The 144,179-nt window shown below is 42.7% G+C and overlaps 1 protein-coding gene across 2 annotated transcripts; it reads right to left on the bottom strand.

Moving 5' to 3' along the window:
- Nucleotides 1-69,864: 69,864 nt before the first annotated feature.
- On the bottom strand, nucleotides 69,865-138,304 carry AP3D1 (adaptor related protein complex 3 subunit delta 1). 2 transcript variants are annotated; one of them, XM_075281996.1, is made up of 33 exons: nucleotides 138,128-138,304; nucleotides 117,091-117,186; nucleotides 113,381-113,461; nucleotides 113,198-113,278; nucleotides 112,788-112,895; nucleotides 111,353-111,482; nucleotides 111,123-111,262; nucleotides 110,409-110,482; nucleotides 109,982-110,031; nucleotides 108,423-108,472; nucleotides 104,872-104,920; nucleotides 104,647-104,792; nucleotides 104,417-104,565; nucleotides 102,488-102,718; nucleotides 101,015-101,246; nucleotides 100,326-100,471; nucleotides 95,375-95,516; nucleotides 95,113-95,184; nucleotides 94,467-94,542; nucleotides 92,854-93,053; nucleotides 91,575-91,648; nucleotides 91,232-91,394; nucleotides 87,553-87,666; nucleotides 85,167-85,214; nucleotides 83,254-83,361; nucleotides 82,447-82,620; nucleotides 80,260-80,307; nucleotides 77,970-78,159; nucleotides 75,825-75,913; nucleotides 74,570-74,655; nucleotides 73,051-73,172; nucleotides 72,736-72,815; nucleotides 69,865-70,976 (listed from the first exon to the last, which is right to left on the bottom strand). In XM_075281996.1, exons 1-33 carry the CDS (start codon nucleotides 138,221-138,223, stop codon nucleotides 70,881-70,883), a joined length of 3,741 nt encoding a protein of 1,246 aa, XP_075138097.1. In that variant the 5' UTR covers nucleotides 138,224-138,304; the 3' UTR covers nucleotides 69,865-70,880. The 2 variants fall into 2 exon arrangements, with proteins under 2 accessions (XP_075138097.1, XP_075138106.1); XM_075282005.1 differs by having other exon boundaries at nucleotides 82,447-82,617.
- Nucleotides 138,305-144,179: the final 5,875 nt, after the last annotated feature.

Here is a 144,179-nt window from a genome sequence, read left to right as displayed (position 1 = left end):
TCAAATTCAATGTGGAGCACCAGTCTGATAGGTTGCAGTTGCTCTGTCCAGGACACACTGTATAGTAGCAAAAAGTGTTCGCCCTATAGATTCCAACAAAGGGGAAGGTTGTGTGAGAAGGTTACAGGTAAGATTCTGGAAGATCGCTATGTTTCCCCTAGATTCCTCACTTATGTGTGGTAAAAGCCAGGTTACATTTCAGATAAAACCTTAGCTGTGAGAAGACGTCTTCTACTGACCTCTTCTTGTCCTACTAGGGAGGAGCCTTAAAGCACAGGTGGGAGCTGGGCCTCATTAAAGGCCTATAAAAGGTTGGTAAGTTCTCACTCCTGATCAGTTCTTGGGGAGAGAGGAGATGCTGGGTTCTTTCACAACTTTGTCAAAACTAGTGAGACTCTAGTGGGAACTGTTGCCATTGCTGTGCTCTGTGTGGCTGAAGCAAGTCAGTACAGTTAGGATACTACCTGTTTAGTTAGAAACTCAGACGAGCAGGAGTTTTTGTTGTTGTTTTTGCCTGAATGTTAAGGCTTATTTATTTTCTACCAGTGTTCTGACACATAAATAAACAGGGTAAAACCTGTTTAAACATAAACTTGAATTTTTCTGTCTGTCTCTGACTGTCTGGGTCCACTGCTGCTACCACTGAGCCTATCCTACGACAATACCAATTCATTATGTAGGCACAAAAAATACTATTTTATTTTAAAAATCATTGAATCTAATAAAGCTTGTGGCTTAGCCAGTAAACTGCAATTGTAAACTCATAAACTCTTAACAACCTCCTCTGTCAAAGTGCAGTGAATACAATTGAGCCAGATGAAAATGACTATTCATCGTCGTGAGTTGACATTTACTGTGCAGACCAAAAGTTTGGACACCTTCTCATTCAAAGAGTTTTCTGTATTTTCATCACTGAGGAAATTGTAGATTCACACTAAAGGCATCAAAACTATGAATGAACACATGTGGAATTACATACTTAACAAAAAAGTGTGAAACAACTGAAAATCTGTCTTATATTCTAGGTTCTTCAAAGTAGCCACCTTTTGCTTTGATTACTGCTTCGCATACTCTTGGCATTCTCTTGATGAGCTTCAAGAGGTAGTCACCGGAAATGGTATTCCAACAGTCTTGAAGGAGTTCTCAGAGATGCTTAGCACTTGTTGGCCCTTTTGCCTTCACTCTGCGGTCCAGCTCACCCCAAACAATCTCGATTGGGTTCAGGTCTGGTGACTGTGGAGGCCAGGTCATCTGGCGTAGCACCTCATCACTCTCCTTCTTTGTCAAATAGCCCTTACACAGCCTGGAGGTGTGTTTGGCGTCATTGTCCTGTTGAAAAATAAATGATGGTCCAACTAAACGCAAACCGGATGGAATAGCATGCTGCTGCAAGATGCTGTGGTAGCCATGCTGGTTCAGTATGCCTTCAATTTTTAATAAATCCCAAACAGTGTCACCAGCAAAGCACCCCCACACCATCACGCCTCCTCCTCCATGGGAATCAGGCATGTAGAATCCATCCGTTCACCTTTTCTGCGTCGCACAAAGTCACGCTGGTTGGAACCAAAGATATCGAATTTGGACTCATGAGACCAAAGCACAGATTTCCACTGGTCTAATGTCCATTCCTTGTGTTCTTTAGCCCAAACAAGTCTCTTCTGCTTGTTGCCTGTCCTTAGGTTTTCTAGCAGCTGTTTTACCATGAAGGCCTGCTGCACAAAGTCTCATTTTAACAGTTGTTGTAGACATGTGTCTGCTGCTAGAACTCTGTGTGGCATTGACCTGGTCTCTAATCTGAGCTGCTGTTAACCTTCGATTTCTAAGGCTGGTGACTCGGATGAACTTATCCTCCGCAGCAGAGGTGACTCTTGGTCTTCCTTTCCTGAGGCGGTCCTAATGTGAGCCAGTTTCTTTGTAGCGCTTGATGGTTTTTGCAACTGCACTTGGGGACACTTTCAAAGTTTTCCCAATTTTTCGGACTGAATGATCTTCATTTCTTAAAGTAATGATGGCCACTCGTTTTTCTTTACTTAGCTGCTCTTTTCTTGCCATAATACAAATTCTAACAGTCTATTCAGTAGGATTATCAGCTGTGTATCCACCTGACTTCTGCACAACACAACTGATGATCCCAACCCCATTTATAAGGCAAGAAATCCCACTTATTAAGCCTGCAGGGCACACCTGTGACGTGAAAACCATTTCCGGTGACTACCTCTTGAAGCTCATCAAGAGAATGCCAAGAGTGTGCAAGGCAGTAATCAAAGCAAAATGAGGCTACTTTGAAGAACCTAGAATATAAGACATATTTTCAGTTGTTTCACACTTTTTTGTTAAGTATATAATTCCACATGTGATAATTCATAGTTTTGATGCCTTCAGTGTGAATCTACAATTTTCATAGTCATGAAAATACAGAAAACTCTTGAATGAGATGGTGTGTCCAAACTTTTGGTCTTTACTGTATGTCTTTCTATGTTAGTGGCATGCAATTGGTGATCAAGAGAAGAGTACTTGTTATTTGGGACAGTGGGCACAGATTTAATTTTTAATAGAACATTCTTATGTTACATGCTTATACTGATGTTTATGGGCCGCTTTTTTCCTGTTTCTCATAGCCTAGATTTTTTCTTTTTTACTGTTTCTCATAGACGCCGTATAGTTTACATTTATACATACGAATATGAATCTAGGTGAACCTACATGCGCACATGCACCTGCGCAATCATACAGTAATAAAAAAATTGTATTGTGTTTTCATTTCACATGTATCCCTGCATAAATTGATGTAACCTCAGTGCTTTGTGTTTTATACTACTTTTGGCTCAATGCTGTTATGACTCATATTGCCTTTTGTAAGCAACAAGAAACATGGACGGATGTTCTGATGTTTAAATGGAGCCTGTCAGCGCACCAACAGCACACTTGGATAGACGGAGTGTTTGGGCATCCACTTAGCAAATGAGTTTCACTGTGGAAAAATGTAAAGTTATGCATCTGGATCAAATAATCTGCGAATAACATATATCCTAGGGGCAGTAAAGCTGGGAGAGTCACTGGTGGAGAAGGACCTGGATGTAGATCAAAGATTAAATTACAACATACAATGTTAGTCAGCTGTTTCTAAGGCCAACAGTTTACTGTATTGTATTAAGCGGTGTATGGACCTATGGAACAGGAATGCTATATTACCACTCTATAAATCATTGGTGCAGCTCCATGTGGAATATGCAGTTCAGCTCTGGGCACCAGTTCATAGAAAGGATGTCCTAGAGATGGAAAAGTTTCAATGGATGGCCTCTAATGGTCTGGAGGACCTCAGTTATGAGAAGAGATTAAAGGATTTAAATTTGTTTAGTTTGGAGACTATTATTTTTGAAAATTAAAATTAAAAAAACACAAGGGGTCACTCCCTCCATTCGGAGTAAACAAGGTTTAATCGCCAGACGTGACAAAGTTTCTTCCCTGTAAGGACCGTGAATCTGTGGAATAGCATACCCCAGGAATGGTCCCAGCAGTCATAGCTGTCAGCTACAAAAAAAGGCTTAGATGCGTTTTTAAAGCAAAATAGTATTGATGCTTATGGAAATGTATAGAATATATAGAATACTTATTTCCTTCAGTCATGCCCTTTCCAATCCCCTATTGGAACTTGATGGATACAATTTATTACACGTGGACAAAATTGTTGTTACCCCTTGTTTAATGAAAGAAAAACCCACAATGGTCACAAAAATAACTTGAATCTGAAAAAAGTAATAAATAAAAATTGTTGACCAGCCACAAAGCTTCTGGGAGAATTTCCTATGGACAGATGAGACAAAAATAGGATTTTTTGGCAAGACACATCAGCTTTATGTTCTGACAGAAAAATGAAGCATATCTTGAAAAAAACACTGTCCCTACGGTGAAACATGCAGGAGGCTCTGTTATGTTCTGGGGCTGCTTTGCTGTATCTGGCACATGGTGTCTTGAATCTGTGCAGGGTACAATGAAATCTCAAGACTATCAAGGGATTATAGAGAGAAATGTGCTGTGCAGTGTCAGAAAGCTTGGTCTCAGTTGCAGGTCATGGTCATGGTCATGGTCAGTTGCAACAGGATAATAACTCAAAACACACAACTAAAAACATCCAAGAATGGCTAAGAGGAAAACATTGGACTATTCTGAAGTGGCCTTCTATGAACCTTGACCTAAATTCCATTAAGCATCTTTGGAAGGAGCTGAAACATGCCGTCTGGAAAAGGCACCCTTCAAACCCGAGACAACTGGAGCAGTTTGCTCATGAGGAGGGGGCCAAAATACCTGCTGAGAGGTGCAGAAGTCTCATTGACAGTTACAGGAATTGTTTGATTGCAGCGATTACCTCATAAGGTTGTGCAACAAAATATTAAGTTATGGGAATCATCATTTCTGTCCAGGCCTGTTTCTTGAGTTCTAATTTTTTTTTTAATTCTGTTGAAGCGAAAAGCAATGTTTGACTTTCATTTGTTCATTTATTTATTATTACTTTTGTCAGATTCAAGTAATTTCTGTGATCATTGTGGGTTTTTCTTTCATTAAATGAGGGGTACCAACAATTTTGTCCATGTGTGTATTGTCAACCCTACTAATCTACTATGTTCTATGATGCACTCTTAGCTAATTTTAATAGGAATAGAAAGTGCTGCCATATAGTCCTAGAGGACAGCCTCTGTACTATTATGGTGGCAGAGTCTGTACAGGCAGCATCAGGAGCGGGTGTTAGCTGTAACTGACAGCTAACACCCTGCTCAATTGCTTCATGTTTAAACCCCTTAAATGCTGCAGACAAACATGACAGCGGCATTTAAAGGGTTCTGTGATAATAATACTCACTACTTCTTTACAGCATTACACTATTAGCGCTTGGTGCTGTATCATTTTTTTAATCTCTCTGTTCAGAGTTGGGAGGAAGTCAGCCTATGTGTCTGGATAAGCTGACTTACTCTATACACTGCAATACACATGTATACACCCCAAGGGTATGTTTAAAAAAAAAAAAAAATTAAGGGGGTATGATGTCCCTTACTGGCCCCTGCACAAAGTATTTTGTCCCTTACTGGCCCCTGCACACAGTATCATCCCCAATAGTGTCCCCTGCACACAGTATTATACCCCATAGTGGCCCCTGCACACAGTATCATCCCCAATAGTGTCCCCTGCACACAGTATTATACCCCATAGTGGACACCCATAAACAATTATTATACTCTGGGGTCTTTTCAGACCCCAGAGTATAATAATCGGAGACCCGGAGGAATAAAAACATAAAAAATTACTGTTTCTTACCTATCCTCGGCTCCTACGCTGTCTTCTCCGCTGACGTTCTTCTGAAATGATGTCAGACGTCACATGACCAAGGACGCAGGCCAGGTCCATGTGACGTCAGAGACGTCAGAAAGGACGTCAGGAAGGATGCCTGGCAGGATCGTGGAGAGGTAAGTAACAGTGTTTTTTATGTTTATTACCTCTCCCGGTCTGCCGATCATTATACTTGGGGGTCTGCAAACCTAACGGCCTACTGAAAAAATTTGTAAAAACTGCAGCGGTAGCGGTGGTCACCGGGCCCCCTAATGGCCCGGGCCCTGTGGCAGCTGCCTCTATGGTAGTTACGCCCCTGATTGTAAAGAAAATCAGGAAAAAAGTGCTGAAAGTAATGATTTTCAGCATCTCACCTTACAAAAAATGCTATAAAAAGTGATCAAAAAGTCATTTGTACCCCAAAACAGTACCAAAAAAAATCACAGGTCGTCGCAAAAATAAGTCATCAACCAACTTTGTCAACCGAAAAAATAGTAATGTTACCCATTTCAGAAGGTGGTGATACAAAAATAATTGATTTAAGTCCCCAAATGAGTTTTGTTCTGCAAAATTAGTAACAAAAATGGGGTCACTTCTTAGGAAATTCCAATTTGCTGGCACCTCCAGGGCTCTGCAAAAACATGGTGCCCAGAAAGTTCCTCTAAATCTGTACTCCAAAAGCTGAAAAGCACATTGCTCATTCCCTTCTGGAGTCCTGCTGTGTGCCCAGCGCCGCACCTCCCATGATGCGACCTGAAGAAACCGCTTCAGGCAGCGCTATGCCAGGGCCTCAGGTAGGGCAGCATTTTTGCTTACCTAAGCCAGTCCAGGACAGGCTGTCCTGGACTGGCTTAGCACCGAGCAGTGGATTGGGGAGGCCGCTGAAGCAGCGCTGCTCCAGCAGCCTCCCCTCACGCTCAGGCAGAGAGCAGGTCCTCTCCCTGCTTTGCTTTGCCCCACCCCCTTTGTGCTCTGCCACGCCCCCTCCGCTCCGCCCCCTCCTCCGGGGATGGGGCGGCTTTCTGTCGTTCACCTCAGGCGGCGAAAAGGGTAGGTTCACCCCTGTGTGTGCCCAAGCAGCCATTTATGCCCACATATGAAACTTTTTTGTACTTGGGATAGCCTTCTTAATAGTTTTAGGATTGCGTGTCTCTGATCACACCAAGTGGGCACGATGTATTGGGCACTAAAATGGCATATTTTTATAAAAACTTTAATTTTCATTTTGTACATTAATTTTTGGGAAGTACTCTTGGGCTCAAAAGGATAATACCCCTTGAGAAATTCCTTGAAAGGTGTAGTTTCTAAAATTGGTTCACTTTTGGCGGGTTTCCATTGTACTGGTACTTTAGGGGCTATGTATATGTGACATGGCACCTGAAAACTGTTCCAGAAAATTCTCTCCTACGAAAGCCAAATAGCGCTCTTTCCATTCTGAGCCCCACCATGTACCCATACAGCAGTTTATGACTACATATGAGGTAATACCGTGTTCAGGAGAAATTGTGTAACAAACTGTGGTGTGTTTTTGCTTCTTTAATACCTTGTGAAAATGAAAAACTTGGGACTTAATGAACGGAAAATTGGAAAAAACGTAATCTTTCATTTTCATATCCCAATAAAATCTGAGAAAAATAGCTGTGGGGTCAAGACGCTCACTATATCCCTTGATATATTCTATGAGGGGTGTAGTGTCCAAAATGGGGTCACTTTTGGAGGTTTCCATTGTAAAAGCCTCCATTCACCATTGTGTCTTTTCAATAAAAAACAGCATACCTCCTGAACAGACAAAGTAAGGCTGGGTTCTCAGTGTTTGCCGCTGTCTGTGTGTAACCTCTGTATTAGCAAAACGTCTCTCCATCATTCACATCACCCAGCGGGCTTGAACAACATAGAGCACATTGCTAGTGTGAACCTAGCATAAAAAAAGCTTCTCCATAGGTTCGGATCATACCTTGGTGAATAAACATGCTCCATATATCATGCTGCATGCTGACATCTCTATATCAAGTAGCTATTGAAAAACATTTCATTCATATCAAACATTTGAAAATCAAATAATACACTGTACATTTCTATTTGCAGCATTGTTTTGCCAAGGATACACCGTTGTCTTTATTAAGTCAGTGATATACAATTTCTGTCAGAGTTTATGATATGTTAGATTAGTTAGATATGAAAATAACCATGAAGATAACCATGCAACTGGAACAAAAGAAATGTCTGAAAACAATGACTATATCAGTTGTTCTGTGGTTCTGCCCTTTTTTGCCATCTAGTGATTGATCCACTAACTGCATCTATTGGTTTATAAAAGGAAATAAAACAAAGATATCATTTCCAGGTCACAAAAGTATAGCATATGTCTTATTTTTGGCAATTTAAGTTTTTGGTATTAATTAATATTTGTTAATTAATTGTAACAGTTTTACAGTTGAATATTTTTTATATGTTAGGGAAGTAATAGTAGAGTGGTCAACAATGGGTCAAAGGTCTGTGGCAGGTGGCAAATGTGCAAGGTCATAAACCGGCTAAAAGGTGAGGATGGGCAGCTCATATTCTCAGGTCAGGAATGGATACATGAAGGGAAAGGTGAAGAAAGACCTAGAGTATGCATAGACATGAACTGTATAACGAGAAATAAAACATAATATTTATTAATCCAGCTAATAAAAGAAGGCATGATTCAGGGATGAATAATTGCCCCTCAAATACCCCTCAATATCCTGTACGAATATAAGAGGAGCGACTGTATATGTGAATGACATACGAATGAATGTTTTGGACAGGCCTTGGCCAAAACAAGATAATATATATTACAATGTAATAACTACAGCAAGATCCTATACTGTATGCCACTATAGGGATATTAGTCCTCTTGTGAGACATGGTCCGCTGGGGCTGTAACTGCCTGAAGCACGAACTTGGTGGGATAGTAGAACCACTCAACAAAATATCCTCTACAAGTTTGTGATGTTTTTATTAACTCCTTAGCGACATGTGCCGCAACAGTACGGCACAGCCTTCAAGGGCTTAAAGCAAAAAGCCGTACTATTAAGGCAGTGACTGATTGAGAGGCTTCAGGAGTGGGTGTTAGCTATAATATTCTATATATATGCTATCCTCCATCGAGTCTGTATTATATATATATATATATATATATATATATATATATATATATATATATATACATTGCAATATATGCTTCTGAACCAGCGATCATTAGCTCCTCAGTGAGACAAAAAATGTAAAAAAAAAATCCCACTGGCAATACCTTCAATTTCACTAATTCTAGACCTTCCTTAAGAAAATGAATAATCTGCATCGATTCCTCTCCCAGTTAGAGAAGTTCTGTGTAAGCACTATGATGCACCCAATCTCTTGTCCGCAGACCTTGACTCTCCCTTGTCTTTGTTTGTAACTGGCTGGGAAAGGGTGATTGGAACAACCTTCCCTCCTGTCATGTGGCTCACTGCCTTCTGCTCCTGCCATAAGTTCTCCATATCTTGTAAAGTGCAGGAGACTAACTCCTTCCTTTTGTGTTTCAAGCATATTTGTAATTTACACAATTTACAAGTTTAGGGTGAATTCACATGGAGTAAAGTGGAGCGCAATCTGGCACGTATACGCGTGTCAGCAGTTTGCGCGCTCAAAAAGATCCCATTGATTTCAATGTGAGTTACGAGCGTATACGCCGCTTAATTTTGCGCCCGCAAAAATTACGCAGCGTATATGCTCGTAACTCACATTGAAATCAATGGGAACTTTTTGAGCGCGCAAACTCTGACACGCCGTATACGTGCCAGATCGCGCACCAGATTACTCCGTGTGAATTCCACCTTATAAGCAAATTTTGGAAATTTTGAGCACGTGATTTTTTTTCCTGTACCAAGCTATGTTTGCAGACAGGAATAGGTGTCATAATGATAGAATCTCCCATTAAATGACCCAATTTGGAAAACTAGACCCCTTCAGTTATTCTTTGAGGGGTATAGTAAGCATTTTGGTCAAACAAATATTGTTTTGCAAGAATTATTACAAATTACAAACAAAAAAAAATTATTACAAATTACAAACAAAAAAAATTACATTTTCATTTTCTTCAAATATGTGTCATTTTAAAGGCAATTTTTTGCACACATCACATCAAAAAGAAGAAACACACCCCAAGATATATCACCCCACTTCTCCCGTGTTAAAAAATGTATACTTTGTGGCCTTAGTCCTATGTACGCACATATCAGTTTATACCGCATATGACATTACCTTCGTTATCCTGAGTACTCTAGTGCATACATGTGGCATAAACTGCAGTTTGGGCGCACAGCAGGGCGCAGAAGAGAAGGAGTGCGTTGCGGCTTTTGGAGTACAGATTCAGATGTTTGGTATCTGAACGCCATGTCATGTTTGTAGACCCTGTAAGGTACCAGAAAAGTGGATTTCCTAAAGGAGTGACCTCATTTTGAAAACTGCACCCCTCAAAGAATTTATCAGGGGGTGTAGTGAGTATTAGTATCCCAGACGTGAATGCACAGCGGATGGTGAAGAGGGAATATATAAGCAGTGCGGAGGACATTGCAGACACCAAATTCCCTATTATGTCCGAGTAGCTCCTATAATTGGGGGAGTAACTCTGAGGTCACTTTGGGGGTCACTTCTGGTGTCTTTTCCCTCATAAGCTGTAAATCTGGGGTGTCCTCTGATATACGCTCACACAGCTTATATATTCCCTTCCTGCCGCAGCCAGTTGTATTCTAATGATTTGGCAGGTTTTGGGGTGTTTTTTTTTGGGGGGGGGGGTGTTCACATTGCTGGATGCTATATTTTCTTTATTTTTCTGGTGACGCGGCCATATAAGGGCTTGTTGTTTGCGGGATGAGATGCATTTTGTAATGACACCATTTTTGGGTGCCTACAACTTACATTTTACATATAATACATTATAAATACATTTTATTAACTCTTCTTTGCTGGATTAAAAAAAAAATCAATTCTGACATTGTGTTTTACCTTTTAAATTTTCTGCCATGCAGTGTACAGTATAAGTAACAGGTGACCTTTTTTCTGCGGGTCGGTACGGTTACAGCGATACCTCATTTATATTTTTTTATACAATACTAATTCTGCAGAACAAAGATACATTTGTGGACATAAATCAATGTTTTTTGCATCGCCATCTTTTGAGAGGCATAACATTTTTATTTTTCAGTTGACAGTGTTGTTTGAGGACTTATTGTTTGTCAGACAACCTGTGTTTTTTATTGGTACTGTTGTGGAGTCCATATGACTTTTTGATCACTTTTTATAGCATATTTTGTAATGTGAGATGGCGAAAAATCACTAATTCTGGCGGGTTTTTTCCATCTTTTTTCCTACTTTTACCCTGTACAATAAATATTGTTTCAGCTTTATTGTACAGATTGTTACATACGCAACGATACCAAATATGCATTGTTTTTTTTATTAACTTATAGGGTTTTTTACATAATTTATTTTCTATAGAAAAAAGGGAATTTTGGGGGCTTCAAAACTTTATTCATTTTATTTATTTTTTTCTCTCTCGCTCTTTTTTTTTTTTTTTTTTTACTTTTTCATGTGTCCCTTTAGGACACTTGAATTAGTGATGCTTTGATAAAAGCATCACTAATTCTTTGTACGCTGCAAGGCACAGCATTCAGTGTCTTGGAGCATATAGAGGAAGTCAGCTGACTGTGGCTGACTTCCTCATTACCTGGCAGGATCAACCAGGTATCAGGGGGCTGTAGCAGCCTGGGGTCACTGGACAGACCCCAGGCTGCATATTAGAGACACCGGAACCCCTCGATCAAAGGTAAGTTGGGAAGATGAGGGAGCTGTGGAGCAAATTTGGTCTAAGGGCATAGCCCTATTCTCCGCCCAAGTAGTTGAGACTGCCCTTGTGGAGTGAGCGCTCAGAAAAAACGGGGGGAGACATCCCCTAAGCAGAAAATAAATTTTAATGGCCTCCTTGACCGATCTAGAAATAGAGGTCTTCGAGGCTTTAAGGCCCCCCTCTCTTCCAGCTAAGCTAAGGAGGTTTTCAGATCTCCTAAAAGGCCTTGTGCGGTCAAGGTAAATGCGAAGGGACCTCACAAGGTCCAAAGTGTGGAGCCTCATCTCCTCAGGAGAGGAAAGCGCAAGACAAAAATGCAGGAAGTGACACCAACTGGTTAATGTTAGGGAAGGCACTTTAGGCCTGAGCCCTAGAAGGAACCTTAGTTGGACCCTGTTCTCAAACAATGGAATGTAGGGTTCTTCCGAGGAGATGTCTAGAGTTCTTTTACCCTTTTGGGGGATATAATAGCGAAGAAGAACATAGTTTTGAAAGTCAGATACTTTAGGTCAACATCCTCCAGAGGCTCAAATGGTGGATCACAAAGCAATGATAGGACCATACCCAGGTCCCACTGATGCACAGGAGCGGTCACTGAGGGCTCCTTTGAGAAAACCACTCACCAGAGGGTTTTGAGATTAACGCCTCTCCAGACAGGCGGACAAAACGTTGACCTGCACCTTCAGGGTGGCAGGAGATAGCCCTTTGTCTAGACCATCCTGAAGAAAATCCAGAATCACCCCCACTGGTGGATCGGAGGAATCCATACCATGGTCCAGGCACTTCTAGTCTCCAGTATGTGCCTTGACTCATGCATATGAGCTGGGCAAACCAAGTCCTCTTTGGTCAGAGTTATTATGGCAATCATCTGGACTTGGTTCTGTCTGATTTTCATCAATACCACTCTGGTATCATGGAAATTGAAGGGAATATGTATACCAGCCTGGACCTCCAAGGGATGGACAGGGCACCCACAGCCAAGGGATTGTCCTCCTTGTACAGTGAGCAGAACTTTTCCACCTTCACGTTGAGTCGAGTTGCCATGAGGTTTACTCCTGGGAGACCCCGTCACAGGATGATCTGTTGGAACACCTCTGGATTGAAGGACCATGCACCTGATATGGTAGAACCTCGACTAAACTGATCCGCTATTAAGTTCAGAGAGCCCCTGATGTGAACCGCAAATAAATGGGTCAGACCCTTTTCTGCCCACATGAAAATCAAACTTGTCCCTCTGAGGCTAACTCAGAGATAGAGACCTGGTTCTTCCTTGCTTGTTCAGAAACATTACAGTGGTCATAATGTCTTAACAGATCTTAACTGCTCTCCTCTTGAGTAAAAGGGGGGAGTGAAGCAATGCCAGGTAAACAGCCTTGAGTTCTTTCCAATTGGATGCTGTTCCCACCTCTTGTTTACTCCATCGACCTTGAACAGTCCTGTCATCCAGATGGGCTCTCCATCCCAAGCGGGATGCATCGGTTGTCAACAGGATCCAACGAGGTTGAACCAAGGACCTTCTGTCTTTCAGGTGTATCCACCATCTAGGGGAAAGATGAGTACTGGGAGAAAGGCGGATCTTCTGGTCAAAATCCCGCTGCCAGCCACTCAATACCTCCATCTGGAGGGGACGCAAATGCCATCAAGCTCAAGGGATTGCTATGGCCGAGGATAACATCAAGCCGAGGACTCTCATAGCGGTTCTGATGGGTACACACTGTGTCCTGAATAGAAAACTGGGCGGTAGCTATTATCCTTAACTTCCTTGGAACGGTCAAAGAGATCTCCAAAGAGATTTGGTCTAAGATTCTCCACCAGTCTCCACCTGGCATCAGTACCAGGAAGACTGGAAAGTAGACCCCAAAACTTCACTTCAAGAAAGGGAACCTTTCCAGACCCCTTTTTTATGATGACACTGATGGGATTTCTAGTTTGAACTGTAGAGCAGCAGGAAGGGACGCACTATAACAAACAAATGCTGGGAGGATGGAGCAACTCTCTAGCGTACCCGCGTTCCACAACCTGCAAGACCCAAGGGTCTTAGATGTATTTTTCTCCACATGGAAAAAAGAGGTAGAGTCGACCTCACACAGGTAGTTTGGTCACAGAGCACTGCCCACATCAAACGTCTTTGGGGATCGGGCCTAGACTGGGGAAGCGAGGACAACGTGAATATGAAGGCAATGCCTGCTCTGCACGGTTTAATCCACAAGGGACTCCTGGCCGCCATGGAGAGGGCTACAGTCTTAGAGGCTAGCTTCAGCTGCTGACGAGAAGCTTCGCCCAGAAAGTCGGCTGCCAGAAATAAAGAACTCATAGAGGCTAAGATGTAATCTCTAGGCACCTCAGAATCAATTTCTCTCAAGTTGTGCCAGTTGGCCCGCAACTGTCAGAGACTTTGGTGAATGCTATGGGTACAGAGGCTTGATCTAAGGCTGCCAGCTAATGAATCCTGCAAATTGGACCCATCCACGGAACCACTGTATGGCGGGAAAGTTAAACACTGCCATGTCAACCTTAGGAGGAGCGCCTTATCAGTCCAGCTGAGATGATACAATTGGTACATGGACTTGAAGCGTCGGGTAGCCAACTGATTCTTCCAGATGCATCACTCAAGTTCCATCAGCTTGGCCAGAGTTGCGTCCACATAGAAATGCCCTGTCCCCAAGAGGTGGACGAGGAGCTTTCCCATCAACATCTTTGGTCTCATGCCCAGATGGACTTCAGAAGCCTAAAAAACCTTTGTCCACAGGAAAAAAATGTCTGTTGGAAATGCTGGAGTCTTCATCTCCAGAAGAGGTAATCTCATCCATTACCTGCAGGTCTTAAATAGAAGGTAAAGACAGGAGCGCCTATGAAGGTGCTGTTGTACTTTTTTTTTTCTTTTTTTTTTTAGGCTTCTCACAATCTGCAATATGCTTCCCCTCAGGAGCAGAGGTAGAGGATGATATCTCAGACTACTTTAGATAGGTTTAAACGGGCACAAAAAAACCCCACTGTACCTTAGGAACTGGAACAGCCAAGGTGTTAAGTAGAGCCTCAATGCTGCAGGTACTCAAGGCAGGTAGCCACCCCAGGAGACAAGTAGCCAAGTCAGGCAGACACCACAGATGACTGCCCAGGTAGCCGACAGTCAGATAAGTGGCAGGTAGCCACCTAGGTGGCAGGTAGCCAACAGACAGGCAGACACCATAGGTGTCAGCAGGTAATAGCCAACAATCAAGTAAGATGCAGGTAGGCACACCAAGTGGCAGGTAGCAGGGAGGTATCCGAGATGGTCAAAAATGCCAGTAGCCACCTCTGGTGGAGTGCAAACAGACTTGAACTCTAGACCCAGTGCATTCAAACATAAAAGTCTGTTTCCCTACAGACTGAGCCACAAAAAACTCCCTTTTTAAAGGAAACTTGCTCACTATTAAGAGTAGACTTGCTGCACCTTCAGCTTACCTCACCTGGAGATGTGCGAGTTTCTGGGAATCCAGCGATTCTCAAACTTAATGACATACGACAGGCTGCTGTTCACATTAGCTGTGATTTAAGGCAATGGCAGAAGCCCAGCCCGTCAGCCGAGCGAGACCACAGAGCCTAGGTGGCCTGACGAAGCCGGGTGTCGGCGAAACGCACATCGGGCGTTTCAACAAGTCCCATCTTCTGATGTACTGAGAGTCTCCTTCTGCTGAGTATTTCCCCCTGTGGCATTGCTGACATTTGGTCATGTCTCTACAAACGGGTATGCATTTACATTATCCTCTTAGCTGTATTTATTGACATGTGGTGGGAATACGAATGCGGATATATATTTATCATTCTGGCTGGAATATCCTATCAGCACTTCAGAGTATCTATTCTATATTGTGTATATTTTTGATAGAAATTATTATACCGGATATTCTATCCAGTTCTGCGATACTATATTCATATTATAGGATTTCTCTCGGTCATCATTAGTGGGAGGGTTAGGTGTCATACTGCCATCGATTGTGTGGGGGGTTCTGTCCCCTTGTGTGTTTTCCCTATCTTATATGTTGTTTATTAATTATAATTGTTAATAAATTGATTATTTTTTATATTCTGCGAGTCTTGAGTTGTTATGATATTCATATTTCATTTTTTGTTTGTGTAGTGGCCCCATAAGAATTGTCCAGTTTTTCACTGGTGTATTTTGTATGTCGTTTGTGTGTGTGTGTGTCCATAAGCGTCAAGTGATCATGTGTATCTCAGTTTGGATATCATTGAAAAACCTGCAATCAGTTGTTATGGAGACCTGGAGTAAAGCTACTAAATGTGACCTTGTGTAACAGTGTCATCCACAGCACCCTGCCCCTTTAAAGCTGACATCAGCAGTGAAGAAAAATGGTTGCTATGAAAATAATGGAATAAAGATCTGATGTGTGGTACTGTGTGGTGACACACGTATCTAATCCTATGGCACGTGGTACTGAGTGGTGAGGCACATATCTCATCCTCTGGCATGTGGAACCATGTGCAGAGGCGCATATCTAATCCTCCGGTGTGTGGTACTGCTTGCTGACGTGCGTATCTAATCTTTCGGGATGTGGTACTGTGTGCCGAGGCGCCTATATAATCATCCGGCATGTTGTACTCCATGCAGACACGTGTATCTAATCCTCCGACGTGTGGTACTGTGCGCTGACGCGCATATCTAATCCTCTAGCGTGTGTAACTGTGTGCTGATGCGCATATCTAATCCTCCAATGTGTGGTACTATGTGCTGACACGCGTATCTAATCCTCCAGCGTGTGGAACTGTGTGCAGATGCATGTATCTAATCCTCCGGTGTGTGGAAATGTGTGCTAACATGCGTATCTAATCCTACAGTTTGTGGAAATGTGTGCAGTACGTGTATCTAATCCTCCAGCAGGTGGTACTGTGTGCTGCACGCATATCTAATCCTACAGCGTGTGGAACTTTGTGCAGAGGCGCGTATCTAATCCTCTTTCATGTGGAACTTTGTGCATACACGCGTATCTAATCCTGCAGCGTGTGGAACTGTAGTGAAGATGCGCGTATCTAAATCTGTGGCATGTAGAACTGTGTGCAGATGCGTGTATCTAATCCTGTGAAGTTTGGAACTGTGTGCTGACGCGCATATCTAATTAAATCAAAAAAATTAAAAAGGACTAAAAATTCAAATCACCCCCCTTTCCCTAGAACACATATAAAAGTAGTTAAAAACTGTGAAACACATACATGTTAGGTATCCCCACGTCCGAAATCGCCCGCTCTACAAAGCTATACAAATATTTTTCCTGTTCGGTAAACGCTGTAGCGGGAAAAATGGTCAAAAGTGCCAAACCGCCATTTTTTCACTGTTTTGATTCTGATAAAAATTTGAATAAAAAGTGATCAAAGCAATAACATTTCCCGAAAATGGTAGAACTACAAAGTACACCCGACCCCGCAAAAAAAGACGCCCTATACATCCCCGTACACGCACGTATAAAAAAGTTACGGCTGTCGGAATATGGCGACTTTTCAAAAAATAATTTTTTAACACAGTTTTGGATTTTTTTTAAGGGGTCAAAATGTAAATAAAACCTTATAAATTTGGTATCCCTGGAATCGTAACGAAACACAGAATACAGGGGACATGTCATTTTGGTTGCACAGTGAACACCGTAAAACCAAAGCCCGTAAGAAAGTTGCAGAAATGCATTTTTTCTTCTAATCCACCCCATTCTGAATTTTTTCCCTGCTTCCCAGTACATTATACAGAATAATTAATGGTGGCATCATGAAGAAAAATTTGTCCCGCAAAAATTGAGACCTCATATGGCTCTGGGAGCGGAGAAATAAAAAAGTTATGGGGTTTAGAAGGAGGGGAGTCAAAAACGAAAATCAAAAAATGCCATTGACGGGAAAGGGTTAACTTCAAATTCTTCTGTCCCAAAGTCACTATGTAAAGTTTCTCACAACACCGTATATATAGCAGCTCAAATACAAATTAACTTCAACACAAAAGTCTCACGTATTCTCAGAATTACAGCAAAAACAAGATACAAAGTTACATTTCATATCCCATACCTTATACACAGTACGAAAACCTTACCCACGCCTGTATATACCCACTGCTACAATCACCGCAGACGAAGTCGCGGGTACCAGCTAGTGTAACATAAAATGAACACATCAAACAATAGTAGTGAGGGCCCTGCAAGCGAGAGTTGACACTCTATGAGGAAATAAGGTTTGTTTGGTACAATGGTCCAGCCATCTTTTAATAAAGAAGGTCATAAGACTGAATTTATTTGTGTCCGTTATCTGTGAATATTAAGCTACTAAGTGCATTGGGTGCAGGGTAGCAACGAAATGGCTCGCAACGAATATTCCAAATTGTTCATTTTTTACTGAAACAAATCAAAATAATTTGTGATTCATCTTGGGAGAACTAAAATGGCTACCCTGACATGATTTGTGGTAATTATACTCTGGGGTCTCTTCAGACTCCATAGTATAATGGGAGTAGGCCTAAAGGAAGTGTAAATAAAAACATACCCACTATCCTTCACCTATTTCTAAGGCTTCCAGCAAACTATTTCTTCCCTCTCCATATACAAGACATCTCAGAAGAGCGCCATAGCTGCTCATAAGCAGCATAGATAACTATTATGCTAGGAGCCCCTCTCCCAGGATACTGTTCAGGCCGTTATGTCCATCTAACACATAGACAGAGTTTAACAGCTAAAACTTGGTTGTGTAAATGTGGGATAACATATTTGCTCCTTGTCTATGAAGCGCATGCCTGTATATGTAAAATATGTGTTCATTCTACTATAAACTATACCTACAACCTGTTCACTCCACCTCTAGAAAGCACAAGAAATTTGCCATATGCCTATATATGTGGAATATGTATTTATTTCACTATAAACTACTCATATAACCTGTTCATTCCACTTCTAGGATGCACAGGGAATTCTGTATATGTCTGAATATGTAGAATATGTGTTTATTCCTCTATAAACTATCTGTATAACCTGTTCATTCCATATCTAGGAAGTCTCAAGAAACTCATTACATTTGTTTATAGAAAAGAACATGGTTCATTCTATTTCTGCACGCCTTTTGTTCATTCTTAGTATAGTATGTCCCTATATGTGTGTGTATGATTGCGTGAACAGTTTCCAAATATGCAGAGTGTGTGCTGCATTCTGCTAATAGTCAGAAATCCTATTGCTGACATCAATTGTAGGCAGGAAGTTGGAACAATATGAGTAAGACATTACTGTTCATCTGCAATGAGTCTTAAGAAAGTCCTGCATTCTTTCCACAGTACTTCTGTTTCAGAGCGCAAACAATTTAAGAATTTGAGCCGAAATGCAATATTTCCATTAATATCTGTTTCCTAAGGAGACTTGTGTCACAACTCAAAAATGTCTGCATAGAATACTAATGATTGCATCTAGTCGCCCCTTAATATTATTATTTCCATCTCTTGTCTTTCCATCTCTTGTCTTTAATAACAGCAGACCAATTATGAAAAGTCTTTTAAGAAAAGTATGGATTTCATTGTGTTTGACTGGTGCCAATGTTGTTTAATAGGTCTGCTCTAGGCATTCTTTGGCTATGAAGCCTGGGCTTTTTACGAGATTCCTTCTCAGAATATGTTAATATTATTATAACAAAAGTTGGCTGACTATCATATAAACAAAATTATTACAGGAGTGAATAAAGAATGACATAAGTTGTTAAAAGAAACACAAAGACTGAACAGTCATGTGTGCTAAACAGACAGTCTGGCACTTAGTAGTATGCACAGCATATTATATGAATACAGTAAAACTTCTATGAAATAACCACCCAAAATAGCATTGGAAGCGATTCTTCTATAGAGAAGGCCTTCTCAAAGAACATAGTGACCACCTATAACACTAGACAATGAAGATTTTGCTTCCTGAACACTCGAGTGTTTCTTATGTAGTTTGAGCCGCTGATCATAAAAATCACCTCAAAATTTACCTGTCACATACCATTTTTCAGAAATCTTCTGTTTTAGAATTTTTTTTTCAAATTTTCAGGCTGTTCATGTAATATCCAAAATATATGTGCTGTGCTGTTATGTGATTTACAGGCATGCAAAGGCATGAATTCCTTGTATTTTATTGAAGTTCCAAAACTTCAGTGGAATTGTTACAGACTAGGCACTCTTACACATGTCTAGACATGTCTGATTTCTGCCTGTAGAGGCTGTAATATCTGCTTGCAAAGATTCTGCAAGTTATTTCAAATCTAAGCAGCTATAAACTACTCCAGTATGATTTGATATAGCTAAAATGTCTCATCCATGTCAAAACAGTCACAATACCTTCTGTTACATTTGTGGTGAGTAAATGCTTATAGGAAATCTATCATTGGCTCTAGTGATTTTTAACTAAGCATATATTTGCATAGCCTTTAGAAAGGCTTATCTAGACATACCTTTTATTCATTAATCCTCCCAGCTCTTTTTTTGATAAGCTAATTAGCCACCATGGAGCACTGGAAGTCTCTGTGATGTTCCCTGAGCACTGCTTATGTGATATGTGTAAACAGGGGGAGGTGAGAGCATGGAAGGTTGCTGATGATGATGATGATGATGACTCATCAGCCTTCCCTGGTTCTTGCCACCCCCTCCTTTACACATATCACACAAGCAGCGCTGGCCCTCTAATGAGGCGACCTGAGGTGACTGCCTCAGGCGGCGCTATGCTGGGGGGGCGGCCTTTTTACTGACCTAAGCCAGTCCAGGACAAGCTTCATGCGAACTGTCCTGGACTGGCTTAGTGTTACGGCAGCCCGGCAGGGGAAGCGAGCAGTGGCTTGGGACGGACCTGTGGATGCAGCACTGCTTTAACTCTCACTTATTAGCAGCAGCACTGCTCCAGCGGCCGCCCCTCATCCCTAGCAGAGAGCAGGTCATCTCCCTGCTTGCTCTCTGTATGCTAATGCCACCCCCTCCTCCCTCTCCTCTCCCTCCTCCCTCTCCTCTCCCTCCTCCCTCTCCTCTCCCTCCTCCCTCTCCTCCCCCTCCTCCCCACAAGTCGGGTGATGTGGCCACGTAATCAGGCCCACACCCAACATGTGTCTGTGCTCCTATGCGGTCTCACAAGACAGCTGCGCAGACTGAATATCAGACAGCAGTAAGTACACTGCTGCTGAAAAAAAGCACGGATAGGGGATAAATACGAGATTGAAGATGATGATGAAGATGGGGGGGTTGGAGTGCTGTCGGGGGTTTGGGGTGCTGGGGGAGGGGGGCTTTGAATGTCTGTCTGGCCCTTGAGGACTGTTTTTTTCCCACCCACTTGTAATTCTTGCTCTTGGGGGTTAATAGGAACACTACAGACTGTAGTGCTCCTGTTAACCCCCAAGTGCAAGAATTGCAAGTGGGTGAGGAAAAAAAAACTGTCCTCAAGCCCAAGGAAGGGCCAGACAGACATTCAAAAGCCCCCCTCTCCCTTCCCCAGCACCCCAAACCCCCCCAGCACGCCAACCCTCCCCCCTTGTATTAATAATGTTCCTAATAGCCCTTATATAAATACCCCCTTGTATTAATATTGTTCCTAATAGCCCTTATATAAATACCCCCTCCCCCTTGTATTAATAATGCCCCTAACAGCCCTTATATAAATACTGCATATCATTAATACAAGTGTGTGTGGGGGGTTATATAGGGACTGTTAGGGGCATTATTAATATAAGGGGGTATTATTAATATGGGGCACTATTTAAAGAGGACCTTTCATGAGTTGGGGCACATGCGTTTTTATACACCGCTAGAAAGTCAACAGGGCACTGAATTCAGCACACTGTCGGCTTTCCCATTCTGTGCCCCCAGTGAAGAGCTATCGGTTTCGGTACCGTAGCTCTTCACAGTCGGAAGGGCATTTGTCACAGTCAGTCAGGAACGTCCTTCCTCACAGCAGAGCCTATACCGCTGTACTGTGAGAGTGCTCGTCCGTAGACAAGTACTGGGGGGGCGTTCCTCCATGTTCCCACAGTACAGCGCTATAAGCGCTGCTGTGAGTAAGGACGTTCCTGACTGATTGTGAGAAACGCCCTTCTGACTGTGAAGAGCTATGGTACTGGCACCAATAGCTCTTCACTGGGGGCACAGAACGGGAAAGTCGTTGAGGCGCTGAATTCAGTGCACTGTCGGCTTTTCAGCGATATATAAACCCCTGCATGTGCCCAAACTCATGAAAGGTCCTCTTTAAGGGGTTTTGTGTAGGTGAGGACAATATGGGTCAGGTGCCTGGAGAAGTGAGGAGTCAAAGATGTCTGTGTTGCTGTGCTGCAGCAATCCACCTTAAACAGCACAGCAGCTAAGCAAATTTTATATTCCAAAGCTAGATTGCTAGCTCATGTAGAAAAGGAGGCAACCATGATTAAAAAAGAAAAATGAAAGTCCCATAGTTTAACGTTGCCACCAAAAAAATAAATGTTTAATCCATATGCAAACGAACTGTTTGGTGCTCTCAGAAAGTGGTCGCACCTGTTGGAGCAACCATTTACACTTGTGGTTGCCACATATAGCATAAAGATTACCAGATCCCAATGTGCATCAAGAACAGGCAAAAACAGGTAGACACGACCACACTCAATATGCACCACACATCTCATTTTCTTTAGCAGGAAGTGTGCCACTAACTGACTGTACAACAGCATATGAGTGGTTTAGAAGTGATTTTGATGGTAGAAGACTCCTTTTATAAGAAAACTAAGATAGATAGATAGATAGATAGATAGATAGATAGATAGATAGATAGACAGATAGATAATGCTGGTAAGCTGTTTGACTTAAAAAGGTTGTCCAAGATCTGAAGCCACCTACTCCCCATGTTCCAGTCTGCATTATGCCACAGTGGCATCAGCAATCACTGATAAGGATATGTACATGCCCTCGATCAACCTACAGGTTGCTCCAACTCCTGGAAACCCCTTAAAGTATAACCATTGATAGCAACTTTCAGGTCATTGAAAGGTGAATATTGTACCTAACAAACTTTTTTTCTTTTCTCTGCATTTATTAAATACATTGATCCTTGAGGTAGATTAGAACCTTAAACCAGACTTTGGTTGTGTAAAATACTCAATATTTGGTGAAACTTGTGATTACGTGTTGAGAGGCCTTAGGCATAAATCACGTGTGGCTTATTTTGGCACCGGAAAGAAACGCTTCCTAATTAGGAAGCCTTTTTTGGACCTTGCTGTGCTTTTTGGAGCTTTTTTTGGAGCGTTTTTTTGTAAAAAAGAAAGAAAGAGAATTGCACGTTTTTCGCCTCCCATTCACTTCTATTGCTTTCTTCAGGCAGAAAAATCTGCTAGCAGAAAAAAAAAAGCTAGCAGTCTACATAGACCACTATTGTAAAGGGGCAGATTTTGAAGCGAAATCCGCTGTCAAAATCAGCCTCTTTGCCCCCGTGTGAACTAGCCCTAAAGAGAAAGGACTCATAAGGTAACATGATAGGAAGAGTCAGCTTGTTATAAAAACAATTTGGAGGTTTATTAATGTCTTCAAGGAAAAACAGGAACACAGGGAAAACTTCCAGAATGATAGAAATATCAGTCAATGTCTCATTAGCTTACATCATCAGAGGAGCTCATGGTTAGGTTTCTTCAATCTGGATATTTTGTAGAGTTACAGCTTGGTTCATGCTTGATCATCTGGTTGATGGACTCTGGGCTGGTCACGACATCTTGTCCAGGATAACAGAGAGAGATAGCAGGCAGACCCGCATACTTCCCCATGTGTGTCTGTCACTCAATTATGTTTATGAGAGAGGGTGTTGCCCTTCATCTTGTTGCTTTATAAGGACAATTCTAAAATGGTGTACCTTAAACTGCACCCATGTACCATGAAGTCAGCAGACTAGAATGTTAACGCTATGTATGCTATGAATATTGTAATATCATAATATTTAACAGGCTGGTCACATGACAAGTAAAGTCTTGAATCAAAAAAGTTCAAAAAAAGCAACAACTATTAAGAATTAATCTCAAAAAGTTTTATTTTAGTAAACCTACTCATAGTGAAGGGGGTGTAAGCTATCGATAACATATTGTTATTAAATGGTTAAATAGTGTTATTATTTACCATACTTCTGGTATGTGTACTATTACCCGGTTCACATCTGCCCAAGACCCTGTTCACACCTGCACATGGTTTTGCGGTCGGGGGGTCCGCTTAGGGAACCCCCAAACAGAAACCTAATCTGCATAAAAAAGCAGTTACCTTAGGAAATCCATGGATCCCATAGACTATAATGGAGACTGTATGGTTTCTGCTCGGTTTCCGCGTGAAAAATGTGGAGAGAAAAGTGCTGTTTGCAGTGCTTTTCATTCCGCATTTTTCATGTGGAGAGGGGAACAGAATGGCCCGAATGCAGATATGAAGTGGGCCTTATATGTGCTTTGTGTTATTTACTATACAGTCCTATGAAAAAGTTTGGGCACCCCTATTAATCTTAATTATTTTTAGTTCTAAATATTTTGGTATTTGCAACAGCCATTTCAGTTTGATATATCTAATAACTGATGGACACAGTAATATTTCAGGATTGAAATGAGGTTTATTGTACTAACAGAAAATGCGCAATATGCATTAAACCAAAATTTGACCGGTGCAAAAGTATGGGCACCTCAACAGAAATGTGACATTAATATTTAGTACATCCTCCTTTTGCAAAGATAACAGCCTCTAGTCACTTCCTGTAGCTTTTAATCAGCTCCTGGATCCTGGATAAAGGTATTTTGGACAAACAATTCAAGTTCAGTTAAGTTAGATGGTCGCCGAGCATGGACAGCCCGCTTCAAATCATCCCACAGATGTTCAATGATATTCAGGTCTGGGGACTGGGATGGCCATTCCAGAACATTGTAATTGTTCCTCTGCATGAATGCCTGAGGATTTGGAGCAGTGTTTTGGATCATTGTCTTGCTGAAATATCCATCCCCGGCGTAACTTCAACTTCGTCACTGATTCTTGAACATTATTCTCAAGAATCTGCTGATACTGAGTGGAATCCATGCGACCCTCAACTTTAACAAGATTCCCGATGCCGGCATTGGCCACACAGCCCCAAAGCATGATGGAACCGCCACCAAATTTTACAGTGGGTAGCATGTGTTTTTCTTGGAATGCTGTTTCTTTTTGGACGCCATGCATAACGCCTTTTTTTTATAACCAAACAAGTCAATTTTTGTTTCCAAAATGAAGCTGCCTTGTCCAAATGTGCTTTTTCATACCTCAGGCAACTCTATTTGTGGCGTACGTGCAGAAACGGCTTCTTTCTCATCACTCTCCCATACAGCTTCTATTTGTGCAAAGTGCGCTGTATAGTTGACCGATGCACAGTGACACCATCTGCAGCAAGATGATGCTGCAGCTCTTTGGAGGTGGTCTGTGGATTGTCCTTGACTGTTCTCACCATTCTTCTTCTCTGCCTTTCTGATATTTTTCTTGGCCTGCCACTTCTGGGCTTAACAAGAACTGTCCCTGTGGTCTTCCATTTCCTTACTATGTTCCTCACAGTGGAAACTGACAGGTTAAATCTCTGAGACAGCTTTTTGTATCCTTCCGCTGAACAACTATGTTGAACAATCTTTGTTTTCAGATCATTTGAGAGTTGTTTTGAGTAGCCCATGATGCCACTCTTCAGAGGAGATTCAAATAGGAGATCAACTTGCAATTGGCCACCTTAAATACCTTTTCTCATGATTGGATACACCTGGCTATGAAGTTCAAAGCTCACTGAGGTTACAAAACCAATTTTGTGCTTCAGTAAGTCAGTAAAAAGTAGTTAGGAGTATTCAAATCAATAAAATGATAAGGGTGCCCATACTTTTGCACCGGTCAAATTTTGGTTTAATGCATATTGCGCATTTTCTGTTAGTACAATAAACCTCATTTCAATCCTGAAATATTACTGTGTCCATCAGTTATTAGATATATCAAACTGAAATGGCTGTTGCAAACACCAAAATATTTAGAACTAAAAATGATTAAGATTAATAGGGGTGCCCAAACTTTTTCATAGGACTGTAGCTTAATATTGACACTCCCATTACAGTCTCCCTTTATAAATACATTACAGTTACAGCTGACTGCTAGAGATTGATCCAATTTGGCATATTTAACAACATTTAAACCTAAGCAATGTCCAAATAAATGCTAATGTGATCACATTGCAACTATTCATCACTTTGCATTCAGTAGAAACAATGACACAGATCTTAAAACAACAATGTTGACTGAAATATTCCATTATTTACTTTTCAACGTTTGGACAGCTAAACCAAATTAATTTATACCCCATAATGCAATTTCATATTGGCTAGGCTAAGAAAGGATGATACATATATGAATTTTTCTATGAATTAGTATCCTATCCTAGATTATGGCGATAACGTCCATCCTTAGGGAGAGACCACCTTCTCAGGTGTGTGGAGACTTATACAGCCATAGTTGATCCACTGCAAGGGAACATGGGAAGAATATGGAAATCTGTCTCCCAAGATGTAAACAGTTAGACAGTGCCTCTGTTATGCTGCCCTCTATGGGAAGCACCCTGAACATCATGCCTGACTTTCCCAGAAGTCTTTACTGCATAATGCGGGGTTATAACCAAATCAATTTCTCAGCTACGGACGGCACTGTTTCTGTCTGGTTGGACTTCATCAGCACAGCCGGAACAATCACGGGCACAGCACGAGGAACGAGTTCAGGGGCAGGCCAGCTTGACAGCTGCAGGAACGTTGGAGCAGGCGGATCATCAATACCAACAACACACTCATCATATGACGTTCCAGCGAGGTGCTGAGATGCCGGAATAATCACAGGAACAGTGCAAGAAACAAGTTCAGTAGCAGGCCAGCTTGAGAGCTGCCAAAGCGCCGGAGCATGCGAATCATCAACGCCAACAACACGCTCATTATATGGTGTCTCAGTGAGCTGCTGAGATGCTGGAACAATCACAGGCATGGTGTTAGGAACAAGGTCAGCAGCAGTACAGCTTGCGAGCTGCAAAAATGCCAGAGCAGGCAAACCATCAACGGCAGCAATTTTCTGAATATAGGCGGATCATCAACGCCAACAAGCGGCAGACGAAGTCGCAGGCAGAAGCTAGTATTTCTATAAATTAATAAGCTTAGTACAGGTGAACAAGAATCTTCAAAGACTGTTTCAGGCAGATATGTAAAGGATTACAGTTGTGCTTTGATAAGACATTGGGTCTTACCAAAAGAGAGGGTAAGAATGCTTCCTCCACTCCTCTAAAAAAAAGGTTCTCAGAGGGTGCATTCACACGGAGTAACGTGCTGTGTGACCTGGCATGTATATGCCGTGTGAGATTTTGCAGGCCGTATACGCTCCCATTGATTTCAATGGGAGCGTGGATCATAAACGCCGCGTTATTTTGCGGCCCTTATTTTGCGGCCGCAAAATAACGCGGCATTTCCGTGCCAGGTCACGCTGCACATTACTCCGTGTGAATGCACCCAGAGGCTGCTTTTGTTTAGTGTACTTCTTGGTGAGATTTTGTTGACTCTAAGGGTCCATTCAAACGGAGGAAAATGGTGAGGAAATTGGTGTGGAATTTCAGCGCTGAAAAAAAAAGTCTCCCATTGACTTCAAGCAGAAAAAGGAACCCATTGAAGTCAATGTGAGGCTTTTTTTCAGCGCTGAAATTCCTCACCAAATTCCTCACTATTTTCCATCATGTGAATGGACTCTAAGACATGCCTCTAGAATGCACTCAGAAATTTTACCTAGTTGACAGACTTTGAGATGGGGCACATCATTGGACTTAAAGAAACAGGATGCTCATTTCATCAAGTTACTGGACATCTTACCTCACTGTCAGAAGTCTAACAAATGAAATTTAGTGTTATGGCACCCATTACATGTAATAACACTGACAGCCTTCATTTGTAATGATGTCATGAACAAGCAAGAACTATCAACTTCAGGGACAGATTCAAGTTCTGTTTAGGATCCAATAATGAATGTGGTCAAGTATGTCTGTCTTTATAAAAAAAATATATACCGTATATACTCAAGTATAAGCCGACTTTTTTACTACAGTTTTTACGCTGAAAAAGCCCCCCTTGGCTTATACTCGAGTCAGGGTCCACAGAGCACAGAGACATACCTCCCAACTTTTGAACAACAGAAAGAGGGACAAAATGTGCGGCGCGCACAGTGCGCTGCGGCAAATTTCGCTCCACCCACTTCTACGTTGACTCCGCCCATTCTCATTCATTTTTCATGTGCCCCCACACAGTATAATCCTCCTACAGTCACCCATACATTATATGCCCCCACATTGTAATGTTCCCTTCCAACTGCCCCACAGTATTAAGTCCCTCTCCCGGTGCCCCAGTTTAAACATGAAACTGGAGCAGCTGGAGGGAAACATTAGAAATGGAGGTACTTGGAGGGGGACAATAAATTAATGGCAGATGAAGTGGGACATCAAACGGGGGCAACTAGAGGGGGACATTAAACTCAGGCAGCTGGAAGCAGACATTAAACCGTAGGTGTAGCTGGAGGGGAACATTACACTGGGGGCAACTAGAGGCAGACAGATCCCCCTCCAGCTACTCCCACAGTTTAATGCTCCCTTCCAGTTTTCTCCAGTTTAATGTCCCCCAGTTTAAGTGCCCCCTTCATCTGTCCCATTTCATGTCCCCTCCTCCATCTCTGCCCCCAGTTTCATCTCCCCCCCTCCATTTCTCCCTCAGTTTCATATCCCCTTTCATCTGCCCCCCAGTTTCATGTCCCCCCTCCATCTCTGCTCCCAGTTTCATATCCCCCCTCCATCTCAGCCCCCAGTATAATGACAAACAGAAACACACACAGACACATACAGACGCATGCACACTCACACTCTCTCTCTCCATTCTGCATCTCACATCCCCCCTCCCTTCTCAGTACCTTACACACATCTCTTCATCTCTTCACTGTACGTGACACTTACACACCCACCTAGTCAAGTGACCATGTGATGTCACACAAAGGTCCTTGAACCATAGTGAACCGTTCCTCCGAGGAATGTTTATTCAGTAAAACATCAAAGGGACATGTAGGGAGCTGCGCAGGACCGCGAGACAGGGGTATGAAAGCGGGACTGTCCCGCCAAATGCGTAACACTTTGGAGATATGCAGAGACCTGCAAGGACCTGCATAAATTAAACAAAGAGGAAGGTCCTTTAGTGCTACTGTTCTCTGATTGGCTTGTCATGTATGTCACGTGACTGTGATGTCATCCAAGGTCCTGTAACTACTAGAATGTAACATCTGCAGATAAGTCAGTGGCCATTATGTGCAGGATTCATTGTGTCTTATGGAAGATGTCTGTTGTATGGAGGAGAGGAAGCTACAGTAAAGTGACACACAGGGACCTTCCTTTAGTTACTCTGCCTATTACCTATTACCTATTATCAGGCATTTGGAGTTATTAATTTAGTTTCAGTAACTCCATGTGCCTCACATTAATAACAGTTAAACCCATCATGTCCCTGATATTAACCACTATGTGCCCCATATAAGGGTTACTAATATGTGAGACACATGAGGGTACTAATGAAGGTCCTTAATTATGAAGACACCTAATTATTACCTCCATATGTCCCACATATCAGTAACTCTTATGTGAGGCACACAGGGGGTTAATGTGAGGGACATGATGGGGTACATGGTAGACACAAGAGGTTCATACAAGTATATGAAAGGGAATGGGTTGCTCAGGTCTTTTATTCTTTTTAACACACAATATAACATAAGCAGGGGTATACGCATATAATTACCAAGCTCCATAGTAAACCTCAGAATGGATTTCCTGCCAATTGTGCTTATTAACCTTAATGACCATTATTCTGTTTTCAGATCTGCAGTTCTGTGCTCTCTAATTTTTCATATATTTGTTTCAATTAGAGTTCTGGTTTACTGTTTCGATGCATTGCATAAATGTGTGTAGCTACTATACTAGTGAATAATAATAATAATAATAATCATACAATTCATGACAGGTAACCTATTATGGATTTCAGAAATGTTTTAGTATTCTTTTCTCCGGCCAGATATTTCATAATGGTCTTGGTAACTGAGCTGTATGACATAATTTACTATGTTATTAGCAATTTTTTTCCTAAATACTGTGACAAATGTATTATGTAGTACATACAGTATTCCTGTTATAGAACTAATAATAAAAGTGATTATATGGATGTAGTACCGTGTTGGCCAAAAGTATTGGCACCCCTGCAATTCTGTCAGATAATACTCATTTTCTTCCAGAAAATGATTGCAATCACAAACTCTTTGGTATTATTATCTTCATTTAATTTGTCTTCAAAAAGAATTGTCAAAAAGCCAAATTGGATATAATTCCACAGCAAACATATAAAGGGGGTGGACAAAAGTATTGGCACTGTTTGAAAAATCATGTGATGTTTCTCTAATTTGTGTAATTAACAGCACCTGTTACTTACCTGAGGCACCTAACAGGTGGTGGCAATAACTAAATCACACTTGCAGCCAGTTGAAATGGATTAAAGTTGACTCAACCTCTGTCCTGTGTCCTTGTGTGTACCACATTGAGCATGGAGAAAAGAAAGAAGACCGAAGAACTGTCTGAGGACTTGAGAAGCAAAATTGTGAGGCAGCATGAGCAATCTCAAGGCTACAAGTCCATTTCCAAAGACCTGAATGTTCCAGTGTCTACCGTGCGCAGTGTCATCAAGAAGTTTAAAGCCCATGGCACTGTGGCTAACCTCCCTAGATGTGGATGGAAAAGAACAATTGACGAGAGATTTCAACGCAAGATGGTGGATAAAGAACCTCGACTAACATCCAAACAAGTTCAAGCTGCCCTGCAGTCCGAGGGTACAACAGTGTCAACCCGTACTATCCGTCGGCGTCTGAATGAAAAGGGACTGTATGGTAGGATACCCAGGAAGAGCCCACTTCTTACCCAGAGACATAAAGAAGCCAGACTGGAGTTTGCCAAAACTTACCTGAGAAAGCCAAAAACATTTTGGAAGAATGTTCTCTGGTGAGATGAGACAAAAGTAGAGCTTTTTGGGAAAAGGCATCAACATAGAGTTTACAGGAAAAAAAAGAGGCCTTCAGAGAAAAGAACACAGTTCCTACAGTCAAACATGGCGGAGGTTCCCTGATGTTTTGGGGTTGCTTTGCTGCCTCTGGCACTGGACTGCTAGACCGTGTACATGGCATTATGAAGCCTGAAGGCTACCAACAAATTTTGCAGCATAATGTAGGGCCCAGTGTGAGAAAGCTGGGTCTCCCTCAGAGGTCATGGGTCTTCCAGCAGGACAATGACCCAAAACACACTTCAAAAAGCACTAGAAAATGGTTTGAGAGAAAGCACTGGAGACTTCTAAAGTGGCCAGCAATGAGTTCAGGCCTGAATCCCATAGAACACCTGTGGAGAGATCTCAGAATGGCAGTTTAGAGAAGGCGCCCTTCACATCTCAGGGACCTGGAGCAGTTTGTCAAAGAAGAATGGTCTAAAATTCCAGCAGAGCATTGTAAGAAACTCATTGATAGTTACTGGAAGCGGTTGTTCGCAGTTATTTTGTCTAAAGGTTGTGCTACCAAGTATTAGGCTGAGGGTGCCAATACTTTTGTCCGGTCCATTTTTGGAGTTTTGTGTAAAATGATTTGACTTTTTTTTCATTCTCTTTTGTGTTTTTTCATTGCAAGCAAAATAAATGAAGATATTAATACCAAAGAGTTTGTGCTTGCAATCATTTTCTGGAATAAAATGAGTATTGTCTGACAGAATTGCAGGGGTGCCAATACTTTTGGCCAACACTGTATATGACTGTAGTAAAGCAATTAGATTTATATGCTTGCCTACAAGGGTGGGTGAATACCAAACATGGAAGACAATCAACATTTTTCATACATGTAGCAAAGAAAGTTGAATGCGTGGGAGTAAGGCAAGTGTGCAGCCGCTGAACACGTTAGAACAGTGGCATGTGCTGAGAATATATCGCCACTGTACATTCTCTCCACTCCTTTGTTGGTTTAGAAAACAGTTATTCTGACCACATCAAGTCTTTTATAAAGCTGAAGATTTATCTGGGATGAGACACGTCAACAATGAAAAGGGTTTTGTAAAACTGATGGTCTGCAGAAGCCTGAATCACACTGTTTATGGTTTCCTGCATGTAACAAAATGTCAGCAGAGATTATACTGATCATTTATTGGCATCACAGGTTGGAAAATAAGCATATTTGTCATCCCTGTATCCCTGGCTAGTGGTAAAACTGTAGTTATAATGTTACAGATTCATTTAAAGAACCCACAGATGGATACTGTATACGTCTAAACTGGCATCTGAATATGACTATACCTCTAAACAGCCTGATAAGAGCCTAAATGTACTTTGTTGATATGTGCGGGCATATACGTGATGTGTGCATATACATACTGTATTTAGAGAAATCCAGTGAGTCATACCGCAGTACTCCACAGATTAACTCCATACTTAGTAATAGCCAAATCATTCTCACTTAAGTAATGCATACTCTAGTGAGTATGTCTATACACAGTCATACAGGCCTCTATATGTATTGCCCAAAAGATTGCAGTGGTATATATTACCAACCAAAATGTAAGTAATGCATGAAGATTAGAGATGAGCAAGTACTATTCGAAACGGCAGTTTGGAATAGCACGCAACCATAGGAATGAATGGACGCAGCCGGCACGCAGCCGGAGCCAGCATCCTGCCACTTAACCCCCTGTGTGCCGGCTGCGTCCATTCATTCCTATAGGTGCGTGCTATTCGAAACTGCCGTTTCGAATAGTACTCACTCATCTCTAATGAAGATTAAATTTTTTTTTAACTGTGTACACTAATCAATACAATCTGCATAGGTAATACTGTAGTTCAATGGTTCTCAACCTGCTATATACAGGGTAATGCCACACGGTGGGAGCCCCCCATAATAGTAGTTTGTGAGGTTCCCCAAGCATGAATTACTATTAATATTATATATGCAAAATCTGTACCAGGGCTCTCACTTATCAAGTTTTATCTAAAATAATGAGGCCTTCTTATTTTATAGTGAGGTCTTTGGGCTTAGGCTAAGGCTTAGGGGCCCGGAAGCTACTCTCTATAGTTATGCTTCTGATGTGGGGGTACTGCATGCTTCTGTACGTGTTATGGTAGAATAAGAACTCAGAGAGTCAAATGACATAGTACTTCAGGTAGTTTCAAATACATAATAACTTTACATCAGTTTCGCAGTACAGAATAACACAGTAATTTGGCAATAGTTTTACAGCAGCTTGTTCAAATGCAGGCAATGGCCTTCAATGACAAATTTAGGCCTCAGGGCTCGTTCACATCTGCGCCCGGCACTCCGTACTTCAGGTTTCCGTTTCCTGCCTAAAACAGAGAAACCTGCAGGAGTCTTTCTCACCCATTCATTTGAATGGGGGAGAAAGCTGTCCGGCTGTGAGCGGCAGCGAGCGTTTTAGGCTCTCCGCCGCGAAACCGGGTTTTATAATCCGGACACAGAGTCGGATATGCAGTACTCTGTGTCCGGATTTAAAAAACTGGTTTCGCGGCGGAGAGCCTAAAACGCTCACCGCCGCTCACGGCCAGAGCCGGTCTGTGGTTTCCGTCTTCTGGCATGCAGAAGACGGAAACCATAGAACGGAGACCCTGAACGCAGGTGTGAACCTAGCGTCATGCATACAACCAATTGTGCATGCCAGAGGAAGTATGATTTTTTTAGCTGACTGCACTCAGATGACATCCAAATGTGATTTCAATGGGACTTCCAATTTGTTCGGTTGTCACAGAGCAGGATAGGACCTGCTCAGTGGCGTAACTAGGACCGGCGGAGCCTCATGGTGAACTTTTGACATGGCCCCCCCCCCCACAACCGAAAACCCCCCACACACACACATTCCTGCACACAGTATTATGTCCCATAGTGGCCCCTGCACACAGTATTATACCTCATAGTGGCCCCTGCACACAGTATTATGCCTCATAGTGGCCCGTGCACACAGTATTATCCCCCATAGTGTCTCCTGCACACAGTATTATCCCCCATAGTGGCCCGTGCACACAGTATTATACCTCATAGTGAACACCCATGTACAATTATTATACTCTGAGGTCTTTTCAGACCCCAGATTAGAATAATTGGAGACCCAAGGTTTGATAAAAACACAAAAAAAACAATGTTACTTATCTATCACCTGGCTCCCCTGCAGTCCTCAGTGGCGTCGGCCTTCTTAACCCCTTCACGCCGATGGCATTTTTTGATTTTTGATTTTTTGTTTTTGACTCCCCTCCTTCTAAACCCCATACCTGTTTTATTTCTCCGCTCCCAGAGCCATATGAGGTCTTAATTTTTAATTAATTTTTGCAGGACAAATTTTTCTTTATGATGCCACCATTAATTATTCTGTAGAATGTACTGGGAAGCTGCAAAAAAATTCAGAATGGAGTGGATTTGAAGAAAAAATGCATTTCTGCGACATTCTTACAGGCTTCGGTTTTACGGCATTCATTGTGCAGCCAAAATGACATGTCCCCTGTATTCTGTGTTTCAGTACGATTCCAGGAATACCAAATTTATATGGTTTTATTTACATTTTGACTAGAGATGAGCGAACACTAAAATGTTCGAGGTTCGAAATTCGAATCGAACAGCCGCTCACTGTTCGTGTGTTCGAACGGGTTTCGAACCCCATTATAGTCTATGGGGAACATATACTCGTTAAGGGGGAAACCCAAATCCGTGTCTGGAGGGTCACCAAGTCCACTATGACACCACGGGAAATGATGCCAACACCTCTGGAATACAACTGGGACAGCAGGGGAAGCATGTCTGGGGGCATCTAACACACCAAAGACCCTCTATTACCCCAACATCACAGCCTAACAACTACACACTTTACACACTCAATACCACCTCTCTGACAGTAGGAAAACACCTTGAAACATGTGTATTTGGCACTTGCAGTGAGGAGAGCTTGTCACCAGCAGTGAATTTGGCCCTTGTAGTAAGTTGAGGTTGGCACCAACATTTGTTTTGAAAATCAGGGTGGATTGAGCCTCTAACCAGCAGAGTTGGGGCAAATTCATGGTGGAGGGAGCCTCTAAAAACCCCAGTTTGGACCAATTCATGGTGGGGGGCTCCTCTAAAAACCCCAGTTTGGACCAATTCATGGTGGAGGGAGCCTCTAAAAACCCCAGTTAAGCCAAATTCATGGTGGAGGGAGCCTCTAAAAACCCCAGTTTGGACCAATTCATGGTGGAGGGAGCCTCTAAAAACCCCAGTTTGGACCAATTCATGGTGGAGGGAGCCTCTAAACAGCCCAGTTTGGGCAAATTCATGGTGGAGGGAGCCTCTAAAAACCCCAGTTTGGACCAATTCATGGTGGAGGGAGCCTCTAAAAACCCCAGTTTGGACCAATTCATGGTGGAGGGAGCCTCTAAAAACCCCAGTTAAGCCAAATTCATGGTGGAGGGAGCCTCTAAAAACCCCAGTTTGGACCAATTCATGGTGGAGGGAGCCTCTAAAAACCCCAGTTTGGACCAATTCATGCTGGAGGGAGCCTCTAAACAGCCCAGTTTGGGCAAATTCATGGTGGAGGGAGCCTCTAAAAACCCCAGTTTGGACCAATTCATGGTGGAGGGAGCCTCTAAAAACCCCAGTTTGGACCAATTCATGGTGGAGGGAGCCTCTAAACAGCCCAGTTTGGGCAAATTCATGGTGGAGGGAGCCTCTAAAAACCCCAGTTTGGACCAATTAATGGTGGAGGGAGCCTCTAAAAACCCCAGTTTGGACCAATTCATGGTGGAGGGAGCCTCTAAAAACCCCAGTTTGGACCAATTCATGGTGGAGGGAGCCTCTAAAAACCCCAGTTTGGACCAATTCATGGTGGAGGGAGCCTCTAAAAAACCCAGTTTGGACCAATTCATGGTGGAGGGAGCCTCTAAAAACCCCAGTTTGGACCAATTCATGGTGGAGGGAGCCTCTACCCAGCCCACTTTGGGCAAATTCATGGTGGAGGGAGCCTCTAAAAACCCCAGTTTGGACCAATTCATGGTGGAGGGAGCCTCTAAAAAACCCAGTTTGGACCAATTCACGGTGGAGGGAGCCTCTAAAAACCCCAGTTTGGACCAATTCATGGTGGAGGGAGCCTCTAAAAAACCCAGTTTGGACCAATTCATGGTGGAGGGAGCCTCTAAAAACCCCAGTTTGGACCAATTCATGGTGGAGGGAGCCTCTAAACAGCCCAGTTTGGGCAAATTCATGGTGGAGGGAGCCTCTAAAAACTCCAGTTTGGACCAATTAATGGTGGAGGGAGCCTCTAAAAACCCCAGTTTGGACCAATTCATGGTGGAGGGAGCCTCTAAACAGCCCAGTTTGGGCAAATTCATGGTGGAGGGAGCCTCTAAAAACCCCAGTTTGGACCAATTCATGGTGGAGGGAGCCTCTAAAAACCTCAGTTTGGACCAATTCATGGTGGAGGGAGCCTCTAACCAGCCCAGTTTGGACCAATTCATGGTGGAGGGAGCCTCTAAAAAACCCAGTTTGGACCAATTCATGGTGGAGGGAGCCTCTAAAAACCCCAGTTTGGACCAATTCATGGTGGAGGGAGCCTCTAAAAACCCCAGTTTGGACCAATTCATGGTGGAGGGAGCCTCTAAAAAACCCAGTTTGGACCAATTCATGGTGGAGGGAGCCTCTAAAAACCCCAGTTTGGACCAATTCATGGTGGAGGGAGCCTCTAAACAGCCCAGTTTGGGCAAATTCATGGTGGAGGGAGCCTCTAAAAACCCCAGTTTGGACCAATTCATGGTGGAGGGAGCCTCTAAAAACCCCAGTTTGGACCAATTCATGGTGGAGGGAGCCTCTAAAACCCCCAGTTTGGACCAATTCATGGTGGAGGGAGCCTCTAACCAGCCCAGTTTGGGCAAATTCATGGTGGAGGGAGCCTCTAAAAACCCCAGTTTGGACCAATTCATGGTGGAGGGAGCCTCTAAAAACCCCAGTTTGGACCAATTCATGGTGGAGGGAGCCTCTAAAAAAACCAGTTTGGACCAATTCATGGTGGAGGGAGCCTCTAAAAACCCCAGTTTGGACCAATTCATGGTGGAGGGAGCCTCTAACCAGCAGAGTTGGGGGAAATTAGTGTGGAGGGAGCCTCTAACCAGCAGAGTTGGGGGAAATCATGGTGGAGGGAGCCTAGTATTAGCAGAATTGTGCAACGCTTATGGTGGATGAGTATGAGGATGCGGAGGAATTGGAGAGGTTGAGCACAGACATGGAGTTTCATGTTGGGGTGCTTTACACAGGTGTGCACAAAAATGAAGGCTCTATCCAGTGGTGGTTCATTTTTATCAAAGTGAGCCGGTCGGCACTCTCAGCTGACAGACGGGTGCGCTTGTCAGTGATGATGCCACCGGCTGCACTGAACACCCTCTCAGATAGGACGCTGGCGGCAGGACAGGACAGCACCTCCAAGGCATATAGGGCAAGTTCAAGCCACAGGTCCAACTTCGACACCCAATACGTGTAGGGCGCAGAGGGGTCGGAGAGGACAGGGCTGTGGTCGGAAAGGTATTCCCGCAACATGCGCCTATACTTCTCACGCCTGGTGACACTAGGACCCTCCGTGGCGGCACTTTGGCGAGGGGGTGCCATCAAGGTGTCCCAGACCTTAGACAGTGTGCCCCTCGTTTGTGTGGACCGGTGAGAACTTGGTCGCCTACTGGAGGAACTGCCCTCCCTGCCGCCAACGTCACATGCTGGAAACATCTCCATCATATTCTGCACCAATTGCTTGTGGCAAGCATTGATGCGATCGGCCCTCCCCTCTACCGGAATAAAAGAGGAGATGTTGTTTTTATACCGGGGGTCAAGGATAGCAAAGATCCAGTACTGGTTGTCCTCCATGATTTTGACAATACGCTTGTCGGTTGTAAAGCACCCCAACATGAACTCAGCCATGTCTGCCACAGTGTTAGTTGGCATGACTCCTCTGGCCCCACCGGAAAGTTCAATCTCCATTTCCTCCTCATCGTCCATGTCTACCCATCCGCGCTGCAACAATGGGACGATTCGAAGTTGCCCGGAAGCCTCCTGTATCACCATCACATCATCAGACAACTCTTCTTCCTCCTCCTCCTCCATTAAACGCGATGAAGCGGACAGATGTGTGGACCTACTCTCCAGCTGTGACGGATCGGATGCTATCCCTGACTCCTCTGTGTGATCTGAGTTATCCCTGATGTCAATCAGGGATTCTCTCAGAACACACAAGAGCGGGATTGTAAGGCTCACCATCGCATCCTCAGAGCTCACCTTCCTTGTGGACTCCTCAAACACCCGTAGGATGTCACAAAGGTCTCTCATCCATGGCCACTCATGGATGAGAAACTGAGGCAGCTGACTTTGTGGCACCCTAGGGTTTTGTAGCTGGTATTCCATCAAAGGTCTCTGCTGCTCAACCACTCTATTCAACATCTGAAACGTTGAGTTCCAGCGTGTGGGGACGTCGCACAAAAGCCGGTGTTGTGGCACATGCAGGCGTTGCTGGAGAGATTTTAAGCTAGCAGCGGCTACTGTCGACTTGCGAAAGTGGGCGCACATGCGCCGCACTTTCACCAGTAGCTCTTGAACATTGGGGTAGCTCTTTAGGAAACGTTGCACCACTAGGTTGAAGACGTGGGCCAGGCATGGAACATGTTGGAGTCCGGCAAGCTCCAGAGCTGCTACCAGGTTCCGGCCGTTATCACAAACGACCATGCCTGGGCCCAGGTGCAGTGGCTCAAACCATATTGCCGTCTCATCGAGGAGGGCATTCCTCACCTCGGAGGCAGTGTGCTGTCTGTCCCCCAAGCTGATCAGCTTCAGCACGGCCTGCTGACGTCTACCAACGCCAGTGCTGCAACGTTTCCAACTCGTAGCTGGGGTCAATCTAACAGCGGAGGAGGAGGCGGTGGCGGAGGAGGAGGCGGTGGCAGAGGAAGAGGCGGTGGAGGAGGAGGAGGGGGGTGTTCTTCTTGTGTCCCTGCCAGGAATGTTAGGCGGGGAGACGAGGTACACCGGGCCAGTTTGGGAAGCAGTCCCAGCCTCAACTACATTCACCCAGTGTGCCGTCAGTGAAATGTAGCATCCCTGTCCGCATGCACTTGTCCATGCGTCGGTGGTCAAGTGGACCTTTGTGCAAAGCGCGGAACTAAGGGCCCGCCTGATGTTGAGTGACACGTGCTGGTGCAAGGCGGGGACGGCACACCGGGAGAAGTAGTGACGGCTAGGGACGGCATAGCGAGGTGCCGCAGTTGCCATCAGGTCCAGGAAGGCGGGAGTTTCAACAAGCCGGAACGCCAACATCTCCTGGGCCAGCAGTTTAGCGATGTTGGCGTTCAAGGCTTGCGTGTGTGGGTGGTTAGCAGTGTATTTCTGCCGCCGCTCCAATGTCTGAGAGATGGTGGGTTGTTGTAAAGAAGCGCCAGATGGTGCCTTTGATGGTGCAGGAGAAGGAGATAAGACAGGAACAGGGGAGGATGAGGAAGAAGTCAACAAAGTGGCGGAGGCAGATGAAGTGGTGTCCTGGCTCGTCCTCTGGAGTGCATCGCCAGCACAGTCAGCAGTGGCAGAGGCAGAGGCAGTGGCAGTGGCGTGAACGGAAGGCGGCCTTTGTCCTGCCGTTGCTGCCTGCCACTGATTCCAGTGCTTGGATTCCAAATGACGGCGCATTGAAGTGGTGGACAGGTTGCTCTTCTCAGAGCCCCTAATCAATTTCGAGAGGCAAATTGTGCAGACAACACTATATCTGTCCTCGGCGCATTCCTTGAAAAAACTCCACACCTTCGAGAAACGTGCCCTCGAGGTGGGAGTTTTTCGGGGCTGGGTACGAACTGGAACATCTTGGGAGATTCCGGGTGTAGCCTGGCTTCGCCTAAGCTGCTAACCTCTGCCTCTAGCTACCCTTTTTGGTGCTGCACCTGCCTCAACATCCACACTACTTTCCCCGCTTGACATCCCCCCTGTCCAGGTCGGGTCAGTGTCCTCATCATCCACCACTTCCTCTTCCAACTCCTGTCTCATCTCCTCCTCCCACACAATGCACAGGTCAACTGGATGCCCTGACGGCAACTGCGTCACATCATCGTCGATGAGGGTGGGTTGCTGGTCATCCACCACCAAATCGAACGGAGATGGAGGAGACTCTAGTGTTTGAGCATCTGGACACAGATGCTCCTCTGTTAGGTTCGTGGAATCGCGACGTGGAGGGGCAGGTTGAGGGACAATGAAAGGAGCGGAGAACAGCTCTGGGGAGCAGGGACAGTTGGGGTTATTGTTCTGTGAAGCTTGGGAATTTTGGGAGGAAGGAGGACAAGACTGTTGGGTAATAGGAGGAGAGGAGGCAGAGTCTGACTGGCTGCTGGACAATGTGCTGTAAGCGTTATCCGACAGCCATTGCAAGACCTGTTCCTGGTTCTCGGGCCTACTAAGGTTTGTACCCTGCAGTTTAGTTAATGTGGCAAGCAACCCTGGCACTGTGGAGTGGCGCAATGCTTGCTGCCCCACAGGAGTAGGCACGGGACGCCCTGTGGCTTCACTGCTACCTTGCTCCCCAGAACCATTCCCCCGACCTCGCCCACGGCCTCGTCCACGTTCCTTTCCGGGAGCCTTGCGCATTTTGAATTCCCAGTCAGAAACTGGCACTATACAGCAGTAGCAAGAAATGAGGGTATTTGTAACCCCAATATATTCTTTGAATTCCCAGTCAGACAATGGCACTATATAGCAGTAGCAAAAATTGTGGGTGCACGTAACCCCAATATATTCTTTGAATTCCCAGTCAGAAACTGGCACTATATGGCAGTAGCAAGAAATGAGGGTATTTGTAAACCCAATATATTCTTTGAATTCCCAGTCAGACAATAGCACTATATGGCAGTAGCAAGAAATGAGGGTATTTGTAACCCCAATATATTCTTTGAATTCCCAGTCAGAAACTGGCACTATATGGCAGTAGCAAGAAATGAGGGTATTTGTAAACCCAATATATTCTTTGAATTCCCAGTCAGACAATGGCACTATATACCAGTAGCAAAAATTGTGGGTGCACGTAACCCCAATATATTCTTTGAATTTCCAGTCAGACAATGGCACTGTATACCAGTAGCAAAAATTGTGGGTGCACGTAACCCCAATATATTCTTTGAATTCCCAGTCAGACAATAGCACTATATAGCAGTAGCAAAAATTGTGGGTGCACGTAACCCCAATATATTCTTTGAATTCCCAGTCAGACAATGGCACTATATAGCAGTAGCAAGAAATGAGGGTATTTGTAACCCCAATATATTCTTTGAATTCCCAGTCAGACAATGGCACTATATAGCAGTAGCAAAAATTGTGGGTGCACGTAACCCCAATATATTCTTTGAATTCCCAGTCAGAACCTAGCACTATATAGCAGTAGCAAAAATTGTGGGTGCACGTAACCCCAATATATTCTTTGAATTCCCAGTCAGACAATGGCACTATATAGCAGTAGCAAAAATTGTGGGTGCACGTAACCCCAATATATTCTTTGAATTCCCAGTCAGACAATGGCACTATATAGCAGTAGCAAGAAATGAGGGTATTTGTAACCCCAATATATTCTTTGAATTCCCAGTCAGACAATGGCACTATATACCAGTAGCAAAAATTGTGGGTGCACGTAACCCCAATATATTCTTTGAATTCCCAGTCAGAAACTGGCACTACATGGCAGTAGCAAGAAATGAGGGTATTTGTAAACCCAATATATTCTTTGAATTCCCAGTCAGACAATGGCACTATATACCAGTAGCAAAAATTGTGGGTGCACGTAACCCCAATATATTCTTTCAATTCCCAGTCAGACAATGGCACTATATGGCAGTAGCAAGAAATGAGGGTATTTGTAACCCCAATATATTCTTTGAATTCCCAGTCAGACAATGGCACTATATAGCAGTAGCAAAAATTGTGGGTGCACGTAACCCCAATATATTCTTTGAATTCCCAGTCAGAAACTGGCACTATATGGCAGTAGCAAGAAATGAGGGTATTTGTAAACCCAATATATTCTTTGAATTCCCAGTCAGACAATGGCACTATATAGCAATAGCAAGAAATGAGGGTATTTGTACACCCAATATATTCTTTGAATTCCCAGTCAGACAATGGCACTATATAGCAGTAGCAAAAATTGTGGGTGCACGTAACCCCAATATATTCTTTGAATTCCCAGTCAGACAATGGCACTATATACCAGTAGCAAAAATTGTGGGTGCACGTAACCCCAATATATTCTTTCAATTCCCAGTCAGACAATGGCACTATATGGCAGTAGCAAGAAATGAGGGTATTTGTAACCCCAATATATTCTTTGAATTCCCAGTCAGACAATGGCACTATATAGCAGTAGCAAAAATTGTGGGTGCACGTAACCCCAATATATTCTTTGAATTCCCAGTCAGAAACTGGCACTATATGGCAGTAGCAAGAAATGAGGGTATTTGTAAACCCAATATATTCTTTGAATTCCCAGTCAGACAATGGCACTATATAGCAATAGCAAGAAATGAGGGTATTTGTACACCCAATATATTCTTTGAATTCCCAGTCAGACAATGGCACTATATAGCAGTAGCAAAAATTGTGGGTGCACGTAACCCCAATATATTCTTTGAATTCCCAGTCAGACAATGGCACTATATGGCAGTAGCAAGAAATGAGGGTATTTGTAACACCAATATATTCTTTGAATTCCCAGTCAGAAACTGGCACTATATGGCAGTAGAAAGAAATGAGGGTATTTGTAAACCCAATATATTCTTTGAATTCCCAGTCAGACAATGGCACTATATACCAGTAGCAAAAATTGTGGGTGCACGTAACCCCAATATATTCTTTGAATTCCCAGTCAGACAATGGCACTATATACCAGTAGCAAAAATTGTGGGTGCACGTAACCCCAATATATTCTTTGAATTCCCAGTCAGACAATGGCACTATATAGCAGTAGCAAAAATTGTGGGTGCACGTAACCCCAATATATTCTTTGAATTCCCAGTCAGACAATGGCACTATATAGCAGTAGCAAGAAATGAGGGTATTTGTAACCCCAATATATTCTTTGAATTCCCAGTCAGACAATGGCACTATATGGCAGTAGCAAGAAATGAGGGTATTTGTAACACCAATATATTCTTTGAATTCCCAGTCAGAAACTGGCACTATATGGCAGTAGAAAGAAATGAGGGTATTTGTAAACCCAATATATTCTTTGAATTCCCAGTCAGACAATGGCACTATATACCAGTAGCAAAAATTGTGGGTGCACGTAACCCCAATATATTCTTTGAATTCCCAGTCAGACAATGGCACTATATACCAGTAGCAAAAATTGTGGGTGCACGTAACCCCAATATATTCTTTGAATTCCCAGTCAGACAATGGCACTATATAGCAGTAGCAAGAAATGAGGGTATTTGTAACCCCAATATATTCTTTGAATTCCCAGTCAGACAATGGCACTATATAGCAGTAGCAAGAAATGAGGGTATTTGTAACCCCAATATATTCTTTGAATTCCCAGTCAGACAATGGCACTATATAGCAGTAGCAAAAATTGTGGGTGCACGTAACCCCAATATATTCTTTGAATTCCCAGTCAGAAACTAGCACTATATAGCAGTAGCAAAAATTGTGGGTGCACGTAACCCCAATATATTCTTTGAATTCCCAGTCAGACAATGGCACTATATAGCAGTAGCAAGAAATGAGGGTATTTGTAACCCCAATATATTCTTTGAATTCCCAGTCAGACAATGGCACTATATAGCAGTAGCAAAAATTGTGGGTGCACGTAACCCCAATATATTCTTTGAATTCCCAGTCAGAAACTGGCACTACATGGCAGTAGCAAGAAATGAGGGTATTTGTAAACCCAATATATTCTTTGAATTCCCAGTCAGACAATGGCACTATATACCAGTAGCAAAAATTGTGGGTGCACGTAACCCCAATATATTCTTTGAATTCCCAGTCAGACAATGGCACTATATGGCAGTAGCAAGAAATGAGGGTATTTGTAACACCAATATATTCTTTGAATTCCCAGTCAGAAACTGGCACTATATGGCAGTAGAAAGAAATGAGGGTATTTGTAAACCCAATATATTCTTTGAATTCCCAGTCAGACAATGGCACTATATACCAGTAGCAAAAATTGTGGGTGCACGTAACCCCAATATATTCTTTGAATTCCCAGTCAGACAATGGCACTATATACCAGTAGCAAAAATTGTGGGTGCACGTAACCCCAATATATTCTTTGAATTCCCAGTCAGACAATGGCACTATATAGCAGTAGCAAGAAATGAGGGTATTTGTAACCCCAATATATTCTTTGAATTCCCAGTCAGACAATGGCACTATATAGCAGTAGCAAAAATTGTGGGTGCACGTAACCCAATATATTCTTTGAATTCCCAGTCAGAAACTTGCACTATATGGCAGTAGCAAGAAATGAGGGTATTTGTAACCCCAATATATTCTTTGAATTCCCAGTCAGACAATGGCACTATATGGCAGTAGCAAAAATAGTGGGTGTATATAGCCCCAATCCTATTGCTAGGGGACTTGCAGGGTATTTCTGAGGTGAAGGTGGGGGGGGCACACCGTTGGAACGGGGATTTGGGGTGTATATATGGGGTATACGGGAATACACTGTCAGTGTATTCCATTCAGGATCCTGGGAAAGCTGGGTTGCGGCGATTGAGCCCGTCAGTGCCACGTTACACTGACAAGCTTCTCCCTGGAATTTAGCTCTTACAAGAGCTGTTGTGGTTGTTTTCTCCTTCTTATCCTAGCCTGTCCCTGCCTACCCAGAATCTAACCCCTAGCTAACTGGACGGAAACCTCCGTCCCCGGTGAATTGCAAGCTCAGAATGACGCGAACCTGGGCGTCGCTGTTCTTTTAAATTAGAGGTCACATGTTTTCGGCAGCCAATGGGTTTTGCCTACTTTTTTCAACGTCACCGGTGTCGTAGTTCCTGTCCCACCTACCCTGCGCTGTTATTGAAGCAAAAAAGGCGCCAGGGAAGGTGGGAGGGGAATCGAGTAATGGCGCACTTTACCACGCGGTGTTCGATTCGAACATGCCGAACAGCCTAATATCTGATCGAACATGAGTTCGATAGAACACTGTTCGCTCATCTCTAATTTTGACCCCTTAAAAACTGTGTTAAAAAAATTTTTTTCTAAAAGTCACCATAATCTGACAGCCGTAACCTTTTTCTACATCCTTGTACGGGGATACATAGGGCGTCTTTTTTTGCGGGGTGAGGTGTACTTTTTAGTTCTACCATTTTCGGGAAATGCTATTGCTTTGATCACTTTTTATTCAAATTTTTATCAGAATCAAAACAGTGAAAAAACGGCGGTTTGGCACTTGACTATTTTTCCCGCTACAGCGTTTACCGAACAGGAAAAATATTTTTATAGATTTGTAGAGCGGGCGATTTCGGACACGGGGATACCTAACATGTAGGTGTTTCACAGTATTTAACTACTTTTATATGTGTTCTAGGGAAAGGGGGGTGATTTGAATTTTTAATAGTTTTTAAATTTTTTTATATTTTTATTTACTTAATTTTTCTTTTTTGCATTTATTAGACCCCCTAGGAGTGCTGAACCCCAGGGGGTCTGATCACTAAAGCAATGCATTACAATGCTAATGCATTGCAAAAAATCATCATTTCTTTTGCATGCTGTATAGACCAGCCTGCAAAAGAAAGAGATTGCAGACCAGCCGGGAGCCTTGTAAAGACTCCCAGCTGTTGTGGCAACGTGACGTCGGCCCTGGAGCTTGCTTCAGGCGCCAGCGATCACTGGCAAAATGGCGGCGCCTTAGCGCCGCCAGGAAAATGGCGCCTCTGGCGCCTTTGACCGTGGTGCCGGAGGGGTTCATGCCTCCAATCGGTCTGGGGACCAATCGGAGACATTAGCACCGGTTGTCTACTGCTTAAAGCAGTAGACAACCAGCGGCTATGATGGCCACCCGGTTGCCGGGCGGTCACCATAGTTACACACCCGGCATGCGCCGTACTATTACGATGGATGTCGGGAAGGGGTTAAATGACGTCCGGGGCGTCACATGACCAGGCCCTGCGTCTCGGGTCATGTGACGTCTGGGATCATCCAAAAGTAGGCCCGAACCTATCCAGAGCGTGGAAAGGTAAGTAACATGTTTTTTTATGTTCTCTTACCTTTCCTGGACCTCCGATCATTATACTCGGGGGTCTGAAAAGATAATAATGATGTCTGTGGGGCCCGTGGCGTCACTTACCGATCCCGGCCACTGCCAGGATCGGTAAGGAAATAGGGCCTGTTACTGGCTGGAGTTACCGGCTGGAGAAGAAAAACCGCAGCGGTAGCGGTTGTCGCCGGGTCCCTAATGTCCCGGGCCCTGTGGCAGCCGCTATCCCTGCTACCCCGGTAGTTACGCCACTGGATCTGCTCTATAATTACAAAAATGGAGCATCGGAACACAACTCAGAAGTGCCTCGGGTTGTACACTTGGTTATGTACATGAAGCCTTGGAGTCACAAGGTTCACTAAAACACAGCAGAATTCCTGCTCACATACGGGTTGCTTGCCCAGCTCACACAGACCCTATTGATCAAGGCTGTCTCTACAATTTACTTCAGTGGCTTTCTAGATGGTTCCATGCCTAACTCACAATATACCTGGACTCGGAAGATTCAGCTGTCTTCAAACATAGGAGCAGATTTTTGAAAACTATCTATAAGTAAACCTTTCTTTGGGACTCTAAGGGTGAATTCACACTGAGTAAACGCTAGCTTATTCTGAACGTAAAACACGTTCAGAATAAGCGGCGTCTAAAGCAGCTCCATTCATTTCTATGGGAGCGGGGATACGAGCGCTCCCCATAGAAATGAATGGGCTGCTTCTTTCACTCCGTGCAGTCCCATTGAAGTGAATGGGAAGTGCCGGCGTATACGGCAAGCTCTGCTCATGCCGGAGCGTACACGCCGGCACTCCCCATTCACTTCAATGGGACTGCACGGAGTGAAAGAAGCAGCCCATTCATTTCTATGGGGAGCGCTCGTATCCCCGCTCCCATAGAAATGAATGGAGCTGCTTTAGACGCCGCTTATTCTGAACGTGTTTTACGTTCAGAATAAGCTAGCGTTTACTCAGTGTGAATGCACCCTAAAGCACAAACCGCAGTGAAAATGCCAGCCTTGAATATCAGTGCAGTCTCCATGGCTAAGAAGGACTGAAGGACCTGTGATTAAATCATCATCATCATCAATCCTGCTGCAGGGTGAATGTTCTAGTCTGGAAGTAGAGTCATCATAAACTGATACAGGAGATTCGTTTATATCCTCTTTCTGTTGTGTTGATACTCCTGACACAATGGAAGCTATGAACCAAAAAGGACCGTGAAGAACTCTCCCAGAGATCACCAGGAAGAGACTGCACTTCACCCAGTGGATGTTGAAATAAATGTACCTTCTTTATTAATGTCAACAATACACAATTAGCAATCTTTCTTTGATTTATACCAGAAACCTACTGACCGGAATGGTCTTTTACATTTCATTACCTGTCATCCTAGAACGGTAAGGGTCAGTTCACACGTGAACCGACCGCGCGGGTTTTGACAGAGAGAGAGACGCGGCGAGCCGTGTCTCTCTCTGGTCAAAACCCGCCTGCCACAACCATCGCGGTCGCGGCTTTCCCCTCCTATGTCGGCTCAAATGAATGAGCCGATACAGGAGGGTGCTGCCGCTAGGCAGAAGCCACGGCCCAGCACGCCGCGGCTTCCGCCTGAAGAAAGGGCATGTCGCTTCTTTTCTCCGCTAGCAGCAGCCCGCCGCTAGTAGAGAAAAGAAGCCCGGCGGTCTGCATAGACCACCATTGTAAAGGGGCGGATTTTGAAGCAAAATCCGCTGTCAAAATCCACCCCTTTGCCACCGTGTGAATGAGCCCTAAAGAATTCTTTACGTAGATCTCAATTACACTGTGTCCACAGGATTGTCACGGATCCAGATTTGTAACGAGAAGGTTAACAGGAGATGTTGGATAAGTTCTCAGGTAGAGGTTATCCCACACAACTTTTACAACAAGAGCTAACTAGATTAGACTCGATAGGACCTAATAGAGAGTGGCAAGTTAGACCCATAAACTTACCTGTGTTAATACTTACCATCCTCTTATCCCTAAGGTTCATCAAATTCTATGGAACCATTAGCCATTATTGCATAGGGCTTATCTTGACATCCCTGAATTTACAAATCCTCCTTTGTCCAGCTTTAAGCCAGAATATTAGGGATCATTTGATCCTTGCAGATTTTGGCCCAATTCGTAGACCCATGAGACAACAGGTTATACATCCTTTAAGGAAAGGTACCTTTCCCTGCCTTTGTTGCAGGCAATGTAATAATACTATTAGGTGTAGCCAAATGCAGCATCCACATTCTGGGCATATGATTTTGGTTTGGGATTTCTTTACATGTTTCAGGTCATATGTGGTTTACCTACTAAAATGTCTGTGCGGTCTCACATATGTTGGGAAGACTACCCAATATGTGCGAGACCGCATATCTAAGCATAAATCGGATATTCGTTGTGAAAAAACAATGCTTCCGGCTCCTGATCATTTTGTGAGACTTAAACATACTGCATCGCAGTTGCATTTTCAGGTGCTGGAACATGTGCCTTTGTCACAGAGAGGGGCTGGAAAGAGGCTAAAACAACGCAAATCTTATTGGATACACACACTGCGCACACTGTCGCCTCATGCACTCTTTTTTTCTTTTTATGCCTCCCTAGGAGATCTTTAGATTGCTTTTCTCATAGACTTCAATACTGCTGTATTGCAGTCTATGAGCATATCCTCATATGCCGATTGAGGCCTGCCACAGCAGGGGAAAGCAATGGTAGCGTTTTTTTTGTTTTTTTTTTTTTTTTAGTTTGGGGCCCATAATGCAAAGGTTAATATACATGATTGGAGCTCACTCTGATTACGGGTATTACTGCCTGATCTGCCCTTTATAATACAGCGGACACCCGACAGCTATGACTGGCGCTCAGCTCCTGAGTGGAAACCAAATATAAACATCCTGCTTCAGACGTAATACTACAGTGGATGTCAGGAAAGGGTTAAAAACGTCAAACATGATTGACAATAAGTGGTTGCAACTGAGGTAAACCCAATGACGTACTAAGAAACTATGTATTAACTCAATCATTCCTCCTTTTGAGCTGTGTCACACCATAAGACACAGCAGTCAGGTATGAGAAAATACTACATAATGAGATCCACAGGGCACACTACTACTTTTCCCATGATCTACATTCATTTACCAAGGTAAATGACTGGAGATCAGAGAGGACCTCAAGAAAGGGTCTAGAACCATCAAAACCAAAGGGTCTAGAACCATCAGCATCAATTATAAAATCATCTGAGAACTGAGCGATGTGGGAAAGGAAGGAACATTTCAATCATCTCGAAGATGTGAAATTGTTATATAAATCATAGTAAGTAAAATAAAACAAAGATCATAACACAACTTATACAGTCATGAATCTTGCAACTTATTTACTTAAATTGCTTTGTATTGTATTTGTATAATTTGCTATGTAAAACTTATCACAACGTGTAGTCTTACAGAACTATGAAGGATACTTTATTCCAGCTGCCTTCCCTCACTTATTGTAATGTAGATCCCACAAATCCAAATTAACCATTGACTTTACTTTCTACTACAATTTACAAAACTTTTTCTATTCATCCTGAAAACCCACAATGAGTATCTTTAGTCAACTTACTATAAGAAATCATCAGCGGATTTTCTTCCACACTCACTGACATACATATGTTTCCGAGACCCTTGGAATAGTCACTATCCCTAGCCATCACTCTAGAGTTATATACACACTGAAAACTAGTAAGAAATGAAAGGTCAGAAGGTTAGAAGGTCAGAACACTAGGGAGATGTTTACTCTTGTTTACTCTTGTGTCTACTTTTTCCTCAATTGGCCATTAACCACTTATACATATACATCCTTGTGCAGCTATGTGATTGGGACTGGGATTGGGATTCCGGCCTGCTGGAAGGCTGGGACATCGGGAAATCTTTGTGGTGCACGAAACACAAGCCATCCCATCCCCCAAAAATTTGCGTAATGTGCTAGGTTGTAAAGTTCCCTAAATAACCCGTAACCGTAATTTTAATCCCACCCCTGCTGACTCTTAATATATTGCCTTTCTAAACTAGAATAGTACATAGTGACACATACTGCATTAGACATACACTGTAATGCCAAAGGAAACCACAGCACATTTAGCAATGAGTAAACTTCCCAGGTGTGTTCCGTCTTTCACCACTTGGATGAGTTGCAGATTCTCACTCTAAATATTTACTCCCTCGGTTCCAGGTGTAGGATGCTTTTCTATGTTGATTTACATTGCTCTCTAAAAATGACTGAATAAAACCAGCGATTCTTTTTGCATGGGTCATAATCCAAGACAAAGGTTGGGTATGGTAAGAATTTCTAAAGTTTCACTGTACCAGTCAGAGCTTGAGATGAGGTAATCTGGCAATAGTATTTCATTTTTTAAGCAAAATCTTTTGAAAACAGATGATAAGGAGAAACTTACCACACATTTCTAAAAAAAGTCTAATTCTATAGTTATTTGGGGGCTTAAAGGGGTTTCTAGGATTATAAAAAGGGTTTACTTTTCCTATTTAATTGATGCATTAGCAAACAAAGCCCATGGTTGTGATGCTGAAATATTTAAGCCCTTTTTAGAATCATAGACAACTGCATTAAATAACATATAAGTACCAGCATACAGAGTATACATGGAATATAACATGTCTGTAATCACAACAAATGAAATATAACAATGTCCATGCTTGAGGTCCAGTAGTGAGCCCTGGGACCTGAAAGACAAAAAGAGCATATGTAATGATTTTAGATGCAAACAAAAACAAACACCACTTTTAGTCCATGGTCTGTGGTCCGCTACAGTAGGTACCCCCTGGTACAATTTCTAAGGCTACAGAGAGACAAACTTACTAATGCAAACAAATGGTGAAAGGAGCATAACAGCATTTTGACACAAACTATATGGCATGGGACATGACCAATGTTTAGCTGGGGTATCTAAAGCCCACCACAGAAATTACTGTACAGCTATATGTTCCTATTGTTTGACCCCTTCCTAACTCTCCATTTGCAAATTCCTATTTCCCGTTTTGAAAGACATATTTTTCAGTATTCAGTATAACTGGACCAAAGCTTGCAGAACCAAGACTTCATAACCCTACTGAATAACGAACATCTCCACTGCTGAACATAGATGAAACCTAAGGTATAAATGGCTGGGATGTGCCCTGTATTTTGGCAAAAGTGGTGGTAAAGGTAGACAAAGTCCCAGGAGTTATCCAGGATTTCCATGGTGTAAAGCAGGGGTCCTCAAACTTTTTAAAAGGTGGGCCATGTCACTGTCCCTCGGACCATTGGAGGGCCGGAATATAGTTTAAAGGGATTCTACCATTAAAATCACATTTTTTCTCAATAACACATAGGAATAGCCTTAAGAAAGCCTCTTCTTCTCTTACCTTTCAATTTCTTCTTTGCCCCGCTGTTTGGTTAAAATTCCGTCTTCTGTCGGTATGCAAATGAGTTATCTTGCAGCACTGGGGGCATCCCCTCCAACTTCTTCTGGAACGTCGTCTTTATGCATCTTCTTCTGGTGCAGGCAGAGCCGACTGAGCATGCCCACAGGCTACAAGAAAATGGCCGCTTACTTACTGTGCAAGTGGCCATTTTTCTTGTGGCCACGGGCATGTGTAGTCGGCTCTGAGTGAGGCCCAAGGCATACAAGTTTCACCGCCTGTGCCGGAAGAAGGCACATGAAGATGACGTTCCAGAAGAAGATAGAGGTGGCGCTGGAGAGTTCTCTCGCAGCATTGGGGACGCTCCCAGTGCTGCAAGAGAACTCATTTGCATACCGACAGAAAATGGAATCTTAACTGAACAGTGGCGCGGAGAAGAATAGCCTTTCTTAAGGCTATTCTGACGTGTCAACTAGAGATGAGCGAACACTAAAATGTTCGAGGTTCGAAATTCGATTTGAACAGCCGCTCACTGTTCGAGTGTTCGAATGGGTTTCGAACCCCATTATAGTCTATGGGGAACATATACTCGTTAAGGGGGAAACCCAAATTCGTGTCTGGAGGGTCACCAAGTCCACTATGACACCCCAGGAAATGATACCAACACCCTGGAATGACACTGGGACAGCAGGGGAAGCATGTCTGGGGGCATAAAAGTCACTTTATTTCATGGAAATCCCTGTCAGCTTGCGATTTTCGCAAGCTAACTTTTCCCCATAGAAATGCATTGGCCAGTGCTGATTGGCCAGAGTACGGAACTCGACCAATCAGCGCTGGCTCTGCTGGAGGAGGCGGAGTCTAGATCACTCCACACCAGTCTCCATTCAGGTCCGACCTTAGACTCCGCCTCCGGCAGAGCCAGCGCTGATTGGCCGAAGGCTGGCCAATGCATTCCTATGCGAATGCAGAGACTTAGCAGTGCTGAGCCAGTTCTGCTCAACTACACATCTGATGCACACTCGGCACTGCTACATCAGATGTAGCAATCTGATGTAGCAGAGCCGAGGGTGCACTAGAACCCCTGTGCAAACTCAGTTCACGCTAATAGAATGCATTGGCCAGCGCTGATTGGCCAATGCATTCTATTAGCCCGATGAAGTAGAGCTGAATGTGTGTGCTAAGCACACACATTCAGCTCTACTTCATCGGGCTAATAGAATGCATTGGCCAGCGCTGATTGGCCAGAGTACGGAACTCGACCAATCAGCACTGGCTCTGCTGGAGGAGGCGGAGTCTAAGATCGCTCCACACCAGTCTCCATTCAGGTCCAACCTTAGACTCCGCCTCCTCCAGCAGAGCCAGCGCTGATTGGCCAAATTCCGTACTCTGGCCAATCAGTGCTGGCCAATGCATTCTGTTGGCGTGATGAAGCAGTGCTGAATGTGTGTGTTTAGCTCAACTACACCGGTGGAGTAGTTGAGCTAAGCACACAGATTCAGCTCTGCTTCAATCAGCGCTGGCCAATGCATTCTATTAGCTTGATGAAGCAGAGTGTGAACAAGGGTTCAAGCGCACCCTCGGCTCTGCTACATCAGAGCCGAGGGTGCGCTTGAACCCTTGTGCAGCCTCGGCTCTGCTACATCAGAGCCGAGGGTGCGCTTGAGCCCTTGTGCACACTCTGCTTCATCAAGCTAATAGAATGCATTGGCCAGCGCTGATTGAAGCAGAGCTGAATCTGTGTGCTTAGCTCAACTACTCCACCGGTGTAGTTGAGCTAAAAACACACATTCAGCACTGCTTCATCACGCCAATAGAATGCATTGGCCAGCACTGATTGGCCAGAGTACGGAATTCGGCCAATCAGCGCTGGCCAATGCATCCCTATGGGAAAAAGTTTATCTCACAAAAATCACAATTACACACCCGATAGAGCCCCAAAAAGTTATTTTTAATAACATTCCCCTCTAAATAAAGGTTATCCCTAGCTATCCCTGCCTGTACAGCTATCCCTGTCTCATAGTCACAAAGTTCACACTCTCATATGATCCGGATTTGAAATCCACTATTCGTCTAAAATGGAGGTCACCTGATTTCGGCAGCCAATGACTTTTTCCAATTTTTTTCAATGCCCCCGGTGTCGTAGTTCCTGTCCCACCTCCCCTGCACTGTTATTGGTGCAAAAAAGGCGCCAGGGAAGGTGGGAGGGGAATCGAATTTTGGCGCACTTTACCACGCGGTGTTCGATTCGATTTGAACATGGCGAACACCCTGATATCCGATCGAACATGTGTTCGATAGAACACTGTTCGCTCATCTCTAGTGTCAACGACAAAAACAGTTTCCGGATCAGTATAGATGGCGGCAACCATAGTTACATTACAGTGGAGACCCGGAACTAATGCCCGTGATAAGAGTCCACTGTAATCACGGGTATTACTACTTCAAGGCCCCCCGGGCCAGTCCCCACCAACCCTGTACTTTTTTTGTTGCAAGACAGCTCTCGTGATCGCTGGAACCATCCTGTTCCTGTGATAGCCGGGAGCCTGCATTGCAGTTTATGGGACTTGCAATAAAATGTTTGTAGGTTCAATACCCCTAAGGGGAGCTAATAAAATAGTAAAAAAAAAAAAAAAAAAAAAGTTTAAAAAAACAATATAAACAACACGATATAAAAAAAAAAAGAATTAAAAATAAAAGTTCTAAATCACCCACTTCCCTAGAATATTTATAAAAATAGAATATACTGTGAAAGACATACACATTATCTCTGTGTTCTTAAATGCCCAGTCTTCAAAGTTATAAAAATGTTTTTCCTATATGGTGAATGTCATAGCAGGAAAGAAAATCAAAAGTGCCAAGCCACCGTTTGTTTCGTCTCTGATTTGAATAAAAGTGATATAAGCAATAGAATTTCCCCAAAAGGGTATGACTAAAAAGTGCAGCTGGCCCCGCAAAAAAAAAAAGGTGCCCTATGCATCCCCGTACAGCTGCAGGGTCACCTATCAATGTGGTCTTGCAGCTGTTACAAAACTACAACTCCCATATATTAAATTTTACCATTTTTTGCTTCAAATATTTTCCCAATTTTCCTCATCTAAAACCTCGGTGTGGTTTATGGTCCGGTGCGTGCTATAGTCTGAAAAATACAGTAGTAACTCACTAGACTAATAGTAATTTTTTATTATCATAAGGGTGCATGCACACGATGTAACGCGGCGCTTATTCTTGCATGATAATTCGTGTAAGGATCAGCGCTGCAAAACAGAATCCCATTGACTTCAATGGGTTCCGTTTAGCGCGCGTAACACATTGAAATCAATGGGTTAAAAAGCCTCCCATTGATTTCAAAGTGTTGCGTGCACTAAACGGAACCCTCTGAAGTCAATGGGATTCTGTTTTGCAATGCTGATTCTGACACGAGTTTACGTGTCATAATCAACGCCGCGTTACATTGTGTGAATGCTCCCTTAGAGTTTTCTTTATACCTTATTTTCTTCAGGTCAATTGTGCAGACTTGATGCACATCTGACTGCTCTTTAGTGTTATTTTATATACTTGCATTTCTCATGAGTATTATTTAGAATATTCCTTCATAGTACGTTGGTACCCTCTAGTGACTCGTTTTTGTATTATCCTCAAATTAACAATGAAGAGCAGGCCTATTCTTGTGAATAGTGAAAGGGATTTTCCAGGACTTTTTTAAGAGGACCTATCATGTCCTGGGGCACGTGCGGTGTAATACACCGCTAGAAAGCTGAATTCAGCGCACTGATGGCTTTCCCGTTCTGTGCCCCCGCTGAAGTGCTATCAGTGCATTACAGTAGCTCTTTATTGTCATAAGGGCATTTCTGACAGTCTGTCAGGAACGTCCCTCCTCACAATAAATAGGAAGCTCTGGATTGCTGTTCTGTTTCTTCCCATGTGATGCTATCCTAAGGATAGGTCATCATTTAAAGAAGACCTTTCACGTCCTCGGGCACATGTCGTGTAATACGCCGCTAGAAAGCCGACCATACGCTGAATTCAGTACACTAATGGCTTTCCCGTTCTGTGCCCCCGCTGAAGAGCTATCGGTGCCGATACCGTAGCTCTTCAGTGTCAGAAGGGTGTTTCTGACAGTCAGGAACGCCTTGTGGTGTTGTTATAAGTATGTTCTGTATATTCTGTTCTGCTTACTTATTCTGCTTTGTCTGCCTAGCAACAGTGAGGTAGTAATGGAGGAGGAGCCGAGCTTAGGGGGAGGAGTTGTTAGACAGGGAGCCATGATGGAAGCATGGAATAAAGGGTTCTGATCTACAAGAGTAACCATCTCATAGTGGACTTATTCCAGAAGCCCTGCATCCTCACTACAACACTACACGCCCCTCCTCACAGTAGCATCTATTGCCTGTACTGTGAGCGGGGGTGTTGCTTACTGCCCAGCCATGACGCTGAGCAGTGAGGAACACCTTCCCTACTCCTGATAGTACTCGTCCATAGACTAGTACTGGGGGGGGCGTTCATCAGAACTCAGTGTCATTGCTGGGCTGTAAGGAACGCCCCCTCACACAGTATAACACAATAGACGCTATTGTGAGGAAGGGCGTTCCTGACTAACTGTCAGAAACGCCCTTCTGACACTGAAGAGCTACGGTACCGGCACCGATAGCTCTTCAGCGGGGGCAAAGAATGGGAAAGCCGACAGTGTGCTGAATTTAGCGCACTGTATTCAAAGGTGTTGTGGTTTTGAAAATCTCAGCATGTCAATTATACCTACAGAAACACTGGAGGTTTCCCTATAATGGAAGCAGAATGTCAGCAGAAGAAACCTCGGTGGACTTTCTGTAAAAAGAGCTGCAGGAAAAACCACGATTCGTTAATGCTACAGTTTTTCCTGCAGTATTTTTTTGCTGTGGAATGCTACGTGGGGTCTTAGCCTTAATAAAGCCAAGTACCACCATAATTAATTGTATTGCTCCCTTACATTATGCCCCTGAATCCCTCTGACATAAATACTGCACCCCTAATGACTCCTTATATAAATGATGGAATCACCAGTTCCTGAGGATGTTCCTTCAGTTGTTTAATTTTGTAGAAAAAACGCAGATCATAGCCATGAAAAAAAGCTAAAAGCATTTCATATGGCAACTTTCTGGCTTTAAGAAACACTAAAAGAAATCAAGAAAAATAATTGTGGTAGCCAGTGACAGAACAAGCACAGGGAATAAATTAGGGAATCACTCAATTCTGAGGAAAAAAATTATGGAATGAAAAACAAACAAAATAACACTCCAACACATCTCTAGTACTTTGTTGCACCACCTCTGGCTTTTATAACTGCTCGCAGTCTCTGAGGCATTGACTTCATGAGTAATAAACAGGACTCTTCATCAATCTGGCTCCAGCCTTATCTCATTGCTGTTGCCAGATCAGCTTTGCAGGTTGGAGCCTTGTCATGGACCATTTTCATTAATTTCCACCACAGATTTTCAATTGGATTGAGATCCGGACTGTTTGCAGGCCATGACATTGACCTCATGTGTCTTTCTTCAAGGAATGTTTTCACAGTTTTTGCTCTATGGCAAGATGCATTATCATTTTGAAAAATGATTTCATCATCCCCAAACATCCTTTTGATAGATGGGATAAGAAAAGTGTCCAAAATTTCAATGTAAACCTGTGCATTTATTGAAGATTTAATGACAACCATCCCCCCAGTGCCTTTACCTGACTTGCAGCCCCATATTATCAATGACTGTGGAAATTTGCATGTTTTCTTCAGACAGTCTGCATAAATCGCATTGGAAGGCACAAAATAAAAGTTCCACCATCATCAACTTGCCCAGTGCAGATTTCAGATTCATCACTGAATATGACTTTCATCCACAGTCCACGATTGCCTTTCCTTAGCCCATTGTAACCTTGTTTTTTTCTGTTTAGGTGTTAATGATCACTTTCTTTTAGCTTTTCTGTATGTAAATCACATCTTTGAAGAGTCCTGTTTATCACTCATTAAGTCAATGTCTGAGAAACTGCAAGCAGTTATAAAAGCCAGAGTTGGTGCAACAAAATCCTAGTGATGTGTTGGAGTGTTATTTTGTTTTTCATGATTCCATAATTTTTTCCTCAGAATTGAGTGATTCCATAATTTATTCCCTGTGCTTGTTCTAAAAATCTGTTACTGGCTACTAGAGATAAGCGATCGATCGAGTAGATATTCGATCAAATTTTAAAGTATTCGACATTCGATTTCGAACGAATACCACGTGATAAACGCAGTAAAAATTCGTATGCCCTCCCACCTTCCATGGCGCTTTTTTGCACCAATAACTGTGCAGGGAATGTGGCACAGGAAGCAGGAAAACGTAGGCATAAAAAAAAAAAATAGGAAAAAGTCATTGGCTAGCGAAATCAGGTGACCTCGGATTTATAAGAATAGTGTCAGCCATATTCGTTTCCGATGCGGTTTGGAAAGCTAGGGAAAGACATCGTGATCAGGGTGAGAAAGTTTAGCTTGTGCTAGGCAGGAAAGTGAAAAACAACAGCTCTTTTCAGAGCTACACTGCAGGAACAGTGTCAGCGTCAGGGTAGCATCAAAGGACGGGGGCGGGCACGTGGATGTGGAAATCCAGCTGGAGATCCAGAGATCCAGTCCACAGTCCAGGTACTGGAGGGGGGCTGCCAGCAGTGCCCCTTGTCAGTAGCACAAGGGGCAAGGATGTGGACATCCAGTCCACAGTCCAGCTACTGGAGAGGGGGTGCCAGCAGTACCCCTCGTCAGTAGCACAAGGGGGCAAGGACGAGGGGATCCAGGCCGCAGTAGCTCGACTCCAATTATATACTGGAGAGGGACAGCCAGCAGTGCCAGAATATCAAGCGGGGTGCAGAGTGTAGTGCTGACGAGGCCCGAGCACCAGGAACCTATACTAGGGCGGATAGCAGATATTGTGGACCCGCAACCAGCATGTCCCATCCACAGTACTGACGAGACACAGTTCCATGTGTTTGTGCCAGCACACAAGTTCCTCGTCCTCCTCCAACACCACTACCATCTTCACCGTAAATAAATAGTTAAAAAAAAAATTCCATTAATGTTTTAGGGCTCCCCCCAAGGGCCTGTAAAATTAGTGTTTTAAGGCTCACCCCAAGGGCCTGAAAATTAATGTTTTAAGGCTCACCCCAAGGGCCTGAAATCTAATTTTTTAGGGGTCACCCCAAGGGCCAAAACTAAAACTCTGCTGGTTAAAGGCTCAATTCACCCAAAGGGCTTAAAACACTGCTGGTGCAAGGCTTTACTCACCACAAAGGGCCAAAAAATAAAACACTGCTGGTGCAAGGCTGTACTCACCCCAAGGGCCAAAAAGTAAAAGACTGCTGGTGCAAGGCTCTACTCACCCCAAGGGCCAAAAAGTAAAACACTGCTGGTGCAAGGCACTACTCACCCCAAGGGCCAAAAACTCTGCTGGTGTAAGGCTAAAATAAATTAAAGGGCCAAAAACTATGCTGGTTTGAGGCTCAGTTCACCCAAAGGGCCAAAAACACTGCTGGTTAAAGACTCAACTCACCCCAAGGGCCCAAAACACTGCTGGTTAAAGGCTCAACTCACCCCAAGGGCAAAAAACTGCTGGTACAAGGCTGAACTAACTTAAAGGGCCTAAAACTATGCTGATAAAAGGCTCAAGTCACCTCAAGGGCCTCAATCTCTGCTGGTAGCTCAGCTTAAAGGGGCTCTATCACTAGGTAAAGTCATTTTTAACTAATCACACCTTTGCATAGCCCTTAGAAAGTCTATTCCACACCTACCTATAGTATGTAGATTGCCTCAGTGGTTTCTGAATAAGTCCGTTTATATTCATATGCTAATTAGACTGGTGCACGATAGATGGTGCACACCTCTCTCTGCTGTTTTCTATGGGAGGCTGCTGCTGCTGATGACTCGCTTCCTGTTTGCTTCACACACATAGAAGATAATAGGAGAGAGGAGGCTGCTGGGAACTTCCTGAGCTGGCTGGAGGATCATTAGCATAAGAATAAAAAACGGACTTATTCAGACACCACTGAAGCAATCTACATACAAAAGGTAAGTGTGGAATAGACTTTCTAAAGGCTATGCAAGCATGTGTTTAGATAAAAATGACTTTTCCCAGTGATAGAGCCCCTTTAAGGGCCTCTAACTTAATTTGGAAGGGCTCACGTGAAGGGCCAGAAAAGTAATTTTTGAAGGTCTCACATCATCACATACAGTCATGGCCAAAAGTTTTGAGAATGACACAAATATTATATTTTCACATGATCTGATGCCCTCTGGTTTTTATGTGTGTTTGTCAGATGTTTTTTATCACATACAGAAATATAATTGCAATCATATTATGAGTAACAAAAGCTTATATTGACAGAATGAGTTAATGCAGCAAGTCAATATTTGCAGTGTTGACCCTTCTTCTTCAGGACCTCTGCAATTGTCCCTGGCATGCTCTCAATCAACTTCTGGACCAAATCCTGACTGATAGCAATCCATTCTTGCACAATCAATGCTTGCATTTTGTCAGAATTTGTAGGTTTTTCTTTGTCCACCCGTCTCTCGATGATTGACCACAAGTTCTCAATGGGATTAAGATCTGGGGAGTTTCCAGGCCATGGACCCAAAATCTCTATGTTTTGTTCCCTGAGCCATTTAGTTATCACCTTTGCTTTATGGCAAGGTGCTCCATCATGCTGGAAAAGGCATTGTTGATCGCCAAACTGCTCTTGGACGGTTGGGAGAAGTTGATCTTGGAGGACATTCTGGTACCATTCTTTATTCATGGCTGTGTTTTTAGGCAAGACTGTGAGAGAGCAGATTCCCTTGGCTGAGAGGCAACTCCACACATGAATGGTTTCAGGATGCTTTACAGTTGGCATGAGACAAGACTGGTGGAAGCGCTCACCTCGTCTTCTCCGAATAAGCTGTTTTCCAGATGTCCCAAACAATCGAAAAGGGGATTCATCAGAGAAAATGACTTTACCCCAGTCCTCAGCAGTCCACTCCCTGTACCTTTTGCAGAATATCAGTCTGTCCCTGATGTTTTTTCTGGAGAGAAGTGGCTTCTTTGCTGCCCTCCTTGAGACCAGGCCTTGCTCCAAGAGTCTCCGCCTCACAGTGCGTGCAGATGCACTCACACCTGCCTGCTGCCATTCCTGAGCAAGCTCTGCATTGCTGGTAGCCTGATCCTGCAGCTGAAACACTTTTAAGAGACGGTCCTGGCGCTTGCTGGTCTTTCTTGGGCGCCTTGGAGCCTTTTTGCCAACAATGGAACCTCTCTCCTTGAAGTTCTTGATGATGTGATAGATTGTTGACTGAAGTGCAATCTTTCTAGCTGCGATACTCTTGATACTCTTCCGTTAGGCCATTTTTGTGCAGTGCAATGATGACTGCACGTGTTTTTTTAGAGATAATCGTGGGTTATGTAGATAACCTGTTTCCCATAGTCCAAACAGCGGCACAACAGATGGGGTATTTGTGCCCCTGTGCGTGTTTTAGGACAGGTGGAATTTTAATTAATTAAATTCAACTCTGACCCCCTCCTATAAGAAGGTAAGAGGAACCTCCTCCCCTTGTGTTAGTTATAAAGTAAATTTAGCAGTAAAAAAGAAAAAACTTAATAGGGAGGGAGTCTTGTGCCGCTGTTTGGACTATGGGAAACAGGTTATCTACATAACCCACGATTCCCCCACGTCCAAACCGCGGCACAACAGATGGGGATGTAGCGAGATAACCCCTAGGGAGGGCCCCCTCGGCACACAGATGATAAAATGGTCTGGCCGAAGGCAGTAGCCTCTGACCTTTGAAGGTCTAGACGGTAATGCTTAACAAAAGTAGTATGGGACTGCCAGGTGGCAGCTGTACAAATATGCTCCAAAGATACTGAATGTTTTTCCGCCCAGGAAGTGGACATTGCCCTGGTAGAATGGGCCCTAACAAATTCAGGGGGAGACAAACCCTGATAGACAAAGGATAACCTTATCGCCTCCTTAATCCACCTTGATAGTGTGGGCTTCGAGGCCTTTAACGCTTTGGAGCGCCCAAAGAAAGAAACCAGCAGGTTTTCTTCTCTTCTGAAACTGTGCGTTGCAGGTAAATCTGTAAGCACCTGACTAGGTCTAAAGTGTGCCACTTCTCCTCCTCAGGAGAGGATGGAGAAGGAAAAAATACAGGTAAGGAAATGACCTGCTTTAAATTGGTATAAGAAGGCACTTTGGGTAAAAACCCCGGTAAAAACCTCAATTGTACCCGATCAGGATAAAAAATTGTATAGGGCTCATGGGCCGACAGGGCCTGAAGTTCCCCCACCCATTTGGCTGATGTGACAGCTAGAAGGAAAGACACCTTTAAGGACATGAACTTAAAGTCCACCTCCTGCATCGGTTCAAAAGGTGGGTTACAAAGTCCCAATAGGACGGTGGAGAGGTCCCACTGGGGGACTGGTGACCTTATGGAAGGTCTTAACCTGGTTGCCCCTTTAAGAAACCGGGATATGAAGGTGTCCTGGGTTAGACGCCTATTCAGACATGCTGATAAAGCAGCTACATGTACTTTCAGCGTGGCCGGTGTAAGGCCCTTGTCCAAGCCATCCTGCAGGAATTCCAAAATGGTTTGAATGGAAGGGCTATCCTGAGATACCCGCTTCTTCGTACACCAGGTCTTGAAGATGGTGAAGATCCTATGGTAGGCCTGGTTAGTTGCCGGAGCTCTAGAGTAAGCTATGGTATTCCTGATGGCTGTGGGTAGCAATTCTAGTCCAGGTATGGACCTGTGAACTTCCAGGCTGTCAAGTTGAACCTGCCGAGGTCCTGGCAAACTCTGGCACCCTGAGTGACCAGGTTGTGGTGTGGGGGGAGCCTCCAATATGTCCCTCGACTCATCTGAATGAGCTGGGTAAACCATGCCCTCTTTGGCCAGAATGGAATTATTGCAATCACGGATGCCTGCTCCTGTCTGACTTTCATCAATACCCTTGGTATCATGGAAAGCGGAGGGAAGATGTATGCCAGCCTGAACCTCCATGGAATCGACAGGGCATCCACTGCCAAGGGATTGTCTTCCCGGTAGAGGGAGCAAAATTTCTCTACCTTGGCATTGTATCTGGTGGCCATCAGGTCCACTTCTGGAGTTCCCCACATCTCGGTTATTTGGCGGAATACTTCCTTGTTCAGGGACCACTCGCCTGACACAGTCAGACCCCGGCTTAACTGGTCCGCTATTACATTCAAGGCTCCCTTGATGTGAACTGCCATGAGATGGGTAACATTTTTCTCTGCCCAGGAGAAGAGGAGTTCCGTCTCTCTCAGAAGGGCGAGTGACCGGGTTCCTCCCTGCTTGTTCAGGTAGAGGACTGCGGTTGAGTTGTCTGACCGTATCTTCACTGCCCTGCCCCGAAGGAAGGGGGTGAAATGCAGAAGTGCTAGGTAAATGGCTCTGATTTCGCGCCAATTGGAAGACTTGGTCCTTTCTGACCGATTCCAAATCCCTCTTGCATACATCTCGCCTAGATGGGCTCCCCAACCGGTAAGAGATGCGTCTGTTGTCAACAAGATCCAGACCGGCTGGACCATGGACCTTCCGTCTTTGAGATGGCACCACCACCTGAGTGACTGACGGGTATTGAGGGATAAATGGATGCGTGAATCCAGACTCAGAGGACTGCGGTTCCACTTCTTGAGGACCTCGCTCTGGAGAAGGCGCATGTGCCACATTGCCCATGGGACTGCTTCCGCCGAGGCGGACATAAGACCCAGCACTCTCATAGCCGTTCGGATCAAGACCCGGCGTTTCTGGAAGAGCTGTTTGGCAGCTAATTTGATCTTCTCTTTCCTTGGATGAGGAAGAGCTACTGTCATCTGAACGGAATCCAACACGAACCCCAGAAAACTCTTTTCTGTAGAGGGCTCCACGTTTGACTTGTCCCAATTTATTATCCAGCCGAGGTCTTGTAAGAGGCTGGTAGTGGCATGCAAGTGATTTTTTAGCAACTCCTCTGAGTGCGCTTTTAGTAGCCAATCGTCCAAGTATGGGACTATGAATAGCCCTTGAAGCCTGAGACAGGCGGCGATCGGGGCTATTACCTTCGTGAAGATGTAAGGTGCCGAGGTGATACCGAAGGGTAGAGCCGCAAACTGAAGGTGACACAGTCGGCCGTGCATTAAGACCTATCTTTAGATACTTCCTGTGAGAAGGAAAAATCGGGATGTGCAGGTAGGCATCCTTGAGATCTAAAGTGGCGAGAACGTCGCCGGGCTGGAGAAAGGCGATGACAGATTTTATTGTTTCCATCCGGAAGTGCACTTTGTGCACATCCGGAAGTGCAGAAACCTGAGGTCGATGATCATTCTCCAGCCCCCTGATGCTTTTGGCACCAGGAAGACTGGAGAATATACGCCTGCGCCTCTTTCTTCCATCGGGACTGGTTCCAGGGCCTCTTTGTTTAGGTAATCTTGAATCATTTCTTCCAGACACGTCTGCTTTCGACTTGAAAAAGAGCGGGTTACGCTATACCTGGCGGGAGGAGGCGACACGAAATCTATGTGATATCCGTGTTGAATTAGTTGTAGGACCCAAGGGTCCTTGATGTTCTGACGCCAGGCTGGTAGAAACTTCTGTAGGCGCCCTCTAACAGGTGGGGATTTCTCCCTTGGAGGGATACTCTGATTGTCAAAAGGAGGGCTTCTTAGGCCCCTCCCTGGAAAAACGGCGGCCAGATCCTCTGGACTGAAAACCTGACCTCCTGTATTGAGGCCTAGATGAAGATTGGCGCTGGGAACCTCTGCCACGAGATGTACCTGGTCTGTTCCCATAAGACTGCGGAAGGGATTTACCCTTACTGTCCGCCAGCCCCTCCATGATCTCGTCCAGCTGTTTCCCAAACAGTCTTCCTGGTTCAAAGGGGAGGGCACAGAGATTGAACTTGGAAGCATTATCAACCTTCCATGGTTTTAACCAGAGAGGTCTCCTGGCAGCTGCTGATAAAGCTATGCCCTTTGCGGCTACCTTCACTTGGTAAGTGGCTGCTTCCGCTAAGAACTCCGTAGCCAGACACAAGGAGGAAAAGGACTTCAGGAGGTCATCCCGGGGAACTCCGTCATCAATATCTTACCGCAATCTTTCTAGATTGGCATGAAGCTGGTTGCAGACCTCAGAAGAGGCTATGCCGATGGAATCCTGGGAGGCCGCGGCCATATGAATGCGCCTCAGGATACATTCAGCGCGTCTGTCCATGGCGTCTGGCAGGTTTGATCCATCCTTCGATGGAACTACAGTGCGCCGTGACAGCTTGGCCACTGCGAAATCAACTTTCGGCGGAGGCATCCAGCTAGTTTGGGCACTTTCCTCCAGGGGAAACATTTGTTTAAACTTCTTTGATTGAAAGAACGCCTTTTCAGGGCGTTTCCACTCCGCTTTCATTGCTTTGGCCAGGGCGGGCTCCACTTGGAAGGTCCTGGACCTTCTATTGGTGGAGTCTGAGGCATCCCCCTCGTCAACATCACGCCCGCCTGGGTGGATGGACCTGAGGAGTTTTGGCATTTTTTCCACGGAAAAGGCAGTCCTGGGAACATCAGATTCTTCGTCAGCAGAAGAGTCGTCCATGATATTAGAACCTTCCTCCGAAGGATACGATAAGGACCGTGGTTCCCTGCGAGATCTCTTGGCCGAGCTGACAAAGGCCTCCATGGAGTCAGTAACAAATTCCTTCACCCAAGCGACCATGTCGCGGAGAGCGGGTTCCTCAGGTGGAGGGGCACGGCATTGGCGGCACCTGTTGTACTCGTACCCATCAGGGAGCGGGATGTTACATTCTCTGCACGCAAGATGTTTGCGTTTCGACGTCCCCTTACGCCTGGGAGGCTCATCCTCTTTTGGGGAGGAAGACATCTGCAAAGAAAAGAAAATACACTAAGTATTTTACAGAAAAACAACACCATAGCCTAGCTAGGGTTAACAGTACCGTAGAAAATATGTGCTAGTCCTTGAAATAGGGTAGCAAGGTAACACAAAGAACGCTAGGAATAGCGGAGCTTGGTCCAAGAAATAGAGCAAGCAACTGCACCCTTGCACTGACAAGGTTTAAATACCTAAAGGAGGAAGGGGAGGGGAGGAGTAGGGAAATAGCTCCTCCCACTTTCCTAAACGTCCCCCTCTCTTTTTTTTTTTTTTTTTTCTTTTTTCCCTTATTTCCTCTTTTCCCTTTTTTTTTTTTTTTTTTTTTTTTTTTTTTTTTAAAGGCATTCCACTCCCTCCCCCAACCGGGGTTGAGGAGAAGAGGGGCCAGAAAAAAAGAGCCCCCAAAGATCTTCCCCTCTCCCTCAAACAGGGAGGGAGAGGGTTAACACTCGGCCGGAGGAGCACAGACGCCCCACCCGGCCGGCGGCATTCCCAGCCGACCGCGCATGCGCCAGCGGAGAAGCCGCGCATGCGCAGAAGGGAAAAAAAACGCCGGAGTCAGGGAGAGCTCGCACGCGAATAGCGCGAGCAGAGAGAGACGCCGGCCAGGGGGAAAACCAGCCAGGGAGATGCCGGAGCACCGACAAGCCTGGAGCTGGACACAGGAACAGGTAAAAAAAAAAAAACTGTTCCTAAAGCAAAAAAAAGCAAGTAAGGAGGTAAGAGAAACCTCCTTCCACCTGTCCTGCACACAGGACAGAAAAAAAACACAAGGGGAGGAGGTTCCTCTTACCTTCTTATAGGAGGGGGTCAGAGTTGAATTTAATTAATTAAAATTCCACCTGTCCTAAAACATGCACAGGGGCACAAATACCCCATCTGTTGTGCCGTGGTTTGGACGTGGGGGAACCATGGTTAACAGAAGAGAAACAATGATGCCAAGCACCAGCCTCCTTTTAAAGTGTCCAGTGGTGTCATTCTTACTTAATCATGACAGATTGATCTCCAGCCCTGTCCTCATCAACACCCACACCTGTGTTAATGGAGCAATCACTGAAACGATGTTAGCTGGTCCTTTTAAGGCAGGGCTGTAATGATGTTGAAATGTGTTTTGGGGGATAAAGTTCATTTTCTAGGCAAATATTGACTTTGCAAGTAATTGCTGTTAAGCTGATCACTCTTTATAACATTCTGGAGTATATGCAAATTGCCATTAGAAAAACTGAAGCAGTAGACTTTGTAAAAATTAATATTTGTATCATTCTCAAAACTTTTGGCCATGACTGTACACATAAACAATGACAGTTAAGGGTGGGGGCTTTTGGATCTCCCATTGCCTATGCCATCTGTGGTTGGGCAACGTGATTTAAAGGGGGCCATGCTAAAGTTTCTTTAGCTTAAAATTTGGGTTTCTGTCTATAAAATTGTTCAGAACAAAAGGTAAGGTCCATCACTACATTTAATTCCAGGTGGTTCCTTGTCAATCGGATTCTTTGAAAATATTGGGGTATACTTACCTGTGATTCTATTCTAAAGCAGTATGTAGATCCCTGCCCATCAATCTCTTACTGTAGATCAAGGAATCTTAAGAATATCTTCGTCTGTAGCCATCTAATGGGCAAGGTACCTCATCTTGCATTTGGGAATACAGGTCCAAGACATGGTTGCCGCTCCTGTGGCTTGTGTCAACATTGATGAAACTTGTATATTTTGGAGTTCAGATGGGGGAAATCAATTCCAAATTTTATTGAGCTACAGTTGTCAATCAATGGTTGTAATTTATTTTGCCACGTGCCCCTGTGGACTGATATACATAGGGTTGACAACTCGCGAATGTTGTCGCTGTGTTCGAGAACATGTCTTCGGTTGACATGTTTTAGTCACAATAATTCCAGAGACATTTTAAACTTTTTAAGATTCTAACCTATCAGGTTTCCATGTGAAAGCCAACAATAGTGTACATATAGGTCCTAGGGCTGGTAACAGCACTTGGCACCGAAAGAAAATAGATGGATTTTTACCCACAAAACCGTTCTGATGGTCTTAACGAACAGATCAGTTTTTCTCCATTTCTGTAAGGTATACTTTCTGTATTTCAGCTCAACTTCCTTTTTTCTTTATTTACAGGTCTTTTTGTATCTTATCTCATATTTTTGTATTGCGCAGTTTGTTTTTAATTGATTTTAACATTTTGTGTGTTTTTTAGCTTATTGTTCTGGTCACTATGATCTTCTGGTTATCGTTATTTCAACATCTTCTACTTCATGGACATGTTCCCTTGAAGACTGGGTTAAATTATTCTGGATCCATTGCTACATGCAGCTTTTGTGATAATCTTTATATACACATGATACTTTTATATTTTCCCTTTTTGTTTTTTTCACTTCACTTCATCACTTTACAATCCATAATGAAGTTTGGTCTTCAATTCTTATATGTGCATTATTGTAGTTACATCATTGTGGTCATTCACGTGTATTTTTACATATTTTATAAAAATGTTATTTTAGGCTCTTTAGGACATTAGATTATTTATATAAGGCGTCATATTTCATGTATGCTATATAGTATATACCTTTCAATACCACGTAATTCCTGTAGTTTTATATTAACACATTTCATGACTTTACATGTACTCTCAAGATCTTTTGGGCATCTGCGCATGTCCAGCGTTAATTTTTGCTTTCTGTAGGGATAACTAGTTCAGGCATGTATGTGAGTTATGTGTGCATAATCTCACTGTATTTTCAAGCTCTTACGCAGTACGTTTTTCGCACGGAGGCTACCATCTTAAAGTATGTGAGCAATCATCGCTGTCACTTCAGTTTATACAGGTGTGTATGTCATGTGTTTTGTGTAGCCTTTTGATAGGCCTGTTATACTTTATAAACTGCTCCATTAAACTATTATACACCCCCAGAAAAAGCCTGGGGGAGAAATGCTTGTCAGGGTATTTGTGCATCTGGTGGGTAAGTATAGAGGTATACTGCTTTTCATAATGCATTTTGTTTTTGCATTTCCATGAGTATGTACATGGCTTTGTTTGTAGTAGACTGTTTTGCTGTCACACACTATGCTATGTATTCTTAGGCTACTTTCCTTGCATAGCCATTATGTAACCACAAGCCTGTATATGTTAAGTTACATCATTCTGCAGTGTCCCCCTCATTTTGGCACCTGACCACATCTACATGTGGTAGTTTCTCGGCTCATGTGACTTTTCCACATATTTGGTATTTTTGTATTTAATTTTTTAATTTTTTTTTTTTTAATTTTTTTTTTGCTGTCCGAATTTTGGTGCATGGGAAAGTGACATGTGTGTCATAAAGTTAAACAGATTTAAAAGTCTAAATTTATGAATCCTGAGCACAGGAACAAAAAACATGGTACAATATTAACTGGACTATGATGCACTTTTTTCCTCCAAATTTGAAAGGAAAATGGTGGATGCATCTTATAGTCCCAATGTTTTTTGAAGGTTTTTTTTTTTTTGCGGGGTGACGCAGAGAATCAAGGTCGCAGCATCGCCCCACTCCTGCCACACTGGCTTTCTGCAGCGATGCTGCAGGCCCTGGGTTTGTCCCAGTGGCGCAAACCCACCCCGAGATCAACCGTGCTATTATAGCGGATGTCCGAGTCTGTAAAAATGATGGTGGCCGCTCTGCTGCAGAGCGATCGCCATAGTCCCTGGGCTTCCGCTGTAATGTACAGCGGAGAATCGGAACTAATGCCTGCGATCAAAGTCCACTCTGATTTAGTACCTAAAAGTACCTAGAAGCCCCCCCTCCCCCTGGTCTACGACCAGCCCAATAGTAATGTACAGAATCTCCTGTAGACTGCAATACACTTGTATTGCAGTCTATGGGACTTGCAATCAAATTTTTTTAAAAAATAAAAGTTCTAAATCACCCATTTACCTAGAATACATATGGTCCGGCGTATCTTATAGTCTGAAAAATACGGTAATTGATTTTCCCTTTAGTTTATGTACATTTAGTGGTAACACACAAAGAGGAAGAAAAATAATTGCTTATCATTGCAAATTACCAAAAAGAACTGACAGGTTTAAAACACAGAATTATAACCATTTCCATACTTTATTGTGGATCATCTTGACACAATTACAGCAGCTTTTGCGGTACCTTTTCTCTGCCCTCTTCAAGGGAATGTGAATAGCAAATTTAACACATACAGATCTGAAAACTTCAAGAATCACCAAACATGAACCTGGATAGAACATATTCTACATGCGGATATAGTAGAGGGCGAGGCTGTGGTCAGAAAACAAGATTGATATATTTGACAGGATTTCTTTTAAGATATATCTTGAGACCAGGAAATACAGTGGGGAAGACCTGGACATACAACACACTAAAAGCAGTGCAAAGGGGTAGGACATGTAACAGGGAGAATTTCACGAATATATTATGTGGATACAGAAAAATAAAGTAAACCTACATAAAAAAAAAAAAACTGTAGGCAACAAAAACTACTCTAATATACAACAGAGATGACTATTAAAGTCTCTGGTATATCCATTCCAGGAAGCTGAATAGTTAATTGCCTTTCCTTATGACCTGGTTAATATATTACAAACATTTTCAGAGGCTTTATCCTTGTATTTTTCTGTAAACAATACTAAATGTGGCATAAAAATAGAATCAAGAAAGTTGGTATGTTCCCACCATTTCACGCTTGGTACAGAGAGTAGGTTTTAGTGTTCCTAATGGTGCGATAATGTGTTGACTCTTCCTCAAATTCATTGAGATCGCCTGATGTCTACACCAGGATTCCAGACTTGTAGAAGACAAAAAGCCTTGAAGGCCCAGCAAGTAATACCAACCTAAAGGTTACAAGCTGCATATGTAACAGTAAGCAACATTTCTTCATTTTCTAACCATTCCATGTATATTGTACAGCATAGAGGTACTGTTTGTTTGTTTTTTAATAATGTTGCAGTCTTTTCCGGTAGATGGATCAACTTACCTAGAGTTGTACATAATTTTTATTTATTTATTTATTTATATACTTGCCTACATCTGGACGTTTTATATTAAGGCACCACCAGTTGTTCCCCCCCCCCCCCCCAAAGGTCCTAACATGATTTACGATTCAGAAGAATCTTTTACCTTCACAACTCCGCAGTATGATAAATAAGTTTTTATGAAGGTAAAAGTGGTTATTGTTTTGTACTTATTCAGGCAGACTGTACGGCACATCTTCTGGACAATGTATAGAGGACAACCTCTTAAGAGTCATAACCAAAATGAGTGAAGACACACACAGCGAAAAAAAAAACGAAAAAAAACACACAAACACACGTATAAGATACTCTAGATAAACAAAACATGGAATTTCCAGTTTCTGCTCATAATTTATGGGTAGGAATGTCTTGCTGGCCCCCCCAAAAAAACTAACAAAAAAAAAATCCAACAACAAAACTTATGATCCCATATAAGACATGATATAAAGCTAGATCAAAAAAGCAAGATTTAAGTGTCTTACTATTCTTACAGGCAGTTCATGCATAACTGCAAACAAGGCATAAGATAGTGTTTCATCACCCACGTGCTATGCCGGACAGCCAGTCTAAGCAATTTAATACTATTCCTCATTTAATGCAAATAATGATGTACTTGCTTTTCCAGTAATCCGCTACATAAATACTGTGCGAGTCACAGAAACTGCTGTCAATATGATGCTTATATCTTAACATAAGTTGTGCAATAGGTATTCACCCATTGTTAACAAATGAAAGCTCAAAGAAAGAAAGTGGAAGAAAGTTTAAACAAGAATCATTATAAAATTGCTAAATGAATTTGTGAATACTCAATTAAAACGGGTGTACAACTACAGAAATGGGATATCAATAAGTAATGTTTAAATAAAATGTAAGGGCCAGCATTTTGATAAAATAAACAAGTACAAAAAAAAAAAAAAAAAAAAAGAAAAAGTTTACACTTCCAGATGACAGTAAAATTGGGCCCCCTGCAATGATGAACATGCAACTGTGCGCATGGTTTTTAACTTTCAGTTCTGAGTGCGCTTGGCAGGAGGAGCAGAGAGGTGGTGGGGTTAAAACGAGAGGAACAGCTTCCCTCTTGTTCAAGACTCTGACAGTGTTGCTTTAATCTCACTGAGAAGGCTGCTGAGGAGAGTTGCTTCATTGCATTTTCCATCAATGGATATAGACTGGTCACCCTTTTCGGGAAGAGGAAAAAAAAAAAAAAAGTTCATTTCAAAAACCAAAGTGTCATGAAGAAACATGGTGTGTATACAACACACAATAATTAAGTATCCCTTAAAGTTATCTTGAAGGTAAAAATTTGAGAGTAATCAGTAGTTACTTTTTAATGCCCATTTGAAAAGATGATGTCAGATGGCAAGCTTTCAAGACTACTTAGGGTCTGGTTCACAAAGCGGAAAAAGAGGAGGAAATTCTCTTCATTTTGTGAAATCCAGCATACTTTCATGGCTTCCCACTCCTGATTAGGCCCGGATGAACGGGACTAATCAAGAGGGAATCTCGGTCTGCAGACCCCGAAGGCAGAATCTGCGGCAATATTGAGCAGGACGGTTCTTTTTCCCGCATCCTGCTCCGATCTCTGCCTCCCATTCAAAACAATGGGAAGTGGATTCGAGAGGAATCTGCTGCAGATTTGGGGGAGAATTCTGCCTGAATCCGGAGCAAATTCCTCTGTGTGAACTGACTTTTAGGTCTCTTCATCAGGCATGGTATGGCTAGCTGGAGTGTCACATATTTATACACAAAAAGATGTGGGGAAAAAAGTGATAAATAAGACAAGTGAGCGATCAATATAAAGAGTAAACAAGTACAGCAATACATATTGTTTTGGGTTTTTTTTATGTAGATTGTGAGCCCCATATAGAGCTCACAATGTACTTTTTTTTTCCTCTATCAGTATGTCTTTGTAGAAAGGTAGGAAATCCACACAAACACGGGGAGAACATACAAACTCCTGGCAGGATTCAAACCCAGGACCTCAGCGCTGCAAGGCTGCAGTGCTAACTACTGAGCCACCGTGTTGCACCTATCAGTACATATTGGTCATCATGAGTTTATACTCCCAAACCCTGTCTCTGTGATTACTGTGAAGTTTACTTTCAATGCCAAAATTTCCATTTTCTTCTCTTTGATTGTAAGATTATGAGAGTTCATCCTGTTTCTCCTAGACCACTGTACATATAATGAAGTAGGCCATATTTGGTGTGGTGCAAGTGAAAGTACCTAGGATTTTGTATTCCTGATTCAAGGGGATCTTTATCTTGTCATTGATCATTATGTATTAACAGATTTTACATTTTCTCTGGCTACAGGGAAATTCTCCCGTTCTGATTGGAGGTAACAGTGAGCTCCTGACTATCTTCCTTCTATTAGGGGGCTGCCTATAACAGATGAGGAGGATCTGGAAACATTGATTTTAAAACTGTTCCAGATCAGATCGCAATCGGGCGCAAAAAATCCTTTCACATTCCTTATTTAGGAACTGTTCTAATACTTACTGCCCTAGTTGTTTTACACCTTCCATTGATAGCTCTATTTTACATCACTTGTCTCATTTACCACAGTATGTCTGGGTCTTTTTTATGTATAAATATGACTCTTCACATGCTGTGCTATACCATGCCTGATGAAGAGACCCAAATAACCTAAGACGATTGCCATTTCTCATCTTTTCAGTTTTCGTTAAAGGGTATTAACTTCTGACGACTCAATTTTTATATTTTAGATCTGCTAGCTAATACAGTACCAAGGTATTCTTTTTGCTTGCCACCTTACAGCTTCACCTAATAATAGAGCATGAGTGGAAGACAAATCAGGACACTTGAGAGATCCTACATGAACAAACTCACTAGTATTTGCCTATAGATTTTTTGTTTGCACATAAACACATTTTTAACTAATCTGTAGGTTTCGCATTGGGAGTAACATACTTACTTTTTTCACCAGTAGACAAGTGTGGTGTCCTTGGATTGACCGACTGTACATGGATGCACAAGAATCAACTCGCTCAACCACTGGAATGGAAAGAAGTAGAATTAAAATTAAACCACAATATTTTTTCCCTATCAGTATGTCTTTGGAGTGTGGAAGGAAACCCACAAAAACACGGGGAGAACATACAAACTTCTTGCAGATGTTGTCCTTGGCAGGATCTGAACCCAGGACTCCAGCGCTGCAGTGCTAACCACTGAGCCACTGTGCCGACAACTACAGTAATTTGTACATCACATATCGATTGGGACTGCTTACCTGTAAAGTGGTGGTAAAAGCAAATTTTTGCTAACAAATGATGAAATGACAGACTTGTATTTTCAACTTTCAGAGAACTCATTTTAAGGTCTCCAGATTCCAACAGCTTGGCAAAAGCATCACTGATGGCAGAAAACAATATCTCAGTTTGAGAAACAATGCTTCATTTGTTACATTGAAATTATTCAAAGGCCATGCATCTTAATAGTTAGAGAGTGATTTTTATTTTTTTTTTTTTTTTTTATTTCTGATTGCAGACTTATATGTTCTATTTTCTCTACATTGTTATGCGGCCTGCCATCTTTCTTGAGCTGCAGTTAACAGCATATAGAGAGCTGCTCTACATAGACCCTACACAGCTATAAGTGTTTCTTGACCTGTGCATGGAGGGGGAGTAGGTAACTTGTGACCACCACCTATTGTGAATGGTGGATCCTATAATGGAGGAGTTACTTTTCGCTGTAAGCCTCCCTATTATAAGAGAAGTGCTGTAAAAATGTACAGAACAGAAAGTGGCAGGATATTATTAGGCTAAAAACCGCAAGATATTGAAATGGATATGACAAATGAAAATCATTTTTCACAATGCAGCCAATTTTGAAAAGTCTGACAGAGCCCCATGTTTCAAATAAGATGTGTCAAATTATATGGTAATAACTATGGAGCACTTTAACTTACCTAAGTGATTTTTTATTTTATACAGTTTTATTTAGTGTGTGTGTGTGTGTGTGTATGTATGTATGTATGTATGTATGTATGTATGTATGTATGTATGTATGTATGTGTGTGTGTGTGTATATATGTATACATATATACACACACACACACACACACACACACATATATATATACATGCGCGCGCACGCACACACATTGCCGTATTTCAAGTATCTGTTTCAATCACTCCATCCACAAGGGATTGTGCGCCCACCAGGGTTTTTACCGTATATTTATATTTTTACTGTAATTGTTAGACTTTGGGGTCTTGAACTCAAGAGGGTCTAAACACTAATACAATGCATTGCAATGCACTGTCAGATCAGCTGGGTGGGCAGGGAGAGAGCTTCAATAGCCTCCCTGCTGTCGTGGCGATGAATCACAACGCCCCAAAGTAACATGCTGGGGGGGGGGGGGGAATCATCTATTGTTTTTCAACTTCTAAGAGGCATATAATTTATTTTTTTTTTCGTTTTTTTTTAAATTGCTTTTCAACATTATGAATAATTTTCATTTGAAAAAGGGGCATTTTGGCTGTTTTATCCTTTTATTATATTATTTGTTTTCCACTAGTGGACTTGAAACTGTAAACTATGTATTACTGAGGGTTGAGGCTGACCGCCCATGCAATCAATCATGCCAACAGGAGGATCGTCGCAAGCCAATGATAAGGCAGGCCCAGAGTCACTGATCAGACACCAAAAAAGCTGCCCCGTAGATATTAGCACTCCAATGCTATACAAGAGGCAAACATTATTCCAGTGATGGTTGTCAAAGAGTTAAACATTATAAACGATCATACCTGTAACATGGGGTCATAATTAAATAAGAGGAACAGCTGAAAGTGATTTTGAAATCTAATTTTTCATGGGATGATCCATCATCATCCTAAAAAAGCACCAGAAAAAAAAAAAAAAGTCATTGACAGAAATGCTTTGAGGAACAGCAAGTATACCAACTGATCAGAAATAAAATATTCTATTCTCTGAAAATGGATAAGGATGAAGATGCAGTGATATTACCTAGCATCACAACCTTCAATGTCTTCACAGTCTTCTAAATCATACTGCCACATCTCAAATACATTGTAACATTAGCACTTAAACAGTTAAAAGAGGACCTTTCAACACTTCTGTCATGTCTAGAGGTTGAATTTTTTTTTCTGTAGCCCATCACAGGTGCAGGTAGTTTTGGTGCTTGATGTGCCATTTAGGCTATGTTGTCAGGTGGGCAGTGTCAGGCAGGAGTAGACAAGGGATAAGATTGAGCTCTGACACTGTCCACCTCTAATTGGAGCTCTGAATCATGCACGATTGCATGCTCCTGACAGTACAGTGGCTACAAAGCATATCAGGCATCAAAACTAACTGCATTTATTCAGTGGGAACAGTGAGTGCTAGAGAAAAAATTCTAACTTCAATGGAATTATCGAAGAATGTTGCTTTAAATGGAAAACCCCTTTAACAAATTTAGTACCGGACTATTTTCCCTGGTTCCAGACCAGACATTTTTGGGGATTTTTTTTTCTTGTAGACGCAGTTTTGAAGGCTAGAACAATTTTCAAACATAAACTAACCCCATCTTGTGGAGGATCAAGCAATGACATTTCTATTACTGCTCCTCTGTAATCTTTCTGTTGCGGCAGATAAGTTCTAAATGTCTAAAAGCATAAAATGGCAAATGCAAATAAAACTCAGAGGGAGCAGCTTTAGATTAGTCATGCCATGCTTGTTAATTACATCTGCAGGGCATGACTGATGACTCCATCATACTCATCATCACCAGACCCTATCCCTAGCTACTGCCCAAATCTTGTGTCTGCTTATTTCTGGACTGCAGGCTTCAGGAGGCTGTTGCGCATGCACCAGAGTCCTGGAACCTGCAGTATAAAAGTTCTCATCCAGCTCTGCTAACTGCATGCCACAGGGAACAGAGCAAGTCAGATTTGGCCAGCAGGTATGGAGGTGGTCAAACATGTCCTGGAGTAAAGATTTAGCAAGCAGAGTGACCAGGCTAAAGCTACCTAGTCAGTTACTGTCAAATCACATAGAACTTACCTTTACTATGAATGCCAATGTTCCTTTTAGCTTCTGGGGCATGACAATACTTTGGACAGTGAACACAAACTTAGCTTCATTGGAAACACCTAAAAAACAAGAAATCTTGTCTGTCAATTTCTGTCTTTTCTACCAAAAAACTGGACACAAAGTCCCTTTCCATGTTTTCAATGGAGAATTTTCACAAAACACATGGACCCCTCTAAACTATGAAAAAAGTACCAGGGCTCTCGCTTTGGAGCCTGATGACTGCAACCACCACTTTTCCCAACAATCACAGTATTTAAATGCTACTAGAGAACTCTACCTTTAGAATAACTAAAAACAATGGGTGTTTACAGGATTAGATCCTTAAAGAGGACCTTTCACCCACCTCCATCAAGGCCATCTCTTTACTCCATCACTAGTTTATCGGGCACAGTGGGAGCCTAGAGAGAAAAATCCAGCTGTGCTAGAATCAGAGCCTATTAAGAGATGCTAAGAACTTGAATTGGTGGAGATGGTGAAAGGAACTCTTTAAAAAATAACATTTTAAATTTGTTTTGTAAATGAATAGTTCAGGAGAAAAAAAGAAAAGTTGTAGTATCTTATCAGAGAAAAAGTTTCTCTCCTGCCTGCTAAACTGCTCAATTCACTGCCAGATCAGTCAATTATCTTGTCACTTTTTTTTTTTCTGGAAACACGCAAATAAGATTTTACTCAAAAATGTGCAACTTTTTCTAGTTTGCACTAGATTGTCATTTACAGTTCACTGCCAAAAGTTAAGCCTGAACTCTGCCAGTCACTAGCTGGTATTAGATTTCAGAGCGCCATTGCATGGCCAGGCGGATAGAGCGCCTGGTTTATGAAGAAGCATGCCCCTCATAATAAATCAGTTATACACTAATCTGCAAAATTCTCCTCCCATTGATGCTAAAGTGTCTATTCACATGTCCAATTTTTGATGGATTGTTCAAGAGAGACCATAAAAAAGCAGAACAAGGCAAATCTTTGACTGTTATAGAATCTTTAATAGACTGAAGTCTATAAATCTATCTCCGCAATTGGGTGAATATAGCTAAGGACATAATCCTCAACAGATATCTACATCACATCTATACTGCTCAGTCCTGCTAAAACCTACTGAAAAACTGTAGGTGTGCTAGAAATCTATTTCCTGTAGCAGCTTGTGTTTGCTTCTCACTCCACCTTCATAGACTTCTAATATATTGATCTGAACTATTCAATAACAAAAAAAGAAAACAAAAACACGCACGCGCACACACACACACACCTTTGAAATGACAAGTGATCTTTAACAACTTCCCACAACATGACATTTACTTTACAGCAATCATGCAGATTGCATGACCAGATATAAAATGTACAGCATTTCCATGGAGCGGACAATCTCATTGCAGATGACAGGATAAAAGATAACGGCAACCTTTTACCCACCAGATGCCATGCTCAAAGTTGGTGATATCTAGGTACTTATACAAAGGGAGAGCGATCCCTCTGTTACAACATTGACTGCCCGCAGTGCAATTGCAGGGTGTCAATGGGTTGACAAGTCAGTCAGGAAGCAAATGATGGCCTTTAGATCTGCCATCTTATTCCAACTATACTTCCTGTATCTGCATAAAAGATGCAGAATAGTGTTTTTTCTTCCCATTTCCATCAACCCAAAAAACATTAAGAACGGTTTAATATATCTAAAAATGTGCCATTAATGCAAAAAAAAACCCAACAACTTCAAAAGTTGTAGCTTTTGGAAAGCAGGGATCCTGGTGGCCATAATAGATTACATCCATAATGGAAGTCTGCTTGGTTGATAAGCTGGGTTCTGGTGACAGATTGATTCAGGTGACCCTAATCTGTCTTTTCCCCTTTTGAATCAGTGCATCTGTTGCCAAGATATCACATGCAAATGAGTCCCTTGGAGCAACAAGGGTATTGCTTCTGCTCCAAAGAGGTAAGCGGCAACACCTTTGTTGGTCCTCATAGCTTTTTTGCATATTGACAAAAACAGCAATATATAAGCAGTGGAGGCACGATTGACAAGGGGAAAATACAGTGTGAATCAGACGTCTCTGAATTCTCTATCCACACGGCATGGTTGATATTCTGGGTTCTGGTGAACTCATTGTCAGACTGCAGACTCACCTGGAGGCAACTGAAATGGTATAGGGATTCCATCGTGTACTGATGATCCTTCAGGCCTTTGCATTTTGGTATTTAAGGAGTCTAAAACATTAAGCTCCATATTTTTAAGGAAGCTTTGACTCTGGTTTTCTAAGATGATGGAGACTGTGACCTGACTTTCTTTCTGCAAATCTCCTTGAATGTCATACATCTGTTAAAAAAGTGCAATTACTAAATATAACAAGTTAAATATTTACAACAGTTTATGCATACAGTATATGAACAACAGGTGTTTGTCAATTTGTCTAGAGATCAAGTTTTTTCTGCATATTTTTTATTGCTCAGATTTTTCCCTATGATTTATTTCTAACAATTAATGCTCATGTTAGATAACATCTTTATTGCAAAACAGAACGTATAAAAATACACAATTCGTTTATAAAGAGAGATACAATATGAGTGACTATTGAAGAAGAAGAAAAAAAACAAAGTTACACCCCAATGAATCTCCTTCCCCTAGAAAGACAACAGCATAACCCAGACAATGAATATTTAATATAACCATCAGATCTCAATGAAAATATCTATGCAGCAAGAAATATGGCTAAGAGTTCATGCACACAACTGTGATTGAATGGCATGGTTGGCAAACGCATGTCATAGAATAGGACAGGATCTGTCCTGACTTTTGCAGCATGGACTGTTGGCCCGCACATAGATGCATGAAAATCAAGTTGTGTGTATGAGCCAATAGAAATGAATGGGTCAGTATGCTATCTGGAAAAAAAAAAAAAAAAAAAAACACCCCCAAAAAACAAATAGCACACAGTCATGTGCATGGGGCATAAAGCTAGGAAAACTGTCAAAGAAAAAAGTCCTGAAGGGACTTTCAGTTTTGAAACACCAGGCACCCGTCAGACCCCATTACAGTCAATGGGATCCACCGGGCTCTGTGTTTAACAGCTGTTGTAGTGATCCACATCTCAGTTGTTCAGCTACACCAACGGACCTTAGCATACGGTATATATAGTACTAGCTTCTGCCCGCGACTTCGTCTGTGTGTTGTTGGTGTCGATGATCTGCTTATATTTGGCGAATTTCTGCTGTCCATGATCCCCCTGTTCCTACTCTGCTGCATCTGTGCATATGCACAGCATACCAAGCTCTTATCTAAATCCCTGCATATGGACAGCATACCCAGGCATGCTACGTATCTGCATAAGCTCTGCTACATCTGGTTATTTGGCTGAAAGGGTTTTTTTTTTATATCAGTGTCTGAGCAGCTTCTGTGTTACAAACGGCTGAAGCCTGAACCCCACATTCCCCCCTCTCACTCACCCAAACTGTACACCACATATACCCCTCTTGCCCACACACAGCCTGCATGTTCTTTTGTCTCCTCACCCTCCATTAGACGCCATTCTCAGCCGCTTCCACACTGTCCTTGTTCAAACCGATCTAGCTCCGCCCACACAATAGCATCATCCTATCGTAGATGGCTCAAGGACCTTTAGTCTCCCCTGAACCATAAATTCTTTCATAGCATTCGTGAAGACAGGTCATGTACCGAGCTACAAAGTAGCCCCCCATATACCCCAATTGCCCACACACAGCCTGCATGTTCTCTTTGCTCCTCACCTTCCAATAGACGCCATTCTCTGCAGCTTCGACACTGCCCTGTTCAATCCGATATAGCCCCACCCACACAATAGAGTTATCCTATCGTAGCCGGCTCAAGGATCTGTGATGACATCATCAAGGGTCCTTGAGCCTAGTACGAAGCTAAATTTGTTCATCGCAGTGGTGAAGCTATGTCATGTATCGGGATAAAAAGTAGCCTATGTTTTAATCAAGGTTACAATCTATGTGCCAAATTTCATTCAAATGCATTCAGCCGTTTCAGCTTAGTTCCAACTTTTGAAACTAGCCCTTGCCTCTTCCTGGTCTTCTGATCTCAGTGGTTAATTTATCTGTGCTATGAGAGCTGGCTGACTATAGTAAAGCCAGTCCCCGTAGCACAGATTAAATTACCTATGAGATCAGAAGATTTAAAGGTGCATATGAATCAAAGTAAATGTAAGCCCCGGACAAACCCTTTAAGCAAAATCTGTATCAACAGCCACAAGTTCAGTGTTTATTTTATAATAGATGGGGTGAACTGCCCAATAAAGCAGATAAGCTTCACATTGAAATGACAGTTATACTACAGTACTGTTATATTGTACTAGAATGTCAAACACAGATACAGATTTGCATCTTTTCAGCTCAGTACATTTTTTACTTAATACAAATATATCACCAATTTACTTACCATCTTGATATATTTGTTTTCAGCCAAAAGTTTATAACTGGACATTGGCTATAAAACAGAAGGAGAATATTTAAAATACATTACAAAAGTGTAGCATTGCAACATTTTATCAAAACTTACACTTTAAATGGAGTCTGTCCTTAGGAAACTCTATAAGGCACTATGACTGCGGGGGTGGCATGTTGTATGCCACTAGAGTTACAACAAAGCACTTATTTCACTCTAGGAAAGCAGTTCAGAAGAGAAAAGTCTGGGTGAGCGTTTCATGTGGATCTACACATAAATGGTTTAATTCGCAGCCAGGTGGAAGGCTCTATAAAATGAGTTATCTATCCCATAATTATTATTATTGTTGTTTATTTATATAGCACCATTAATTCCATGCTGTTTTACATTTGGGGGTTACATACAATACACAAAATATACAGGTAGATATAATACTAACAATGATCGACTGGCACAGTGGGGCAGAGGGCCCTGCCCGTGAGGGCTTACAATCTATGAGGGAAGGGGGATAGAGACAGAAGGAGATGGGGGGATGAGGCTGAGCTGGCTCCACTGTGTTGGAGAAGGAGAAATTATTGGAAATTTCTCATATTTTGACCAAGATGGCAATCCTGTTAGCTAAACTTATCCTCCGAAGATGTCACAGCAATATTATATGCGTTGGGCGAGTAATTAAATTCTATTAAGTCGTCCTTAGTCTAAGGCCCCACATAGTGAACCACAACGAAAAGACATCACTTTTTTCCTGCATTGTTTATCATTGCATCTTTTCCTACGTTTTTCTCGGTTTTTCTTCCCTTGCGAAATCTATAGAGAAAACATTTTTGTACTCCCTGTTTTCTCATTGTATTCATTGAAGGGGGGGGGCAGCAACATCGGTATAGACCTGGACACTAGGAGGCTGACACTAGGAATAGCAAAAGTTGTTGGCTTCGCCTCCAGGCTATACAACCTCCGCAGACACTATGCTAGCCAGTTTGTACCGCAGTAGTAGGAGAGAGACACAAAGAAAAAGAACACAGAACTAACATCACCACTATGTCCTGAACCTGAAAACAAACCAAAAGAGCCCAGGGCAGGACAAACAACAAACAATTGTGGGATCTGTATCCCTCCAATGAATACAACGAGAAGGTTTTTACAGTGAGCACAAAAATTTTTCTTGCTAATTTCATTGAGGGATACAGCACCATGGGATGTCTAAAAGCAGGCCCAAAGGGTGGGAATTACATGGCCATGTGAGCAAACTATCACACTTTGCTGCTTGCATAACGTTATGACACAAGCTGGCAGGGGCAAAGGACATAGAACTTGGTGAACGTATGGACAGAGGCTCAGGTGGCAGCCTTGAAGACCTGGGTGGTGGAAGCCCTGAAGAGCACAGGAGGTTCTGACAGCTCTCATAGAATGAGCAGTTGCATAGAGTAGCTTCCCCCCTGAATGCAGACCAAATCCGTCTAGAGATAGGAAGACCTAGAAGCAACTAGTCCCTTGTGAAGGCTCACAGGGAGAACAAGCAAGGTATATGGACAGCGGAAGGGGTCATTAAAAAACAGACCCAGATCGCTCATACCACATCCAGGCAATGAAGAGAGCGCTCACCGGATACCTGGGGTCTGAGAAGAAAGACTAAGACAATGTCCTCAATGTGGAAGGAAGAAACTACAATAGGTTAAATAAATAAATAAAAATAAGGTGGCAGACAAAGGAAAACCTTGTCCTTGTGAAGAAGAAAAGAAGGACAGGCCAATCAGTTTGAAGAATGAAAGTAATGGCCATCAGGAAGGCAAACTTGAAGGACAAAAGGCGAAGAGCACAAGATTAAGGTGGTCAATAGATTAAAATTAAAATCCACGAAAAAGTTACATTTATTTTATTAAAAAAAAAAAAAAAAAAAAAAGAAGCTCTTTAGGCAGAAGCTCTCAACTCTATGCTGAGCATATTCCTACCTTAGGTTAATTCAATAAATGCATTACTTAATTGAAAAAAAGTTTATACAAGTATGCAAAGTGTCCACACCCAGGTTTGAATCAGAAATGATGAATCTATTCAACTGTCTAAAGTTAAAGATTGTGCTCTGCATAACGTCCCCTACAATGCTGGTATATTGAATTTCCTGGTGACAAGACTCCACTTAACAACTTTGAATAATCCTATTGTATATTATCCAATTTTTCTTACTGGTAGAGCCTCTTCCTCATCTAATGTTCCATTATGAACAGATTCAGAATGATTATCGACATGAGATTCACTGTGATGGTGGTGATGGTGATGTTTTTTCTTTCGAGATTTCTTTTCCTCCTTGGATTCCTCCTTCTCCTTCTTGTGTTTTTTCTTGTGTCGATGAGATTTCTGCTAGGTAAGAAAAATATATCACTTCCATCAACATTTTGATATTTTTAATTACAATTTTCACCATACATGTCCATGTCTCCTGTTCACCCAGGTGTTGTTCAACTACAGAGAGCACTTTTAGGCTGAGGTCCCACGATGCGGAAAAACAGCTTTTTTTGTTGCAGATTTTGCTGCATTTTTTTTTTTTTTAACCCAAAGCCAAGAATGGCTACCAAAGGAACGGGACATATGTAGGAAGCCCTTATACTACTTCTTCCTTCTGCTCCAAAAGCCGCAGCAAAATCTGCAACAAAAAAAGCTGCATTTGCGCAACATGGGGCCTAATCCTTAAAGTTCCTCCTATGAAGCCAGGATAGTGCAGTCAAGCAGTATCTTCAATCTTCAATACAAAAAGGTGCATGTGCAAGAAACACATCCCTCGGTAATTAATGGAGGGTTTTAAGAAAAATAAAAATGAACATAAAACCCCCCAGGGTGGACAGGATTACAAAGGCAGGTTTGGAAAACTATACCACCAGTAGAGACCCATAAGGGTACGCTGGTAGCTTAGCGTCCTAAAACCTGCTGACAGATTCCCTTTAACGCGAAGTCCAGAAAGGCGTTGTGCAACAGAGAATACAGTGTGACAATGACCTTCTCTGATTCTTCCTCATTTCTTTCCTCTTGTACTTCTGGTTTTGTCTGCTCTTCTGACTCTGTCTCGGCTGTAATTACTTCTGGTGGGCTCTGGGTGGATGGGCTCTGTTAAAAAATAAACTCACCTTATGTTCTGGAAATATAATACATAGCATGGTGTATAAATTATATCAATGTCACATGAAGGGAAAGATGGTACCCTGGTTAAACATTTATGTCTTACTTTCTTAAAAACAAAATAATTGGGTGTAACTGTAGTAAACACTAATACACCTCAGGCTGAGTTCACAGGGGGTATTTTGGTCAGGATTTTGGTCAGTTCTTTTTTCCGGGAGCCGTTTGTCCATTCATTGGGCCAAATCCGGAGCGGAGTGCGCTACTGGATGCTGGTGCACTGCTTCGGCATCAAGTTGCAGCTACTCGTTTTTTGGTCCGGAAATTGAGGCTGCCTCCGCCTCAATTTAGGAACCAAAAAACCCTGTGTGAACTCGGCCATATTGCCCTCATACCACACAGAGGAAGAGCAGCGAGAGAAGTTTCTGGTCATATGGAGAGAATAATTTGGCCATTTCAATTTATATTCCCAATTTTCTTAAATCATGTACACACAGCCATCAATACAAATGGACAGGTGGGAGAAAAAAAAAGTAAATGCAATACTAGGATTCCGGTGTAATCAAAAGTAATTACAAAAGAACCTCATTGTGATTGTATCTGATAGGCGATAGATCCAGCAATGCAATCTGATTTAAGTATTAAATAGAAACCAAAATGCAAGTATAATAAGAGCCCAAGTCAGAAATAAAATGACTAAGGATCAAGATGTTCACTCTGTGCAGGCAAGTATAGGGACAGCTAAAGATGCTGAAATGTGAGCTTTCCCTCATTACTGGCCATGTGATAAACTGAAAAACTATGTGCAAGCAGCAGCATGAAGAATATGAAATCAACACCATAGACAGACTGTATTTCAAAAACAGTCAGCATCAGGTTACGTCATGGAAACAGAATAGCCTCCCAACCGTCTTGGAAAAATGCCCCGCTACCTCCCGCCACAGCTGGGCAAAATGTGCTAACCTGCTCCAGAGTCACGCCTCCTGCCTCTCGAGTCTACCTTCTGAGTGCCAGCTCCCAGTTGCTACTATGTTGTGGGTTGGCTAACCTACATGACCAGACATCAGGTGTCATCCCTGCTTACTCCCACAAATGCAGCCACTCCACTAGAGCATAAAGGAGAGAGAGGGCATGGTGCCACTGCTACACAGTGTTGAGAGAGAGTGCCATTAAGTTTAAGACCCACTGACACTGCACCATGAATTGTGAATGGTTGCTACTAACCTTAACCATTTTACAAGATTGGGCAGCGGTTGCTGTATGGGTCTTGAAGCCCTCGGCTTCAATAGAGTATAGTGCCACTATACTCTATATTCAGTCACCAATCACCGCAAATAACCCCAGAGAAGATACAGTTGTAAAGCAGTAAATAAATTGCAGCCTATGATAGAAATACTGGTATTCTGCAATGGATTAGCATTGAAAATGATAAGAGGGTCTAATGATTACAGTATATAAAAAAAAAAAAAAAAATTCAAATACCCTCCTACCTAGAACACATGTAACAGTTCAAAAGTAATATTAACCACACATACACATTAGGCATACCTGTGCCTGAAACTGATTATTTTTAAAATATTCTTACCGTACGGGAAATGCCGTAATTAGGAGGGGGGGGGGGATAGCAGATCCTCAGTTTGTTTGTTTTTTGCTATTGCCTCATAAAAATTTGAACAACAAGCAATAATAAGAATACAATAGACATTCCCTATGGCCGGAAGGGGTTAAGGACATACATATGTGAACACAACATTAGAGGTCTATCAAAAACATCACTGCCTTCGCTGTTCACAAACCTGTTCCTGTGGTGGCACTTGAGAGCTAGCAAGCCAGAAATCCATGTCCTGAAAGAAAGGTTGAAACAGGAAAAATCTATAAGAGGAATGATTGATTGAATGAATGAATGAATGAAGATATAAATATAAGAAAAAGCCTGGTGTACAGGTATTCAAAAGAAGCAAACATAATGGTATCCGTTACTAACTATACTAATCAAACCATTACCTGAAAGAAAGGATAAAACCAATAATCTTTATTCATCCAATATTTATTCTGTTATCGACTAAAACATATAGTCAATAGAGCTATGAGTGCCAACTGAGTGAGCTCAGTGTACTCATTGCATAGTGACCACACACCAGCAGGGGGTGCCCATTTCTTATTGCTATCCAGATGCCTCTACATACTCCCTGCTAATCCCCCTGGCCCTCACTCAAGAACCTGTACTAAACTTCATCCTATGTGTTTCTGCTATTTTGATTAGGAGTGTAAAAGCCAATTGAGACGCTGATGGAGACCTCACTGACTAAATTATATATGTTTGGATGGTAACACTGTGGAGTTGCAGTGCAGGATATCAGTGTTGGCGTGATGCACTGTACCATGACTGTAAGGATCTCCTGGATAGTGGCATCAGTTTGCCCTGTGTCTCATTCATTCATCTGAGCCTGTGGAGTCGCTGTGAAGGTTTCCTTGACAACAGGATACTAATGTGTAATACACATACAACACACATGCGTGTGATGGGCTGATGTGCAAACTCCTGACTGGCACTCCCTAGTAAGGGGGTCTGGGCTATCTAGATCTGCACCATGGCCGTCTTAGCCTACAGAATGTAATGCTGCTAGTTGCTATGTAAAATGTGAGGGTTGAGATATGCCCAGACAGCTTTTACACCCCTGATGATGCCATGATAATAGAGGAATGTGTAGGGTAAACTTTAGGACACTTAGTTTCAATGCTCACTCAGTGGGTGAACTTTAGGTTAATCTATATAAAGGCACCTTGGAAGACAATGTAAAACAAGCATCCCCTGCTGGTGTTGAGTCACTCTGCACTAAATAAATGCTCACCTCGGCTCTTCTATATTAGGTCGACAAATCTAAGGCAGCGGTTCTTAACCTGTGGGTCGCGACCCTGGCTGGGGTCGAACGACCAAAACACAAGGGTCGCCACATACCTCCCAACCGTCCCGGTCGGTGGGAGGTATGTCCCGGTTTCAAATGATCAGCGCCCGGAGGACGCCGATGAGTTGAACACACAAGCGATTAAAGCAGGAGCTGACACAGCCAGCTCCTGCTTTAACGCTGCGGCTTCTGTATGAGGCAGAGATGGGGGGACATGAAACTGGGGGCAGAGATGGGGGGACATGAAACTGGGGCCAGAGGTGGAGGGGGGGACATGAAACTGGGGGCAGATGAAGGGGTTATATGAAACTGGGGGAGAGATGGCGGAGGGACATATAATGTACGGGTGACTGTAGGCGGATTATCCTGTGTGGGAGCACATGAAAAATGAATGAGAATGAGCGGAGTCAACATAAAAGTGGGTGGGGCTAAATTTGCCGTGGCACGCTGCGCACGCCGCATATTTTCTCCCTCTTTCTAATCTTCAAAAGTTGCGAGGTATGCCTAAAGCCATCAGAAAATACATATTTCTGATGGCTTTAGCCACTGAGAAGCCGCGCTACTGTCTGCAGCAGCGCTATTCAGCTGGAACGCACGCCATTATGGACGCGTGTTCCAAAATGAATGGGGTCACCACAACATGAGGAACTGTATTGTGGGGTCACGGCATTAGAAAGGTTGAGAACCACTGCTCTAAGGTTTCAATGGGAAAGGGCAGGTTCACATCCGCACCCAGTCTCCGGTTTAGCCAATCTAGCAGATTTCCATCTTCTGCCCCGTGAAACTGGACAGGAGACAGAAACCCGCTGGTCAGCTTTCAAACCCATTCACTTGAATGGGTTTGCAGAGGTGACCATCTATGTGAGTCTTCTGCCTGTCCGCGGGGAAAAAGTTTTTTTTTTTGTTTGTTTGTTTTTTTGTTTTTGTTAACTGGACACAATGTCCTGCATGTCCAACTAAGAAAAACGCTTTCCCAGCGGACAGGCAGAAGATGCACACAGGTGGTCACCTCTGCAAACCCATTCAAGTGAAAGGGTTTGAAAGCTGACTGTCGGGTTTCCGTCTCTTGTCCAGTTTCACAGGGCAGAAGACTGAAACCGGCCAGATTGGCTAAACCGGAGACCAGGCGCAGGTGTGAACCCACCCTAAGAGGTATAAAAATAGTGGTTGTAACTGTTCTTTCAGGCAATAGTTTGATTGGAGTAAAGAGATCACTTGACAACAGGCCAAACTATTTGGTAACAGAACTGTATATGGATAATCACATTGTACTCACATCTGCTGGAGTCTTCTCCTGTGGCTCCTCATCCTTCGCCTCAGCTTTCTCCCCTACTACTTCCCTAGTTGTTGATTTCTTGCGTTTCGTCTTATCTTCTTTCTCTTTGCTTTTCTGTCACAAAAAAAAACATAACGTATAATAAGAAATGCTTTGTGTGCTGTGGAATACAAAATAAATGACATGGAATAAGGATACAGAGAGCACATCAGGTGTCCCAATTATTGAACATGATCTAAAATGTGTAAGGAAAACATGAACCTGCCATGTTGGATTACAACATAAAAATTATTTAACCCATAATGATCCACCCAAAAGTGACACTTTATATGGCAATAACTGAGATGTTTAACTTACAAAAGTGATTTTGAGATTGTTTTTTCGTGACACATTGTACTTCAAGTTATTTGTAAGTATTGATCAATACTTTTGCATAAAAAAAAAATAAATAAATAATAATAATAATAATAATAATTCGCCATTTTCAAAATGGGAAATTATATGCTTAATCAGACAGATAGTCATACCACCCAAATGGTGGGGCTCAGAATGGAAAGAGGGCTATTTGGCTTTTGGAGGGCAGATGTGGCTGGAACAGTTTTCAGGTGCCATGTCGCATTTGCTGAGCCCCTAGAGTACAATGGAAACCCCTCAAAAGTGACCCCATTTTGAAAATTACACCCATCAAGAAATGTATCAAGGGGTATTAGGGGAAGAGTGCTTCCCAAAAATGAATGTACAAAGTGAAATTTGAAATTTTTATAGAATCAGCACTGCACTTTTTAGCTGTTGAAGTATAGATTTAATGGGACTGTCCGGACACCATGTTTTTTCAGAGGCCTGGAGGTGCCAGTAAACTGGAATTCCCCAAGAAGTGACCCCTTTTTGTAGGAGCAATTTCAGGGTCTCTGCAAATATAACATGGCCTTCAAAAAACAAGAATCTAAATCTGTGCTCCAAATGCACAGAGCTCTCTTTCACATCTGCACCCTCCTGTGGGCCAAACAGGAGTTTGTGACCACATTCATGACACTGCTGTACCCCGGATAACTTACATAATGCCATCTGTAGGTATAAACTGCTATTTGGGCACAGCCAGGCACAGAAAAGAAGGAGTTCTTGGTTTTTAGACGTCATGACACTTTTGCAGAGCCAATGAATTGCCAGTAAAGTGAAATCTGCTGTACTAGTATGGCAGATGTCAGGTGTTTAAAGATGGTGGCCACTTGGGAGACGGGCAGGCGCCATAGCTGCCGGGTGTCTGCTATTTTATACAGCAGACACCTGGTGCTAATGCCCGTACTGATTGCAAGCAGGTAATTTTATCGGTGGTGCGTTGGTGCCACCATTCCCCAAGGGACCACTGACATGCGGAGCAAGCTCCGGGGCCGGCGTCCCATTTTCATAACAGCCGGGAGGCTTGTGAAGGCTTCCAGGCCCGTCATTCAATATGTTCTATTGCAGGCTACTCTAGAAGTACATCTAATACCACAAACACCAAGCCCTCCTATGGCCACATTGCCAGAAAATAAATAAAAATCTACCTTGTACAATGTGAAGACAATGTGAAGTCGCCAAATCATTAGGACATAAGTGGCTGCGACTAGAAGGAAATGTATAAGCTGAGCGAGCGTTTTCAGGGGACACCCCATATTTAGAGCTTACGAGAGAGAATACACCAGCGCTGATCACCCAGAATGCTCCTCTTCCCCATCCGTGTCATAGGAGCTAGTGGGAAAATAGAATGGGATTTGGTGTACCCAATTTACTCCGCACAGCTTACACATTCACTTCGGGGTTACTAATGCTCACTTGATAAATTCTTTGAGGGGGTGCGGTTTTCAAAACAGGGTCACTTTCTAGAGGTTTCCACTGTTTTCACTCCTCAAGGGCTTTGTAAATGTGACATGGTTCCTGAAACTGATCACAGCCAGATCTGCCCTCTAAAAGCTCCTTGGCGCGCCTTCCCTTCTGCGTCTCACTGTGCGTCCATATATTAGTTTACACCCACAAGTGGGGTACTATGGTAGTCCGGAGAACTTACATAAATTGTGGGATGTGTTTTCTCCTTTAACCCCTTGTGAATGTGCAAATTCTAGGGCTAAACAAAAATATTAGTAAAATAAAATCAAATTTGAAAATTTCACCTCCATTTTGTCTTAATTCCTGTTAAGCATTTATAGGGTTAAAATACTTGGTATATGTTGTTTTGGCTTATTTAAGGGGTGCAGTTTTGAAAATGGGGTGATTTATGGGGGATTTTAATACAAGGGTCTTTCAAAACCCCTTCATAACTGGATAAGTCCCTTAAAAAATGGGTTTTGGAAATTTCTTGAAAATTTTGAATATTGTTGTTTCATTTGTAAACCTTTTAATGTCCGTAAAAAATAAAAGGGCGACTAAATTTTGATGCCGACATAAAGGAGAGATCTGGGACATGACATTTATGATATAATTTTGGCGGTCTGACTATCTGTATGTAATGCACATCATTGTAAACTTTATAAAATGCATATTTTTCAAAATTTCCACCAAATTTCCTATTTTTTCATAATTAAACACAAAACATATCAACCAAAATTTACTACTAACATGAAGTACAATGTGTTACGAAAAAACAATCTCAAAATCACTTTGGTAAGTTAAAGCATTCCAAAGTTATTGCCACAAAGTGACACGTCAGTTTTGAAAAATTGAGCTTGGTCAGGAAGTCAAAAAGTGCCATTGGCGGGAATACCGTGAAACACATACACATTATATATCCTTGTGTACGAGAATGACTGGTCTACAAATGAAGAAAAATATTTTGCCCATTCAGTAAATGCCGTAGCGGGGGGGGGGGGGGGGGGGGGAAATCAAAAGTGCAAAACCACCGTTTTTTTTCCACCATTTTGCCTCTGATAAAAATTTGAATAAAAAGGGCTCAAAACAATAGCAATTCTCCAAAATCGTATAACTAAAAAGTACACCTGATCCCGCAAAAAAAGACGCTTATGCACCCCCATACATGGATCTATAAAAAAGTTACGGGTGTCATAATATGGTGACTTTATAGAAAAAAAAATTATTTGCACAGTTTGGGATTTTTGTTAAGGAGTTGAAATATAAATAAAACCATATAAATTTGGTATCCTCCGAATCGTACCAAAACATAGAATACAGATGACATGTTATTTTGGCTGCACAGTTCTTTGTCGTTAAGGGGTTAATCACTTAAAGAAGCTGTAACCAAGCTGACAATTTAAAGTATCACCTATTCATAGGTTTCCCACCGATCACAGGAGTTGTGTCCTCTGCACCCTTCTTTGAATGAAGAGTCAGTCACTCAGGCCCAATGCTACTTTTCTTCAACAATCCCACAAAGTAGTAAGGGATCTCCATTATCTTGATCAGCAGGGGGAGGGGGGGGGGGGGGGGTCCAGCAGTAAGTGAGGATAGGAGTTACCTTGCTAACCTATAAGACTGTCTTATAGTGTTGTAACAATGGCCACTCTGGACTTACTCAGATACACTTTTAGCTTCAGATTACTAATTGCATAGCCTGGAATACTATATGTCAAAAGTATCATGTAAGAGATCAGGCAATGACTGCTGCAAGTTGTCTAGGAGCACAAAACATGTAAGTAACGTTTCATGGAATCCAGAAATAAAAAGTACAGGGGAGAAAAGGGAAAGCCACCTTCTTTTCCTTCTTCTTCACCCTCTCAGACTCAGGTTGTTTCTTCTCCTTCTTGCTGGACTTAATTTTTTGATCTATTGTGGAAGCATCATTTTCTGGAGATTTTAGACTGTCTATATTACGGTGCCTTTGAACTGGAAGTTTCTCTGTATCAGCCAAAGGCCTGAAAGACATAGACCGTAACTGTAAAACTGTAGTAAACAGAACTATTATTATAGCAAGCTAGTATAAAATTCAATGATCTCAATAATAGGCTCCCTGAAATGCACGACATGGGATTCACGTGGATCATGGTAAAAATCAGAACAAAGCTGTAACCTAAAAAATATACATAAAAACATACTTGTCTAAATCTATATCCAGTGCTCTGTAGGGATCATTTGGGTCTTTGTCATCATCATCACTAGGAAGGGCATTCTGAAACAAATATAATTAAGAATGATTAAGAAAAGAAACACACCACCATATATTGCATGTCAAAAGTTACGGTGTGAACAGAGGAACCCATAAGATAGCAGAAACATGTCACTTACAGAATGGGTGAGAAGAACAACATGTAAACTTAGTTGCTTCATAGGATTCACTGGAAACAGAAATATTTTTCAGTGGTTCCCTGTGGTTATAAACTCCAAGTCACTTTTGTGACATGGGGCTGGGGAGAATGTGGAAAGTGACTGCCAAAATTGAACAGAAGAGCCTGTCTCCTCCTTTAAGAAGTCTTTAAATGGTTACTAACTTTAAACAAACTCTGCATATATCATGAACAGCACAGGTGAATGAAAAAACTTGGCAATATATCAGAGTAAAAAGCTGCTTTCTGCATACATCAGGCTCCACTTTCCCTCCGTTAATCTGACTTGCATGCTGAAAACTGCTGCTATATTGAGGTGGACTGTAAGTTGCATGTCTCAGAGTAAACTTGCCTATACGTGGAGGAAGAGGAGTAAGCAAAGTGAGAGATACACAGTAGCAGAAACACAGATTCAAAGTGATGTTGGGGATTAATATCACAGCCAAAGTACATATCAGCCAAAGCACCAGTATTTTCCTATGAAGGTCTGGCATGGTGCTGGGTTGGTTTCCTGTACTTATTCCGAGCAGTGTATGGCATCATGTCTCTACCTACTGGCTAAAAAAAATAAAAAAAAATGCAAACTACTGATAGAGTCAGCAAAGGGGAAAATTGCTAAATAGTGCAAAATACAGGTCATATAATAAAAAAAATAGTGTTAGGCTGCCTAGCACATCCTGTAATAGAAGTATGCAGAAAACAAGCTCAGGAGCTTTCAATAGTCTCCTGAATGTCAAAACAGATCGCCTCTCAGGGTCAGGATCCACCCTAAAATGGTGGCACCCAAGTGTTGACAGGAAAATGGAACCATTGTCATCTTTAACCAAGGCTTAAGAAAGGTTAAATGCTCTCCATATAAGTGTGGGCACTGCTGCTGGCTCTTCACTGTCACCTCAGCGACCGCTATAATTAAATACCCAACATTGTGCACTAGAGAAATCCATGTTAAATAATATGTATAACTTCTAACAGACTGCACAGGAACACCAACCATGTTGTTCTATGCATGTTCTTTATATTGCCAATAAGATATATCAGTTAATAAACTAACCTCTGGCATCTCCTCAGTAATGATGTCTACATGATGAGCTGGGGCAATGTCCTCATCACTTTCAGTGTGAACAGATTTGTGTCGCCGAGTCTTTCCACTTTTCTTGTCCTTTTCTTTCTTCCTCCTCTTATCCTTCTCCTGGCGCTGTTTGGTCCTTCGTTCCTCCTCCAGCTTCACGTACTGGTCAGAATTGGGTAACCCTAATAAAGCAATTGTACACGTTTGCACATAATAAACATCACAAAAAATGCTGTAGCCGCGCCATGCAGGCACTGGATATAGAAAATGAGCATGCTCAGTAGGAGTTGTGCATTAGTGAGTACCGGCAACAGGGGGAACAATGAGGGTCTTCTGAATTAGAAGAACACAGATGTTGCTTGATGTGTTGATCGGTTTGTAGGCACATGAATTAACTACATTTTATAAGAGAGTATCTTATAAATAGCAGCCGGTAGTTTGGAAATAAAAACTGTCAAAAAGGTAGTTAAACTCTCTCCATCTTCTATAGAAAATAGATAGATAGATAGATAGATAGATAGATAGATAGATAGATAGAAATTTTTATAATAAATGTAATAGTTCTTCATTGATGCAAACTAGCGGTAAGGTCCAACAAACTATAAAAAAGGGATTAACCTCAATTTATATGTAAAAATAATAGGGGATATTATTCCCAGTTATGTTTGTTAAAAAATAAAATACCTACAGATAAATACATCACTGGAAAAAAAAGGCAGTTCTAACATAACATAACAGAAATAAATAATTGATTGGATAAGTAAAACCGTACGGTACCAAACAAAATAGCAAGACATATATATATACATATATATTTATATATATAAATAAATATAGCTATTTAGATTAATGAAAAATAAAAACAGTTTCTGCCATATATACCAATATAATGGGTGAATAAACTGGAGAGTAAGGCAATGAAAAGTAATCTATATAGGGGATGATTACAATGCTACAATAATGAATAATGAATGAATAAATATATTATAAAATGAATAAATATAGAGTGGAGAAATCATATTGTATAAGCATAAAGCACATCAAAGAAGAAAAGGGATATAGATATATATATATACATATATATACATATATACACATATACATATATACACATATACAAATGATATATAGCAAGATACATTCTAGTGTGGTCAATACATAGGTGGATAGAGCTGATCTAGAACTCCAAAGAGTAACAGACCAACTAAAAAGCACACATTCATGGCTCTATAGGAAATTATTAGATTATACGGTTTCAAGGGCTTTATTCAGACCCCCTGGGGTGAGTGTGTTCCGCTTGTAGATCCAATACATCTTGCATCTTTTTAGATTTTTAAACCCATTGTCTGCATGGGAATTTGGTCTAAAAGATGTTGCTGAGAAGCCCTCGAATTTGGAATTATGATGTACCAGTGCATGTCTAAAACTGCTGCATTTAAAATAGCCATTAATAAAGCGAGTCTTGACCTAGTCATAACCATGTTAAGCTAGGCCAGTTAGAGGCTATTAAAGATTATCTTTTCCCTAAATTCCAAACCTTTATTATAAATGCAGAAATACACTTTCCTCTTATTTTCATAATATGTGTTTCATACCTGGAACTTTGAGGGGAACAGAAAGATCAATTTGCACAACAGGTATATGGTCAACGCCAGGTGAATCCTGATAAAGCTGTAGGAAGAAAAGAGGATCTCAAAAATCTGGCACAGCATATAGTATATAAAATTGTAGGAGATGTAGCACCACACACAAAAGCAAATACTGGAAATATGCAAAAATCTATAAAAATAAATATATATATATATATATATATATATATATATATATATATATATATATATATATATATATCAATTTAAGTAAATTGGGCTTAACGGAAATATTAGAGTCAGCCGATGGACAGACATGGCATTGCTTCGCTGGAGAAAATGAAATTTTCCTAGTTGTTCTACAGGGGCAACCCATGTCCACACACACACTATTAGGGTGATAAAACATCACTTCATATAATGTCAAATCCCCTTTAATGTCTGATCTAATTTATTTATTAATAATTTAGCCTCAATGTGTCCCTCTCTCTATCAGAACTATGCAAACAGCTACAAACTAATAATTTATCATGGATATGAAAAGTCTTCCAATCTGTATGAATCTATAAGCAGAATCTGATAGAAATCCACACAATATTTAAAGAAATAGTAAAAATAACTTGCATCTTTTCATCAATAAATATGAGAATACCTTCTGTGGTGAAGGAGAACTTTTAATGTAGAATGGGTTATTGGCTTGTTCTTCTTTCCGTGCAGCACGTCTCTATAGAACAAAAACTGCTAAGTACATTTATTACTTAAAGGCAAATCAATTTATATCACCACCAATACAAAGATTTTAAATTTTTTTTTTTTTTTAATACTTCTATATTTAAGTCATTGGGCATAACATACTCATAGGATTATATGTTGAGCAGTTTTTGCGAACAGTGCCTCTTTTCCATTTTACTAACCCTTGCCAACTCTTCCTCATCTATCTCTGGACGGGATGACTTCCCATGAGTCTGTTTTTCATCATGAAAGATAGCTTTAGGCTTTTCATCTTCCGATTCACTATCTGATGGAGGCTCATTTATCCAGGCATCGAGATCCAAACTGAAAAGAAATACTGAAAGTGTGTTACTAATCCTTTAACCCTATAGAGACACAGCTCAAAAGTGACTTGAGGACCAGGCCTCTTTTTTCAAAACTGACATGTGTCACTTTAAATGGCAATAACTTTGAGACGCTTTAACTTACACAAGTGATTCTGAGATTGTTTTTTCGTAACACATTGTACTTCATGTCAGTAGTAAATTTTTGTCAATATGTTTTGTCTTTCATTATGAAAAAATAGGAAATTTGGTGAAAATTTTGAAAAAAATGCAGTTTTCAAACTTTGAAATTGCAAGCCTTTCAAATAGAAATCCATACTACCCAAATTTTTTCATAAATATAATTAACCATGTCTCTGATTTATGTAGCAATCAAATTTTAATCACCCTTTCATTTTTTTCAGATATTATAAGGCTTACAAGTCAAGCAGTAATTTTCCAAATTTTCAAGAAAATTTCCAAAACACATTTTTCAAGGGACCAGTTCAGTTCTGAAGGGTACTTGAAAGGCCTCTCTAATAAAACCCCCCGAAAATCACTCCATTCTAAAAACTGCACTCTTGAAAGAATCCAAAACAGCAGTTAGAAAGTTTCTTAACCCTTTCAGCATTTCACAACAATTACAACAAAATGGAGGTCAAATTTACATTTTTCAATTTCTGTCACTAATATATTCATTTAGCCCTAGAATTTACACATTTACTAAGGGTTAAAGGAGAAACTGCACCCCACATTTTGTTACACAATTTCTCCCGAACACGATAATACCCCATATGTGCTGGTACCCTAATGTACGGGCACACGATCGCTCTCAGAACGGATGGAGCGCTAATTGGATTTTGTAGGCCAGATTTTGCTACAATACTTTTCAGGCGCCATGTCCCGTTTGCAAAGCCCCCAAGGTGCCAAAACAGTGGAAACCCCCAAAATGTCACCCCATTTTGGAAACTAGACCCCTCAAGGAATTTATCAAGGGGTATAGTGAGCCCTTGGACCCTACAGGTGTTTCACAGATTTTTTTACCATTGAGATGTGAAAATGAAAAATTACTTTTTTTTATAATAAAATGTCACTGTAGCCCCAAATTTTTCATCTTCACAAGGGGTTAAAGGAAAAATTGCACCCCACATTTTGTTACAAAATTTCTCCCGAACACGACAATACCCAATATGTGCTGGTACCCTAATGTACGGGCACACGGTCGCTCTCAGAGCGGATGGAGCGCTAATTGGATTTCGTAGGCCAGATTTTGCTAGAATACTTTTCAGGCACCATGTCCCGTTTGCAGAGCTCCCAAGGTGCCAAAACAGTGGAAACCCCCAAATGTGACCCCATTTTGGAAACTATACCCCTCAAGGAATTTATCAAGGGGTTTAGTGAGCACTTGGACCCTACAGGTGTTTCACAGATTTTTTTTTACCATTGAGATGTGAAAATGAAAAATTACTTTTTTCCAATAAATCGTCCATTTAGCGCCATATTTTTAATTTTTACAAGTAGTTAGAGAATTAAAAGCCCCCCAGTTTGTCACACAATGTCTCCTGAACACGGCAATACCCCATATGTGGCCATAATCTGCTGTATGGGAACATGGCGGGGCTCAGAATGGAAAGAGGGCTATTTGGCTTTTGAGGGCAGTTTTCTGGTGCCATGTCGCATTTGCAGAGCCCCTAAAGTACCAATACAATGGAAACCCCTCAAAAGTGACCCCATTTTAGAAACTACACCTGTCAAGGAATGAATAAAGGGGTATTATCATTTTGAGCCTAAAAATGCTTCCCAAAAATTAATGTACAAAATGAAAATTTTAATTTTTAAAGAAATCTGCCATTTCGGTGCCCAATACGTTGCACCCACTTCGTGTTGTCAGAGACCTGCACTCCTAAAACTATTAAGTGGGCCATCCTGAGGGGCAAAAAATTATATATGTAGGTATAAACTGCTGCTTGGGCACATAGCAGGGCTCAGAAGGGAAGGAGCACTGCGCTTTTTAGCTTTTGGGGTACAGATTTAGAGGGACTTTCTGGGTGCCATGATGTTTTTGCAGAGCCCTGGAGGTGCCAGTGAACTGGAATTCCCCAAGAAGTGACCCCATTCTGTAAGGGCAATTTTAGGGTCTCTGCAAAAGTGTCACGGCATCCAAAAAAAAAAAAAAAAAACCGTCTAAGTCTGTGCTACAAAAACCCAATAACCCTTCTTCCCTTCTGTGTCTGGCTGTGCCCTAATATCAATTTATACCCACATATGGCATTACGTGCATTATCCGGGGTACACCAGTATCATACATGTGTCATATATGTGCCATAAACTGTAGTTTGGGCGCACAGCAGGGCGCAGAAGGGAAGGAGCGCGATGCGGCTTTTGGAGCGCAGATTCAGATGTTTGGTATCTGGACGCCATGTCATGTTTGTAGAGCCTGTAAGGTACCAGAAAAGTGGATTCCCCAAAGGTGTGATCCCAGTTTGAAAACTGCACCCCTCAAAGAATTTATCAGGGGGTGTAGTGAGTATTAGTATCCCAGACGTGACTGCACAGCGGATGGCGAAGAGTGAATATATAAGCTGTGCGGAGGACATTGCAAACACCGAATTTCCTACTATGTCCCAGTAGCTCCTATAATTGGGGGAGTCACTCTGGGGGTCACTTTGGGGTCACTTCTGGTATATTTTCCCTCGTAAGCTCTAAATCTGGGGTGTCCCCTGATATTCGCTCGCACAGCTTATATATTCCCTTCCTGACGCCGCCAGTTGAGTTCTAATAATTTGGCGATTTTTGCGGGCTTTTGTTCTTGCATTACTAGATGCTATATTTTCTTTATTTTTCTGGTGACGCGGCCATATAAGGGCTTGTTGTTTGCGGGATGAGATGTATTTTGTAATTACACCATTTTTGGGTGCCTACAACTTACTGAATACATTTTATTAACTCTTTTTTTGCTGGATTTAAATAAAAAAAATCAATTCCGGTATTGCGTTTTACCTTGTAAATTTTTCGCCATGCAGCGTACAGTATAAGTAACATATTATCTTTATTCTGTGGGTCGGTACGGTTACGGCGATACCTCATTTATATTATTTTTTTATGCGTAACTAATTCTGCAGAACAAAAACACATTTGGAGACATAAATCAATGTTTTTTGCATCGTCATCTTCTGAGAGGCGTAACATTTTTATTTTTTGGTTGACAGTGTTGGTTGGGGGCTTATTTTTTGCGGGACAATGTGTGCTTTTTATTGGTACTGTTGTGAGGTGCATTTGACTTTTTGATCACTTTTTATAGCACATTCTGTAAGGTGAGATGGCGAAAAATCACTACTTCCGGCGGGTTTTTTCCGGGTTTTTTTTTCCGTCATTCACCGTGTACATTAAATATTGTTTCAGTTTTATTGTACAGATTGTTACGGACACGGCGATACCAAATATGTATTGTTTTTACTAATTTTTAGGTTTTTTTTTATATAATTCATTTTCTATAGAAAAAAAGGGTTTTTGGGGCTTGATAACTTTATTAATTGTTTCAAAACACTTTTTTTTTTTTCCACTTTTTTTTTTTTTAACTTTTTCATGTGTCCCTATGGGACACTTGCATGAGTGAAGCTTGCATCACTGATCCTGTTTACAGAGTGAGTCACAGGCTTCAGTAAGAGCCTGCACGTTATCACTCTGTAAACAGGAAGTGAGGCTCGGCTCGTGCAGACAGACGGGACACTCAGCTTCAGGAGATCCCGCACAGGATAAGAAAGGTAAGTGGGACTCAGGACTGCCAGGGGTGACTAATCAGACCCCTGGCTACATGGTAGGGATACCAGCACCCCCCGATCTCGCAGCAGGGGGTGCCGGGGATCCCTACAAGATCGGGCAACCCGTTGTTTGCCGTGATCATGTTTGATCACGGCAATCAACGGGTTAAAACCCAAAATCAGCACTCATGTCTGATGGAGGGGGATGGAGCAGGCTGTTAGGTGTCAGATACAACTAACACCTGCTCCAAGAACGCCCGCACTGCACTGCGGGGATTGTTTACATCCATGTGGTACTATTACCACATCGGTCGTGAAGCACTAGACATCCATGTGGTAATAGTACCACATGGGTCGGGAAGGGGTTAACTGCCATGGACACTAGTCGTATTAGGAACAAACACACTGGCAATCTGTGACTACTGTGGTTGGTATTGCAATCATCCATTTGACACTTTAGTAATGACAGCTGGATCAATTTGCAATTTTCCTAGGAGAAACCCACCAACCTGATTCTACATACCACTATAAATGGTGAAAGATGCAGCCATAAACACGTATAGAAAGGATATCATGGCACACAAAATGCATTTCCTAAGATCCACGACTCATTCGACAATAACTAGGCCCACAGGAGTAACAGATGTAGAATTTATTGAGAGGTTCACGGCTCCTTATAAATTTAGAGCATCACTTGGTTTCCTGAATGCCAAAATAAAAAATCCATGACAGCTAGCAGCTGATATAAGTTACATATATAAGGTATGCCAGTTTTATGAAACTGTCACGCTCCTAAAACCCCAACTCCTTTTCACTGAAGTGGAGTGCATATCTGAAGAGCGGGAAAAAAAAAAAGTTGCACATGGTTCCTCCAAAGTGGTCAACAACACAGCCTGTTTAATGCCAAAAAACTGACTTAGTATATGCCCTCCAATAGATTGTATCCTGGAACTACAATAAAGTTCTAAACCCTTGTAAGGATATATTGCAATATGTAAAATGTGAGGTTTCACATGACTAATCTAGTTGCTATGGTCAAAAACATACACGGGACTAATTCCACAACATACCCTTCAGGAACAGGAACTTTCTTCTGAGCTTTCGGAGCAACAGGGTTTAGTTCTCCAGCAAATAGGGCCATAACTTCCTCGGCTACAGGAACCTCCTTTGCCTGTAGCTTCTGTATATATTTTACAAGTTGCAATATACAGGAAGCCTGCAACAACCAAAAGGAGAATAAAAAATTTAAAAAATGTAAATTTAAAGTTTACTACTTACAAGTGAAACTGACAGGCACCAGTCCATGCAAATAAAGTATTGTGATAACTATTGTTTAACAATCCCTTCCCCCATTCCCCCCCCCCCCAAAAAAAAAACAAAAAAAAAAACCACGCTATACAGAGGGTGAACTACCACTGAAATAAATATGGAAACGTGCTCAGTTCCACTATAGTGGCACTGCAAATGTATAACCACTGGGGCTGAACCACTGCTACCATATATAAAAGGCAGGGTAAGTGCATATGTGACTACCAATCTTCTGTGTGACTGAATGAGCGTTCCCCTTTGCTATGGTCTCTTGGTCTCAAAGTAGTAAATGGTGCAGCGGTACTGCTCCATGTACACATAGCTGGGATTCAGTGGTCACAGTCTCAGCAATCATATATTTACCATCTACCCAGCAAATAGGGGATAAACGTTGATCATATAACAATCCCTTTAACGGTTTCCATTGCAGAGTGAACTACATTTAACTTACCCTCTCCTGAACTTCCAAGTCTGCACTCTGTACAAATTGGGGAAGTCTGTCAATCATAAACTGAGTAATCTCCTGTGCAGCTTCTTGGTCTCCGTCTTGTTCATTGCGCTGAAGTATACAAGAATATAATTTAACCACATTCTGAACATAAACTGCTTGAATATGTCCTGGCAAAGTAGTGACTTTTGGCCTCAACATGGCCTCCAATGTTTGCTGTGGTTCTGGAAGATGCCTGTAAAGATAGAGGGGAGAAAAAAAAAAAGGAGTTTGGAGGAGACGCTTTGAGACTGCACAATCAGACATTCACATTTTAATAAAGTTGCTAAAACTTCAAATCATTTTGTATTCATGATAATCGACATATTGACTGAAAGGTTGTGGAGTCCATCTGGCCATCGGGCTCCATCCACTTTCATCTGTTTTTCCACAAGGCTGAAGATCAAAATGTGATGTGAAAGGCCCTTAATACATTGCAATCTGACCTACAGAATGATTGTTTAAAACGCATGTTATTTAGTCTATACTAGCCTCTGCCCGCGACTGTCTGCGGGTTGTTGGCGTTGATGATCCACATGCTCCGGTGTTTCAGCAGCTCTTAAGCTGGCCTGCCACTGAACTGGTTCCTCGCGTTGTGCCCGTGATTGTTCAGGTATCTCAGCAGCTCGCTAGGATGCCATATAATGAATGTGTTGTTGGCATCGATGATTCCCCTCAGCTCCACTTGTGGAGAACTCTGAATTCTGGCTACATTCATAGCTCTCCTTGTTTGCGACAAATTAGATTTTCTTTTTCCAGGCATGTTTAAAATTGGCAAACTGCCAATTTGGATGAATGGTGTTTCCCCATTTCAGTTTGTCAGCACTGCCTGGAGCAGATCAGATAATATGCAAATGCATGTACACAAACCACTTTAGTGGCTTTAGGGTTAGTGTGTGTTTACACAAACAGATAACAGCCCTGGTTTTATCAGAAGCTGAGATAAGGCGCTGCCTAGAGCTTCTTAATATAGTATGTGAACATAAATTCATAACACTCGTGAAGCCATGTCATTTACTGGGATAAAAAGTAGCCTAGAGCTTCTTAATATAGTATGTGAACATAAATTCATAACACTCGTGAAGCCATGTCATTTACTGGGATAAAAAGTAGCCTATGTTTTAATCGAGGTTACAATCTATCTATGGGCCGAATTTCATTCAAATCTGTTCAGCCATTTTTGCGTGATTGAGGAACAAACAGCCAAACATACAAACTTTCACATTTATAATATAGGATAATATTAGTAGGATAGGATTATAATATTAGTAGGATAGTATAGTATAGTGAAGGGTCTACCAATCAAATTACACAGACTTTTTAATAGTACTATAGGAAACTGCCGCCTTTAGAAAAACAGACCTGTTACCATGAATGTTTCTTAATGACAGGACATAGGACAATGTCATAATTTTCCGGTTTAAGAAAAATTCTTACTCTGAGAATTCGCCACAGATCCAGGAAGCCGCATAAAGAACTTCACAGATACCATTTCGCTGTGTGTTACTGGCCAACAGATGAGCATTGTCAAGCAACGTGGCCATCTGCGAGACTGCAAACTTTCGAATAGCTTTTACTCGGATAGCAACGTCAAGCATTTGAGCAGCTATGAGGTGGCCATGGCGTGTCCCTTCTAGGCGAGTAAGTTCTACCAGAATACTGATATACCTACAGAGGGTTAAATATACATAAAAAAAATTTTTTTAAAAAAATTAGATACTGACAATACCATGAATCAATTCATATACATAATGTAACACAGCACACAGCCTATTTTCGCTTTAAGGACAAAGCATATACATTTTTTTAATCAGCATATTGCAAGAGTTATAACTATTTTTATATTGACAAAATTCAAATGATCCCACAAAAATCTTTTATAACCATAATTTTTTAAACAATTTCTTTTTTTTGTTACTCTTTCTGGGAGAAAAAAAAACATTTTTGCACTATAGATTTTGCACTCTTCAATGTATGGTAAAAACATTCTTAAATTATTCTGTGGGTCATTACAATTATGGCAATACCACAAAAGTAGTCTTTTTATAGTTTGTTTTTTGATTTTAATATCTTACTAGTTTGTCACAAAAAAAATAATTCCAAACTGATAACTTTTTATTTTTCCATCAATGGATCTGTGAGATGACTTCTATTTATTTATTTTGCCGGGATAATATAAAGTTATCATTGGTGTCATCGTAGGAGTCAATTGACTCATCGATTGCTTTTTTTTTTTAATGGATGATGGGTTTAAAAAAAAAACAAAATAAAATCAATTTTGGACATATTTAATGTTATTCATTGTGGAGGTGAAAGAGTAAAAATATGTCAGGATGTTACAGATGTGGTGAAACCACGTTTTGTGTTTTATTTTTTAAAACATGCAAAACATTTTAATGAGGAAAATAGGGAATATTTCTTTTTTAAAATATATTTTAATTAAAAAAAAAAATAATTTTTTTTTTTCATTTTCCAAGTCCAACCAGATTACTTTACTACTAGAGGGCTCAATCACACATCCAACATATGTGTATTGCACTGAATAGTAACAGGCATTCTATTAGGACATGCCTCTAGCAGGTCCTATTAGGAAAGTCTATAATGGCATTTGTTAAGCCCCTGGTGACTTTACCTACCCCTTGGTACCCTGTAATCGAACTGGGGGAGCAATAGTGGTGTCAGTTTAATATCTTAAGAGAGCATGGCTGTTAGTTATAGTTGGGCTCCCTCAGTGATCGCAGCTACTCTTCTGAACACACGCAATCTCCATCACATACATATACATGGAAGAGAATAATCAATGGTGTCCCAGAGGTCACTACTCCGCAGCAGTTCACTGTATATACCCCACCACACGTATGGTAAACAACCTGTACTGCCCAAAATAAGGGTCTGTGAGAAAGTATGGACTCATGCCACTATATAGGAATATGATGGCAATCGCCACCCATTGGCTCCCATGGCAAAGAAAAAAAGAATACTGCATAGCAAAAGTTATTTGTAGGATTCTATGCTGTTTTTACAGGATAATGCCTCTGTTAGGTGAACAGAGCCCTATGCATATGTTCGATACATATGCCGGAAGTTTTCCTAGTTTATACAACAAACGTGAGGCTCAAATGCTATGGCTAATGTCTAAAATGTCTCAGATCTGTTGCAAATACAATAAAGAGAAAAATATCTGACTGGTAAGTCATCTACTCATACATCTACTCTCCCAAGCTACCAATAAACTAAAGCTAAGAGAGTAGTCAAGGGCCACAGCTGATATTCCCATTACGTGTCAGTGGCTCACAGAACATCATAAGGGTTGAGGAATTTGTACATTTAGATCAACAAAATAATACAATGTGCTTAAGTACTAACCACTCGAAGTTGGTAATGTACTGGTAGTTAGACTGGCTACATATATCAATAATTTTGGTCAATAATTCATCCCTGTATGCAGTTCCTTCCGCTTTGTCAACATGAATCATTAACTTTTTGACAATCTCCATCAAGTTCTTCTTAGAGACCTATACAGACATAGCAAGATAAAAAAAAGTTAGTTGACTGGTCACGCAGTATCAGGGCACCCTGAAGCTCTTGTTGCTTACCATTCCATAAAGAAGATCCAAGGCTCGTAATCTAATTGACTCATCCTTGTCATCCAGACACTGAAGGATAAGATCTTTGTGAGACTGTACAGACTTTGGGTGAGTTTTCAAGATTTTCGACATAGCAAGCAATCCTAGATACTTCACTGCCAAAACAAATACACTTATCACTATTACCCTTTCCCCATACTATTGTTGACAATTTGACAGAGATATACTACTTACAATTCTGATCTGAATCTTCAATAAGAATCCGCAGCTTCTGAACACACAGCTACAAAATGAATAAATAAAACTTAGTTAAGGCGATATTGTCACTCCTTAGAGAGAGACCACCATATAGGTGTGTGGAGACTTAAGCCATTTGCGCTCCCACTGTGAAGGATCATGGGAAGAATATGCAAATCTGTCTCCCATGATGTTAATATAGGGAGACAGTGCCCTAGTGGGCTGCATGACTCCCTATATTAATATCATGGGAGACAGATTTAAATAAAACTTAGTACTAGAATAAGAGAAACATGTGGGTGTTCGATACAGATAATGAAACATTAACATAAAGAAATCTAACCATACTAATATATTGTGCATAGTCTAATCTGCTCCTATGAAACAACAGTTAACATAGAGAGCTGTTCCAATACAAAATCCATTCAGTACTGTTAACATAAGCTTCATGTAAGGCTACGTTCACATGGGCACCAGAGTCTCTCTTGGAGAAAGTCACAGTGTCTTCCAAAAATTTGCAGGGGAAAAGGTCCTGCATGGAGGGCTTTTTCCTCAACCAGTTTAATTTTAAAAACAATATCAGGGAGCACGCATCAGTCTAGAGGCACTACAGCGGGACAAGACAGAGGGGGGCTTGGCAGTTCCGAATGCCTGGATTTACTTTTTGGCAGCGCAATTGCAGCAGCTTCAGGGATGGGGACTTCCGCTGGGCTCGGTGAGATCAGGCCATCCATGTGTGCAAGATACCCCTTGGTCTGTTCCGGTGGCTGTTTTGGAGGCTGGTCCCCTACCAACCGCTCGTTCTCGACTCCCCACGTTAGCCCTCTTATACAAGGAATGGGATAGGGGGAAGAAACTGTTAGGTACTTGTGGCTTTACTACATTTACTCCTCTGTGGCATAATAATTGCTTGATTGAATTTACTGTGCTAACGGGCTTCGAGGGGTGGAGGGATAATGGTGTCCTGTCCCTTAGTCATATCCTAGATAACGGGATATTTAAGACCTTTGCAGACCTTCAGAGTGATTTTTCTATACCCCAGGTGTGGTTTTATCAGTATCTTCAGCTTCGTCATGCCTTCTATGTTCAGACTAGACGTACCCCCCCTGACAGTTGGACTACACCCCGCACTGCAACATACTCTTATGGGTTCTATTACTAAGGGAATGATATCTACACTGTACTGACAGTTATTAATCGCATACTTGGAGGATTTCCCGGACAAGACTAGGGAAAGGTGGGAGGGGGATGTTGGTGCGGTGGATGAGGAAACCTGGCGAGATGCGTTAGCCCTAACCCCAACACTGTCCCCTAGTGAAGCACAGAGACTGCCTCATATTTATCTCTTGCATAGGGTCTATAGGACTCCACAGAGACTGTTCCGTATGCATATCCGTTCTGATGCCAAATGCCCCCGCTGTAGTATGGAACCCGCACATATCCTGCATATGATGTGAGAATGTCAGGAGTTAGCCAATTACTGGAGTCAGGTACTGTCCTTGCTTGGCCGGGTGTATTCTATTACACTTCTGCGATCACCATTAGTTTGCCTCCTAGGTCTTTTGGGGGAGGGTGTGGACACGGAAAGCCCGGATTTTATAGGTTTGTCCAGGGTTTTATACCAGGCAAGAAAATTGATTGCTTATCATTGGTTGGACCCGAGTCCTCCTTCTCTAGTGGAATTGATATCCAGAGTTAATAATACTATTAGGCTGGAGAGGGGAGTATATATACAGAGAAAGGCCCAAACTAAATTTGAAAAAATTTGGGGAGCATGGTTGGACACACCTGGCCTTCCCTCCCCGTCTCTGATTAGGATCAGATCTCTCACTTCAACTTTCTCTGTTTCCTTGATCCCCTGAGTGCTATTCTTTACATGGAAATCAAAGGAGGTTCGGGAGATTTAGCGGGGGGTCCTAATGGACTCCCCCCCACCCCCTCCCTCTTTATGTGTCGGATTGTGTCTCCATATTTACTTTGAATTCCCCCCACCCCCCACCCCACCCCTTCACAGTAGGTAGGCTAGCTTTTCTTGGATGTTGTTGCCAAAGGGGGCTGCAGCACACAAGAAGCTATTCTGAGAAAAGGGATGTTAGAAAAGCATACCTCCAGCTTCATATAAAAGATGACATTGGGCTGATCTGCTGGGACCCCATTGCTGCATGCCATGGTGAATGAATGAGGTGCCCAGTTCCGGGCACCAAAGAGATGGTCACTCTACTGCTAAGCCCAGGACAAAGGCCAGTAGCTAAATGTGCCTGAAAAAGGCAGCAGGCTAATTATGAGAGAAAGAGGCCTGGCGTAATGGGCCTGGAGTCAGAAACTTCAGTCAACATGAGTCTAAGGTAAAGACTGGCAGGGAAGAGGGGCCACTGTAGCAATAAAATCGCTGTACTGAGAGTAAACACAGGTCAAACACCGTAGGTTAGATCAATCCCCTCAAAAAAGCAGAACACCACCCATTGCAGAGGGTGGGGGCTCCAAAAGGCACATGGAACAGTAAGGGTAAGCCTATCAAACCCCCTAAAAAGTCCGTTCAGGATTTGTCATGAGCCAGAAATTAAGGCCCTTCCCAAAAGCCTGCTCCTGCTCTGAGAAAGGAGAGAGAAACTCTTCTCTACAGGCAGACGAAAAAGCCTGAAATGCAGGGTTTGTAGTAGTGGGACTGAATGTGGCCTATGCCTAGAAGAAGCCTGGGATAATTAGTTCAGCCATGCTGCAGCAAAGATGGAGCCTGAGAAAGAGGAAGGCCTGGAAAGGGCCTGGTATCTCCACCCAAACTGGAAAGGTACCCATGGACAACCCAGAAGTGACACAGTAAGGGGCACCTATCAAAGGAAAACGACTGGGTCTAACATGAATGGATGGTGTGCTGCAGCATGTGGGAGCTTGGAGGGGCACAGTATTGCAGAAGACTACAATGCAGAGGAGCCTGTACTTGGAAAGACATTAGGTGGCAAACAGCGGAAGATGGGGCCACTGGAGAAAGGACCTAGCAAATGAGGGGGTCCGAGGAGTGAAGCTTCTTCAACCGTCCAAAGCCTTTGGTTGATTGCAGGTCCACCCCTTTGGTAAACTCCAAGTGGTATTAACAGTAATCCAGCTGCGGCTGCAGAAAAGTAGGGGGACTGGGTGACCGGCAATGAGGAACGACACAGGCCTAGCAAGTGAAACCCTAACTGCCTGACTCCTGGCACCCACAGGGGGGTACAACTAATGTGATGGTGCACACTGAGGACCCCTCTGTAATTTGAAAGAGAAAAGAAAAATAGAACTAAAATAATAAAAAGCAGACGGCTGCAAACAGGACGTGTCTGCCTCCTATGGACACTGGGCTAAAACGGATTACCTTCCTCTCTATGGAGAGGGTATAGCCCACTTGTGCAGAGCAAACTTTCTTCTTTCCTAGTGTTAGCCTCCTAGTGGCCAGGCCTATACCCATGGTGCCATGTCCCCCAAACAAGAAAAAGCATGTTTAGCTTCTGTGTTTTATAGAAGAGGTACACTTTAAGTCAAGTCATACTGTAAAATAGAGAAGATTAACCTACCTGAATGCTAGCACTGTGGTTGGGCATCCCTGATGACAGCGATATCAAGACTGTGAAACGAAGAATACATGAAGTGGTTTTAAATAATCATACAATTAATTTTGTTTAATAAAAACAGTTTTGACACTTACAATGGTAGTGATACAGTCAACTGTCTTGGTAAACATTAATTTACACCACAGGACTGTTACATTATTGGAAACAGAAGTATTTACTAAACAGAAATGTCCAGATTCTTTTGAAGTCTACGTGGTACTATCCCCTCTAGGATGCCTATTCACTCCTTTGTTTTATACTATTAGGCCCCGTTCACACGGGGCAAGAGGGGGTGGATTTTGGTGCTGAATCCACGTGATAATCTGGCCCCTCACAATAGAGGTCTATGTAGACTGCTCACGGAAAAAAAAGAAGCAAGCTGCCCTTTCTTCAGGCAGATTCCGCAGCCGATTCAGCCACAGCGTCCGCCTCGTGGCAGCATGCTCCGGAGTAGGCCCATTCATTCGGGCCTACGCTGGACTGGAGTACCGCGACTGTTGGAAGTCATGGCAGGCATATTTTGATCCTATTCTGACACGGCTTCGCGCATCAAAATCAGGACAAAAATGTGCCCCGCTTGCTCCGTGTGAACTAGGCCTTATAGTGGATGTTGTAGGTTTTAAAAAAAATAAAAGTATTTTTAAATTCTTACAAAATAAATAAATAAAAAAAAACTAAAAGATCAAATTACCCCCTCCTTTCTTTAAACACAAAATATAAACACATAAAACTGGGGAGTAAAAAATGAAAATGAAAAAAAATGGAAAAATTCACTGTTACCTATCTTAAGCAAAATCTTTAATATCTCTGGACACTTTATAAAACTGCTTTTCAGCTATTGCCATTTCTATGTACCCCTCTTCCATTATAATTTTTAAATAGATAAAAATTTAATTGTCATGGACCATCACAAAAAAAAAAAATTCAGTAACTCTTAACTACACGAGGAGTGCTTAGAAAACTTAGCCGTTCCCCATGGTAGTACCACGGCTGAGTTCACACTGAGGTTTTTTTGGTCAGGAATTTGGTTAGGAAATCCGCCTCAAAATCAGCCTCCCAATAGAGTTCTATTGGGAGGCTTTTTTGGAGGCTGATTTTGAAGCGGATTCCTGACCAAAAAACTCCATGTGAACTCAGCCTAAGACTCCAGCATCACGTAGCAACAACCCAGCTATCATGCTGCCTTCTTTAAATAGGTATATATATTGCTAGAAGGACTCTGTAAATATGGGTGTTTTAAGTAATTCATCACAGGTACATAAAGATTGTATGAAAACTCATCAGACACCTTTCAGACTTGCTAAGAAGCTCAAGGATAGTCAATCTAGCAACATTGGTAACCGTCAGAAAATAACTAGAGTACACAACGGGAAAACTAGATAGCAAGCAAGAAACAAATGGAATAGTAATAGCCCTTGCAGGCATTGTCAGATTACCATTTTTGGCTAAAAGTGAAGTTCCCAATATTCAAAATATTTTAACTATAATGTTAAGTTACCGCTGGTTCTAATTATTTTACCTACCAGCTATTACAGTATTCACACATTCGTAGAGAAGAGACATTGCAGATGTACTGTAAGGAAACAAAAGAACCAATTAAAAAGTGTGATAACACATAAGGTGTAAGAAATTCAGAGCATCACAAGGCAAAGACGATGAAAAACCATGGTCGCACTGTAGTGACTAGTTAACAGCAATAAAATGGAAAGTACTGCTCTGCTAGGAAAACAAGGAGGAAAACTTTTCTCATGAGTATTTTTCCTTCCTCTGGGTCACAACCATAGGACAAAAGGCTGAACTGGATGGGTGATGCATGTGTTTTTTTTCAGCCTTACCATAAAGTGCACCTATTGCGTGTATTCTATATTAAATGTACCAAAAAAATACAAGTCTATTTCAAGTGAAACAGAAAAGAGTAGTTACAGACAGCACAACCCTGAAATACCATACCTGTGTATTAGGTTGGTCAGAGGTTCAATCAATTTTTTTCCTAATCTTGGTTCCAATGGAGTAAGCGCCCCAAACTATAGATAAAACAGAAAAGCAAAGGAAACACAAATCAACCTACACTCTAAACAGATTTAGTGAACTACTATAAGTAGTGCAATAATAGAGATGAGTGAGTAAAATTTGAAACGGCCGTTTCCAATAGCACGCACCCATATGAATGAATGGAAGCGGCCGGCACGCAGACTTTGCCGGGGGCCGGCCACTTAACCCCCTGAGAACCAGCTCCATCCATTCAGTCCTATGGGTGCGTGCTATTCGAAACGGGAATTTCTAATAGTACTTGCTCATCTCTATGCAATACATATAAAACATGAATATATATATAGTATAAGCATCCATAAGGTTCTGCGTTTTTAATTGATTTACAAATTGCAATTCAGTGTCAGTTGATAATTTTTCCCAGTTCACAGACATCCTGAAGCACCAATTGAATAGGTGTACGAGCAATAAATTTTAACCAATTCCATTGCTTAATGATAAAGCAGTCTAGTCACAAAGAGTTTAAATAGTCACAAGGAGTTAAAAAAATAAAATATTCTCACAAGGAAAGATCTTATCCAGCACTTCTCTCGTGTCTTGAGAGGAGGTGAGATTTTTTTAATGCCATTTATAGATGTTGTTAATTAGATGGGAAGAGACACTATATGCACTTACCAATTTGATAATTTTAATTAGGACCCAGTTGTTAGTAGACGAAGTCATGAGCTTGAAGAAGAGTGGAGCCAATGACAGGTAGTTTTTTGGATTTCTACGAGCAAGTTCACAAATAACATTCACTGCAGCAGACTGAACCCCTAGGAGTAGAAAAAAATATAGGTCACTTACTACCAGTCTTGATAACATGCTCAGGTGATAACAGTGAAGATGCGGAGAAAAACCCATACCTGGATCAGGGTCTTCCAGTTTTTCTTTAAGTCTGGGGAATGCTGGGCGCAGAGACTCTGGATATTTGAGAAATACTTTATACATGATCAGAACAGCCTTCTTCCTAATATAAGGCTTTGTGTGGGACATCTAAAATGAATGTAAAAGATTTTTATTGATATTACACAGCAACAAAAATAAAACATTCACACAAATGCCCCAAAACTGCACAATGTGTACATAGCCTAAACACTTTCAACTCTATGACTTATAAATCTGAACAAAGAACCAAGCACTTGTTGGTGAAACCCTTACATACTGTATACTGTACTGTATATACTTTATCACAATCTGCTAGGGAGTGAAACTGAACATAAGAGCAACTACTTAGACACATCTGAGTGGGTAAACGCACATGACCACAGACCTCAAAAGAGAGTGCTGCAGAGTCTCTGGCGTGTAGGCAGGCTAAAAAAAAAAAACCTGCATAGTCTAATATTAAAGAGGACCTATCACCCACCTTCACCAATTCTAGTTCTTAGCGTCTGTTAATAGCCACCATTCCAATGATTCCAGCACAGTTGTATTTTTTTTCTCTAGCCCCCACTGTTCTTGAGCAACGAGTGCATTTAGTTTTCTGTAATGTCAAGGGCGGTTTCAAGTAGGAGGCTCCAGAGTGATGTAAAGCTCCAATGGGAGACAGCTCAGAATGACACCCTTTGCCTGCTCTTGTCTGACACCTTCCTTCTGATAGTACAGAGACTAAATAGCATGTGAAGCATCAAAACTAAGAGCATTGACTACTCGGGAAAATCAACTGCACCGGAATTAGAGGAGTAGAACCCATTAAATAATGTAAAGAGATGGACATGTTGGAAATGGTGAACGGTCATCTTTAAAGAAAACTGTAGAGGCTTCAGTTTGCTTTGTGTGTACTGGTTTTTGACATCTCATTTATTAGCAGTCTGCCTTCTTGATTTCTTCTTCCCCTTTGATACAGATTTATTAATGCAGTCTATACTTTTTACGATCCCTCTGCCATTGCCAAGACAAAGTGGACAGAACCTTTATTATATTGCACTTGCTCTGCTGTGACTGCTAAGCACAGCAGTTTATTGAATTTTTGTCCCCTAAATTACACAGCATAGGAGGGGCAGATAGATCCCTTTTGGCCAATACCATAATAATATATTACGTTCTAAAGCTCAGAACTTCATACAAATAGATTTGTTGATTTTTTTTTTTTTTTTTTTTTTGTGGCTTTAACATAGCATGTATGATGTTTAAACCGCTAATTTTAAAGAAACTCGTATGTATTCATTTATGGCTTAAAGGGGTCTTTTCCAGCTTATAAAGTGATGGTAAATCTCTAGGATATGGCATCACTTGGGGGGGGGGGGGGGTGTTAACATCTGGGTTTGTCAGTTATACTGACAATACTACTACTGTACTTACCAGCGTCATGATGTCATTTGCTAAATCCCTGGCCAAGTCTGGAGTGACAAAACAAGACAGTCCAGTTAGGGCTACACCAGTATCATACTGATTAGGACTGCTTAGATCCTGGGGAAAAGAAAGAAAAAAATTTTTATTACCAAGATCATATAAAAGTTCTCATCTTTCAATAAATGCAGACAGAAATGAATAAAAAGCTGAAATTGCAAGCAATATATACAATAAACACTCATATACAGTGTCACACTCATGGTCATTACCCACGCTTTCAACCCTCTTTAGTTTGAATTTCTAAGCAGCACATTAGCTTTTGCTAGTTTATCAGGTAATATAGATCACCTTCATAAACAGTTCCTGATAATTATAGGAACACGTAAGTGGGCCTTAAGCTAATGGTCTATAGCACTTACCTTCCTTATCTGATTTGTGGTCAGCATAATGACATCTGTGCCCTCATGAAAGCATTGTGATGCAGCTAGGTATCCAATTCTCTGAACAAGAGAGAAGGAAAGAACAATAAAACAAAAACATTCCTTAAATGCACAAAATCGGTAAATATAAAAAGGACTAGCTAATTTTATTTTAAAACTTACCTTAAAAGTAAACTTTGAGGCACTCATCACCTCAATGATATTGAAAGCAGCCCAGCTGATGTCATAGCCCAGCATTTGCAACTGTTGACAGAAGTCAAAAGAAAAGGTTCATATAATCTAGCTAAAAGCAAGGTCGATTAGAAGACTAATACATCCTCCCTAGGGTGCAAAGAGAATACAAACAGACTCTACAATGAACTCAGATGTTACCAAAACATGAAGCTGTAGATCCAATGTTTTAAAATACACTTTAGGTTCTGCATGTTCTAGTAACGGGTGGATTTCTGAGTTAATCTGCATGTCTCATGAAAATAGCGTGACCTCAACTCTGAGGCACCTTATATAACCCAAAGCTACAAAGGCTTTAGCTTTTAATTTTTATTACTTTCAGCTTTTTTCCCAGCATTGGTTGTCACTTGAGAATTATCTTCACCTGTCAAAAAAAAAAAAAAAACCCTCACAGAAAATGCACAAAAAATAAATATATATTTTGATTCATATTACAGTTCTCTCTGCCTCAGGAGCCCAGTCATATAACGCTCTTAACTGTCCTGTGACAGGCTGTAAAACAACTAAATGGAGCAGGAGTCTCCCTGCTGTGCCCTTGGTGGTGGAGGTCCAACCACTCAGACCTCCAGTGATCAGTAGAACTGCTATAGTGCTATATTTCATCTATCTCCAGCACGCTTATTGAAATAAAAGAAGTAGTGTGAATTCTGCCCGACTACCGCTCTATTCAGAATGGGGAACAAAAGTCCCCAGTTCTCCTGATAAGGGGTTTGGGAGCCCCACCAATTAGCAAGTTATCCCCTGTCCCAAGGATAACTTGCTTTGGTGGCAAAAGATCTTTAAGTACTACTACCCGATTGAGTGAAGGTGCGTAGCCTAGCCTATCTCCAGCTCAAGATGAAACAGATCTGAACAACAGTAAAACCTTTGTTCTCTGCATGATTTCAATAAAACAGTATAATGCAAAAAAAAAATCCTGCAGACTGATAGCTATTATTTCCATCTTGACAGCAATTTCCTTACAGTGGAACAATGCTTTAACTTCTTACTGATCTGTGTCGCAATTGGCTGGTGAAAGGCTAAAGTGAAGAGATAGAATGACCTCTGCTGTGAAAAGCTGTCTTAGGTTAAGGCCCCATGGGAAAGCTTATCAGCTTCTCACTTTCTCCATGAAAGCAGATTATGAACTATCACTTTCTGACTGTAAATTGCGACTACAAGTCAGTTTGTAGTCTGTCACTATGGAGACACTGAGAAGCAACAAAAATGCATCTGGCTTAGAGAAAATTTCAGACGAAACAAATCTTAAAGCCGAAAATGTAAATTTGTTGCTGTAGGAGTTCCTACATTGCAAGACTTATCACTTCTATAGAAGTAGGCCAAAAAAAAGATGCCCAGTAAAAACCTGCCAAACCTGCCAGTCAGTGTGTCAAACATAAAAATGTAAATAAGACCATTATGTTACAAGAGTATATCTCTTACATTATCAAGGCAGAATTTAAGTAGCATCTTACTTTTTTCTTCAATGTCTAGCCTGCCCTAAAGCTGCTAGAGGAATAGCTGCTAAGCCTTGGCTAAATCTTTGTTATATTACTGTGGATATCATTCATGCCAAAGGAACCCATGAAATTTCAGTAACAGATATACAGATGATATCCAAACTGTCCATATTACAAGCAACAGCCGTTATGCGTGATCAGTTCTTGAATAGCTCTTATTGCGAATAAGAAGATCACAAGACTAGAGGAAATTCTAATTATCAGAAATCTCATGATGAAATATCTTCCATACGGTTTTCTAATTCTGTCCTAAACCCATGCTAGTAAATAGCTTCCTGAGGTTATTAAAGACTGTGAGCACCAACATTCACTATATTCATGTTGTTAATAATGTTGGTCTCCAATCACTTTTTTTTTCCCTTTTCAGTAGGGTTGGGCCGATCTTGACTTTTCAGGATTGATTTTAAAATCCGATTTCCGATCATTTTTCATTCGAATCCGATCTCGATCCCAATGCAAGTCAATGGGATTTTTTTTATTAATCGGAGATCGGATTTTAAAAGCAATCCTACTCCCTGGTGTCCACTTACCTCCAGAGATGACTGGTCCTGTGCCCCATGCCTTCATTCTTCGCCTCGCTGCTGCTCCACGCTGCTTTTCTTCCTTCGCTGCCCCCTCCCTGCCAGGTTAGTTGAGTGTGGGCGGGTTAGTTGAGTGTGGGCGGGTACTGGGAGGGGAAACGTCACGTCTCCCCTCCCTGTACCCGCCCACACTAAGTCACAAGCCCCACCTACCTAGCGCTTTAAACACTAACCTGGGAGGCGGGGCAGCGAGGCAAGAAGAAGGAGGGCACTGGAGCAGCCATCTCTAGAGGTAAGTAGCTGCTAGAGATTTAGTTTAGCCTTCCATTCGAATGAATGAAGGCAGCCGGCGCGCAGGGGGTTAAGGCTGTGTGTCGGCTGCTTCCATTCATTCCTATGGAACTGCAGCGGAGCCTTCACACTGAATATACATCGTATACTCAGTGTGAAGGCTAAGCAATGCATTGTGGGGAAAATCACCGATCTCGATCCCACATAAAAAGATAGTGTTCGGAATTCCGATGGCGATCGTGAAATTTTCTCGATCGCCGATCGGAATCCGATCTTTTCCGAACACGATCGCTCAACCCTACTTTTCAGTGGTTTGGAAAAGATGGCTGTGGAAAAGATCCTGTAACCAATTCTTGTAAACTTATCCGTTTCTGCAGTATGGATCATAAAGGAGATCAAGGACAGGTGTTACACTACATCTATTTTTAATTCCAGTTTTGACTATCTAAGGGCTCGTTCACACGGGGCAAGAGGGGCGGATTTTGGCGCTGAATCCACGTCATAATCCGCCCCCTCACAATAGTGGTCTATGCAGACCGCTAGCAACATACCGCTCACGGAAAAAAGAAGCGAGCTGCCCTTTCTTCAGGCAGACTCACACATTTGGGCCTACTCTGGAGTGGGGAGCCGCGACAAGCACATTTTTGTCCTATTCTGACACGGCTTCCCACGTCAAAATCAGGACCAAAATATGCCAACCCGTGCCCCGTGTGAACGGGACCTTAAAAACTGCATGCAAAAACTGACCGTGTAAACTTGCCTTAATTCTTTCTAAAGAGTGTCTTAGATTTTGATCACTAACAACTGATACGAAGTGCTTGGTGAAACTTAACCAATAAAGGTGGTGCTACACGATATATCTGCATTCAGGCCAGTAACGTCAGTGTTTTCACTTTATAAGAAATTAAGTGAAACACCTATTCATTTCAACTGTATACCATTACTGGCCGAGTAGCTACAGCAAATTTGCGTAGCCAGTAATGATATACACCTAACATTTATCACTGCTTCACTTACAGAAAAGTGAAATAACCAGCAGCCTGGGGACTGAATACAGCTATAGCTGCCTCAAATATATCAGATGGCAGCAGCCTTAAGATGTTACATAGTCAGATCACCCTGATCATTGCAACACCTAATATGCTGCAACCTCAACTTCTAGTCGCAAGAAAAGTTGAACACAATGCGACTCCATTTATTAACAGTCCTTATTGATCCACACCTGGTTTTGAAATCAAAAACCGCATCACCAAAACCGTTGTTTCTTTAACTTAAGAAATATTGGGCAAAAAATCCCCAAAAAGTAGAGAATAAAAAAAAGATTACTCACATAGGTCAATTTGCAGACGGCATTTGCTTTCACAGCAATGTTGTCCTGCTTAAGTTCTTGTTTGATCTCATCGATACAGTGAGAGATATACTTTGCCTGGTGGAGGAAACAAAAACAATGACAAATGCGAATGGAGTATAAAACAATGTAAAGAAACAACATTATCCATAAGGAAAAACCACAGATCTTTTTTTGGTTTTAGAGAGATGCAATAGTGCTACTTCAAGGGACCATAATAAGGGAAAGATTCCTCCATAAAGGTATTGCTGAGAGAACAGAAGTGTAATTAGAGGTTCCTGGACCCCAATGCATAATCTGTACATAATCTGTTTATACATACCTACCTTGTGCTATTTAGAATGCTAGTATATTTTACATGGCAGAGAAGCTTTTGGGGCCCCAGCAGATTCTAAGTCCTTGTAGAAAGTGCTACCTCTGCATCCCTATAGCTATGTCCCTGTGAGAGAATCAAGAGCCCATGGGTCCATACTGACATTTTACTGGTGACACTCTGAATGATATTAAGAGAAACTATTCTGTAGCTTATTAACAGGGCACACTGACGACACTATTAAAAGGAGCGTTCCTATGTCCAACTTCTTATTTAAACTTGTAACTTAAAGGGTTTGTTCCATGAAGCAAATTCTGTAGGTTTTTTGATCCACTCCACATTCAACTTGAGCGCCGCTAAGCAGAATGTGGGCAGGATTGGTGGCACTTGGAGCTCCAATTCACTTCAATTGGAGTGTCAGAGATGCAATGTAGGTTGAATATAGAACAGCACAGATTTTACCATTACTACTATTTTGTGAAACATTGTTATTTCCTTATTTGCGAGACTTTGCCTGCAGTTTCATCCAAACCAGATCTGCTATTATACTTTGGGGTCTCTTCAGACTCCCAGTGTATAATTAGTAGAGATCCATGGGAGGTGAGCAAGCAAACAGTGTTACTCGCCTTCCCTGGGCTCCGGCACTGGTTCTTTGTCTTCTTCCACAATGCTGAATAAAGTCAGGAAATGCTGAGGCCTGCAATTGGGGGCTCAGTGGTTACGTGGCGGTGTGACGTAAAGACTCAAGTGTAATGACGTTTCCTAATCACAGGTTTCAGCAGTCCCTGACGTCTTTAGTTGGTCTGAAAAGGACCGGAAGCAGCGCCGGCGCATAGGGGAGGTGAATAACGATGTTTTTATGGTTTGCTCACTTTCACTAATTATACTTTGGGCTCAGCAGAGAACCCCCAGAGTATTATAGCAGATCTAGTTCGCACTTGTTCGGTCTGAATAAAATCGCTCAGTGAATCTAGCAAGACGAGTCTTTCCCAACACACACACGAAAAGCGAAATTTTAAAAAGGGCATGGCCTAAATCACCATTACTCATAATTGAGGTAAAATGCCTTGTACTTTGGTTTCTTCTAATACAAGTGAAGACAAAAGCAGAAGTTTTTGGTGCACATTTCAGCGTTTTATTTTTTAAATCAGATAATTTTTATTAGATTTTTCTGTACATAAATTCAAACAATCGACAAAACAACACAACAACAATTCATAGTAAATATGGAGACAAAATCTGACATATAAATCCGATTCATTGCAAATAATAGCGCTCAAGGGATCAGGAAACAGATAAAGTAGAAGCGAGAGCTCTATCCCTAATCAGAGACGGGGAGGGAAGACCAGGTGTATCCAACCATGCCCCCCAAATCTTTAAAATTTAGTTTGGGCCTTTCTCTGTATATACAGTCCTATGAAAAAGTTTGGGCACCCCTATGAATCTTAATCATTTTTAGTTCTAAATATTTTGGTGTTTATAACAGCCATTTCAGTTTGATATATCTAATAACTGATGGACACAGTAATATTTCAGGATTGAAATGAGGTTTATTGTACTAACAGAAAATGTGCAATATGCATTAAACCAAAATTTGACCGGTGCAAAAGTATGGGCACCTCAACAGAAAAGTGACATTAATATTTAGTAGATCCTCCTTTTGCAAAGATAACAGCCTCTAGTCGCTTCCTGTAGCTTTTAATCAGTTCCTGGATCCTGGATAAAGGTATTTTGGACAAACAATTCAAGTTCAGTTAAGTTAGATGGTCGCCGAGCATGGACAGCCCGCTTCAAATCATCCCACAGATGTTCAATGATATTCAGGTCTGGGGACTGGGATGGCCATTCCAGAACATTGTAATTGTTCCTCTGCATGAATGCCTGAGTTGATTTGGAGCAGTGTTTTGGATCATTGTCTTGCTGAAATATCCATCCCCGGCGTAACTTCAACTTCGTCACTGATTCTTGAACATTATTCTCAAGAATCTGCTGATACTGAGTGGAATCCATGCGACCCTCAACTTTAACAAGATTCCCGGTGCCGGCATTGGCCACACAGCCCCAAAGCATGATGGAACCTCCACCAAATTTTACAGTGGGTAGCAAGTGTTTTTCTTGGAATTCTGTTTCTTTTTGGACGCCATGCATAACGCCTTTTTTATAACCAAACAACTCAATCTTTGTTTCCAAAATGAAGTTGGCTTCTCCAAATGTACTTTTTCATACCTCAGGCAACTCTATTTGTGGAGTACGTGCAGAAACGGCTTCTTTCTCATCACTCTCCCATACAGCTTCTCCTTGTGCAAAGTGCGCTGTATTGCTGACTGATGCACAGTGACACCATCTGCAGCAAGATGATGCTGCAGCTCTTTGGAGGTGGTCTGTGGATTGTCCTTGACTGTTCTCACCATTCTTCTTCTCTGCCTTTCTGATATTTTTCTTGGCCTGCCACTTCTGGGCTTAACAAGAACTGTCCCTGTGGTCTTCCATTTCCTTACTATGTTCCTCACAGTGGAAACTGACAGGTTAAATCCCTGAGACAACGTTTTGTATCCTTCCCCTGAACAACTATGTTGAACAATCTTTGTTTTCAGATCATTTGAGAGCGGGCTGTCCATGTTCGGTGACCATCAAACTTAACTGAACTTGAATTGTTTTGTAGAAAGAAATGGTCCAAAATCCCTTCATCCAGGAACTGATTAAAAGCTACAGGAAGCAACTAGAGGCTGTTATCTTTGCAAAAGGAGGATGTACTAAATATTAATGTCACTTTTCTGTTGAGGTGCCCATATTTTTACACCGGTCAAATTTTGGTTTAATGCATATTGCGCATTTTCTGTTAGTACAATAAACCTCATTTCAATCCTGAAATATTACTGTGTTCATCAGTTATTAGATATATCAAACTGAAATGGCTGTTGCAAACACCAAAATATTTAGAACTAAAAATGATTAAGATTAATAGGGGTGTCCAAACTTTTTCATAGGACTGTATACTCCCCTCTCCAGCCTAATAGTATTATTAACTCTAGATATCAGTTCCACCAGAGAAGGAGGGCTCGGTTCCAACCAATGGTAAGCAATCAATTTTCTTGCCTGGCACAATACCCTAGACAACCCTATAAATTCCGGGCCCACACCCTCGCACAGTGTGCGGCAAGCAAACGGACCCCATTATAGTCTATGGGGTTCGTGTGCTTTTACAGTACAGATCGTGAAATTGAGATTGTATTCCGTTCGGGGGTACCCCATGCGGATGGAATTAATACACTAGCGTAAACCAGGGGTCAGTTGACTAGTTGCTACTTTTGACCACCACCACCACCAGCTGGCACAGTATGAAAAATTGAACAAGAGCTCTGTAAAAATAAACGTCCAACTCGATCTTGCCACACAGAGCACATGGGACGAGCGGCTCAGTGATTTGAGCCTAATCAGCAGGTGAAGGTCATGGCAGAAAGCCAAAGCACATTTTTTAGGTGACCCTTACTCATTCTGAAAAATCTGCTAGTCTAACACCGCCCTTATAGCAGTTTAAAGACATCCTTTTCAAAGATTTTTTTTTTTCTGCATAGGAATTTAAGGCATGGGGATCCTTGACATGTATTGTGAGTTTCTACATTTTGGTCAAAATATCAACTAATACCTCACGGTTATATAGGTGTATATTATATGAGGTGCATACAGGTGTTGGACATCCTACCTGATCTAAACGTACGGGCGTAATTAATATGCCAACATAGTGTATCCCACATGGTTTCTGCTACCTTATATAAACCTTACATAGGTACATTTGGAATACTAGGCATCCACCACCCTCCTGGATTGTAGGTGTAGGAATGGATGTATCTTACACATGTGCATCCTCCACCATCATGTACCATTTTTGACTTTGAGATGAATCCATTGCTGCAGCTGATATCAGATAAACGGGTCCTCTTTTTTAGTGATTTCATTAAAGTGTTCGCTCATCTCTATTAATAATGTTTTTGGGTTCTTTTGTTTTGGGTTTTTTTATCGAACACCACTAAATTAAGTCGTTGAAAACTACACATCCAGTTTCTCAGTATCTCTCCTTCTACCCTATACTGTCCTGAAATAGGGTAGTATAGGAAACCTGACAGACCCACTTTAATAGTAATAATTCAAGTAACGCTCTGTGTGAGCAGGAAGAAATTGGATCTGTGTGTGCAATATTGGATTACGTTTGTTCTCTGAATGGTGAGCAGTCATAAAATATTTAAAAAGTGTGTCTATTTAACCAGTCTCAGGGAGACGGCAGCAACAAGAAAGAGATCATGTGCCGAGAAAAACTCCATAAACACTCGAATCCATGAAATCGTGGACACTAGGAAAATGAAAGATGACGAAAAGATGAAAGGGGGAAAAAAAAAGCCAAAGTTAATGGCTTTGCAACGACAACACAATACATTTTTATATACTGGAGAGGGGACCAAACTGGGAAAGAAACAGGACAATCTCTTGTAGGTGTCAGTGTACCATTATTGCCAGAAACACTATTGTGTACAATATAAATGTACCAACTGTGAGTAAATGGACAGTTAAGGGCGGGTTCACACCTGCGCCCAGTCTCCGCTTTGCAGGTTTCCGTCTTCTGCCTGAGAAACTGGACAGGAGACAGAAACCGGCAGTCAGTTTTCAAACCCATTCACTTGAATGGGTTTGCAAACTGTCCGCCCGTGACAGTCTTCTGCCTCTCCACAGCGAAACTGGTTGTTTTTTTTTAAATGGACACAAAGTCGGACATGCAGGACTTTGTGTCCGGTTAAAAAAAAAAAAAAAAAAACGGTTTTGCCGTGGAGAGGCACAAGACGCTCATGGGCGAACACTGACTGCCAGGTTTCCATCTCCTGTCCAGTTTCTCAGGCAGAAACCCACAAAGCGGAGAGAGGGCGCTGGTGTGAACCTGCCCTGAGCAAACAGACAAAAAAATAAATTAAAAAACTAAGCTAGGAGGATCCAACATACAAGCTCAACAAATAGCCTTAAATGACTAGAGGAAGCAAAATATAACTAACCGGCCATCTGAATCCATCTACATGAATCCAGCAAAAAACTGCAAAATGGAAGACACCATAGACCCAACACTTTTGTAGCACATATCCCTTATTTTTTTTGTAGCACTGCTTATAAATATTATTCAACCAAATTGAGATCTGAGGAATTTGGAAAACAAGACAAAACCTTAAACTCTGTCATGTTCCCCAAACCTCTCCTGATCAATTTTTGCAATGTGACAGGACATATAATACGGAGACCACTGACTTTAGGGAATATCACATGGAGGGGTGGACTATTTCAACATCTACTTTAAATAGGTAAACTAAACATCTTCATAATACTGGGATCCTAGGTTTCCCAGCAGAACATCACACTGCCAACTCTCCCACCACCATCATTTGCACAAACTTCTGGCAGCCCACATAATATTAAAGAAAACACGGTCCATGAGAAAAGGTTACCTTCTTCCATTGTTCCATGGTCCAACTACCTATGCTTATTACATGCCCACTGTAGGTGCTTTTACTACTAGACAATTGTCAGAGTGGGCATCTGCAGACATGCAGCCCTGTGAACAAGCTGTAAAGCATTATTTCCTGACACCTACCATAGCCCATATGTGATGTGGACACTTATGACCCTGTTAGTCCTCCTTCAAACAGTAGTAGATGTTGACCACTGTATATAAAGAACACCAGACCTACTATTTTGGAGATATTCTAACCTAGTCTTCTAGCTAGAACAATATGTCCCTTGTCAAAGCTGCTTGGATGCTCAGGGTGGGTTCACACTACCGATATTTAATGGCAGCTGATCTCATCACAGGATGGGAGCAACAGAGGCAGAAGGACGCCCTCAGTCTGGAGTCAGTCTGCATTGACCCCCACATAATAAACATGATGTTGCTTCCATAAAGGTTATTTTCTCACCAGAAGAAAAAGAGCTGCATTCAGGACTTTTCTTCCATTACAAAAGTAAAAAAAGAAGGAAGACATGTTGTTTCCCTAAGGGCTCGTTCACACCTGTGCCCGGCCTCCATTCTGCAGGTTTCCGTTTCCTGCCCGAAACAGGACAGGAGACCGAAACCTGCAGTCATTTTTCAAGCCCATTCATTTGAATGGGTTTGAAAAGTGTCCAGCCGTGAGCGCCGGTGAGCGTTTCATGCTCTCCGTGGTGAAACAGTTTTGTTATTTTAACCAGGCACAGAGTCGGACATGCAGGACTTTGTGTCCAATTTTTAAAAAAAAAAACTGTTTCGCTGCGGAGAGCATAAACGCTCACTGGTGCTTACAGCCGGACCCGGTATGACAAGTTTCTGAAACCTCAGAACGGAGATCGAACGCTGGTGTGAACTTAGCGTAAGAATGAGAGACCCAGGAATGGACCCCCAATCACAGTAGTGTGAACACACACTCTTATCCAGTTTCTAAGGGAGCGTTCACACTACCGTCTGTGTCCAACAGCTAGTGTCTGCTGCTAATGTCCGTTCAAAATCTTCTGCGGACATTAGCAGCGGACACTAGCTGTGTCAGTGACATTTTGCATTGATTTAAATGGACATCGGGTGCGTTCTTTTACAGTCCGTGTCTGTCCTTAAGTGTCCGTTCCCAAAGATGTCCGACTTTTCAAGCGGACAGCAAAAACCTACATGTCGGGTTTTGCTGTGCGCTTGAAACGGACACTTAAGGACAGGCACGGACTGTAAAAGAACGCACCCGATGTCCATTTAAATCAATGCAAAATGTCACGGACACAGCTAATGTCCGTGCAAGATTTTGAATGGACATTAGCAGCGAACAATAGCTGTCGGGCACTGACGGTAGTGTGAACGCCCCCCTAACGCATCAACTTATAAAGTTAGTGTTCATTTGCTGCCAAAAGGCGGCCATACACATGGGATAAGCAAGCCATGGGATTCTGGCCATTTCAGCTGCTGACATTTAAAAATTAAATTTTTGGTCATTTGAAAAAAAAAAATAATCTATTTTCTAAATATGCTGAGCAATTTTACAAAAACTGTTCAATGGGAGAAGTAAATCTTCCACGTAAACGTGAATCATCTTACACACCTTTATTGACATTTCAATACTTTAAATACACAGAAAGTCCGCCACCGAAAGAGCACGACCCTGGAAAAACACACCTGTAGATATTTTTTCACATTCATGCTTGCACGCATCAATTGGAGCATTACTGATCAAAGGAAAGATCATTTATGTCCCTCAACATACTGTCCATATCGTAGCAAAGCTTTTGCAAAGATTACCTGAAACTCCAAAATAAACTTTATAATGTGGTAACCTGTACCAGTTAGAATAAATATGATTTTTGAGGGATTTTAATCGTGTCAACTTTAAGATCAGCAGCATGTTAATTCTTTAAAGAGGACCTTTCACCACTTTTGGGCACATGCAGTGTTATATACTGCCAGAAAGCCGACAGTGCGCCGATTTCAGCGCACTGTCGGCTTTCCCGATCTGTGCCCGGTGTAAAGAGCTTACGGTGCCGGTACCGTAGTGCTCTATGGTCAGAAGGGCGTTTCTGACCATTAGCCAGGAACGTCCTTCTGCCTCGCGGCGCCAATCGCGCTGTGCTGTGGAGCCGAGAGGAACGCCCCCTCCCTCTGCTCACACAGCTCGTCCATAGACGAGTATTATCAGGAGGGGAGGGGGCGTTCCTCCCCGCTCCACAGTACAGCGCGATAGGCGCTGCTGGGCAGAAGGACGTTCCTGGCTAATGGTCAGAAACGCCCTTCTGACCATAGAGCACTACGGTACCGGCACCGTAAGCTCTTTACACCGGGCACAGATCGGAAAGCCGAAAGTGCGCTGAAATCAGCGCACTGTCGGCTTTCTGGCAGTATATAACACTGCCTGTGCCCAAAAGTGGTGAAAGGTCCTCTTTAAGCACACTTTCATTGTGGATTTTACCTATTTCAATAATATTGGGAGGAATAATGCTATGAGGCTGCTTTTCAGGGTTAAAGGAGCTCTATCATTGGGAAAAGTCATTTTTAACTAATCACATCCTTGCATAGTAGTATGTAGATTGCCACAGCTTCCAACCAGCACAGGAGGTTCCCAGCAGCACTCGTCTCTACTATTATCTCCTATGTGTGTGTGCAAACAGGAGGCTGAGTCATCAGCAGCAGCAACCTGTGCTGTACACATACATAGGAAACAATAGCAAAGAGGATGCATGATGCATCGTGCACCAGTCTAATTAGCATATGAATAAAAACTGACTTAGGGTGCATGCACACTACGTAACGCCGGGCGTGTATGAGAGCCGTACACGCCGGCGTTACAGCAGGGCTGCCGAACACTTCCCATTCACGTCAATGGGAGCGCTCGTAAACGCCGCTGTTACGAGCACTCCCATTGAAGTGAATGGGAAGTGTTCGGCAGTCTGCCGTAATGCCGGCGTGTACGGCTCTCATACACGCCCGGCGTTACGTAGTGTGCATGCACCCTTATTCAGAAACCACTGAGGCAATTTACATACTATAGGTAGGTGTGGAATAGCCTTTCTAAAGGCTATGCAAGCATGTGATTAGTTAAAAATGACTTTTCCCAATGATAGAGCCCCTTTAAGGTTAAGCCCCTTATTTCCAGTAAGCCGTAATGTTAATGCAGTCAAACAGTCTACTGCGAGAATGATATTAGTCACATCGTTTCCTTTTCTTCTCCACGGTGCGTCAGTGTAATTGAGAGCATATACCACCGTACATGACATGAGAAATAAAAGATGAAAAGGCACAGCCACCATTATTAGGCATTACTGAAAATATAGCCATACATACCATCATAATTTTCCCTTCTGAGAATAGGGCTAGACACGTTTGTTTGGGATGGAATTGTTTCTGTTAAAATTTTTAGCATTTCACATTTAAAGAAATATAAGCAAAAATTGTAGATGTTAAAAGGGAACATGTAAGTAGGTTTGGAGACACTAAACCACCAGCAGCTTACTGTCCAAACCCCCAATCCTAAGGCTGGTCTTACACGACTGTAATGCAAGTCCGCAAATGAGGGTTTTCAATTGCGGACCGTTTGCGGACACATTATACTCAATGCGGCCTCTTACACCACCGGATATTTTATCCGTGGTGTGGCCGGGCCGCAACCGTGGTCCGCAATTTATAGAGCATGTCCGTTATGCCCGTGAATTACAGCACTGCACGGACTCGCCCATAGAACTCTATGGGCGAGTGCGGCAGGACATGGACATCTGCAGAGTGTATGTTGCCGATCAGCAACATGCGGACCGTAGAATCATTACGGTCGTGTAAGACCAGCCTAACACTTTAACTGTGCCTGTTCTATTGTGTGACAAAGGCAAGGTCTGAACCTTATGGAACATGAGCTATATACAAAGTGGGCTTGGCTCACCTCTAGTATATGCTAGCGGCTGAGATATAGCTATACAATTCATTAACATGGGGTCAGTCAGCATAGACAAGTTAGTTGTATAGTGTCCCAAAACCTATTGGCACGTTTCCTTTTAAAAGTCATTTGCCTCCACAGCTAAAATGGTGATCAAAAAAAATATCTGGCCACTTTTTAGTCACAGCAATCGCTAATCCCTTTACATTGGAAGAATAACTCCCCTCCTGCCTTCACTCAGTGGGTCAACAAAGTCTCTGATATTTGTAGAACGGAGGAACTTGCTCATTGGAATAATACGTCCAGTTCGGCCTACCTCAAAACGTGGTCCTCTTGGCTGGTGGCTAAACAAACTTTTAATTTGAGCATCCCCTCCCCCACTCCACCCTTCTGTCTGCACATGTACATCACTTTTCGCCTCTCCCCAGACTTAGGGAGCCTTCACACGGAGTATACGCTCTGCTCATTCTGAACGTAAAACACGTTCAGAATGAGCGCGTAAAAAACAGCTCCCATTAACTTGAATGGGTGCCGGCATACGAGCGCTCCCCAATGAAGTCAATGGGAGGCTTTTTTACCTATTGCTTTCAATGTATTACGCGCATATCACATTGAAAACAAGAGGGGAAGTGTACATGGGTAGCGCACGTATGCCGGCACCATAGAAATCAATGGGATCTGGTTTTTACGTGCTCATTCTGAACGAGTTTTACGTTCAGAATGAGCGGAGCGTAACTCCGTGTGAAGGCTCCCTTAGAGTAAGAACTAAAATCAGCCTATAGCCCTTATCCTACATGTTAGGCTCCGTTCTCAGGGAGTAACGCGCCACTCATTTAGACACGTATACACATGTCAGAGCGCTGTGCTTCAAAACAGATCCCATTTATTTCAATGGGTGCTGGCTTAGGCGCGTAACACATTGAAATCAATGGGTTACAAAGCCTCCCATTGATTTCAATGTGTTACGCGCGTAAGCTGGCACCCATTGAAATCAATAGGATCTGTTTTGAAGCGCTGCGCTCTGACATGTGTATACGTGTCTAAATGAGCAGCGCGTTACTTACATTGCACTTTACACTACACAGCACCATTCTGCCCAGACTTATCTCGGCCTTTATCTACCCGTAGACTCGATTTGTCCATCTTCTCTTCCTGAACCTTCATCCAGGTTTTTATTTCCAACCACTACACACACACACCTTTTGCCAGAAGTGTTGTTACCTTTTCTTTGTGGTTACTTTATAAAATTGTACATTGTCCTTATCTGTAAAATTGTTGCCTTGCTTTGTGTGTTGTAATCAATAAAAACAGTTTTCAAATAAACAAAAATTATTATTTATCCCCCCTACAGGTCCAGACAATTTCTACACGAAGCTTAAGCAAAATATTAGAACCACGTTTTATTTTTAAGCCAAGACCCCATAACCTGATATTAGCGTCCTATTTATCACCAATATTTTTAGCAAAAAAAAAAAAGGTTTGTACTGTAAGTAGCACAAGCGGCTGGTTTTAGCTGGTTGCCAATTCACGTTAGCATCACACCCCATACACAGAAACCTAATCTGCTTAAAAAAAATATTCGTAACGCTGGGTTCACACCTGCGTTCAATGTGTCCGTACTATGGTTTCCGTCTTCTGCATGGCAGAAGACGGAAACCATAGATCGGGTCCGGCCGTGCGCGGCGGTGAGCGTTTTAGGCTCTCCGCCGCGAAACCGGATTTTTTTTATCCGGACACAGAGTACTACATGTCCGACTCTGTGTCCGGATTATAAAACCCGGTTTCGCGGCGGAGAGCGCAAAACGCTCACTGCCGCGCACGGCCGGACAGCTTTCTCACCCATTCAAATGAATGGGTGAGAAAGTCTCCTGCAGGCTTCCGTCTCCTGCATCTGTTTTATGCAGGAAACGGAAACCTGCAATAAGGAAAGAAGAACGCAGATGTGAACGAGCCCTTACCTGCAGAAACTGGGTTTCTGCCCTAAAAAGGCAGAAAAATGCAGAGAGAAAAGTCCTAGCTTGCAAGTCTTTTCTCTCCACATATTTTTTTTAAAGCAGATTCAGGGATGGAAACCTGAATGGAGACCGGGTGCAAGTCAGCTGCTGCATATGATGAATGTAAGACGTTGATCAGGCCCTGTCTACAGTGGTCATATGACCACTATGTGTAAAAGATGGAGTGCAGCACCAGTTCTATCGGTGAATGCAGTCATCCGACCAATGTAGAGCCTCCTAAATATTTTATGGAGCAAGCAACAAGAACTTAGGCAAGAACGAAGATATTTGATCAATGACTTTTTTTCTCACTTAATATTACAGCCAAAAAAAAACCTGAATGTACCCAGGGTGTATTTTAACCACACAGTTACCTAGATCATTTCTCATTAGTAAACAGAATGCCAAAAAGCTTCTTATACTCTTGTGGGTGTGTTAAAGAATGTAGTGGACTTTGAATATTCACTAACTTTTCAGACAACTTGGCCTCATTTAATAGAACACGTGATTCTGGACCAAAACGAAATGCACTTTATTATTATAAAAAAAAGTTAAAATTTTTCTAACTAAAAAGCTTCTCTAAGGCCGGGGCCCCACATGGCATAAACGCTGCAGTTTGGCTATGGTGTTTTACACTCACTGCAAGGTGGATGTCATGCTAGCGAATACTATAAGCACATCGCAGAAAAATACAAGCAGTGAAGACGCTATTTCCAAAACTGTTGCAATTTTGGAAATCACAGCTAGAGATGAGCGAACACTGTTCGGATCAGCCGATCCGAACAGCACGCACCGATAGAAATGAATGGGAGCACCTGTGACGCTGACTTTGCCGGCGTCACAGGTGCTGCTATTCATTTCTCTGGGTGCGTGCTGTTCGGATCGGCTGATCTGAACAGTGTTCACTCAGCTCTAATCACAGCATGTCAGGGCTCGTTCACAACCACGCCCGGGGTCTCCGCTTTCAGGTTTCCGTTTCCTGCCCGAAACTGGACAGGAGACGGAAACCTGCCGGCATTTTTCAAACCCATTCAAATGAATGGGTTTGTAAAGTGTCCGGCCGTGAGCGCCAGTGTGCATTTTGAGCTCTCCGTGGCGAAACTGTTTTTTTTTTACCCGGACACAAAGTCGGACATGCAAGACTATGCGTCCAGTTTAAAAAACCGGTTTCGCCGTGGAGAGCTCAAAACGCTCACGGCAGGACCCGGTCTGACAGGTTTCCGTGTTCTGCATGCATGCAGAAGACGGAAACCTCAGAACAGAGACCGGACGCTGGTGTGAACCCAGCGTCAATTATACCTATGGATACGATGGCAGATTCCCTATAGGTGAGATAGAAAAAAAGTCAGCAAAGGAAACCTCTGCGGCCTTTCTCTGAAAATCCGACACAATATTTCCCAAAACGCTTTATTGCTGCAGCCTGCTATGTGGGGCCTTATCCTAACAGTTACTACCACTAGGTGTCTCCTTCGCCATCTGTTCACTGCCTTTTAATAGGAAAGTTATGCTTTAAGGCCCAATGCACACGTCAGTCAGACAGCAGCGCCAAAGAGAGAAGGGAGCCATGCCGGAGCAGTATAAAATACCAAAGCCTAAAACCCTCTGGACAGCATCACACTGTCAGAAGAGACCAGCAGCTACTGTCCGTTATTTTGTGTCCGTTGTTTTCTGCACATGCTCAAAGCAGAAAAAAAAAACTAAAAAAAAAAAAGGACACTAGCATTAGTTAGGGCTCATTCACATCTGCACCCCGGGTCTCCGCTTTCATGTTTCCGTTTACTGCCCGAAACTGGGCAGGAGACTGAAACCTGCTGTAATTTTTCAAGCCCATTCAAATGAATGGGTTTGAAAAATGTCCGCCCGTGAGCACCGGTGAGCGTTTTCTGCTCTCCGCGGCGAAACCAGTTTTTTTTTAACCAGACACAAAGTTGGACATGCAGGACTTTGTGTCCCGTTTGGAAAAAAAAAAAAAACGGTTTCATCATGGAGAGCACAAAACGCTCACAGGCGCTCACGGCTGAAGACGGAAACCTGAGAACAGAGACCGGCCCTGGTGTGAACCCAGCGTCAGTATCAGTTACTGTCAGAGTGTCCAGTTCTTTTTAATTGATCCTTTAAATGGATGAGCTAAAAAAAAATTAAAAAAACAGACACATTAACATCAGTTAGTGTCCATTAATGTCTGTTATGATCCATGACACCTTCACAACAGAATTCAAAGGTAGTGTGAACCCTGCCTTATCCTGATCGCTCTGTTTCAGTAATTTTTAGATTAATCGCCCAGCTTTGATATTATTGTTAATACACAAACGCCCAGAATCGGTGTATGGTATCAGACCAGAAGACTAGGAAATCCACGATGTCTCTAAGCCATGGGACCACTAACAATGTCCAGTTATTCGCATCTTAGCAGAAAACAAAACACTATTCCCACCAACCTAGGAGTAAGTTCACAAATAAAGACGCTATTTGACTGCCCATGGTAGTATCAAACATAGTAACTTAGTGATCTGGCTGTAGGTTTAGAAGTTCATTGAGTGAACTATTTAAGCTCTTGTGGGCAGGTTATATCGTAATATTTATGACACAATGGAGGTCCATTACCTAAACAGATATACTGTCACAGTGGGATTCTGCCAGATTACCACTAGGCAAGAAACTATTTGGACACTATATCGAGCTCTGAACAGCCATACATAAGCAAGAACATTCAATTAATACTGAAATGTGGTATATACATCCACACACTGCTAGACTCTCTACACTGTGTAGAGAGTCTAGCAGTGTGTGGATGTACTTTGTAGAGTCTACAGAGTACCTGAGGCTAAGACTAATGAGTACTGACTACTCTTTACCAGGTATATTCTGGGTGAAGTATTCTTCCTATATTTTATATATGGGTAGGTTTGTCTATTTAGACATCATATTAAAAGCTAAGTTTTAGCAGTATTTTTTTCTTCCACATACATTCTTTGTTCCGTTGAAGCATCCCTCAGTGATAGCGAAACCAGTAGTAGTAATAATGGATAGGGGAGGAGAGGCAGACGATCAGTATTGTAGATCTCTTGCATCAGAAATGAAAAAAAGTACTGCCAAAAGGCTATTGGCTACAGTAAAACTAGAACAACTATACACATGTATTATGCTAAAATGCGCTCAAGTTAACTCCGTGTGCACGGGCCCTTAAAGTGACAATGGAGATACAGCTGGGAAAGGAGGCTTTCCAGAAGACTTACCAACACACTATAGTTCTAAAGTTTTCATAGGATAGGTTGATTGTCAGCTATTTATTGCCAGGATGTGGAGTGTTTGAGTTGGCTCCTAGAAATATGGCCCAAAAAAGAAATCAAACTCCAAGCGCCTGGTGTGATCTAACTGGCTTCTGAAGTTATAGCAGCATACACAACTAATTCAAGTCACCCAACCTAACAAAGCTCAAGAGGTTTAGTACATAGTTAAAATGAAAAAAAGGAAAAACTTGTGCCCCATTATTACTTGTATATTACTACAAAGAGCAATCAATGGATTATTCATCAACTAAATGTGACTTTAAACAAAGGGCTTTTGTATATTAAAGATTCCTCAAATTTCCTGCCGAAAAGAAAATTACATAACCACAGGTTTAGACACTACTATTAAGTAATGCCTCCAGGCATGACAATTGGGGGGGGGGGGCAGTGTCCAGAATTTTGGTTTTTAAGGCCAATCCCTGTATATAGTGGTTGGGCACCAGTAATGCAACTATATAGGTTGTGACAAAAAAAAAAAAAAAAAAAAAACCTTGATCAACCCTTTAAAATAGGTACTGACTAAAGACAAGCGACTACTGTTTGGATCAGCCGATCCGAACAGCACGCTCCATAGAAATGAATGGATGCACCTGGTACTTCCGCTTTGACGGCGGCCGGCCACTTAACCCCCCGCGTGCCGGCTACGTCCATTTATTTCTATGCGAGCGTGCTGTTCGGATCGGCTGATCCGAACAGTACTCGCTCATCTCTAGTACTGACATGCTTAAAGTTGGACATTCATAAAAACTTTATGACCAGAGAAATGCAGAGATCGAATGGATGAATTTGGAAGATAAACTAGGCCTTCCCAGCATATACACAAACAGACACAGCGAGCATAATGTGAATACGCCCGACCAGAAGAAAAATTGTGGCCAACACAGGATGCGGATAGACTCCTTTTAATACCAACAGCAACTATCAAGGCCACACCTATCCTAATGACATGTAGGGGAGTTTAATAAATGCATAAAAATACCACTGTGGCCATGCAGAGGGAATTATCTTTTAATGGATATGCAAATTAGCATGCGTATTGAACCAGGCCTAATTTTACAGATTTGCCTACAGATGGCAAGGACGCTACCACCATCGTTCACAGCTAAAAGGAAGCAGCAGGCAGAGCCAGAGCATTTGCAATTGACTGTAAGCCACTGCAAGTAGCAAGACAGGGAGAGTACTGCACATCGGAGGGTGTACTGGGCGGGAAGGAAAAACTGCTCCGAGGTGCAGCGAGTGGATGATGGAAAAAGCACTGACACCCCCACAACTAGCATGTGTAAACCAAGAAGTATTGCATGAATCTAAAAATACAAGGAATGGTAAAATGGTCCAAATACACAAAAAAGTACTTAGTTATGTTTATTCACTCAAGTAACAAGTATTTTAGTCACAGATAACCCCTTCCCTGAAATTACGGCGCCTAGACCAACCCCCTGAAAAATAACCCCATGGCATTATGCTACCAGAATTTACATCTGGCACAATGCAGTCAGGCAGGTAGCAGATGTGTTGCAATGGTGGCATCCCACTACAATGCCACACTGGAATTCATTGAGCTGTTTAGAACGGCTTACTCTTTCACAAGTATTGGCAATACGACTGAAGGAAACACCTGAATACAATGATTAAAAGATGTGTACCAAGACTTTTCTCCATATAGTGCACCTTTCACATGGGTCCATGATCTAACACCTTGAAGATAAACTTCTCATAGAATGCTACTACATGAGGCACCTGATGGGGCTAAACCAGCATTCATTCCTCAGTCTGTCAATGCTCTCACACTGATTAGGGCTAAGGCTCCACACTGCAGAAACGCAGCTTTTTTTGTTGAGGTTTTTTGAGCCATGAGAATGGCTACAAAAGGAATGGAAATATATAGGAAATTCTTATATTTCTCCCTTCTGCTCAATCCACTCTTGGCTTTGGCTCAAAAAACCGCAGAAAAATCTGCAAAAAAAAAAAAAAAGACATGGACATGTCGCTTCTATTTTCCACTAGCGGAAAAAAAATTACAAGCGGATTACATAGGACTGTATGGTCAGGCGTTTTTTGGAGGAGGATTTTGAGGCAGATTCCGCCTCAAAATCCTCAACCAAAAAACTCCATGTGAACTCAGCCTTGGATGCATTCACACAGAGGAAAATGGTGATGAATTTGGTGTAGAATTTCAGCGCTGAAAAAAAAAAAAAAAGCCTCCCATTGACTTCAATGGGTTCCTTTTTTCTGCTAGCAGAAACAGGAACCCATTGAAGTCAATGGGAGGTTTTTTTTCAGCGCTGAAATTCCACACCAAATTCATCACCATTTTCCTCCGTGTGAATGCATCCAAGGCTGAGTTCACATGGAGTTTTTTGGTTGAGGATTTTGAGGCGGAATCTGCCTCAAAATCCTCCTCCAAAAAACGCCTGACCATACAGTCCTATGTAATCCGCTTAGGCTAAGGCCCCATGTTGCAGAAACGCAGCTTTTTTGTTGCAGATTTTGCTGTCATTTTTTCAGCAAAAGTCAGATGTTAATTTAACGGAAGGGAAACGTATAACTGCTTACTTTGTATATTTAATTCCTTTTCAAGTTTTGTGGCTCAAAAAACGAAACAAAATCTGCAACATAAAATGTTGCATTTCCACAGTGTGGGGCCTTAGCCACAACCTCTATGAATGGGAACATTATATACCAGTGAAGGCTAACCTTTTGAGCTCGGGGTATGAAAATTCAAAAATAGTTATATTTTTGATATATGCATTTATATTTCTGGCTCATGATAAGGAATATAACTTTTTATTTTTTTCAAAGACCCAACAGTATTTGCCAGCCCTTAACTACGCAACCCCCCCACGATATAGGACGCCTCTTTACCACACACCCACACACACACACCCACACACACACAGTGGCCAATACTTTTTACTCACATATCCATGCTCCAGTCCTGCAGCCTCCAGCAGAAGAACGCCGGGACACTACATATAGCGTCCCGGCGTTCTTCTGTTTCATGACGTCATTGTAGTGCTGCCTAGAAAAGTCAGCAATAGAGATGAGCGAGTACTGTTCGGATCAGCTGATCCGAAAAGCACGCTCGCATAGAAATGAATGGACGTAGCCGGCATGCGGGGGGTTAAGCGGCCGGCCGCCGTGAAAGCAGAAGTACCAGGTGCAGCCATTCATTTCTATGGAGCGTGCTGATCAGCCGTTCCGAACAGCACGCTCCATAGAAATGAATGGATGCACCTGGTACTTCCGCTTTGACGGCGGCCGGCCGCTTAACCCCCCGCATGCCGGCTACGTCCATTCATTTCTATGCGAGCGTGCTGTTTGGATCGGCTGATCCGAACAGTACTCGCTCATCTCTAGTCAGCAAGGACTAGAGCATGGACAAGTGAGTAAAAATATCAGAAAGTGCTCATTGTAATAACACTATAAGTACCTGCCGATTTGAGTCTCCTAAAGTGTCTTGGCATGTCACATGCGTCATCAGTTCCCCATCATTGTTACATACCATTACAAAGTTTTGTCTGTATCTTCACCCGTTCCATAGTTATCAGTGCCATTAGTTTTGGCTACGTACAGTCATTATACTATCAAGGGCCCTGGCCTTACAATCATTGGGTGGTGGGAAATATGCCTAATACAAGACAAGACTATGCAAGTATACTATCAGTGATACTTACACAATACATTGTACTACCTATGCCACAAATTATTTGTCCTTTACCCATTTATCTGAGCGGTCAGACCTCCACCAATATTGGACACAGGGGTGCATTACGCCCATGATGAATTGTGAGAATGCAAGTGTATAAACAAGGTTGGAAGGAATGACTGTTGGAGCTGTATGGTCACCTTAACATTATGGGAAGCAATGGCACATTGAAGCAATGATTGAAAGAGATGCTAGCAGTATGAAAGGATGGTCACTCCAATCTGAAATGCATTATCTCATTCATACTAAAGCCAGTCTGAGGATCAGCTGATCATCATGGGTTTGACTTCACAAACACCTACTCACTTCTTATACATTTTCAGGGGGTACATGAAAGCATGGCTGTGGAGCCAAAGTCTGACTTAGGGCCACTTTCAGAGACAAAAAAAAAAAAGTTAAAATTATAATATACAATTATAATAATTACATTACCGGTACATGCATAGCTTGTTAAATATTTTATCCCACTTATTAATAGAGTCAGAGATGGTGGTTTAGCCTGACTCCAGAGTCCCAATATAACGTTAGACACTAGCTATTCAAATAAGTGAGCAACCACAGGGGCCACACTGTGGCTCAGTGGTTAGCACTGCAGCCTTGCAGCGCTGGCGTTCAAATCCCGCCAAGGGCAAAAAACCATCTGCAAGGAGTTTGTATGTTCTCCTTGTGTTTGCATGCATTTCCATCCCATATTCCAAAAAATACATACTGATAGGAAAAAAAAAAAAGTACATCATGAGCTCTATGTGGGGCTCACAATCTACATAAAATAGTGAACAACCACGAAATACGTAGAAGGATTGGTTTCAGAATACTCTTTTTTGAGGAATATGAAAAGTGCGTACTTGACCGTAGCAATCAATGTGTTCTACTAATTGTAGCCATGGCAGGAACTAGCCAAGACTGCTGTAGACCTCAATGTAGGTCAATACAGTTTGGTAGCCTAGAACGAAATAATTAAAATAAAGTGCAGCATGGATCCAGCCGGCAGGTGCTGCCAGGAGCGTTGGCTGTTTGGTCAAACAGGCTGTGGCCAATCACAGCCATGACACCTTCTGTCTCTGCACCTGCGACATCCCGTATCCAAACCTTAGGCCACTGATTAGACTTGGTAGGGACTTCCGCCAAAACAAAACCGTGGAGCAGCAGAACCAGACCACAGTGGGAAAGACTGGAGAATTAGGAAGTATGGGGGGTTCTGATGTTATTTTATTTTATTTTTTTAACCTGGACTGGCCCCCTTGCACAAAAAAAAAAAAGAAAAAAATTTGGACAACCCCTTTAAGATGTTCTTCCAAAAAAGTCTATAGTCAGAATACAGATCCGATCCTAGGTTAGGCATTAGACTGTAGAGAGTCTGACTCCTCCAAGGTGCTCAGCCAAGTGCAGCACACTCCTTACATTTACCTGCATACTACCCACTTACTATCAGCAGTGCAGGGGCTTTCTTCCATTTACTTGAATGAGATGCTATATGGCGGCACCACCACAACTAAGATTAGGTTCACATCTGAGCTAGATTCTCCACCGCAGATTCTGCCTAAAATTGGCAGAGAAAAGTCCTGCAAGAGGGACTTTTCTCTCTGTTGGTTTCAGTATAAAATTTACATAAACTCAACCAATTCCATTATAGTCTAGTCTTCAAGTGGACAGGGTCCCTGTCTTTCAGGTCCCCATGCGGACCCAAGCACTAGCGTGAACCTAGCTCATGTGTGTAGCATGAAGGTAAAGTGCATAATGTCCACAGTGATCAGCCGAGAACAACTCCTTCAGTGAGCTACTACATCAGACTCCTCGCATACAGGCGGCCTATCCTAAAAGACATCTTCATCCCGGAAACCACCCAATGAAGTAGACAGATAATAATCACTATTCCATAATGGAAAGTTCTCATAGCATTGACAATGTACCACACCATGTATACCCCCTGGCAGCATGGGCATGGACCTGTCACATGATGTGGAGGCAGACAAGTCACCACTTCATTCATTGCCACCATTTCTGCCACATCATACGTCCAGCAGATAGGAAGCCCCCCTCACCCACAGCCAGCCATTTACTGTGGTGCTAAGCAGATGCCAACTAAACCATCTCATGTAAATGGCACCCAATGCCGCCACCTTACCAGGTGTCAGAGCCCCCTCCCACCCACTGCTCAGATGACTGTCAGGTAACCTACATCTCCAGCAGGGCAGTCTGCACCGATCCATATCGCACTCCTTGCCCCCTGTACTCACGCCCCCCAGCACAGTCCCCCGGTCCCACAACACCCCATCATCCCTGCACACCCCCACCTGCCAGCCTCTCACCTCATCCTCTTTGTGATTGCGGATTCCTCTAACTAGGTCCTGCAGATTTTTATCGAACATGCGGTCGATACTGCCCTTTACCATACGGAGCGCCATGTCCGTGCACTGGTTCGGGCCCCACCGGACTCTCCCGTCACCGGACACAGACACACAAAATGGCCGCGGCTCAGCTGACTCTACTCCCCGCCCTCTGATCACACGTGACAGATGGAGAGAAGGGCGGGGTTAGCTGCAGGGGTAGACAGCTGTAGCCACGCCCTCGCAGGGAGTATCCGCAGCGGTGACGTGCGGCCTCTGTTCCTCAGTGTAGAGGGGCTGCTGACTGGAGGGGAGAGGGCGGAGTGCGCTGGGTGTATTACTACTTCCATGTTATAGAGGAAGAGGACTGTGGTGAGCCGGTTAACCCCCTCGTGATTCGTTTTTCCACGTATATCAATCTTTGTTGTACGTAGACGGATTCTCCAGCTGTTATATTGTTGTAGGGAAGAATGTTATCATAGCTAAACGTCATGCAAATTACCAAGAACAATTCCCTAAATATACTACCATATATATATATATATATATATATATATATATATATCAAGAATGTAAGAGAACGTATTACAAGGCTTAACCAAAGTAAATAGTGACTTCAAAAGGAATGGGAAATATCAAAGGGCTTGTAAAGGGTCTGAAGCAGAGGTGTAACTAATGTCTTGTGGGCCCCAGTACAATCTTTTGTCCGGGGCCCCTACCTCATCCCTACAGCGAATTCTTGATCAACCTTAGTGTGGTCAGGGTAATCTGTGGGTCTCCTTGGCTTGTGGGCAAGAGGGAAGCTACAATCTCAATACTGATGGCAGTGCTTATGGCCCCTTAAGGCTCCTGGGCCACAGTGCACCTGCACCCCCTCAAGTTATGCCCCTGATCTGAAGATATGTGATAATGATGACCTGTCCACAGTATCAAACTGGTTAAAGTCCAACACTGAAACCGTACCTCCCAACTTTTGAAGAACCGAAAGAGGGACAAAACGTGTGGCGCGCACCGCGTCAAATTTAGCCCCACCCACTTTTGTGTTGACCCCACACATTCTCATTAATTTTTCATGTGCCCGCACACAGTATAATCCTCCTACAGTCACCCGTAAATTGTATGTCCCCCCTCTATCTCTCCCCCAGTTTCATATACACCCTTCATCTGCCCCCAGTTTCATGTCCCCTCCATCTCTGCCCCCAGTTTCATGTCCCTCCATCTCTGCCCCCAGATTCATGTCCCCTCCATCTCTGCCCCCAGATTCATGTCCTCTCCATCTCTGCCCCCAGATTCATGTCCTCTCCATCTCTGCCCCCAGATTCATGTCCCTCCATCTCTGCCCCCATATTCATGTCCCCCATCTCTGCCCCCAGTTTCATGTCCCTCCATCTCTGTCCCCAGATTCATGTCCTCCATCTCTGCCCCCAGATTCATGTCCCCCCATCTCTGCCCCCAGATTCATGCTCCCCTTCTCTGCCCCCAGTTTCATGTCCCTTGATCTCTTTCCCCAGGTTCATGTCCCCATCTCTGCCCCCAGATTCATGTCCCCCATCTCTTCCCCCAGATTCATGTCCCCCCTCCATCTCTGCCCCCAGATTCATGTCCCCATCTCTTCCCCCAGTTTCATGTCCCTACATCTCTGTCCCCAGATTCATGTCCTCCATCTCTGCCCCCAGATTCATGTCCTCTCCATCTCTGCCCCCAGATTCATGTCCCTCCATCTCTGTCCCCAGATTCATGTCCTCCATCTCTGTCCACAGATTCTTGTCCCCCCTCCATCTCTGCCCCCAGAATCATGTCCCTCCATCTCTGCCCCCAGATTTATGTCCCCTCCATCTCTGCCCCCAGATTCATGTCCTCTCCATCTCTTCCCCCAGATTCATGTCCCCCCCATCTCTGCCCCCAGATTCATGTCCTCTCCATCTCTGCCCCCAGATTCATGTCCGCCATCTCTTCCCCCAGATTCATGTCCCCCCTCCATCTCTGCCCCCAGATTCATGTCCCCCATCTCTGCCCCCAGTTTCATGTCCCTCCATCTCTGTCCCCAGATTCATGTCCTCCATCTCTGCCCCCAGATTCATGTCCCCCCATCTCTGCCCCCAGATTCATGCTCCCCTTCTCTGCCCCCAGTTTCATGTCCCTTCATCTCTTTCCCCAGATTCATGTCCCCCATCTCTGCCCCCAGATTCATGTCCCCCATCTCTTCCCCCAGATTCATGTCCCCCCTCCATCTCTGCCCCCAGATTCATGTCCCCATCTCTGCCCCCAGTTTCATGTCCCTACATCTCTGTCCCCAGATTCATGTCCTCCATCTCTGCCCCCAGATTCATGTCCTCTCCATCTCTGCCCCCAGATTCATGTCCCTCCATCTCTGTCCCCAGATTCATGTCCTCCATCTCTGTCCACAGATTCTTGTCCCCCCTCCATCTCTGCCCCCAGATTCATGTCCCTCCATCTCTGCCCCCAGATTTATGTCCCCTCCATCTCTGCCCCCAGATTCATGTCCTCTCCATCTCTTCCCCCAGATTCATGTCCCCCCCATCTCTGCCCCCAGATTCATGTCCTCTCCATCTCTGCCCCCAGATTCATGTCCGCCATCTCTTCCCCCAGATTCATGTCCCCCCTCCATCTCTGCCCCCAGATTCATGTCCCCCATCTCTGCCCCCAGTTTCATGTCCCTCCATCTCTGTCCCCAGATTCATGTCCTCCATCTCTGCCCCCAGATTCATGCTCCCCTTCTCTGCCCCCAGTTTCATGTCCCTTCATCTCTTTCCCCAGATTCATGTCCCCCATCTCTGCCCCCAGATTCATGTCCCCCATCTCTTCCCCCAGATTCATGTCCCCCCTCCATCTCTGCCCCCAGATTCATGTCCCCATCTCTGCCCCCAGTTTCATGTCCCTACATCTCTGTCCCCAGATTCATGTCCTCCATCTCTGCCCCCAGATTCATGTCCTCTCCATCTCTGCCCCCAGATTCATGTCCCTCCATCTCTGTCCCCAGATTCATGTCCTCCATCTCTGTCCACAGATTCTTGTCCCCCCTCCATCTCTGCCCCCAGATTCATGTCCCTCCATCTCTGCCCCCAGATTTATGTCCCCTCCATCTCTGCCCCCAGATTCATGTCCTCTCCATCTCTTCCCCCAGATTCATGTCCCCCCCATCTCTGCCCCCAGATTCATGTCCTCTCCATCTCTGCCCCCAGATTCATGTCCGCCATCTCTTCCCCCAGATTCATGTCCCCCCTCCATCTCTGCCCCCAGATTCATGTCCCCCATCTCTGCCCCCAGTTTCATGTCCCAGGTGTCAGAGCCCCCTCCCACCCACTGCTCAGATGACTGTCAGGTAACCTACATCTCCAGCAGGGCAGTCTGCACCGATCCATATCGCACTCCCTGCCCCCTGTACTCACGCCCCCCAGCACAGTCCCCCGGTCCCACAACACCCCATCATCCCTGCACACCCCCACCTGCCAGCCTCTCACCTCATCCTCTTTGTGATTGCGGATTCCTCTAACTAGGTCCTGCAGATTTTTCATGCTGTCCTCTCCATCTCTGCCCCCAGATTCATGTGCGCTCCATCTTTGTCCCCAGATTCATGTCTCCACATCTCTGCCCCCAGATTCATGTCCCTCCATCTCTGCCCCCATATTCATGTCCCTCCATCTCTGCCCCCAGTGTCATGCCGTCCTCTCCATCTCTGCCCCCATATTCATGTCCCCACATCTCTGCCCCCAGTGTCATACCGTCCTCTCAATCTCTGCCCCCAGTGTCATGCCGTCCTCTCCATCTCTGCCCCCAGTGTCATGCCGTCCTCTCCATCTCTGCCCCCAGTGTCATGTCCCCACATCTCTGCCCTCAGTGTCATGCCGTCCTCTCCTTCATCTGCCCCGTTTCACGTTCCACCTCAGTGTACACATTAAACTTACCTTTTCCTCGTTCCCCCGCTGCTATCTGCGCGCCTTTTCTCTCACTCGGGCATAGTTGTAGACACGATGTGACGTCATCACATCGCGTCTACACAGCCGGTGTGCAGCGGCAGCAGCAGTAGCCGGCGTGCAGCAGCGAAGAAAGGAGCTGACCTCTGTCAGCTCCTTGCTGTAGCCGCGTATGTGTCCAACTCAGATCTGCGTCCTCTGGACGCAGATCTGAGTTGAAATCGGACACACGACTGCTGCGGGCGCCAGGGGGCCGGCACACGGTGGCGCCCCCCATTTTTCAATTTGGCCGGGCCCCTGATGCCAGTAGCAGTAATACTGGCCTATCGGCGGCCCGTCTACATCCTACTGGGAGAAGAGGAGTCCACTGTGGAGATCGCTGCCCAATATGTGTCCATCTGCCACCAACTGAGGGGAAGATTAAACCCCATGGACTGTTATAACCTCTAATCACCCATTCCGCCAGACATTTCTGCCCCCTCTAATTACCCACCTCCACACTACCCAACCCCCGCTATACCAACCATTCCCTCTGGCACCAATAAAGCTCCTCTGACCTTTTAATCTGATTGGATGATGAGAAGAGGAAATTCTACATCCTACTGGGAGAAGAGAAGTCGACTGTGGAGATCGCTGCCCAATATGTGTCCACCTGCCACCAACTAAGGAGAAGATAAGACCCCAAAGACTATTATACCCCAAATCTCCCCCCCCCTCCCATACCCACCATTCTCCCCTCCAACCTCAACTCCCCCCCCACACACACACTTTACTTGCTTTGGCAATTCCAAATATCAATTTTCACGTGTCAATAAAGCTTCTTTGATTCTTGATACATGTCTCCAGGTATATAGGGGCCTATTCATCTTACAGTTGTTATTTTCAGCATTTTTCTGGTGCAAATAATTTTAAATCAGTCCTGCCCCAAGGTGTGACAGGCAGCAAAAGAGATGAAAGTCTCAATTTTTCATGCAAATAGGGCAATGTGACAAAAATGTGACTTTTATCAGACATTTTCTGCCACAAACTGGTAGAATATTTATGATAAATCCTCAACAATGTGTGCATTTGTGGCCACCCAGTGGTTGTGATGTGCATTCCAGCCTGTCAAGGATTTTTCTGACATGTCGACTGGTGACTGATCTCTGGTGGAGATGTGGTGCCGATGGGGGAACAATGCTACACATCTGGTCAAATTGTCCTCTTCTGCATCCCTTCTAGCCTTTATGACCCAGTCTTCGCTATCTCAGCCTGTTAGGTTCAGGCATGGAGTGCCTGAACTGCATTCGTGAATTGAACGTGAATTGTCTGATGCATAGCAGGGGAATGTTCACACTGGGCATGCGGCCTCTGCGGTTGCACTCTTGCATGCATCGTGCGATGAGCTGCACCACTAATCTTTGCTTTAACGTGTCTTGACCTCTGAAGGGGTTAAGTTTCTTTGCTGTGCTAGGACTCTATTCAGGTTGTGGGTGGTTCTGAGTTCTGATATCCAATTGGCCTTTTGAATACTTCTGTTTCTGGCTATTTAAACTCTGCTTTGCATGCTGTCAGTGGCCGGTCTTAAACTTAAGTTTCTTGTGTTCCAGATATGGTCTGTCTGCCTGAAGCTGCTATCTCTTCTGTGTCTGAGTCCTGGCCCATTCAGCCTTCCTTGCTGCCTTTGTATACCATCTGGATATTTGCTAAGTATTGAGCTTATTGATCCAAGCATAGTTGTTGAAAGTGCAGTGAACCCTAGCATTTTTTTTCTGTCTGGATGTTCGGACTTTTTGTAGGGTTTTGGTGTGTGATACTAAGTTCTGTTTTTCCTATCCCTTTGCATAGTGTCAGTTTTCTGTGTTTCACGATTATTTTCTGTTCTATACTTTGTGCTCCCCATATTCCCCGTTAGTCCAGTCGGACACCTGTGGGGAATTTTTTTATATCTTACCTCTCCTTTGTAAATGTGAAGCAAATCAGGTTTTCTGTTTCACTTGTAGGTGAGTTATTTCTCCGGCTGTGTTCGCGCCCACTCAAGTTTGTTAGTCGGGCCCACGACTACTTCTAGTGTGCAAGGCAGGGATTAGGAGTATCACACACAAGATATTCCAAACCGC

Source organism: Leptodactylus fuscus, chromosome 1 (assembly GCF_031893055.1).
Source record: "Leptodactylus fuscus isolate aLepFus1 chromosome 1, aLepFus1.hap2, whole genome shotgun sequence".
NCBI classification, from domain to species: domain Eukaryota; kingdom Metazoa; phylum Chordata; class Amphibia; order Anura; family Leptodactylidae; genus Leptodactylus; species Leptodactylus fuscus.
The sequence above is the reverse complement of the archived record's forward strand: the minus strand, read 5'-3'. Positions and strand labels throughout refer to the sequence as shown.

Excerpts from the sequence above, each read along its gene's own strand:
- AP3D1 (XM_075281996.1), bottom strand. The coding sequence starts at position 138,223 with ATGGCGCTCCGTATGGTAAAGGGCAGTATCGACCGCATGTTCGATAAA. Across the intron at positions 112,896-113,197 it reads CCACAAATCAGATAAGGAAG|GATCTAAGCAGTCCTAATCA; the intron begins GTAAGTGCTATA and ends TCTTTTCCCCAG. Across the intron at positions 104,921-108,422 it reads ACCACAGTGCTAGCATTCAG|CTGTGTGTTCAGAAGCTGCG; the intron begins GTAGGTTAATCT and ends TTCATTTTGTAG.